This window comes from Rhinolophus hipposideros, assembly GCF_964194185.1.
Source record: "Rhinolophus hipposideros genome assembly, chromosome: 2".
Lineage (NCBI taxonomy): Eukaryota > Metazoa > Chordata > Mammalia > Chiroptera > Rhinolophidae > Rhinolophus > Rhinolophus hipposideros.
This window is the reverse complement of record NC_138048.1, coordinates 107,649,171-107,775,140: the sequence shown is the minus strand read 5'-3', so window position 1 is coordinate 107,775,140 and position 125,970 is coordinate 107,649,171. Positions and strand designations below refer to the sequence as shown.

At 50.1% G+C, this 125,970-nt stretch overlaps 2 protein-coding genes across 7 annotated transcripts; both read left to right on the top strand.

Moving 5' to 3' along the window:
* Positions 1-36,369: 36,369 nt before the first annotated feature.
* Positions 36,370-55,622, top strand: ZBTB21 (zinc finger and BTB domain containing 21). Of its 5 annotated transcripts, XM_081027420.1 has the most exons (3): positions 36,370-36,488; positions 48,354-49,942; positions 50,537-52,007. In XM_081027420.1, the coding sequence occupies exons 2-3, from the start codon at positions 48,367-48,369 to the stop codon at positions 51,526-51,528; spliced, it is 2,568 nt and encodes an 855-aa protein (XP_080883546.1). In that variant the 5' UTR covers positions 36,370-36,488; positions 48,354-48,366; the 3' UTR covers positions 51,529-52,007. The 5 variants fall into 5 exon arrangements, with proteins under 5 accessions (XP_080883546.1, XP_080883542.1, XP_080883543.1 ...); XM_081027416.1 differs by having other exon boundaries at positions 48,354-55,622; XM_081027417.1 differs by lacking the exon at positions 36,370-36,488 and adding an exon at positions 36,744-36,797 and having other exon boundaries at positions 48,354-55,622.
* On the top strand, positions 36,370-125,695 carry C2CD2 (C2 calcium dependent domain containing 2; the record flags this gene model as incomplete). Of its 2 annotated transcripts, none has more annotated exons than XM_081027470.1 (14): positions 36,370-36,488; positions 85,654-85,752; positions 96,199-96,318; positions 98,979-99,083; positions 102,577-102,699; positions 105,611-105,734; positions 107,282-107,390; positions 108,252-108,316; positions 110,418-110,542; positions 110,963-111,137; positions 111,930-112,043; positions 112,665-112,792; positions 114,601-114,910; positions 121,913-125,695. In XM_081027470.1, 11 exons carry the CDS (start codon positions 98,991-98,993, stop codon positions 122,122-122,124), a joined length of 1,578 nt encoding a protein of 525 aa, XP_080883596.1. In that variant the 3' UTR covers positions 122,125-125,695. The 2 variants fall into 2 exon arrangements, with proteins under 2 accessions (XP_080883596.1, XP_080883595.1); XM_081027469.1 differs by lacking the exon at positions 36,370-36,488 and adding an exon at positions 77,027-77,299.
* Between the last annotated feature and the right edge of the window lie 275 nt (positions 125,696-125,970).

The window sequence follows — 125,970 nt, the reverse complement described above, 5'->3', positions numbered from 1 at the left end:
AAACTGCAAAATCCCTCATTATTATGCTTGTCTCCTGATTGCCATCTCTATGTGCTGTAAAAAGCGAACTGTTAACTATCCTGCACCCACCTATATAAACGAAGTACCTGTCTCTCCAACTTACTTTTATCCAATCCCAGAGATTCCCCCTCCCTTTGCTTTCTCTCACCTCCTTAATCTATCACCCATGGATTTCATGTAACCTTCCTCCTTTGATGCTATGGATAAAATAAGCTGCAAACCACCATTTGGGGAGCATTTTCTCAATCTGTTGAGGTTTTCCTTCCAGGCAATTGCCGACAGTTTGGCTCAAATGAACTCTTATGAGTTTATTTTAGGCTGAATGATTTTTCGTCGACAGAGGAATCCTCACCAGAACCCGACCATGCCAACACTTTGATCTTAGACATCCTTGAACTGTGAGGAATGTGTTTCAACTGTTTAAGTCACAGTCTGTGGCATTTTGTTATGGTGGCTCCAGCTGACTGAGACAGTGTCATTCAAGGAGCTAACGAGGACGCTGGAGATAGTAGCTCCCAGCACCATCAGTCTTGCTGGCTTTCTGAGATGGTCAGAGGTGAGCTCAGGGCCCCTTGCGTAGAGGAGAAAGCGCCCAAGTTCAAAGCCAGAGCAGGCCTCGCAAGGTGCCTGTGTAGGATTTTGCCCTGCAGGCAAACGGAAATAAAATAGTGCCTGAGAAGAGGCTGGCTGGCCTCTGAGGAACCAGGCAGATCTGCTTTGCACCCACAGAGCTCTCCCTGAGAGCAGTTTTCACGGGCCCATCCAGGATGACACATGAGGCTGCTGGGGACGAGTGTGGGGTCAGGGCCCAGGAGAAAGCCCTGTCACTGCTTCTTATATGGGAAGAAGCATATCTTCTCTCGGGGGCATGTCCAGCCCCCATGGTTTCAACTTTTGAAACAGCTCAGATGAGAGGCAGGAAACAGGAAGTGAGAGTGGAGGAGGGTGGGGAAGCCGGGGAGAGGGTTATAAAGAGGACTCACAGTAGAGAAGAATCACAACAGACAAGAAGAAGAGGAAAGAGAGAGAAAGCGTCAGCACAAATCAGACATCTCTGGGACATTCGCTCTTTTCATTTACAATCTGTTTGCAGGGTTCGTTCTAGGCTGCTCAACTGCTCGTTCATTCATTCCACAGACACTCACGCATGCCTTCAGGGGCCTTTGCAGGTGTAACTTAGTCAAGATGAGGTTATCCTGGCCTAAATCTGATATAGGCCGGGCCCTTAGAAGAGGGAAGTTTGGACACAGACAGAGAGACAGAGACAGACACGGCCGCGTGACGGTGGGGTAAAGACTGGAGTAATAATGGCTGCCAGCCCAGGGGTGCCAAGGAGGCCTGGCCACCGGAAGGGAGAGCCACCCTCCGACACTGGGAACTGAGGCTCCCGGCCTGCAGAGCTGGGAGGGGACGGATTTCTGCTGCTTTCAGCCCCCCAGTGTGGGACTTTGTGATGGCGGCCCTAGGAAACCCACACAGTGTGCAGTGGACAAGACTGACAGTAAACCCCCTTCTCCAGCTGGCTTTGTCATGGCAGTAGGGTCCATGGATAAAAGCTGAGACCTGAAGGAAGAGGGCACAGCTTGCAAAGGATCTGGGCCAGGAGCTTGGTTTTCGGAGGACCTGGTGGAGGGGAGGGTCCTGCGGCTCAGACGAGGCCCCCTGTTCCAGCCACACCCCAGCCCAGCATGGCATTCGCAGGCCATGCCTCTCTTGAAGTGGTCATGGAGGCAGAGTGCCACAGAAAGTGGGCCCCGCTCACCTCTCATACTTGCGCACAAGGTGCTGACCCCCAGGGGTATGTGACAGGCCCTCACTCAGGACGAGGTCCACAGACGTCGACTTCAATGCAGCAAGAGGTATCTGGGTCAGATAATGAGGGCTGTTAAGGGCTGGAATGCCTTATCTCAGCGCTGTGACCTGGAGAAGCTGGCACTGGGGGAGCCTGCCAGAGGCAGGTGGGGCTCCCCCACCCTCAGCCCCTCCCCTGCCGCAGGGTCCCACCCACGGAGCCCCACCTCCACCCTCAGCCCTAGTGTCTGAGATTACAGCTTCAGAGCAAGGAGCCCCTCAGGAGAGGGTGGCTTCAGCTGAGGGCGAACGGGCACCGAGCTCCCGGGAGCGGGATGCAGGGCGGGAGGGACCCACTGGCCACGCGGGAGGAAAAGGAGGAAGAACCTTCCCCGGGCTCAGGCTCCTGCTCCAGCCCCACCTCACCGCTCTCCCTCCGAGCAGCCTTGGAAGGCACTTGCTCTGTGCTCACAGGTGGTCCTAAGGTCTGGCTCGCTCAAAGACCACAGCACATGATTGGTGCTTCATCAAGGTTTCTGCCCCTGCTTCCTCCTCATGAAAATCAAGTACAACAGTGACTGTGAGACGACCCTGTGTGCTGGAAACGGCTGTGCAATGCCAACAGTCACTGGCCCTGCGCGGGACCCACTGGCCAAACTGACTCCTCGCCCCAGGCACCCGGGGATAAGCAGGCGAGCAGTGAGGACCTGGCCTAGAAGTGAACCCACACGGGGCCCGAACTGAGAGCTGGCCAGGGCTGGGGGAGCTGTCCCCACTAGTGGTCCAGGTAAGGGACACTCGGCCTGGACCAGGTCAGGCCTTCCAAGGGGGTCAGGGGTAGCCAGTCAGGGTTGAAGCAGGCAGATGACAATGTGGCAGCCAGGACAGCACAGACATTGAGCACATGAGTGTCACAGGTGGAAACGAGGGCAGAGGTCAGGTGGCCGGCTTCAAGGAGGTCTGCCCGGGTGGCAGGGCTGGCCCTGGGCCCAGAAACTACAGACCCTAGAAAGGAAATGACAAACCATCGTAAGCAGAGTGGGCCCCTGAGCAGATCATGGCAGCTAGAACACAGAGGCAGAGGGGAGTGGAGGAGCTAGGCCCAGGGTCCAGGCCGGCCTGGGGTCGGAGGCCAAGACAGGTATCACAACTGGGCTTAAGAAGGACACTAGGGCCATCTTGTCAGCGCTGGACCAACGGAACCAAATCCTAGTCTGATGGGCACCAGCTCAAACTCTAATTTCTCCCTGTACCTTCCTGCCCTTGCCAGGCCCACCCCTCAGCCCTCTGACATCTTTGGCCCCTTTAGCCTTTACATCCATGAGCAAAGGGTTCCGCCCCCTGATAGACAGTGGGCAACATAATGGGAGGAATCATGGTGGAGACCACCTTCCCCAGGAACCCAGCCAGGCTCTGGCATACAGTAGGTGCTCAATCAGTGCTTGTTGACTGAATGGCCTGGCAACAGCCCGCATGCACATCAGGGGATCACCGAGATAGGCACATGGAGGCAGGGTCCCCGTAGCCAGCCTCCCCACCCTCTGCCCCAGGAAGGGCACCTTAGTTTTGGGTCAACAGCCCTACAGAACCACAGTCCTGCTTCCCAGAATAAACACAAATCATCCGGAAAATGCTTCATTCTGGTGCTACAGATTCAGGCTGGTTGCGTTGTCTCCTTTCCTATGGAGACTGCACCTGGGGAAAGTGACTTTTCTCGGCAGCCTTCTGCACCAACTTCCTGGCGAGAGAATCCAAGAGTGAGAGGAAGTCACCCCAGATGAGAAACTGAGCCCAGGGGTACACTTGGTCTTAGAAATATATTCACGTTTAATATTGTATATTTAAAATTCTCCAAGGGGCCGCAGTTCTCTCAAAATTGGACCACTTTCCTAATCACTGACCAAGAAAAGACTTAGCATTGCATCACCAGACAGTGGGGGATGGCTCAGAAGCAGCCTTTCCCCTCCATCACCCTGCCTGGTCTGATTTGCCAGGTGTGCCGATGGGCCTACATTGACAGAAACCTGGTTCAGGGCGGGCACTACACGGGGGTGGTTTCTGGGGTCAAGGGAACCCCTGGAGAATTGTGGCTCGACACTCAGAGCTGACAGAAGCACAGTACAATGCAGGGGTCTCTGCTGGCAACCTGCTGCCTTCCTGGGGCTGGAAAGCAAAGCCACCACATCGCCCCAAAGGGGGTGGTAACAGGTTCTTAAAACTGGGAGGATCTGCCCAGATGAGTAACTTCTCTCTTTTCCGAAGGTTAGGAGGTTTGTGCTGAGAAATGCATTGGAAGTGATGTTAAGAAAAACATACCCTTTCCAAAACGTTCAAGAGCATGAGGGAGGTCCACCAGTGTCCCAGCACTTTCGTGAGACTTCTGGGGAAGGGAGGGCCTGGGACTCCCAGCCCAGCATTGGCACACTAAATGAATGTGTGTTTACCCCGCGCAGTTCGGTGGTTCGGGACTTATGTAAATAAAAGATAGACAGATGAGAAAGCACACATGGAATGTCTCACTGGCCGGTGGAGCCGCTGAGAACATTCTTCCAACCCAGAAGGAAAAAGACAGTGCAGCGTTTCCAGCTCCACTTCGGGTATCTGCTATATGATTTAGGGAGAAATGACAGGCAATGTCTGGGCCACTGCCTCGTGTAAGTGTCTCAACAGTGTTTGAACCAGTCAGAGCCACCCTGAGAAGGAAGAGACACAAGCAAGGACCGTAGTTATAGTAGGTGGGCTAGTATCTCCCCCAAATTCATGTCCACCCAGAACCTCAGTGTGACTTTATTTGGAAATAGGGCCTTTGCAGAAGGCATTAAGGGAAGGTTGGAGATGAGATCACCCTGGGTCGGCATGGGCCCAGATACACAGAGGAGGCGGGTACTGCAGCGAGGTCGCAGCTACAAGCCAAGGATGCCGGCACCACCAGAAGCCCAGGAGGCAGGAAGGACTCCCCGCTGGAGCCCTCGGAGGGAGCTCGGCCCCGGGACACCGGGATCTCAGACTCTGGCCTCCAGAACTGCAAGAGGATACATGGCTCTTGTTTTAAGCCACAGATTTTGTGGTAATTTGTTGTGGCAACCGTGGGACACGATGACACATGGAATGGGCAGAAAGGGTCATGGGGACTCAGGCAGGGTCCGTGCCAAGTCTTTGCTTGTGCTTCGTCTGCAGACATCTGAACACGAATGCTGGCTTAATGCTCCCTCACAGGCGACCCACAGATGGGAATTATTCTCCCACTGAGATCCGTTTGCTCACTAAAGGTTTGCTCACTAAAGATGCGAGAACTGGTACCAATTTTTAAGTGATTTCCCAACTATTTGGAGAAAATGCGGTGAGGAAACTGTTGGGCAGAGCAGCGGTGGGCGCCGAGGTTGGGGAGGCATTCTGGAGTCGGGCCCTGACTCTTCTTCCACGCTGAGGCGTCTCCTCTTCCCTAGTCTGTGAGCCAAACTGGAGAACAGCACTTGTCAGCGAGTGGCCGGAGAGACACAGCGTGGCCAGGAGACAGGACCAGGCTGGGCCGCACTGGCTGTGCCACAGCCCGAAAGGGCTTAAACCAGCGACAACCACTCAGTGACCTCCATGTCCACCTGTCGACCGGCTACTCAGTCACACCCTCCAGGGCCTACCAGAGCCCAAAGCCAGAGATGCGTAACTATTTCAAATTCTCCTTTTCTTAATTTCTATAAAATGGCCTTTTGTCTTCCAAGTTGTCTTCCTGGAAATACTCTTTCTTAGAAGAATGGAAGGAAAGAGGGAGGAATGCCGAGGGATATATTGCCCCAAGGTCAGGGCCACCTCCTTACGCTGCCTGCTCTGTGCCTCACGCTGCCCTCCCCACCCCCACCCCCGCCATCAGTGAGCCCAGCTCTGGCCTTGGGCTGCAGAAGTCTCACAGCACAGGACACCTGTGACTTCGCCCTCAGGCCTTATCTCTGTCTGTAGGAGGAACCTGAACCCTCCCACCACCTCTGACCTGAGACGCCAGAGACAGAGAGACAGGAGGGCAAGACCCTCTCTGGGCTGCCGCTGCCCCCTTGCCCTGCGTTCCCCATATACGGGAACTCAGAAATGGTGGGCCTTCCTGCTCCGGTGGTTCTGGGCTGTTCCACCCTATGTCCGTGGGCAGTCCAGGATGGTTCCGGAACACCCCGGGCAGGGCTCTAAGGCAGGCACTGGAGTTTCATTCTACCTTTTCTTTGGGGTCCTACCCCCACCCCAATTCTGAGCCCTCTGGCAACCTCCGGCCAGTCCAGGCTCACAACCCACTTGCCCCTCACCATTCATTCTACCCCCTGGAAGCCAGATCTGCCCTCATGTGGACGTGATGTGGGATGAAGAGCCCAGCTCTGCCTGTCACACCCCCCCCACCCCACCCTGGACCCCACTCCACCCTGGACCTCATTCCGCCCTGGACCCCACTCCACCCTGGACCCCACTCATGCCCTGGACCCCACTCTGCCCTGGACCCCACTCCGCCCTGGACCCCACTCCGCCCTGGCTAACACCAGCTAGAACTCGCATGCTCCTGGATAGGAGCCTCCCCACTAGTTAATTGACATCTACACAGGAGGAGGGAATATTAATGGAACGTGGACACATTCGGGACGGGGCTGGGAGCAGGCAGAGCAAGTCTGGTGCCCCCATTTGGGACGAGCCCCCTTGAGAAAGCTGAAGGCAGGCATGATGGCCGACAGCAAGGGTTTGGAGGTCTGACACTGAGAAGAAGCACAAACTTATTTGTTAGAAAGGTGAAAATTAGATCAAGGGACAATGGCTGGACATTATACCCAGATAGGTTTCAGCTAACTACAGAAAGAGGTTCTTACAGCTGGGCTGCCTCGTGTGGTAATGAGCTCCCTGACACCGGGAGTATTCAAGCAGAACTAAGGTCCATGTAAGGTCCTGTGAGCTGGAGCACTGTGAAGTCCTGTGTGGTCGGGACAAGCTGAGGCCTCTCTCGGGCATGAGGGGTGGCCTGTCCCATGGGAAAGTCCCTGAAAAGTGAGTTAAGTGAGTGTCCACAGAGTGAAAGCTTTGGGGACAGAACAATAATCAGAGCTTGGACCACTTCAGAGCATTCAGAGGCCAAAGACATCCTCCCTCGGCCATTCTTGTTTTCAGAGAGAAAAGGGCCAGGGCCTGGGAAAGAGCTGGCCTGTTGGGCATCACGCACCTCTACTTCCGCTGGACCAGGGCGCCTGCTGGGCTGAGACGTCCCAGATGTCCCCGGAGCTCCATCAGATCCTGGCCTTGAGGGTCAGGGCCACCAAGAATGAGAGAGGGCCAGGGGGCCAGCGGGGCCCCAGTGAACACAGCATGAGCTCTCCACTTGAGCCCATGTCCCCCACACAGCAGCCATGCGGGCCTTCTGCCTGGACGTCCACTCACCACGGTCACGAGTGGTTCTGGGCACCTCTCCTCCACACTTCCGAAGGACACCACCGCTCTGCCGAGAGGTTTTTCTGAGGGCTGAGGGACAGAAAAAGGTGGAGTTCTCCATAAAAGCCCCCGGCTCGCGGTGCTTCAATGCCAGAGGAAGGATCAGAAGAACAAGCCAATGGAAGCCACGTGGTCCCACAGGAGAAGCCAGGCTCTGGATTACTTGGGCTCAAGCCTGCACTCGGCTGCTGAGCACCTCCGTTTCCTTCTATGTCAAGTGGAGAATTAACAGAATTCTGCCCAGCATGCTGGCCTGGTGGGTCTCCTCTGGAGAGACCCAGACACTCATTCACACCAAGAAGAGAACACCTGGTCCCTGGCCCTTTCCTGGAAACAGTGGGAGAGATGGCAACCATAACCTACAAGCAGAGAAGAAACAGCCAGGGCATCTCGGCCGCAGAAAGGATGAAGTTTAGAATCTACACAGTTATGCCGAACGGACTCCTGGATTTGCATACATTTTAACAGGCCTTCAGAGAAGGATGGAGACAAACAGAAGATGACGCTGGGGTTTTGAAAGTCTATTGAAATGGCTGACATTTCAAAAGACAACACAGAATGCTGACGAGGACATGGAGCTCACAAACATTGTTGGCGGGAGTGTGAAATGGTGCAGCCACTTAGGAACAGTGTCTGGAAGACACTTATAAAAGTGCGCACACACCTTCTGTAGACCCAACAATTCCAATCCTAGATGTTTACCCCGCATGGACGAAAATGTGTGTCCACAAAAAGATGTGTTCTTGAATGTGAGTAACAGGTGTAGTCATAAGAGCCCCAGACTGGAAACAATCCAAGAGTCCATGAACGGGGGGTGGATAAACAAATTGTACCGTGTTCTTACAATGGGACACCACCCAGTAATAAAAACACATGATTTGTCGCTGTCACAAACACGGATACATCGAAAAAACATTTTGCTGAATGGAAGAAGCCAGCACAACTGAGTACACACTCTATAATTCCATTCTTAGAACGTTCTAAAATGGGCCAAGCAAATCTATGATGGACAAAACTCAGAGCATGGTTGATTCTGAAGGGTGAGCATGGGTTCTGCTTGGGAAGGAACGTTAGGGAACTTTCTGGAGTTCTGGTGGCGTTTTGTTCCTCGATGGAGGTTTACACATTTCTCAGAACTCAGTGAATGTACACTTAACTTTGGTGCATTTCATTGTATCTAAATTTCACCTCAAACAACAAAAAAACCCACAAAGAACTGTAAAGAATGTTGAATTCTAAGTCGCGTTACGTGTGGTGAAGTACTTAGGGTAAAACCCACCATTGTCTGCAGTTGGCTTCGATATGTACCACAAACCGGAGAGCACGGGTTGAGAGCAAGGGAAACAGATGGGCGCACATGCGATTAAATGAGTCTAAAGAATGTTCATTGTGAACTCCAGGGTGCTCACCTTCACGGAATTTTCAACTTTTCTGTGTTAAAAATTTTTCATAAGAAATGTTTAAGATAAAGGAGTTGGGTCGTGAGAAGCCTTGCTCCCCAGATCCGTGACGTAGATGCTCTCAGCAGCTTACAAAAGGCCTCCCATTCCCTCTTACGTGTGACACTCTCGTGTTGACCGGGTGCCTGTTAAGAGCTGGGCAACGTGATTGCTGCTTTGATATCTATGACGTCATGTCTCCTTAAAATGACTGCAAGAGTCGAGAGGAAATGGTGTCAGGCACTCGTGTTCTGATAGGAAAGAAGGATGCAGAGCAGCTCATCTGACTCTAACCACCTGTCTTGTCTCAACAGGGAAGCGGGTGTTTTTGCAGAAACACAGAATCACGGGAGTGGCTTTTCAGACCCTGTTAGCTATTCATCAATAAAGGGACCGGGGCAGGACAGTGCCTGGAAGATTGGGGCCGTGCACAGAAGGTCGTGTGGCCGCCACCAGCTGCCCAAGAGCTCCCGCTGTAACTGATTTCTGCCACATGGTACCCTGGCATCCATCCCTGACCAGGTCCCACTGCAGGCATCTGTGCGCTGGTGACCTTTGAAGTGGTGATCTCTGAAATATTGGCCTCCAAAGTGGTGAGCTCTGAGGTGGCCTCTGAAACAGCCTGGCTGCACAGCTTCCCTGCTGAGTCACCCTGGACGTCCTGCCCACACACTCGGAACTTCACCTTTGTCGCCTGCAAAGGACGACAGGTGTTCTAGAAATGCTCGTTTTTATTATCACTATTGAAGCTCATTTAGGAAGGTGAAACCACATCCAACACCTATGTCAGAAAATCAAATGTGTGACCCAAGCCAGGTTTAATTAACGTGTAATGTCTTTTAGTCACCTGTAAAACACTTTGGACATTTTGCTGTCGGGCAAAAAGTGTTACAAACATTAAAAAGGGTTTTTCAGGGGTTTTTTGTTTTTTTGGGGTTTTTTTTGGTAAAAGGCGGGCCAAAAACGTACCTCCGTTTTGCTTGTGGTCCTTAGCCAGTCTCACCTGCTGGAGCCTGGACCACAGGGGTCTCGGCCTGAGACTCTGGTCGGTCAGGAGACTCTGGTCTAAATCCCGTCCTGGCGGGGGACCCAGACAGTGTGGCCAAGAGCATGTCATTGTCACCTCTCCTGACCCTTTTCTGCACCACACAGGTCCTCAGAGATAACGCCACCCACAAAGGACTTTGGGGGGGGGGCGACGTGGCTCTGGACAAAGAATTATTATTCAGTTATGGAGAGACAGGCTGATCCAGTTGAAACCTGATGACTCACAGCTTTAATTCAGCCGGGAAGCTTTCATTCCTTCATAGCTAGGGCAAAATTTGTCATTAAATTCATGAGCCAAGGGCATGGCCAGAAATCTGACTTTTAACACAAGAACAGCATCTACCACCAGGTTCGAGAGCAGAGCCAAGTGCTGCTATGTAAATAACAGACTCGGGAGAGGCCGGGTCGGGATGACGGCACTTGAGAAGCTGAAAACCTGAAGACAGACCCTCGTACGCCCTGCTGCCTGCCCCATGTCAGCCATGTGATGTGTGACCGCGTCGATTTTTCTTTTTTTAATTGTGTCTGCTGATTGATGGAAAGGGTTTGTGGATTCCAAGTCTTTAAGGGAAAGCAACATTTTTATGCCATTGGCTCTGGTTTACACTTTTCTTCCCTGAAGAGAGTGAAAATAACACTTTCCCTCATATCATTATATTCCTGACAAAGAAATGCAATGCGTGACCTTGGAGAGGATTCTGGGCTGGAAAAAAAGTACCCACGAAGGGCATTAGATATGTTATAAGCTACAAAAATATTTAGCTTGTTTGTATGACGTCTTTACTTTCACGCTGGACAAAGAATGACATCTTCCCCCTTCTCCATCCAAAAAAGTGTCCCTCTGAGTCCCCAAAAAAGTAATCTCTAGACAAGTCATTATGGGAAAGTTTTCAAACCTTGCAGATGGTTTCAATGGAACAGAAGCCAGCAAAGAGAGCGTGCCTCATTCGTCCTGGGGAAGGAACTTGTGAGGACGACGACAAGGGGCTGACCAGCAGGGCTGACTCACCAGGAAGAGGTCACAATGACCCTGCCATGTCATCTTGCTCATGAGCGTTATCCACCATCATTTTATTTGCTCAGACGTGCTGTTGGGAAGTAGTGACTGAACGTGTCAGATGTTCATGCTGAATGTTAACCAGATCTACCTGTTTTGAACTTTTTAAAGGGGCGTTGTACTTGAACGTGGACAATGGATTGGAGACCAGGAATTAGTAGTAATGTTGTCTCCTGATTTTGATAAATGTACTCTGGTGATGCAAGAGAATGTATTACATGTGTATATGAAAATCTGGATACATAGACAGAGATATTATATATATGAAAAGATGTACACATAGAGATTGTGCGTGTGTGTGTGTGTGTGTGTGTGTGTGTGTGTGAAGATATATATAGACGGAGTGTCAGCACATTCAGGCTGCTATAACACAATACCATAGAGTGACTTACAAATAAGAGATATTGGTTTCTCACTGTTCTGATAGCTGAGAAGTCCAGATCAAGATTCTGGCAGATTCCATGCCTGCTGAGGGCCCAATGTCTGGCTCACAAACGGCCGACTTGTCACCGTGTCCTCACATGGAGGAAAGGGTGAGGGGGCCGCGTGAGGTTTCTGTCCCCCTGGACCTTACCTCCTCACAGCCCAGCCCCTTGTACGCTAAAAGTACAGGTGTAGGACTAAAACGTGCAGTAACGCAGCCGGGGTGGTGGGTCTGTCCCTGAGTGGTCCTCTGCTTGGCTGTAAATCTGCCCTTGCCAGGAGCCAGCCAGTGAGCTCACACCTGACTTCTGTCTGGGCTTGTGGTAATGGCCTTGGCTGGAGGGAGGCGTCTCCATGTCCAAGACAGGGCACGTTGGTCAGAAAAGAAAGTATGGGGGTGCTGACTTCAGAATCCGAAAGTAAATTCCATTCAGCCACAATAAAGTTGCTAAGGTCTAATATTATGTCTTGATATTGTTTAAGTTATCTCCTAATTCTAAGGTACCTTAGCAATGGATATCTTTCCGATGGATAAGAAATGGCGAGGTTTTCACCCAAGTGTCCGACCCATCCTGTTGCATGGTCACACCAGACTGGGCACAGTGAGGTCATCCAGTTTCCCCAACAGACGTAGAAACCAGTGTCTCCCAACTGTTTGGACTAGAGATGCTTAAACCCAATTTTCCTTTCCCAGAATTCTTCCTCCCTCTCTTTCAGCACAGCCTCTGGTAAACCAAATATTTCTTTTTCACTGAGACAGGTTTTGAATAAATACTGCCATTAAAGATTCCATCGTGCTTCGAATAAACATCAAGAATCACTTGCTGATTTCTAAATCCTGCCTTATTGTTTCAAAAACAAATTTTAAAGCCTATGATTCCCCCACTCAGCCTCACCCCAGGATCTGCTGAAGGTCCCATCTTTTTCCTGTGCACTTTGGGACACACAGAGAGGACGAGTCTTCGATGATGATCTTTGTCCCCAAATACTGCTGAGTCAAGGAAGAGATGTTTCTTCCGGAGCCACCCATCCTGTCTCCGGCGGGGAGATGGGCTGACGCTGAGCAGAGGTCAGCCTCAGTCCTAAGGGGATGAACAGGAAACTCATAGGATGAGTTCCCAGACCTGCTGGGCAGCCGGCCTCACTCATGTGGCTTAAGCAAAGGTGGACCTGCAGACTGCAGGTGTGTGGGTCCCCACACCTACCGAAAGTCACCTGGCAAGTCCAGGGACCTTGATAGCGGAGCCACCTCTGAACCCTTGGGGAAGCTGGGGCACGTTCTACACAGGAGGCAAACACCTCCAATTCCACATGACATCTTTTGGCTCATTTTTCCGTTATCGTCCTACTTCCCAGTGGGAAGGGCCGCTGCTGAGACTTACAGAAACCAGGGTGCTGTCCATTCATCCCTAACTCTGTTGAGGAAACTCCCCGCCACACACAGCTGCTTCCAAACCAGCTCAGGCCGCTCTGAGTCTCCACATTCCATGTTGGGCAGACACCCTCCCTGCCTCCTGCCCCGTGCACGCCACCCTCTTGGGGGTGTTCCTGGAGGACAAATAAGGTCAGATATACTGTGGTTAGTGGGGTGGGGGTGGGGGCTTGCATTCATACTGGGGCTTGGGCAGACACCAGTTCCAATGGTGGAGAAGAGGTGGCTGCATTTGAACTCCATTTTCAGCGCTAACCAAGCTGATTTTGGATTCTCATCCTTCTACCTGTTTGGGCCTGTGCTCCTAGGAGGCACCTTAGGGTCATCCTGTGCCCTGGCAGACACCAGCGTGGGGCACCAAGTCCAGAGACCATGGGATTTAGCTCTCCTGACACAGACGACAGGAAAGGGGAATTTCCCAAGGTGAGCACAGAGGGTGGGGGTGGGGAGGACGGTAAACCCAAGGACGTTTGGGATCCATAGGTTGTGAAAGTCTGAAGGAGGGAAAATTCATAGATACTTGTAGGCACCTGCACCCTGCTATCTGCAGCTCTCCCTTCGGGAGGGACCAGCTGGATGTGATGGAGGCAAGAGTCCTATTCATGGCAGACCAGAGTTGGGGCAGGCACAGCCCACCCAGCAGGGTCTACACGCTGAGATTCAGAATGCATTTGTTGGTGGGGCTGTGTTCCTCCCAGAAGCTCTAGGAGATAATTCAGTTCCTGGCCTTTTCCAGCTTCTAGAGCCTGCCGGCATTCCTTGGCTCGTGGCCCCTCCTCCACCTTCAAGACCAGCAGCTTAGCATCTTCCCTCCTCTCTGACCTCTGCTTCTGTTACCACATTTCCTTCTCTGACCCCCATCCCCACTCCCTCTTTTCCTTGTAAGTACACTTGTGATCTCATTTAGGGCCCACCTGGATAATCCAGGATAACCTTCCCCTCTGAAGATCCTGAACCTCATATCTGCAAAGTCTCTTTTGCCATGTGTGGGGACAAAACCCCAAAAAACAGTTTCCAGGCTCTCGGCCTCACAATAGAAAGGTGCTGGCTCGGGTAGTAAATGGCCATCAACTGTGATCAGATGGCCAGCAGCTGTGGCTAGTTGGCCGTCAGCTGTAACCCGTAGGCCATTGGCCACTAATATAACGGCTGTGGCTACGCTAGCAGAAAGGAATGGGGGCTAGCAAGAAGATGGTGGCTGGCAAGCGCGGACTGCTGTTAGGCAGATTATGTAGATCCTGCTTCCTGTGTCTCCAGCCCAGCCACCAGCAAGAATATATTGGTTTGACTCCCCTGTCTATGGCTCCGTGGGTGTTCCTTTTTGGCCTTACCGTGTCCTGCATTCTTGGGCGGGGAGTGGGAGCTGAGACCCTGCACGACAAATGGCGCAGCGAGCAGGGTACCTTGCACGACACATGGCGTAGTCAGCAGGATACGGTGCTGGCCAAAGCTTTCCGAAGGGCAGTGGAGCAGTTTGTGTGTATGAAAGCTCAGTCTGAGGAAGACCAGGAGGAGCAGCTGCCGGAGAGCTCCATTCCCGTGGAGGGGTGGAAAGATGTGGACGGTTCCCCAACCAGCAGAGGCTGGAGAAAGCGGAGAAAGCGAAGATTGTTGCGGCCCTGTGGGCTGGGAACTGCTTGCTGAGGCAGCCCGGATGCAGGACTTTTAGTCCCAGGAGGAAACGCTTGCTGAGTCCTCCGTGGGAGATGAGGGTGAGGTCAAGGTCATCCCTCACCCCCAGGACAGCCCTGGCGAATGACTATGGACTATGAGGAATTGCCTTCTATCCCTGATTTAATGGACGCTTGACTGTTTGGGAACATACCACCATGTAGTGGGACTGGTTTGATGTTTGCTTTTGTGTCTTGACTGGCCGCCATTGATAATATGTAAGCACCTTGATGTGAGCTGCTGTTGTTCCAGCACAGTACCCCGAGAGGCCCAGAGAGAGTGGCAGTGCCCTGAGGCCCTGGCTGTGTCCAGAGAGAGTGGCAGTGCCCTGAGGCCCTGGCTGTGTCCAGGAAGTCTGGCTGTGTCCAGAGAGTGGCAGTGTCCTGAGAGGCCCTGGCTGTGTCCAGAAAGTCTGGCTGTGTCCAGAGAGAGTAGCAGTGCCCTGAGGCCCTGGCTGTGTCCAGGAAGTCTGGCTGTGCCCAGAGAGAGTGGCAGTGCCCTGAGGCCCTGGCTGTGTCCAGGAAGTCTGGCTGTGTCCAGAGAGAGTGGCAGTGCCCTGAGAGCCCTGGCTGTGTCCAGGAAGTCTGGCTGTGTCCAGAGAGAGTGGCAGTGCCCTGAGAAACTCTGGCTGTGCCCGGGGAGACAGGTGGTACCCTAAGAAGCCCAGGAAGTCTGGCTGTGCCCAGAAGTACTGTGGTGGTGCCCTGAGAAAACCTGGCTGTGCCCGGGGAGACTGGTGGTACCCTAAGAAGCCCAGGATGTCTGGCTGTGCCCAGAAGTACTGGTAGTGCCCTGAGAAACCCTGGCTGTGCCCAGAGAGCCTGGCTGTGTTCAGGATAGTGAATTCACCTCCAGGATCCTTGCACAGGGCCCCTCGCAGAAGACGCTTGTCGCGTAGATTGTGAGGCGAGACCCTGTAGGGGTGGAGTGTGGGGACAAAACCCCAAAAAACAGTTTCCAGGCTCTCAGCCTCACAATAGAAAGGTGCTGGCTCGGGTAGTAAATGGCCATCAACTGTGATCAGATGGCCAGCAGCTGTGGCTAGTTGGCCGTCAGCTGTAACCCGTAGGCCATTGGCCACTAATATAACGGCTGTGGCTACGCTAGCAGAAAGGAATGGGGGCTAGCAAGAAGATGGTGGCTGGCAAGCGCGGACTGCTGTTAGGCAGATTATGTAGATCCTGCTTCCTGTGTCTCCAGCCCAGCCACCAGCAAGAATATATTGGTTTGACTCCCCTGTCTATGGCTCCGTGGGTGTTCCTTTTTGGCCTTACCGTGTCCTGCATTCTTGGGCGGGGAGTGGGAGCTGAGACCCTGCACGACAAATGGCGCAGCGAGCAGGGTCCCCTGCGTGACACCATGTAAGGGGACATATTCACAGGTTCTGGGGATCAGGACATGGGCCTCTTTTGGGGGGGCCATTATTCTATCTACCACAGTCCTTAAGAATGAAAGGGGGCTTGTTCTCAAGAGAGCAGAATAAACAGTGGGTGCTGTTACCTGGGCCTCTGAGCGGGCCCTTCCCTCAGCAGGCTTCAGTTGGCTTGGGCAGCTTGCACCCATCTCTGAAGAGGTGTGGCAGGTGAACCCAAGGGGAAGCAAGTCACCACAGCCAGAGCAGAACCTCAAGGAGGGGACAGCCCAGACCACAGGTAAGGAAGGGGACAGCACAGGTAAGAAATAGCTCCATGGTTTAGCCAGCTGGTAGCCTGATGTATCAACTTGGTTACAGGCAGGAGACACGTCTCAACCTCCGGGGGCCATCAACTCTCCAAATGTCATCGTGAAAGGAGTAATGTCCCCTTTGAGGAGGACTTTAGACTCCTACCAGCGTTGAGAGCTATCATGCCTGTTTCCATCCTCTAAGATCCAGAACATGGGGCTCCAGATGGAAAGACTGAGTTCATACCAAAGGCCATGATCGACAAAGCGTTGTCAGTTCAAGATAACACTTGCTGGCACATTGATTGATGTTCCGAACTAGCCTTCATGCTGAAATGTTGCAGCTGTTTATATTCCTGTCACTCATTTATTCAGTTGGGCAATACCCAAGTGCCTGGTAGAACCTCTGCTCAAACACCTTTGATCTGCCCCTGGGGTCGGGGGCCTCTTTTCCAGCACTTCCACTAGGAAGAGCCATTACATCATGGCTGACTTTCTCAGGAAGCAATGACAGCACAAGAATTTCACTGGGAGGCCAACGTGCTCTACAACAGAACACAGGTGGGGCGGGCGGGCAGTGGTGACAGGTCTGGGGAGACAGACACAAAAGTCAACCTTGGTGACATGTGAACCATCCACCCAAACCCGCCCACTTTTGTTTCTTTTTTCTTTCTGTCGTAACAGCTTTATTGGGATGTAACTCACATGCCATACAATTCACGCATTTAACGTGTAGGACTCAGTCATTTTCAGTGTATTCTCAGAGTTGTACAATCATCACCACAATCATTTTCAGAACATTTTTATCATTCCAAAAGGAAACCCTTTAGCTATCACCTCCCTCATCCTCCAGCCTCCGCTTCAATCTCCCACCCACAGCCTTGGGCAACCACGAATCTATTTTCTGTCTCTGTGGATTTGCTCTTCTTGGTGTTTCACATAAATGGGATCATACAGTGTGTGGCCTTCTGTGTCTGGCTTATTTCACTTAACAGAATGTTTTCCAGGTTCATCCATGTGGCTGCAGGTATCGGCATTTCATTCCTTTTACGGCTGAATGATATTCTATTGTATGGATAGAGCACATTTCATTTTCCCATTTGTCTTTTGATGGGCATGTGGGTTGTTTCCACCTCTTGGCTCTTGTGAAGAGTGCTGCAGCCCCATTTCTTGAGTTTGACTGTCTCACTCAAGAATGATGTTTGGTTGCAGCAGACAAAGCGTGTCTGCCCTACCTGGAACAAGCTCTAGGGTGGCGCCATAGGACCCTTTCTATCTCCCCAGGCAGGAGCTGCAGGGAGCACCCCAGATGCCCGGGAAACACCCCAAGGAGTTCACCTGGAAATTACAGCCGGCATTGCCCTGCTGAGTGTGCCGTCTGAGGGCACGCTGGGCCCAGATCCTGCCACCGATGGCCTGTACGTTGATTCAACTCCTATGTAAGGCTTTGCAGCAGATCCACTCTTCCCTGGGATCTCGCCAGGACCTCCATCTCACTGGCCCTGAGGACCCCGGGGTGAGTCCATCCAGCCCACCTCACTGCCAGCCACCAGCCACCAGCCCAGGGGCCTAAAGGAGGTTCTGGGGGAGGATGGCAGCTGCTGTGGGCCTCCACCATGCCATGGCTGTGTAACAAACCATGATGGTAGGCTGTCGTGACATCGTGCCATGGAACTTGGCCATTCTCGAGTGTGAGCGTCTATAAACCCAAGAATCAATTTTCGTAACCCCTGATCAAAACACTCCGATGTCCATTGTGGGTGTAATGCTCACACCCAAACACTGTCTTTGTAGAATCCTTGGAGTAAAATCTTTCCCCACAGATTGAAGCAGAATTCTCACTTAGGCTATCTTTACTTGGACCAAGTCCCACTGAAATCAGTATATTACTTCTGTTCTCTTGCTGGGAATTGGTGGGAAACTTACCTAAAGCTGTGCCCTATCCAACCCACTGGGAATGAAACTCTGGCAGAAGAAACTGGAGAAGCAACTCACTGTGTGTAAATTACAGATTATGACACACACACATGCATACATGTGCACTCACACATGCAGGCACACACATGGCATTGACTTGTCTGTCTAGGCCCCTGACGGTCCCCTGGGGCTACAAGGAAAGGAAGAGACAATGGGCAGTGGGTCCTGAGGACTATTCAGTGACATGACGGAACCAGGTTGTGACTACATGGAAAATATGCGAGACCCACAGAGGGGGCCATCTGGGGAGAAAAGCAAAGTCACCTTAGCCAGAGATTTGGAACTGGGGGATGAAAGGTCCTTTCTGGTGACTAGAGAACACCCTGCAAGGAAACAGTGAAAAAACAGAGGGTAATTAACATGAACAGGCAATTTCACCTGGACAAGAGCACCGATGGGAAAGCCCTAAAAGAAGCAGAGAATCCAAGTTCAGGGAATGTGAAATGCCAGAGTGGGAAACGGCAGAGAAAGGAGAAAGCTGAAGATGACTGCTATAGTGTCTCCAGTGGGTGAGCTGGACTGGCGGTTAAACTAACAGGACCGGAGACCCCCTTAATAAGCAGGGACCTGGTGTGTGTGTATGGGGAGGTGGGGGGGTGGAAGAAGATTGAGAATCCTTTGGCAATTAAAAACATGCTGCAAGGAGCTGGAAGAGCCTCTGAAACGATGAGAAGATAAAAGGGGCGGGGCCTTGGAAGCTTCACTGCAGGCTGGCACCTGCTTAGCCCCGGAAGCAGGGTCAGCTGCGGTGGCGTCAGCTCTGTCATCCAGCTGCTGTCACATTTGGTCTTCCCAGGAAGTCTGCGAGGGGCCCCCGTCTGCCCGGGGTGCAGGTGAAGACCCCTTTTGAGGAAAAGGACTTACTCATGTGGGAAGACCTCAGACTCACCCAGGTCTCGGGGCTGCAGACCTGACCTCAGGCTAGGCCCCTCGAAAGGGAGTGCTCTCTGAGCCGGCAGGGTAGCCGGGCACCTACCCTTGGCTGGGCCCTGTACTGCCATCCAGCAGGGTCGCTCAGCACACAGGAGGGAGGAAGAGGATAGGTGGGCGGTTCACCCCAGCCGCTGTCTTGGAGACGGAAGGCAGGTTAAGGTGAGCCACTCCCAGGAAGTCATAGCACCTCCCAGTCCCGGGAATGTTTCTCACCTGGGTCAGCCCTGGGCCAGCTGTGCCATCTAATTTGTTATGGGCTGCATGGGATGGCTGGAGGTGGAGCTAGCCCCTCCCCACCAGTGCTGGGCCTCAACCAGGGCAGGGATGCCCCAAAAGAAAGGCTGAGGCCCTGGACCACCTCCCAGGACCTTACCTGCTAAATCCTCGCTCCTGGAAGCCTCTGGATTAACTCAGCCTTCAGGTCCTTGCAGCGTCTATCAGAATTTTAAGCCCTAGGAGAGGGGGAAGGAGAGCGTCTCTGCCTGTGCAAAGCCCAGCTGCGACGACTTTTCAATAGGTCATCCAGTTCACCCACAAACACCTGCAGTCAATCAGCAACACTTACTGCATGCCCACTGCTGACCCTCTGGGATGGCTCTGGGATGGATTCTCTTCGACACCCCCACCCCACCACCCCGGCTTGCCTCTGCCTGGGGACAGGCAGTCAGCCTGAGGGCCTGGATCTGGACCACTCCCAGACTAGTGTGACCCACTTTTCCGCCTTCCTCCACCCCACTTCTTTTTCCAAGCTCTTACTTCCAAAGTCACTCATTTTACCGCGGAAACACATGCAAACATGGATTGAGATCCAGCAAAAGCCGAGAAGGGAAGGGAAGGGAAGGGGAGGGGAGGGAAGGGAAGGGAAGGGAAGGGAAGGGAAGGGAAGGGAAGGGAAGGGAAGGGAAGGGAAGGGAAGGGAAGGGAAGGGAAGAGAAAGCTCCTGTTCCTGTGTTCCCCACAGCAGCTCCCCTTACTGCAGTCAGTGGTCTCTGGCTGCTGGGGCAGGCAAGGAGGCTTCCTTCGCATGGTGCCTGGAAAGTGGGAGGCCAGGGGCGGGCAGGGTGGGGCGCGACGTGGATGGGGCTTCAGCGATGCTGATAGAGGAGCTTAGTTAGGGCTTTCATCTCTATCACCAATTGAGAGCAAGTAATGTTGCAAATGTGGGAACGAGTAGGACACTCCGTTTACTTGAGTTCACCAGACCCGTTTAACTCAGCAATTCTCAGACCCCACATTTCTAGTCACCAGATGTGTCCTCGTGTACTTTTTTAAACCTCTTTGTACTAAGGTGTCTCCACTTGATCCACGGAAAACGTTAGGATTAGGTGCAGCTGAAAATAGCACAGATCTGACTACCGTGGCTTAAACACGGAAAGGTTTGATTCTTATACACAGAAGCCTGAAAGCAAACATCCCAGGGTGGAGATGGCAGCTTCAGGAAGTCATCAGACCCCCTTGCTTCTTCTATTTTTCTGTTCTTCTACATGTGGCTTCTCATCTCAGAGTCAACTCATGGAACAAGATGGCTGCTGGACCTCCAGCCGTTGCAGCCACATTCCAGGCAATGGGAAGCAGGGTGGGGGGGTGAGGGGGGTGGAGCAGGGGTGTGTGTGTGGAGAAGTTCCTCCGTCCTGAAGAGACTTCCCAGAATTCCCACAACACATTTCCATGGACATCTCTGGCAGAACATCACATGAGGACCAAGAGGGCCAAGAGGCAGAAAACAGTCCTTTCGGGGCGTCCATTGCCAGCCCAAATAAAATTGGAGTTCTATTAGAAGAAAAGGGAGATGGATGTTGGGTTGGTGACAGCAATCTCTCCCAGCACTTACTATCCTGAAAAGAACACCGATAGGCGATCATCATAGCAGTTCTCCTCTGTTACATTCATAGTTACCAGAGGTGTAGGTGGTGATGGAAGCAGTTTCCTAGGTGTGAGGGGTTGACAGCAGCGAGAGGACATGGGCGGGGCACTGAAAGGTGTAACTGTTTTTTGTTTGTTTATTTGTTTGCTTGCTTTCAGCAGTCATGCAGTTTCTGCAGCCATGGCCACCCCTGTTGACCCACCTTTAGTGACCAGGTGCTGGTCAGCGTGTACTCTGCGCCTGTCACCCTGGGCTTGGAGGGGGCAGTGTTCGGAGGACTTGATGCAGCTTCTGACTGCTTTTTGCCCAGGTGAGAAAACATTACAGTCTGAATGGTTTGAGCAACAGGCATTCTCATCTTCTCACAGTGCTGGAGGCTGGAAGTCCAGACCAAGGTGAGGGCAGGCTGGTTTCTCCGAGGCCTCTCTCCTGGGCTTATAGACCCTGTATCCTCACATGGTGGGCCCTCTCTATGTGTGTCTGTGTCCCCATCTCCTCTTCTCAGAAGGACACCAGTCAGATTGGAGCAGGGCCCACCCCAGGGACCTCACTTTACCTTAATCACCTCTTTAAAGACCCCGTCTCCAAATCAGGTCACACTCTGAGGGTCTGGGGGTCAGGACTTCAACATATGAATTTGTGGGGACATAATTGAGTTCGTAACACCCCGCAAAGCCTGACTACTCTCACCATTCTCTATTTAAGACAGTGCTAATAATTTAGTGGAACTATGCTTCAATATTTTTGGAAGCTTTTCCTCTATTCATGTCTATTTCACCAGTGTATAGGCACATTACTATCTGTTTCAAATGGTGTGTTCCAGGAGGCGTAATAGACAGAGCTTCAATGCCTCAGAGGTGACTGTGTTCCACTATCAGGCTTTTGGTGTTTCTGGCAAAACAACTAATTTTAGGGAATCTGTCGTTTTCCTAAATGAGTGCAGGAACCCCCATTTTGGACCATGTGTCCTGACATAAGTTTACTACTGATCTTGAGTTTCGGCTTCCTCCTAAGACTTTCAGACCAGCCCCAGCCCTGGGTCTGTGCAATTTGACTGCATTCTATTTTCCTTATGCCAGGCAGCCCAGGCAGGTGGACCTCAGGTGTGCAGGAATAGGCACACGGCTCACCTGTGCAGGCCCTGGAGACCTGAAATTGAAGGCTGGCAACAGGATCATGCTACCATTCTATGAGTTGCAAATAGTGGGAAGGAAGTGGAGGGAAGCCAAATTGTAGGTCAGGAAGAATGCTCTACAATTTGGGGGCCAAGTGGCACTGGGACTCGTGTCTGCAAAAGACATCCAGAGCTGGGGAAGGGAAAGTCAAGTGCAGGACAAGGTCGGCCCACCCCTGGAGACCGGGCGCCATGGCCCCCACTCCCAGTGTACCTTCCCATGGGAAAGATTTAACCTGTCCCTGACGTTTCATTGCAGGATGGGAAAGGACACCTCTCCAATGACTGGTACAGGCACTGGGCACTCCCCGGGCTTTCTGACCCCTAGAGCAAAGAGCCCTGAAGTCCAAGGTCTGAGTTCTGATTCTGACGCAGCCCCAAGCTGTGTGTGCTGGACATCCCATCTGTAAAGGGAGCCCATTGAACTAGGAGACCTTTCCATCTCCAGAGACACGTGACATTTTCTCAGAAATGAAGAACTGGTTTGCTAACCAGTCCGTGGGTTGCAACTGAGCCCTTTGAATCTGGGAGTCAGGCACCCAGCATGTTCCACCCAGGGCCCTGTCCCCGCCCTGCCCATAGGAAAGACCAGAACACCCAGCTCTCATCTCCATCTAGCCAGACACAGCTCCTCTTCCATTTTCCTAGCCATCCACAAACTATTATTTATGAAACATGAGCTATCATGGGAGTTTTAAAAGAGGACATCTTTCTTTCCTCTTCTTAAAAAATATATAACTTACATATGCTTTTTAAAATACCTTCCTTTATCTGTCTCAGTTTGGAATGGACTAGGAAAAACATGTGTCCTGCACTTTCTGGTTGATTAAAGAACAGTTTGACCTGATAAATGGAAATTTTAAGGCACTTACAGGGCCTGGAAAGAAATGCGGGAGCCAATTTGAGCTCAGACTGAAAATGCCATCTGGGTTTTGGTGACAATGAGTAACAACGCTGGCTCTTCTGAGCTCAGACAATTACTATATGAAAGAGGGTGTTTTTTTAAAGCCGGCACAGTTAAAATGGTAAAAGATGTTTAACGATGAATAAAAACACAAAAATAATCCCAGTAGTCATGCCTTACGTGCCCTCGGACACAGGGAGTCCATTGCGTCTAGAAACTGAGGCAAAGTATGGAGAACATGCCAAAGACACCTCAACCTGTAAAAGCATAAAATGATATCATCTGCGTGTTCAGAGATCACGGTCATCCCCATTACCCAGTAACCGAGAAGGTCGGGGTGGGGAGTGGAGATGGGAGGAAGCCAGGGCTATGGGTTCTCTCTCACAATGGTTGAACTCTTAGCTCAAACGAGCAGCATCAATGGGGGGGGGGGCACCTGTGTCTTGTACCCCACAGCTTAGTCTTCCTGGGAGACCCTGTCCCGTCCTTCCTCCAGCCAGAGACTGTCCACCTCCACCAGTTCTGAGATCTCTGCCTCTCCTTGGCCGTACCTAGGCCAGCTCTGGAAGCCCAGACTTTTCTCTTCCAAGTGAAAAGCCACATCCCATGGCCGTGAGTCAGAGGAAAGACCTGCCTGCCACCCACTGTGCCACCCGGGCTTAATGAGACAAACAGGAGAGTTGAGGAAGAAATATGCAGGGCTGCTTGTTCTCTGCGGCATGTAAGCAAGAAGGAAGTAGGAACGTTTCTGCCAGTGTGGTGGTAATGACAGCAGCTCACATTAGCGCGGCCTTTCCATGTGCCAAGCACAGTCCTGAGTGCTTTTTCATGTGTTGTTTCATTTAAAAATAACCACCGCACAGTTAGATTCTTTCCCATATGGAAAACCACAGAACGCTTGACCTTCATATACTGTCTGGGCATTGGCCTACTTTCTCTTTCCTAGCCCCGCCCAACACACACACACACACACACACACACACACACACACACATTCACTCTTGCTGTCTTCCTTCCTTCCGCCCATTCTTATACCAACTTTAATCAAGCTGTCACCTCCACCACTCTCCCAAAACAAATCTCAAGGTCACCAACGACCACCCTGTTGCTCAACACAATGCTGAATTCTCAGTCGGCTTCTTTCTGGACTCTACAGCATTGGACACTGTGGGTCAGTCCCACCTTCCAGACCCTTTGTTTATGGACCACTCCTGGCCTCCGTGAAGCCTCTGTGTGGAGCAGAAAAAGCCGCAACTCTGGGCAGATGCAGCTTTGTGAGCATGCAGCCCACGCGCACAGCGAAGGTCGCCCCTTCACCTGGAGGCTTTACACAGTGCACAGACTGCACAACAGGACAGGGCAGTGTGCAGTCATAGGTTGCGGGGGCCATCGGATAGTGAGAAGTCAGAGAGCGCAGAACAGGGAACTAGAGCAGACCCCGGAAATGGTAGGTAGCGGTGGGACAAGGTTTCTGGAGGGAAGGATCAGCATAGAGAAGGACAGGTGCATGACCACCAGCGGGTAGGAACCTTCCACGGATCTCCACTAGGAATGTGACCCAGTGCTTATGTGGCAGCGTATTCTTATTTGTGGGAAACACACTCGAGTATTCTGGAGTGAGGCTCGTGATGTGTACAGTTTACTCTCAAACGATCCGATCCACATGTACGAGTATGTCTGTACACAGAGAGAGAGCAAACACTCAAGCAGACGGGGCCACCTTGACCACAGGTGGGCAGGGTCAGAGGTTCCTGGACACTCTTATGCATTTTCTGTGCTTGCAACTTTCCTGTCAGTTTCAAGGGATTTCCATCTAAAATTTTTTTTAAAATGCTCTTTTTTTAAAAAAAGCTAAAGGCAAATCATGGAGACAGTGAAACCATAAGTGGCTGCTGGAGGTTTGAGAGGAGGAACGGATGAACAGGTAGAGCCTGGAGGATTTGTAGGGCCGTGAAACTGCTCTGTAAGAGACCATAATGATGAATACTGTCCCCATCCAAAGCCATAGCATGTACAACATGAAGAATGACCCATGCTGTAAACTATGGACTTGGGTGATGAGGGCGTGTCAATGCCGACTCACAATTGTAATGAAGGTGACATTCTGGGGGGGAGTTGCCAAGGGACTGTGCTTGGTCCATACAAAGTCTCACTTAATGGGGCTGCATGTGTGGAGGCAGGAGATTTACGGGAAATCTCTATACTCTCCCCTCAATTTTGCTGTGAACATAAAATTGTTCTAAAAACATAAAGTCTTTAAAAATATTTTTAAAACAACACCATCTGAGACTATATGACACCAAGTTTACAACCTCAAGAGCCCCCCACTCCTGAAACCCCAAATGGACAGCAGTCCTGGACCGTGTTCTCTCCACGAGCAGCACCAGACCAGACCTTGTTCTCTCCACGATCAGCTTCTCAGAGGCCTGGGGATCCCTGACAGACCCTTCATCTCAGGCCTCCCCTCGACATGGGGCCCACAGGGCAGGGCCACGTGGTCAGGAGGGCCTGTGAACAGGAACCCAGGAATGCCCACATAGATGGGAGCTGTGGGCAAGGAACAAGAGCGAAGTGCCACTGTATTAGCATCTGGGAAAGGTGCTCTTGGCACCTTACCCCACATGCAGGGTGCTCTGGAGAAAGCCGGTTTGGAAACCATAGCTGACCTCTGGAGGCCTGACTGGGGCCTCCCACCTCCTCCCCAGGCCAAACCTCTGAGTCAGCTTGCTTAAGCACATCTGCAAGAAGGAGCGGATCAGGCCCCAGGACAGCATCTCCTGCCTGACCCAGGAGAATAGCCTGGCTCCACCTGCCAAGGAATGATCCAGAAGGTGGCAGGATCCTTGTCTGAGCCGGTACAAGGGGGCACCCCATGCAACATGAGCACCACCCAGAGCAGGCTCAAGGCTCCAGGCTGACCTTCAGGGCCTAGCATCCTGCCCTCTGGCAGGGCTGGTGACTCACAGCATGGGCATTCTCCCACAGGGGCCTGGGACTGCAGCAGCTGGAAAGAGTGTGGGTAAAGGAGAAGCCCAGGGGAGAAGCAGGAGGCAAAGCACCACCCTGCCCCACCTGCCCCATAGGATCACAACCACCTCATTTTTCCCCTACTCTGAGGGCTCAGTATTGAACCTGAGCTCCCAACTTACGTAGTTTTCCAACTAACATTTTATTTCAAGGTGTATGAATGTCATAGCGTTGGTCGAAGTTTTGACTCTTCACTTCAAAAATATTCACCAATACTAAAGCCTTTTTGCTTACGGAAATAGACCAAAGAAAACAAGTTTCCATAAGCAACGTTTGCCAAGAATACTGTTTCCTAATAGCCTTGTTTATAGAAAAATAAAGTGTGTACTGCAGCTCAGCAGAGTTAGAGGAATGATCCTTGCGTGTATGAAGCCAGCAGAGTGACAGCCAGCTTCATGACCTCTTACTTTTAAAGAGATCATGTGGGTTATGCCTCAAACACAAAACCCAGAAACAAAAAGATTCAGGAGAGATTGCTCTGCAATTCTGTCCTCCTTTGGGCCTCTCAGGGGAGCACAGCAGGATTTCCGAAGACATTAGGACCAAGCGAACTTGAGCTCTCTACCCTTTGGAAGAAGAGCTGGTTTTGCATTCTTTGTGATTTCCTCTTGAAGATGGATGAATTGAGGTGAAAATCATTCTTATTTCACAATTTATACACATATCAAAGCGTTTTCTGTGCACGTAAAACAAATATGGTGTTCTGTCAATTACATCTCAATAAAAATAATGTACCCTTTTTAGGTGTGCAGCTCCCTAAGTGTTGACAAGGCAGCCAGTATCTCAAGAGCACCACGATCAAGGTCTAGAGCATCCCACCACCCCACACAGTTTCCTTGTGTCCCTTTGAGGTCAATCACCTCACCCCACCCTCAGCACCCCTGGTTTACGTCCCTGTCGTATTGCCTTTACATGAATGTCACATAAATAGAGTCACACAGTATACTGCTCTTAGTGTCCGGCTTCTGTCATTCAGGATAACGCTTTTGAGGTCACCTCCATTCTAGTGTCAGCAACCGTTTATTGCTGAGTAGTGTTCCCTTGTATGCACATGGCACCATTTCTTTATCCAAGCACCAGCTGATGGCCATTTGGGTTGTTTCTGGTTTGGGTGATAAAGCTGCTGAACGTTTCTGTTCTCTTGGGGAATGTCACTCTTGAATGACATTATTGGGTCATGGAGGACAACATATGATTAACTGTATAAGAAACCGCCAAACTGTCTTCCAAAGTGGCTTTACCATTTCACATTCCCCCCAGCTAGGTCTGAGAGTTCCAGGGGCTAAACACACACACACACACACACACACACATCCTTTTAGTTCTGTTTCTCTGGAGAACCCTAATACACTATATTTATAATTTTTCTTTTAAAACGGCAGACACTTCATTATTCACAGGACACTGGCTATATTTCCCTTCACAAAACTTTTAAATTTTGTTGATGCCTGGGTCACCCATGGGCATGGGTAGCCTGTGTAAACGCCATCAGTGAGTCTGTCCGGAGGACAATGTCGAGAACGCTGTCCTGCCCACCCAGAGTGGGGACGGATACGCATGGACACTCCATCTGCTCCAGTCACAGCAGGACTCAAACTCAAATCATGCATGTTTCCCTCCTGGGGACAGGGACAGGATGTAGCAAGGCCCCAAGTGAGAGTGGAAAACGGGAGGTTTGGAGAAGAAAGAAGGCTCAGGATGAGTTCTAGCTCGAGCTGAAGCTGGACTAGAGTTAGATGAAAAGTTGGGGAGGCGCAGGGAAAAATACATCCCATTGTTTGACGTTGACCAACAATTTCAAGAAGATCACGGTAGGGCAAGGACAGGTCCTTACAGCCACTTTATCATTCACAGACGCTAGAGTGCAATAAATATTTCTTGAATGAACAAGTAAATGAGTGAATTCCATAAAGTCAAAATACGGGAAGTTTCTGTGCACATACAGATGGCTTTAATTCCTCCACTCTCCCAAACTATTAATGGAACCTTACACAGTCGTGGCTGACACTTGGTGCCTTTTTTAACACATGCTTCAATCATTATCCAATGCTTACTTGTGAAATGTTTTTTTTTAACCTGTTACTTCAAGTGCTTGAAATGAAAATACCTCCCCACAATTTGTAGACGTTTTCATAAGAGACACTGCTTTGGGTCGAATGTATTCCCCAAAAAGATACACTGAAGTCCTAATCCCTAGTACCCATGAATGCGATCTTATGAGGACATAGGGTGTATGCAGATATCATTAAGATGAAGTCATCCTGGAGGAGAATGGCCTCTCATCTCACAAGGAAAGAGAGAGACAGAGACACAGAGGGGACACAGGGAGAAGGCCAGTGATGACAGAGGCAGAGACTGGAGCCACGCAGCCACAAGCCAGGCCTTGCTGGCACTCACAGAAGCTGGAAGAGGCAGGGAGGACCCTCCCCCGGAGCCTTCAGAGGGCCCTGCTGACCCCGTGGTCTTGGATTCTGGCCTCCAGAACTGGGAGAGGATAAAGTTCTGTTGTTGAAGCCCCCCAACCTGTGGTGCTATAGAAATAAGTAGAGGCAAACTGGCATAGAAACTGGTGCTAAACTGAACAGGAAACTTAAATTCTGGAACAAGACGCCTTTCACACATGACTAGTACTCTTAGAGTGCTTACATCATGCCAGGCACCCACCCATTGTCTAATATCTCAGATTCATTAACTCAGCCCTTCAACAACCCAGAGGCAGAACAAGGCACAGAAAGGTTAAGTAACTCACTTGAGGTCACACAGCTCATCCCTGGCAGGGTCAGGATGTGACTCACTTTGGACCCAGAGCCTCCCTCTTAAGCGCTGATAATATGCCTGCGTTAGTTTCCTGGGGCTGCTATAAGAAATGACCACAAAGCCCATGCCCTAAAACTTAGGTTAGTTTGTATCTGCTAAAACAATGATGGCTTTTATTATAGCATAATTTTCTGGGTGACCACTTAGATTTTTCTTTTCTTTCTTTTTTTTTTTTGGTACCTGAGCCCAAGATAGGCCACTCATTCTACCCGCCACTAAAAGATAACGAAAGCAGCAAGGGCTTCTGGCAGCACTGGGAGAGGGTTCTCGTTTTAACGAAGAATTCTAATGTGCTAACTCCAATCCCAGAGAAAAGAGCACAGTGCTTAAGTTTAGAATAATTATTGCACTGCTGATAATATAGTGGTCATATAATCTTAATGAGCCTGGCATTGTCCTGCATTCAACCATGACAGTGCATTGATTGCAAGGGGAAACTAAATCCGAAATGGAAATCAGACCTCAGAGGGATGCCCAAACATTTTTTTCCACTCTTACCTCCTTATCACACTCTCCAAACAAGCATCTTATTTTTCAAATTTAGTAGATTTTTATAAGTCAAAACGTCTTGGAAATAGTTCCAGTCACTATTTGAAATTTCTAGGCTTACTGTAGCAAGTGCTATGTCGGCTGAATTAAATATGCAGATGTGGTCAAACCTCAGAAGACATCTCTGTGGTTCTTGGTCCCTGGGCAGTACCACCTGGCAATTGCCAAATTGTGGGAACATTGACAAGAATTTCTTACCTTAGGAAAAAAAGAAAGCATGAAAGGAACAGGGCATCTATTTTTAGAAGGAGTAATTTCACAGCTATCAGGGAGGCAGACAGCGCACCAAATCAACTGAGTCACATGAGGGCTGGGGGCCGCTCTCTAATGCAGAAAACAGATTAAGTCATTTGACCCAGTTTTTAGGAGAGTGCTTTGTAAGCAAACTTCAAGTTCTAGAATGTTTTACCAAGTCATGTTCTAAAATTGCTATTGTAGTATACATTTGGGGGAAAATATTAAGATTTTGAAATGTGTCAAATGTATAGACAGCATGAAACGTGCCAAATATCCAAATGAATCTTGGAGATGATTAAGTAACAGGAAGTACTTTTTAAATAAAATTTAAATGCACATTTATTTCTTTTTTTTCAATTGGGTGACTCATGTTCTGGACCAGGATAACAAGGCTGCCTCTTACTAAAAGAGACGGTAAAGCTCTAACGTCTACAAGATTTAAAAAAAAGAAAAAGAAAAACAAACAAAACACATCTCTGCTCTTGTAAAAATAGTTGCAGGATCAGATAAATTTAGTCAGCATTTTTAACCATCTATTCATTATGTGCCCAGAACCACACGAAGCTTAAGGTCCAAACAGGATAAGCGTGCTCAGCTCTTCTGAAATGTTGTGGTAAAAAGCACCACCGTTTCAATTGTAGACACACAGTATAATCTGCAGTTTGGAGCACGCTGCCTAGACTAATGCCCTTTTGTGAGTTCATCGTTTTCTCCTTCAACGTGGTATGTTGGTCTAGAAATCCAGAACAACAACGGTCAGCTCCTTCCTTCCTTTCCAGTAATCAGCACAGCCTGTCAGGGACAAAGCTGGGTCCCCCTTGAGGTTGGCCATTGCACTGATTCCAGAGCTCCCTTTATAGCGCTGAGAGGACAGAGGCTGATGTGGCCACTGGGTCGCAGAACTTCCTCTCTTCATGGCTCACAGTCCTGAGCACACACGAGTGTGTCTCGTAGCACTTACCACTTGGACTGATGGTTCACATCTATTTCCCTGGAAGGATGGCAGTGCCCTGAGGGCAGGGACCATGAAGTACTCATCTTTCAGTCCCAAAGCCTGGGCCATGCCAGGCACGCAAATTATAATGCTGACGGCGGGGAGGGAGGAAGGAGAAATGGCCAGGAGAAATGGACCATATGTATCCCCATGCATCTCATTCTCCATAGAGCAAGTAGCCCCTCGGCTTACTTACTCACCAAACGCAGGCTGTGGAGTATGAATCCTCTGCTTCTGATTCCTTCCTGTGTGTCCCCACCGCACGGCCTTCTCCCTTCCCTCGTGTCCCCATCACACACACCTTCTCCCTTCCCAAAGCGTCTAATCAGAGCTCTGTGCTCTGGGTCCCCCCTCCCCATTAGGAGAAAAAGAAGACAAAGGGCTGACCTGTGAACAAATTCCACCCAACACATCTGACACTCCTTCAGAGTAGCTTGTTTGGAAGGTCATGGACTTTGCTGTCAGACCTGGTTCCAACTCCCATTCCTCCACCTGCTAGCCCTAATGGGCCTCACTTTGCTGGGTGTAAAATGGGATTCGTTACTCTTGAGTAGCAGGGTGGCTGTGTGGATTAGATCACAAGTGAGGACAGACACTTGTTCAATAGTAACTGTCATTCTTCACGTCAGTCTGCAGCCTTGGGGAAGTGGGGTCCGCCTTTCTTCACACAAAGAAATCCCATTGTACAGCTTTTAAAGGAACTATATTCCCCACCTCCTGTCATGATAGCAACTTATGGATCAGCACATAAGAAATCCCATCTAAACCCATTTTCTTATTCTACACAGTTCATAATCAAATACCCAGAATTACTAATGCTATCACACACACACACACTCAACTCCCGATCCTGCCTAAGGCAAAAGGGTTGCTAGAAACTGGTGTGAAGGAGATGATGCAATCCTTCTGCCAATGACAGCTGTCTGCTGAGGTGTCTTTGGTCTTAAAGGACCAGGGTGGTGAGGAGAGAGCGGAAGAGGCAAGCAGGCCCTTCCAAGAAAGGGCAGCACACATCTGTCTTGTGCTTCTGGTTGGGGAGGCGCTTCATCTTAGCACCTCCCTCTTTTTTTATGATAATGTTTAAAGACAAAGCTTGTCAATTGTGAGAACCCTGTGGGATTGACACTGAACTCGACCCAATTCCAACCGTGCTGAAGAGGGAGCCCAGGGCCCCTCTAGTCCTGAGCCTAACTGATCCTTTGACCTGGTCACAATGAAGGTGGCTGTCATAAAGCATTCACACAGCAACCTAGCATTTCACCACTTCCCAATCCCTTCCCTGTTTCTCTTCTCTTTATCACATGCATTTCAAAGACCTTCCCCACTGCTAACATGCAAGGAGGAAAACTTTCTCACCTATAGCAGGTTGAATACTCGCCTCCAAAGCTGTCAGGTCCTAAAGCCTGGAACCTGGAACGTGATCTTACGTGGCCAAAGGGTCTGTGCAGATGTTGAAGTTTTTTGATGGGGAGATTTTCCTTACTTTTCCTTCGTAAGGAACAGGCAGAGGGAGATTTGACACACAGAGAGAAGGCAGTGTGACCACAGAGGCAGAGGTGGCTACAAGCTGAGAAATGCCAGACGCCTCCAGAAGCTGGAAGAGGCCAGGGATGGATTTCCCCCTAGAGGGTCCAGAGGGAGCACAGTCCTGCCAGCTCCTTGATTTCAGCCCAGGGATTCTGCTGCTGGACTTCTGGTCTCCAGAACCATGAAAGAATATATTTTTGCTGTTTTAAGCCACCAAGATTGTAGTAATTTGTTACAGCAGCAACAGGAAACTAATATATCACCTTCTGCCCCAACTTAATTTTTTAAAGGGACAACCTCCCAACTGACAGGTTGGGCAAATGTGGACATTTAGACGCATGTTCAAAATGAAACCGACAGTTAAGAGAATCACAGCTGACTAAAACTTCCTACTTCCAAAAATGCAGAGGCTTATGCTTTTGAACCCATATAGATGTCCCTCCCCCAAATTGTGAAAGGGCAGTTGGTTTGGCACAAGCAATGCAAACAAACCAGGTGACAGTGTACCAACAGCACAGAATCAGCACAGGTTCTGAGGGAAAACTAGCCGCGGGCGGCAGCCCTAGCAGCGGGCCCAAAGCTTGGGAATATACAGGTTAACAGACAAGGCGGGCGTCTGCTCGGGAGCCCACACGCCCCGTGCGGAGGCTGGGCTGCCAGCCACCAGGAATCAACGAACAGATGTTCCAGCGCAGCGACTGAGGCCCGGGCCAGGAGGCGTTGGCTGACGCTCGGAAGACCACTGAGACCTGCAGGCAGATTGAGACGAGAGGGCATCCCTGCCAGTGCCTGGCCCAGTGTGGTGGCTGAAGCTGGTGAAGGGGAGAGCAGAGAACTTGCCTCAACAACCCTTCTGAGGCCACGCCAGCTCTGAGGCTGCAGACATCAGGTCTGCTTTTAGGGAGATAATGTGACTGAAAAGGGGACGACTGGGAAGGGAAGGAGCAAAACCGAAGCAGGAACTTGGTTGAGTGGCTGCAGCGATTGGCCCTGGAGCGAGGCCAGAGCAGCGGGAAGGTTGGTGACGATAGATTTAAAAGGCAGACTGATAGGCCTTAGTGACAGCTGGAGGCAGAAATTGAGAGACAGGAGTCTAGAATAACCATCACGTTTCTGGCTTGGGGAACAGGGCCCAGGGCAACCGCATTAAGTCAAACGGATTGGGATGGAACAAGTGATGGGAAGATAGAAAGGAGACAGGAAGTTCAGCTGTGAGCTTGCTGAGTGCCAACTGTGGGTTATCCAGATGGGGATGTCGAACAAGAAGCTGGCTATATAATGTTGTGAACTGTGTACAAGTAAATATACCTGCAGATGATGTTAGCGACCCTCTTGGGACGCATCCAAGTACGGACAATACTCAGTAAAACAATCTCGCACTCCTCCCAGAGGCCAGGCACTGTGCTAGACCTTGGGCAGGCACAGGAGACAAGACACTCACAGGAAGGTGACAGGAAGGGTACCGGCAGGCTGGGATGACTAAACAGCCATTTTGAGTTGCTGCCTCAGCATTTTACCGTATGACAACACTGTCCAGTCTGGACATTTAGATAAGAAGTTGAGCCTTAGGATTCCTGTCCCAAGTTCCCACTTTGTTTTTCCCAGGGTGGCTTTTATAATAATCGCTTAGAGTTGAGCCCGTGAAAATAAGTAGTGGCCTCTGCCCCTACGACCTTATAAGAGGGCAGGCAATTAAGTTTGTGAACTTGTTGCGCCGATGTTGCTAACCTTTTTTGATATCAGAGGGATTAGTCATTATGAATTTGTACCAACTGGACACACAGTTAACCAAGTTTGCTATTTGGAAGTGCTGAAAAGGCTGCGTGAAAAAGACGACCTGAACTTTTCACCAACAATCATGGCTCTTGCAATGCACCAGCTCACACGGCACTGTCTGTGAGGGAGATTTTAGACAGTAAACAAGTAACTGTATTGGGACACCCTCCCTTCTCACCTGATCTGGCCCCCAGTGGCTTCTTTCTTTACCAGAAGATAAAGGAAACATTGAAAATAAGGCATTTTGATGACATTCAGGACATCAATGGTAATACGACGAAAGCTCTAATGACCATTCCAGAAACGAGTTCCAAAATTGCTTTGAAGGGTGGATTAGATACTGACAACAGTGCATAACTTCCCAAGGGGAGCACTTCGAAGGTGACCGTAGTGATATTCAGCAGGAGGCATGGAGCACGTGCTCTAGGATGAGTTTGCGAACTTAACTGTCAGACCTTGTAGGTGCTTCTACCCTTCACCAAAACCTTCAGTTAGGGAGTGGCGTGGTAACTTTCACTTTTTAAAAAGATGACTGACCGAAATATGAGGATGGATTAAAAGGGGGAATCCAGAAGATGGAAGAGCCATTGGGAAGCTACTGGGGTGGAAAGTGGTTCCACTATCAGAAACATTCGGGAGGTCCGTGAACCACCCTTGGTCATAGGCTGAACACCGGAGATAAAAAGAGGGGCAGCGGTGGCAGTGCCCAAGTCCCTGGCTTAGGCAGCTAATGTCCCAGGGATGGCTGAGACTGCCCCGGGTGAGTGTAACAAGAGTGCCAGGTCAGGATCTCAGAAAACCCAGTGTGAGGCCGGGCACAGGCGGAGGAGCCAACACAGGCGGCCGAGAACCAGGTTCAGACAAGAGGCAGAAAGTCCAGGGGAATGAGGAGGCGTCCCTGAAGTCTGTGGCTTTGAAACGGGCATTGGAAAGAGTCACAAATCAAAGAGGCCAACTGAAGAGTGAAAGCTTTGTGCTGGATGCAGCAGTCAGGTCCCTTTCAGTGAAACGGAGAGTGCCAAAGCCCGATCCAAGGCTTCAAGTGGAGACCCAACGCGTAGCTTGCCGAGGCCACGAGAGGCCCACGGCATATGCAGCGCACTGAGAACTGCACACCCGGCTGGAGGCTCTGGGTTTTGCTCCACAGTTCGGAATTCATCTTCTCACCCGGAACACGAGGACAACCATGTGAAGTCACCCAGCTAATCCAGGGGACCCTAAAACCCAAGACCCTGGGAAAGACAATCACTGTCGCGTTCTGCTTTAGGTACAAAGTCCCTTTTTGCTGTAGCACCATTCAGTTCAAAACAGACATTGTTTTCAAGTGTGTTTCCAGGCCCCACCGGCTCCAAGTCAAGTAGCTGTTTCAGTCTAGTCGTCGAGGGCGCAGCTCGGTGGCCCAGGTGGGGATGGAGCCGGACACCTTGTTAAGGACACGTGTGACCAGCCACCCCCATAGACACTTTTTAAAGTCTTAAAAGCTGGTTGGAGAAAATGTTTAGGTGCACGCTTCTTCCTTTCAGACGACGGGGACTCCTGAGAACAATGCGACGATCACGATAACAGAGCTGTTAATTGGGGGACAAGTACTTCATTTTTATCGACCTAATGCAAGATTATTGCTCACACGTTCCACAAATTATTTTACCTGAATTCCACTTTCGTAAATTTTTTTGGAAATTGACAGACGTTTGAACAACACTGGCGCGCTGCTCCCTTTACTTGTCTGACAGAACCTTCTGGAAGCGCGCACGGCGCGGCGGCCGTCACACTGCCTTTCCCGCGTGCACCGCAGGCGGAGCTTCTCACTAACGGGCCTGCACCGCTCGGGGAAGAGCGCGAGGCGGCCGCTGAGGACCGGCCGCCCGGAGGGCACGGCCCCGCGGCCGCCGTCCAGGCCGACGACGGAGCGGCCGCTGCAGCGTTTCCAGCAGCACCGCCCCGGAAGCCGTCCACGCCGATTCCCACCAGCGCCCGTCCGCGCCCAGGCCGCCGCGGAGGGAGGAAACGCGAGCGCCCGGGGTCAGCTCTCGGCCACCGCGCACCCCAGCGCTTCCGCGCGGGCCGTGAGGCGTCCGTGCTGGGGGCGACCCGACGGACAGCCGCCGCGAGCCGAGCCGAGCGTCACGGGCGACGAGCACGCGACCGCGGGGGCCCCGCCCCGGCCCCCAGCCCCGCTCGTGCGCCCGCGCTGCCGTCGGGGGAACCGACCTCCTCGGAGGCGCCGCCGCACGCGCCGGGGCGGGGGCGGGGCGAACAACCGCTGCGAGCCTCGCGCGGGCTCCCCGCGCCGGGGCCCAGCGGGCCGCGCTGCGCCCCGCGTCCCGGCTCCCGTCGCAGCCGCCCGGGACGTCCCTCGGGCCGGGGGAGGGCGCGCAGCGGGCGGGAGGCGGGCCCGGCAGAAGCGCGGCGCTGGGCAGTAGTAGGGCAGGCGCGGGAGGACGCGGGCGGCGCGGCGGCGGCGCTCTCGTCAGGCCCGCCCTCGCCGCGCCCCGTCCCCGGCGCTGCGCTCCGCCCTCACCCCGCCCCTTGGAGCCCGGCGACCAATCATAGCGCCACGCACGTGACGAGCGCTGCCTGCGATGACCTCATCCCTGGTGTGGGATGACGTCAAATTCAAGATGGATGGAATCACAGCGGCAGCGGCGGCTGCGGCGCGCGCGAGCCGAGTGTGAGCGGAAAGGGGCCCGGCGTCTGCCTCCGGGCTGAAGGCCGGTGAGTAACTGTCACGCCCCTCTCCCTAGGAGAACTGCGGGGCCCCGTGGGAGGCCACAGCCTCCCCACAAAACGCGGCCTTTCCTGACGTAACTCTGAGGTGATTTCTCTCTTTTTTCTCTCCACCAGTGGGTTGCGGGCTGCGAGCGCCTCTGCGCGTGCGCCGGCAGCCGGTTCTCACCGAGCATGCCCCAGACTCCCACGTCGCCGCTCGTGCCTTCACACTGCGCATGCGTCGTGCCCGCACTTGGCCTCGCCCTCGCCACTGCGCACGCTCGGTCCCTCACTGGGCTTCCCTCGCCCGGCCAGGTGCCCCTAGAGGCGGACGCGCCCGCCCTCGGCACGAGCCCCTGCGCGGAGCGGTTGGGACGCCTTCCGGTCAGGGGCGCGTGCCCCCGTCCCGTGCGGGCGTGGAGGCGGCCGCGGCCGTGGGGGGGCGCGGGGCGCGCGGGAGCGGGAGCGGGAGCGGGAGGCTGGCCGGGACGCCGCACCTGCCGCGGCCCTTCCCGCCCGCCCGCCCGCGGGCCCCGCCTGGCGGCCGCCGCCTCCACGCCCGGTGGCCCGAGCCGCCTGCCCGGCGCGCCCCGCCTCCCGGCCGGCCCCGCGCGCCTGCAGCGCCGAGCGCTCTCCTCCCGCCGCGGGCCGGGCCGCCTGCTTCCCCGAGCGCGGCCCCGCGTTGCTGCCGGGCCGTGGACGGTCCCCCGTGGGAAAGCCCTGCTGGGGAGCCTGCGGCCGGGGGCGGCGCGGGGCGCGGAGACCGCGCTGTCTGAGTGTCCGTGTCCCCGGGCCACTGGTGGGGGGCGGGCTGGGTACCCCGCTCCCGAAGGCCCTTCCCCTGGCGGCCGCAGAACCGCCCCCCGCCCCGCGCCCGGGGCTGCGCTGCCCGGGATGCCGCCGCGCCCGGCTCCACGCGCGGGGTGCGTGGCCTTAGGGACGGTCCCGCGGCGGGGCAGCCGGGCTCGCGTGGCAGCTGGGCTCGCGTGGCAGCTGGGCTCGCGTGCCGAGCCTGCCGCGCCGCTGCTCCGGCCCCGAGGCGCCGCTGTGTCACCTCCTCCGGCCCGAGGCGCCGCTGTGCCACCTCCTCCGGCCCCGAGGCGCCGCTGTGTCACCTCCTCCGGCCCGAGGCGCCGCTGTGTCACCTCCTCCGGCCCGAGGCGCCGCTGTGTCACCTCCTCCCGCCCCGAGGCGCCGCTGTGTCACCTCCTCCGGCCCGAGGCGCCGCTGTGTCACCTCCTCCGGCCCCGAGGCGCCGCTGTGTCACCTCCTCCGGCCCGAGGCGCCGCTGTGTCACCTCCTCCTCCGGCCCGAGGCGCCGCTGTGTCACCGCGCAGTCCGGCGGGGCTGGACCGGCGACCGGCTCAGCGCTGAGCGGCCGTCGCGGCGCCTCGGCCCCGGGAGGAGCCCCGCCCGCAGCTCTCAGAAACCTTTCCCTCCGGGGTCCGAGTCCGTCCCTCCTTCCCGCCTTCACCTCTGACGGGAAAAGGAAACAGGGATTGGAGGCGTTGCTTTACTTACTTAAAAGTAACTTCGTCTAATTAATTCTTCCTTTCCACACTATTGAGTGGATAGTGTGCTTCCTTCTGTGACAATAAAAATGGACGGAGACATCACCCTGGCCCTCGGGGAGTGACAGTGTCTGTGGAGGGGGCTCAGTGTGCGGCGAGCGGGGCTGTGTGTCCAGGTGAGGAGGCCGTGCCTGGAGGGACATTGTGCTTGGCCCCAAAGCCAGTGACGCTGGGAGAGCAGGTTCCAGGCCGCTCACGAGGGACGTCCGGCAGGTCATTGTGACTTCCTCAAAAGACAGAGAGGACGTTTCTGGCTCGGGCGACCTGATGGTTGGCAGAACCTAGCTAAGCGGGGAACGTGTGAGGACAAGCAGAGGCCGGGGAGAGGGGTGATCATGCCCGCCGTCCTGGGCACGTGGGGTGTGCTGTGATGGAAGGCGTTACTGGGCCCCTGGGAGGCTGGAATCCCAAGGAGAAGGCCAAGCAGAGGCACAGGTTTGGGCGTCATCATCCCGTGGTAATTAAGGCCACAAGAGCTCCGACCAAAAGCACAGGAAGCGCCCCGTGCCGAGCTCTGTGACAGATGCTGCAGCAATAAGGTGAGCAGGTCCAGGTCTCCATACAGCCTGGAGTGCGGTGGTTCCTCCGCCCAATAGACAGCTGCCTGGCCTTGTTCTAAGCATTAGGGACACACGGCTGAGAACAAGGGTTCTTCCTTTTAGGGACTCACATGAAGGACATAGCTGTGAAAGCATGTCACCAAAACGTGTTATTACAGAGAGCTGAAGTATGGCAGTTTAGATGAGCTGGCTAGGGACACGTTGCTAAAGCTTGATGGAGACAGGGACATTTGAACTAGATTTTTCGGTAGAAGTCGGCCATGTAAAGGGAGGGTATGAAAGATATTTTAGAGGGTGGAAGTCAGATCTGCAAGTCTGTAGGAAAGATGGTAAGCAGTGCCCAGCAGGAGTGGAGAGGTGGCCTGTGACCAGAACATGCAGAGTCTTGCATGCCACTCCAGTGCTTGGAGTTTATCGAGGAAGTAGCAGGAAAATCAGTATAATATTCTAAAGGAGACCGGGGATGGGGCCAGCTTTATGTTCTGAGGGAAAAAAGGCTTGATTTCTACTCTGCATCTGTTTGGAGTGTCAGAGTACGGAAAATCAGTAAATATTTATTGTGCAAGATACTATGTTGGGCATTGTGAAGGGTCACAGATATTAAACAGAGTCTCAGTCCTGTTAGTCCTTAAAGAGCTAACACAATGACTAACGATATGAGACAGTGAATAAACAACAGTAAATGGTGCCACTCTGCATGCTACAGGAGGTGAAAGGTGTTTGCTCCGTATAGACTGAAGTAGTGAAGGAAGGTATATTAGTTTTTTAGGGCCACCATAACAAAGTGCCACAGACTGGGTGTCTGAACAGAAACTTATTTTCTGGCGGCTCTGGCGCCTAGAAGTCGCAAACTAAGGTGTCAGTAGGGCTGGCTCCTCCTGAGGCCTCCCTTCTTGGCACGTAGATGGCCGGCTCTGTTCTCACATGGTCACCCCTCTGTGTTTGTCCTAGTCTCCTCCTCCTCTAAGGACACTGTTCAGATTGGAGTAGGGCCCAAAGACCTCATGTTAACGTGATCACCTCTTTAAAGACCTTATCTCCAAATACACTCACATTCTGAGGCACTGGGGTTAGGACTTCGCATATGACTTTGGTGGGGGACACGACCCAGCCCATGACAGAATGCTTAATGGAGGAATGGGAGTACGAGCTGAGCTTTGAAAGAGGATTCCTGTGGAGCTGAGTGCTGGGGAGGGGTTAGGTGAAGTCTGCAACCCTACAGATTGGGTGATGGAAGAAGCCGTGTGTGCACGTTGTATCTGAAGCAGGAAGTCATCCCAGGGGGTAACTAAGGAAAAGGCAATCTAAAAAGTAGTTTGAAACTAGATTTACAGAGCCTCGTAGCCCATGTTTTGAAAATTTTGCATTTTAGCCTAATGGAGAACCAGTTTTCATTATTTTGTTTTTAAACAGAGTCGAAGCTGGCTCTTCTCACTCAGGTCTTAGATCTCATGTAACGTGTCACATGAAGGCTTCTCTAACCATCCTCTACAAACCCCTAGTGAGCTCACTCAGGGCATCCTGTTTACTTCCATTGTAGCACTTAGCACAAGCTGCACTCAGCTTTATATTTGTTTCCTTGTTCACATCTGCTTTACCTCACTAGAGTGTGGGGGCCTTGTCTGTCTTGTGCACCCCTGTATTTCAGATATATCCTACCATGCCTTGCACGTCCGATAGGAGCCCAATAAATAAGCTGAACTAATACTAGCAATACTTAATGTGCACATCCGGTGAACGATCAAAGCTTTGCTTTAGGAAGCTCGGTCGAGCAGCAGTATTATCAAGGATGGACTCGGAAGGCATGGTAGGAATAGTGAATACTACTTGGAAATATGTGGTTAGGGTCATTTAATAACAAGAACAGAAATTGGTTTGCTTGAATAGAAAAGGAATTTATGGTAAAGATACAGGATTGTTCTTGAGGTTTAAGGAAAAAACTAAAGAATTGGTCCAGGAAGGACAGAAACCCTGGGAGCTGCAGGCATCTGTGTAGTGGGCCCTGGGAGGCGGCTGCCGAGATAAATCAGCCCACTCAGGTACTGCCTGTGTTCTTGTTCTTGGCCCGTGTTCCAGCGAGTTTCCAGTGGGCCTGGCTTGGGCTGTACCCCTACCCCTGAGCAAGGGAGAGCAGTGCATCAGACTGTACTGGGGCGGCCGAGGGTGGTTCTTCCTCAGGGCCCTCCTCCAGCAGGGGGAGGGGTGGCCAGGGCCAGACAGGCCGAGCTGTGTCACAGTGGAGTCATTCAGCTGGGTGTGCAGAGAACACACCTTTAACCAAAATGAGACCTTCTCTAGAGGCTGAAAATGTGGTGAGATGGGATCCAAGGGAGTGACATTACTATCTTGAAGGATCAGATAAGCCAGGCTAGCTTTGAAATCTGAGGAACTTAAGATAATTTCTGGATATCTGCGTTGTCCCAAAGTCAGAGCCGGCTTCCTGTCACCATCTAATAGTAAAATCAAATGGAGAGAGTCGGGCTAAATCCAGAGGTAGGTTTTGGGGCTGAATGGTGTGTGTGTTTATATTCCAACGTCAAATGTAGATGCTTTTTCTAACTAGGTTACACGCATCCCTATTTTTGCCAGTGTCATGGTTAGGACTGGAGAAGCATTCCAAAGAATTCTGTAGAACTGGTAGTAAGGCTTTTGTGTCCTAGTCTTGGAGCCAGTTTGATTCATAATGTACCTTAGCTCTATATCAGCCTGCGTTTTAGTCTCCAAAACTTGAAAGTCAGTGAGGTAATTTTGGTCCCATCCTATTTTCCTTTCTCAGCCCCTCACTCATCTTCAGGTGTCTGTTTATCTGATTGTGGACTGTGCTTTGCTTTTCTGTTTCTATCCCCAGAATACTCCGTATTCCAAAATTGCCTGCCTCCCATCCATCTCCTTAAAAATCTTAACTCCTTACAACTGATCTAACATTGGTATAAAGAGGAAATTATTTGCATTGAATTAAGTTATGAATTTGCCGTTCCTTAGCATTTAGTACCTGAGGAATTTGAGGTGGTGATAGGAATTAATTTTCTGGAATCCAGTTGTGAAGCGCTTTGTAGCCATGCTAGGGTATTGAGGCCTCAGGCCAGGCCAGGCCAGGCCAGCCTTCCGGGGTTTTGAAGCCCTGGCAAGGTCAGATGAGTGTCTCTGAAAAGTGTCTGTAGCAGAAATGTGAAGAATGGAACCCAGGGTGTTACTATAATAGTCAAGGGAGCCATGAGTCCCAAAGCTTCCTGACGTCCTCACTGTTCACTCAACCATCCTCCCACCCCTGGCCAAATGAACTGCTTCCTGAAATCAGGATTATCATACGCTTTTTCATCCTTCATCATGCGTCTGCCCTACCACGGGAACGCGCGCTACTGGACAGCAGGCAGCGGGCCAGCTCACTCATCTGCTGTCACCAGCACGTCCTGTGATACGTGGTGGCATACAGTGGCCCACATACACATTTGGGAAAGGAAGGAAATTAAATGTGTGCTTGCCATATAGAAAACACTGTGTATACTAGGAGCTTTCAAACATGCGAGTGTTGTTTTGTTCGTCATGAAAATCCTATGTGGTGGGTAGTGTTAGCCCTGCTTAACAGGTTAAGGAGACGAGTTAGTACTTAGAAAGGTTGAATGCTCTTTATACGGTTACATACTTACTAGGAGGCAAAGCCAGGATTTGAGGCAAGTACACTGATTTGAAAGTCTTCCCCATGGAGCTGTGATTTCCATGAATTGTTAAACATAAAGATTCTCTCATTTTGAAATTTCAGGAAACAACATGAAATAGAAACCATTCAGGCAGAGTTTGGGAAGATATTTGTGTGTGAGGAGCCAAGTGGTAAGCAAGCCAGCCCTGTCGCAGAATGTGGTTTTCCTGGGGGATTTCCTCCCAGCTTCTGCAGTTCCTAAACAGGCCTTTTCTTCCACATTTCCCCCACTTTTCGGAGCACCAGGGTTTTCCCACCATGACTAAAGTGGTAGCAGGAACACCTGCACTGGTGAGTCAGGTAGAAAGAAGTGAGCAAAGGACAAGGAACAAGACATGCACGCAGTGGCAGTATGTATACGTACGAGCTTTTACGTTGATGACACACGGTCATGGCTAAGTCAGAGGCTGAGGATTCACATAAAACTTGTGTGAGAAACTGGAGTTTGATGAGCCGGCAGATTTACGGAGAAGCAAGCGCATCCAGCAGCAAGGCTGGCTCACCTGAGGGCGGACGAGCAGAAAGGGCAGGTTTGGAGAAGGCAGCCTGCGCATCCGCCAGCCGCACAGGGCTTTGCCGGCTTATCATGATATTGAGCAGGTTTGATCTTTTCCCCTTTTTGCCTGCATTCTTGCTGTAGCATTTTGTGTTTTTAGTTGTTAAACTCAATAAATAGACCTACTGTCGTTACAACACGGAATTCCAAAGTGTTAATTGTTTGCAGCTCCACCAGGAAAGGGGCCATTGTTTTTAAGTTTTAATAATTGAATGAAAAGGTAAGAAAGCAGGGTGTCACCCTGAAGGTGAGAAGGCTGCACTGCCCTGTGTGCTCGCTCTATCCTGTTGTGCCAGACGTCGAGCGCCTCTGTCCTGGGCTACGGGACAGGGTGGCAAGGTCACTGTCCTCTTACAAGGTCTCAAGTGTAGTCCCCAGGGCCCTCGTGCCTCCACCCCCTCCAGCCTCGTCGCCTACCATCCCGGCCTGTATCCTTTGCTCCAGCCTGGCACTCTGGCTTGTCTCTGTGCTGTTGGACATGCTGCTCCTGTCCTTGAAATGTCCTTTGCCCTTCTTGACTCTTCCCACACTCTCACTGCTTCCTGATCGGGAGGCCTCTCGTCTCTCGCCTGGTCAGTGCCATCACCTGGAATCCCTGTGTGCCTTTGCACATACTCATCTGGTGCTTAGCATTCTGAAGTGGGATGACAGCTGCACTTCCCCTTCCCACGCAAGACTTCAAGCACCGTAAGGCAGGATCGTGCTTGTCAGATCGTCTAGCCAGTTGGAGCACATGCTAGACAGGCGCCTGATGTGAGAAGCGTGTAACCTGATGACTAAGTCCAGGCTCTGGGGCCAGCCCCAGCCCCACTGCTAACTGATGGGTGACCTCGGGCACATTGCTTGACCTTTCAATGCCTCCATTTCCTAATTTGTAAAACGGAGGATGACAGAACCTAGCTCAGGTGTTTAAGTGAGAATTAAAAAGGGGAAAGTAGAGGTGGTGAGGCGTGGGGGTTAAGAGCATGGCCTCTGAGCCAGTCCCCCGGTGAGTCCTGCTCTGCTGCTAATCTCTGTGTGACCTGGAGCACGTTACTTATCCCTCTGTGCCTCAGCCTCCTCATTTGTAAAATGGGGTACTGATTATACCGACAGCCTGGGGTTGCTCTAAATACTGAGTTAATGCAGGAAAAATGCTTACGGTATTATATGGCGGGAAATGTACAATTAGCGTTTGAGCAAGTAGAAAGGAAAATAAATACTGTAAAGTAGTAATCAGGCACATCAGGAATTTGGACACACTTAGCCACTTTACAGGCAAGCAGTCTCATTGGTAACTAAATGGAAGTTATAGTCAAATAAATAGTTTTAATCCCAAATAATTCTCAGGTACAGTGACTGTTTCTCTTAAAACTCAACTCTGAGTGACTTACTGTCCCCTAATTCCCAGATGTTTTTGTTCAGAATATAGAAGCCTGTGGCTCACGGGAATGAAAGGAAGTAGAGCAAAAACAAGGATGATCATTTGAAGAAAGCAAAAGAAGGAAACTCTTTTGAACAATGAAAAGTGAGAAAATGGTGACAGCATCTAGGAACGGTACAGGTGGCATGTGGAATAGCATTTGCTTCACGTCCGGGGACATAGAAAATCTCACTGGATTTAGTCCTCACACAGTTCCTCAGCCTACACCTATAGTTTCATGTTCCCTTGATGTCTTAGTTGGGGTTCTCCCGAAAGCAGACCCTGAGACAAGCATTCACGTGCAGATGTTTACTTGGGAAGTGATCCCAGGAGGCACAAGAAAACTTGGGAAAGTGAGGCAGGAAGGGGACCCATAAAGGGGTGCCTGCTAACCCCTTAGGTTTAAGCTAACCTCAAGCTTTCTGCTAACGGTTAGCATATCAAAACTGAATTCCTGAAATAAATCTGAACGGATTTTTCTGTCAGACTTCATCTCCACTAAGAGCCCCTTAGAGACATTTTTAACCCTTACATTCTTCCCCTCTACAGTCAGTCCATTAGTAATCTTAATGACTGCCTTCACTGCTGCCCCCTGATCCGGGTACCATCCTGTCTCACCTGCGTCACTGGAGGAGGCGCCTAGGCCTAGGCCGTCGTCATCATCTCACCTGTATCACTGCAGTAGGCTCCTAGCTGGCCTTCCGGCTTCCACCCTTTCCCCACTTTCCATGGTCCATTCTCAACAACGTAGCCAGCAATCTTTCTGAAACATAATTCAGGTCATTGTCATTCCTCTGCTCAGAGTCTTCCAATGGCTGTCCACTGTTCTTCCACCCTTCCCCCAGCCTGCACAGCATCTCCTCCTGCTTCTCCGATGTCATCTTTCATGGCTCCCGCTGCAGCCCTGCTGTTATCTGGCTTTCCCTCTGCTTGTAACACTCTGCCCTCGGTGATCCTCGTGGCTCATCCTTGTCTCCTTCGAGCCTTCTCAAATCCCTTTTTGTTGGATGAGTGAGTGAATGAGTGACGTGAAGTTCCTGGTACAATTTGTAATGTGTTACAGGTACTGTTTTCTCATTTAATTCTCATAATAGCATTGTTTGGTAATTGCTATTATCCTTATGTCACATTGGGGAAAACTGAGGCTCAGAGAGGTTGATTAGCCCAGAGCACTGACTTCAGACGGTCTTGACTCTGACATACAGGGAGAGACATACGGTACATCCCAACCAACCCAGTACTTTCTTACATATGTGGGGATGTGTGCACGGAAGTGAAATGGAACTTTCTCCCCCCCACAACAGTTTTTAAGCCATTGTCTCTCAGTCTAGTTGTGTAGGACACAGCTCCCTGGCCCACGCTGGTATTAGGAGCCTTGCGCTTCACCTGGCTGACGCAGTCGGTCACCGGTCTCGTTGGTCTGCCGCTCACAGCAGCTCATGGCAGCTTTCGTAGGCTGCCGGCCACTCAAGGTTGCACACGTCAGCACACAGTAGCTCATGCCAACCTCTGGGTGCTCACGGCAGCCCAGCTCCAGGGAAAGCTGTTGTTCACAGTCTCAGCTGTAGAGGGCGCAGCTCACTGGCCCATGTGGGAATTGAACCAGCGACTTCGGTGTTAGGAGCACTGAGTTCCAACTGCCTGAGCCAGCGCGCCACCCATGGGAGTTTCACAAGATCTTAATAAGCCTTACTACATTGAGACGTTCTGACATTTTCCACTCTGCCCTAGTCATTGTTTTTTTTTTTTTTGTGATAGTTTCACACCGCTAAATTGATTTTAAGAAACTCTTTGAAAAGTTCTTGTCCAAGCTTTTGATCCTGCATCTGTTGCTTTTACCTGTGGCAACATCTGAACTAGCGTTCTCAAGTTATTAGCACTAAAAACAATGTTCAATTCACGGCTGAGTTGGTAAGTGTGGCATCATAAGCATATTTCTTTCTCTGCTAACCTCTGTAAAAGATGACAAGAGTTACTATGCATAGAAGTAGATGTGTAATTATAAAGAGAGTACAGTAGGATTAAGGGAGAAATTAAAATGGCTAACAGAAAGGGAAAATACCTTTGTCAAGCAATCACAAGTGGAGGACTTACGGTTGACCACTGATATGAAATGATGGTAAACAGAAATGAACAGAACTCAGTACAGTCTGCCCAAGGTGCTTGTTTGGGACAGGCTACAGGCATTGTCCCTGGAAGTAGTGTCATGCCTCTGAGTCCGTTAAATTGATCAGCACCATAACGGAGTCAGAATAATATTAAGGAAGGTGTGTACAGTGCTTGGTCACTCCAGGTAGGTGGCCTACCGAACTGTTCCTTGTAGGCTTCTAAAGAGCCCTGGTGCTAGACCAGCAAAGGCTGATCTGCGAGGCCAGAGGAGAGCCTGCATGTGTGCTGGGTGTGAATTTGGTGCCTGCAACTTGCCTTCTAGAGAGTGATAAAACTGTCACAAGTAGTCTTAGTTACTTTGAATCAAAATCAAACCAGAGATGTGGCCTTAGGTAACAAGCGTAAGTGAAGGCTTAGAGTTGGAGAGTCAAGTGTCACCTGTGTGAAATGGCTTTCTCTTCATTGACAGCATGATGGGCTTAATCTGGGCCGTTTTTCATTGATACTGAATGAAATGCCTATCAATCCTGCAATTTCTGAATATTGCATAGCATTTGTCAAGTCCTTACTGCGCGTATGTATGAGATGTAGCTCATCTAATCTTGGCACCAACCCTAAAGGAGGGCACAGTTGTTGCTTCCATTTCTTCTCTGATAATCAGAGAGGCTAATCGACAACAGGAAGGAGCCAGCATTTTAACCCCAGCATCTCGACCAGAGCCTGCACCCACCACTAGGTCTTCGTGTCTCACCTTTAGCTTTGAATAGAATTTCAGTGAAATCTCAATTCAAACCCCTTAGTTTAGAATTAGTAATAATTCATTTTAAACCCAGGCCAAAGTTTCTTTTGTGCCGTGTTGTACGTGATTTGGTAAGAAAATAATATTCAGGAGACCGCAAGGTGTTTAGCATAAGAAAGAAGACAAACTCATTTATTATTTAACATGTCTAACCCTTGTTAAACACTGGGATGCAGTGGTGATTAGCAAATGACTTTTCACTTCCCAAATTTACACCCGTTTTTAAAGGCCTGTCAAGACCTCTCCTTTCAACCCACCGTTAACAATTCCCATTGTGGGGAGAAAGAAACTTATCTCTGCCTTCCTCGGTTCTTCCAGCTGGTCTAAGGATTATGTCACATGAGACAGATTAACGAGAAAATAACCAAATGTAGTTATGTAGCACGTACGGGAACCCCACATGCTTGAGATGGTCAGAGACGGGAAATGAGGGGTACATGACATCCTGAGCTCAGGGTGAGGTAAGGCGCCTGAGGCCTCAGAGGGTCATTGCAGGACGATAAGAAGAGCAGATGTCCAGTGGTTAGTAGTTTGCCCTGCCCTGTAAAAAGGTCAAAAAAGTTTATCTCTGTTAACCTATTATTATGGGCAAGGCCCCTAATTCATTTCTTCTAGGTTGTTGTGGGCGGGGGTGGAAGTTTCTCGTGAGCCCGCAGGGTCTCACTTGCCCTTAGCTCAAAATAATTCGCATACCACAGAGGCACATCTTGGGGTGCTTGTTCTGAACCCCTACACAGTAATACAACAGATTGCCTTTTAGAATTAGAGACTTCAGGCATTTCCATACTTCATACTTATTCTCCGAACTAATAGAACCAAGCATCAAATAGATAAGGATCCTACATAGTAAACCATTATTTTTAAATATTGCTTCCTTACATACCTGCCACGTGCTGACAGCCTTTTTTGATGGTGTGAAAATGCCTATGTTACAGTCTCTCGTTCCTAAAATTCCTCATTTAATGATTGATGATCTACTTAAGCCATGAGACTGTTTTCTCATATTTTCCATGTTATTAGATAAGATTGTTCATCCAAAAAGCACTTGTGTGCCTACAATCCGTTAAATATTGGCACCTATGAAAAGACAGCTGTGGTCCCTGCCGCTGAAGAGCGTTTCGTCTGGTGGAGACCTTTTCCCCGCATTACCCACAGTAACTTACACTTTGTCTTTCAGATAAGCCCAAGCAATGGAGGGGTTACTGCATTACATCAACCCGGCACATGCCATTTCTCTCCTGAGTGCGCTCAACGAGGAGCGTCTCAAAGGCCAGCTGTGTGACGTGCTTCTGATCGTTGGAGACCAAAAATTCCGAGCTCATAAAAATGTCCTGGCTGCCAGCAGTGAATACTTCCAGAGCTTATTCACAAATAAGGAAAATGAGTCCCAGTCTGTATTTCAGCTTGACTTTTGTGAACCAGATGCTTTTGATAATGTTTTGAACTACATTTATTCTTCATCTTTGTTTGTCGAGAAAGGCAGCCTTGCGGCTGTGCAAGAACTAGGCTACAGCCTGGGGATTTCCTTTTTGACGAACATTGTTTCTAAAACCCCTCAAGCCCCCATTCCAGTGTGTCCCAACAGAAAAAAAATATTCATAGAACATGATGAGAACAGTTCTCAAAAGAGAAGTGTCATCGTCTGTCAAAGTAGAAACGAAGCACAAGGAAAAACCGTCAGTCAGAACCCCCCCGACAGCAGCCACGCTCCGCGGGCCTCCCCTAGCATTGCGGTCAAGACCAGCACCAGTAAGCCACATGTTCCAAAGGCAGTGGAACCACTTCACAATCTGTCACTGACCGAAAAGAGTTGGCCCAAAGATGGTCCTGTGGGCTACGTGAAGGCTCTTGAGCACTCTGCAGCTTTGGACGACGCCAGCAGGAGCAGTCTGGGGAAAAGGAACGCCGCGCTGCCTTCCGCACCGCTGCAGGACACAGAGGCAGCGGAGGACAGACCAGGCGCCAGCGCTCAGCTTCCCAAAGGAAAAGCCATAGAGCTGGCTTTGAAACGGCCGCGGCCACCTGTCTTGTCTCTTCGCAGCTCCTCCGAGACGCCCTATCTGCTGAAAGAAACCAGCCGAGGCGGTGGGCCAGGCGAGGATAGGAACTTGCTGTACTACTCGAAGTTGGGCTTGGTGATCCCGTCCAGCGGGTCTGCTGCTGCGAACCAGAGCATCGACAGAAGCGGCCCGCTCGTGAAGAGCCTCCTCCGCCGCTCACTGTCGATGGACAGCCAGGTCCCTGTCTACTCGTCCTCGCTAGATTTGAAATCTTCCCAGGGGCCCTCCTCAGGGCCGGGGGATGCGCCCGGGGCCGCGTTTGGCGCTTTGTCTCAAAAGCCATCTTTCAAAGACAGCAGTGAGAAGCCCGTCCTGGACGGGCGGCCTCCAGCCGCCCAGCCGCACCGTCTCAGGTCCTTGAGTGCCTGTCAGCCCGCGGAGAGGGAGGGCGCCGAGGTGCGAATCAAGACGGAGCCCCGCAGCCCGCTGGCGGACCCCTCCGACATCATCCGCGTCACGGTGGGAGACGCCACGGCCGCGTCCTCCGGCACAAGAGACCTCTCTCTGAAAGCAGAAGACGATCAGAAAGACATGAGCAGGCTCCCGGCCAAAAGGCGGTTCCAGGCGGACAGAAGGCTGCCGTTTAAGAAGCTAAAGGTGGACGAGCACGGCTCCCCGGTGTCAGAAGATAACTTTGAGGGCGGCTCGAGCCCTCCGCTCCTCCATGCAGACCTTCCAGACTCTGACTTGAATAAGGAGGAATTTGGTGAGTTGGAGGGCACAAGAGCAAACAAAAAATTTAAATGCAAACATTGCCTTAAGATCTTTAGATCAACAGCGGGTCTTCACCGGCACATTAACATGTACCATAATCCAGAAAAGCCCTATGCCTGTGACATCTGTCACAAACGGTTTCACACAAACTTCAAAGTGTGGACCCACTGTCAGACCCAGCACGGCATCGTGAAGAATCCGTCACCGGCCTCTAGTTCACATGCCGTTTTGGATGAAAAATTCCAGAGAAAGCTGATTGACATAGTGAGAGAGAGAGAGATTAAGAAGGCCCTGATCATTAAATTGAGGCGCAGCAAGCCCGGTTTTCAGGGCCAGAGTAGCTCCCAAGCCCAAGCCATCAAGAGGAACTTGCGATCGCGAGCCAAAGGAGCGTACATTTGTTCGTACTGTGGCAAAGCCTATCGCTTTCTCTCGCAGTTCAAACAGCACATAAAAATGCACCCGGGAGAGAAGCCCCTTGGAGGACACAAGGCCGCGAAGCCGAGAGAGCACGCTGCCCTGGGCCCAGTAGAGAAGGAGGTTTTCCAGTGCCGCCTCTGTAACGCTAAGCTCTCTTCTCTCCTAGAGCAAGGAAGCCACGAGCGACTGTGCCGCAGCGCAACCGTGTGCCCTTACTGCAGCCTCAGGTTTTTCTCGCCCGAGCTCAAGCACGAGCACGAGAGCAGGTGTGAGTACAAGAAGCTGACGTGCCTGGAGTGCATGCGCACGTTCAAGTCGTCCTTCAGCATCTGGCGACACCAGGTCGAGGTCCACAACCAGAACTCCATGGCGCCGGCCGAAAACCTCTCCCTGCCCGGCCTGGACCACAACGGGGAGCTCACGGGCTCCTCCAGGCCCCAGGCCGAGCCCCCGAAGGCGAACCACGTGGGCGCGGCCAAAGACGACACCGCCTGCAGCAGCGACTGCTCGGAGCAGGTGAACTTCGACTCGGAGGACTCGTCCTGCCTCCCCGAGGACCTCAGCCTCTCGAAGCCCCTCAAAATCCAAGTGAAAGAGGAGCCTGTGGAGGAGCCCGAGGCCGAGGCGCCCGAGGCCAGCGCCGCCCCCAAAGGAGCCGCGCCCAGCAAGGACCCCGGCTTGTGGCCCTGCGAGAAGTGCGGCAAGACGTTCACGGTGCCCAAGCAGCTGGAGCGGCACCAGGAGCTGCTGTGCTCCGTGAAGCCCTTCATCTGCCACGTTTGCAACAAAGCTTTTCGCACCAACTTTCGGCTCTGGAGTCACTTCCAGTCCCACATGTCTCAGGCTACCGAGGACTCGGCGCACAAGGAGTCGGACGTGCGCCCTGTCCCCACAAACTCGCCGTCCCCGCCGCCTCTGCCCCCGCCACCCCCGCTGCCCAAGATCCAGCCGCTGGAGCCCGACAGCCCCACGGGCCTCTCTGAGAACACGGCCCCCACCACGGAGAGGTTGTTTGTGCCCCAGGAGTCGGACACGCTCTTTTACCACGCCCCGCCCCTCTCGGCCATCACATTTAAGAGACAGTTCATGTGTAAACTTTGCCACAGGACATTCAAGACCGCCTTTAGTCTTTGGAGTCACGAACAGACCCACAATTAGAAGGCCACCCCGTCCCCCCTGTAACCACAGGGGGCAGCCTCCAGATTTCGGCCTGCATTGTGAAATGTGTCATAAGAAAGAACCCATTTTTACAAAAGAATAATAAAGGTTGGAAATTGTTATGCTTGAATATAAGTTTGAGGTAAACTGATGTTAATTAGTAATGTCCTTACTTAACTGAGGAAAACTAAAAACTGTGCTTCTGGACCTGCAGTCACACGTGATGCGACTTCGTGGGTGTGGAAAGCCGCTCTCTCTGGTGGTCTGCATGACTCCTCATTCCACAGCGTCAGCAGGCTCTTCTACTCGGGCTGCTTTTGTTTCCTTACTGATTTGCAGTTAGTGAAATACTATTATAGGATTTCTTCTTTTGATTATATCAGACACGTAAGTTCTAGTTAAATCTCAGCCATGTTTTTAAGTCCAGAATGTACCAGGAAGAAGTGGGGTAGTTTGCAGTATCGATTGAGGTCTTTAGCAATAAAAAAAAAAAAAAAAGATAAACCTCAACTTTAATAAATTATCCTGACACTTGATAAAAATATTTGGCATTTTTGGTCATGTAGAACTTTTTTTTGTATGAAAATTGTGAAAAATTTAAATCAGCAATAGTAATACTTAGATTTTTGTAAAACAAAAACTTGCTCTTGGGTCATTTAATATAATTATTGATGGAAGACTTGGGCAACGAAAATATGAAGACTTCTGACAGGCCTCTAAGTCAGTTTACAAGAGCGTCAGTGGCGATAGGCATTGTCACCAAAACGGTGCGTGCTGTGCACATCACAGTTCTAAGTTCAGACCAGCATTTGAGGACTGGAAATATTTGGTTTTCTCGGATTTATGCTGCCACATATTGAAAATCTGAGTGTATTTGGGACAAAGATAACATGGCACTAATTTTGAATTTAACAACATTAGGATAACAAATAAGAAGGTCGGGACATATATTTACACGGGTCCGTAGCCCCCTGAGTCAGGACAGCTGCTCTGAATCCTGAATTAACCATTTCCCTCCAGGGTCTTGAAGCAGAGGACAAACACCACACTGCATGCAGTCTCTACGTGCTTTTCAAGGACAATATTTGCAGCATCCAGTTTCCTGCTTTTGTCTTGTGTTGAGTTCCGTTAGAATTTGTTGGAGTTTATCGTGGTGAAACATCCATAGTGAAACCATTCTGCTTTGAGTTGCTGCTTAGTATTTCATAAATCCATATTAAAGTGTACTGTCAAGGGTTCAAAAGTAGTTTTTCTACTTATTTTGGCCCATAGGGTTTAGGCTTCTTTTACTTTTTCTTATTTCACATAAGTTGTAATTAAAAGCCTTTTAGTAGGTGTTAAATCCAAAGTTCAAGGGGCTGTTTCAGATGGGAAAATGTTTATTTCACTTGTGTGTGGGGTGGGGGGGGCAGGGGCGAGATTAGATATATAAAAGAAAAATTGTGGAAACTATGAAACCCTTTTAAAGGTAGTAATATGGATCAAGACTCCAAGTTTATTAACTGTTGGCAAGCTATTCTTTCAAATTTAAAAAATCAACTACTGTGACTAAAATAATTTGCTGAGTAGTTAAAATTTTGTGCCAGCAGGAAAGACGTGCCCTCGGTCGGTCTCTACCCACATTCCATTATTAGTGGTAGGAAAGATAGTCTTTTTATTGAAACAAGCATTTTTATAAAATACGAATTGACTTTGAACATTATAGAAATTATATATGAACTTTTTTGCCTTTTATTCTTTCATTTGAAAGTTACCAAAAGTCCCAAAAATATTTCAGTGGTTACTGCCTATTTCTAGTCTTACTTGAATTTGATGGAGAAAGGGGAATAAAATTAGAGTTAATGATTATTACCATCTTTCTTGAAGAAATCTATGCATTTTAAAGACAAAACTAAAGCATAGGATTTTACTTGAAACATTAGGGTGGATTATCATTCATTGAGGCCATTCCCCATATAAGCGGTATTTCTTGCTCTGCGCACCTCGGTAGCTGTCACTTCAGAAGAAGAGTTTCCCTCAAAGTAATCATTACTTACAGCTGTTAGAGTATCTATAAGAGTTCCACGATACACAGTATCTTGGCATTGTAAATCAGTATCCCAAGACTTGAACCTTTATGCTACATTTTTGAGGATTTTTTAATGTTAATCAGTAAAAAATATTTTTGATCTAAATATAGGCTCTGCATATCTGTTGGATTTTAAAAGGTCGCCAGTGTTTTGTCTTGTTCACATTTTTGTCTAGGCAAGGAACATAAGATTTCAAGTACAATTTTGAACCAAAAACATTTATAATGCAGTTCTGGTTTTTCTATTACTTTTTATACTGTATCTTAAAAGCACTAGGCTGAAAGAGTTTATTTTGGTGGTCAAAAAATAAAATATGCTTCCACTCATGTAATAACTATTTTAAATGTTAAGTAAACTAGTGAAAGACATGTTAATTACTTTATTCAATAAACAGGTTTTTTAAGAATGTTTATCTCAGCCAGTGGGCAAATACTTGGTATGAGACAACTTGGTCTTTCATTGTTACAACTAACTCTTTAGCAAAGATATTCTTGAAAAAGTTTTTTCTGATTGTAATAAATTTTTGAAAATGTAGAAAGCTCATTATTCCTTGTAAGTATTCAGGATGCCTGCTTTTTTATGCCGTTGTGGAAAGAATGTAAGATGTTTTAATATATTCTTTGTTAATCTAAGAATCTGTTATTTTCTTCAGGTTGGGGAGGGAGGGAAGAACACCGTAAAACATGTTTTTATCAAGGTAAGCAATGGAGGTAACAAATAGTGTACATTTTTTATAGTAATATTTCAAGATTCATAGAATATTTACCTTTCAAACTGGTTACAGTTAGTATGCATTTATAATTTTATCAAAATATACGACTAACAATTCAACAGTAACGTCATGTGCATTTGTGTGGAGGTGTAAGTGGTCCTTGGTTTTCTGATTTGGAACGGTCATTCTAGCCTTCTCTTTAAAAATGTGCCCCAGCACTTCATTGGCGAATATGTAATCCACACACAGCACCCTTGGTGCTGAGAATAGAAACTGAGACAAGAATAAAACATGCCCTTTGGTGGAGGCATGGGGTGCTTTCCTCTGCGGGCAACTGCACAGTCAGGGTGAGGGAGACATAAGAATTAACTGATCTAAAGTCAGCCTTTGTTCCCTCAAATTTCTGTGTGTGTGTGAGCACGCGCACCTACAACCCAGGTGCTCTAGGAAGTCTAGGAAGTAAAATTATTTGAATTTTCTTACTACAGAAATAATTAGGTGTCATTCATGACAGGTTTCTTTATAATTGCACTAATTAATATTGGAATATTACAAGTCAGTTTTATCAATTTCTGATGTCTCCCTGATGTGTTTTGCAATAATTGTGAAAAACATTGGTTGAAATAATGCCAACACATACTCTTTAATAAGTTCTGTAACACTGGCTTTTTTAAGTTTTCAAAATAGGTTTTTCTCTTATGGCTTTAGCACTTTAAGAAGTTTGACGTTTGCATAATTTCCAGTTTGCTCGTTCAGTGCTTTTCTGTTTTCTAGCTATGGCATTGCCACGTGACAGAAGAATCCCGAATAGTCAGTGTTTAGATTCTGGAGGGGAAAAATGAGTTAATGTCAGGTTTTTTAAAAATTCCTTTTAGAGACAGCCATTTGAGAACCAAAGTATTTTACTGTAAATTTTTAAAAGAATTGAATTCCATGCTCTTTGGTCATTTTTGAGTGCTGTCCAGGTTTTCCACAAAGTTGTCCTTGGTTAATACTGATTTTCAAAAGTTGATCATTTCTTATTGACATTCATCCAAGACTTTCAAAATTTTCATTAAGTAAGTGCTTATTGTTAAAAGAAAAACAAATGTGGTTTTATAATTGTGTATATTTTGTTGTCATATGCCTTAGCAGAATAAAACATGGTTCAGTTTTCTTTAGGAATAAGTTGTTTTGGACTGAAAATTCATAGTAAAATAGGATTTCTATCTAATGTTAATCCATTGCTTATTTGTATCCAATTCTTTTGTCTGTTTACTTTGCTTAAATCTTGACTAAGAATGATTGGAGTCAATAAATTTGTACTGTATTTTGTTTTGAGTCCTGGTCTCATTGCTATGTTTTGCACTTTGATAATAATGATTAGGAGCGTTCACATTTATGAAAGTGAAGAGAAAGTCTCCTATTTTGCTAATGTGACTCGCACTGAAGAGTTGGGAGAGAGATTTACTTTTTCCCAACAGTAAAGGTTGCTTGTAGAATTTTAAGTATGCACTAAAGCTTCACTTATTCGGGCACCAAAAATACAACTAAAACCACGTAAGCAGCAGTCTGCCTCTCCACCTTCTTCTTTACTCCTCAAATTAGTACTTTTTAAATGATCATGGAGTGAATGCATAGAAAAGAAGTTTTTAAGCACCCTGAATTGACATTTCAGCACAGCAATTGATCAGCTTGTTCTATTTCATAATTTAAAAGCGCTTGTCCACATGGCAGCATCGTTTTGCATTCTAAGGAGGCACTTCCGTAACACCGGGCTGTGTTAACTGGATCACGGTATATTAGCTTCCCCTGTAAAGAGCGGAGCGGAGCTCGAGGCTTTTCACGGGTCACCACCAAGCTGGCTGTGGAAAGGGAGGCAGAGGAGAGACGGAGCAGGTTGATTAGTACGGACACTCCACCTTGGACTTGTACTGGGCTCTCCCAGTGCTTTGCTTTTCCTTGTCCGATACCGTAAATTCGCCTTTCTGGGGAACCTCTGGCCAACAGTTTTTTGAACACACTACACCAGGAATAAACAGCATAATCGTTAATCTCCTTTAGCCCTCCAATTTGCCACCACACGTTTTGTTTTAAAAACTTAGCTCTGCCCCTTCTCCTCAGTAATGACAGGCTTCGACGTTTGGGGTTGCTGCCGTCCTGTCGTGTCCTCCCCTGTCTTGGGCACACTCTCAGGACAGTGATGGCAAGACCGTGTGCCCAGCGTGTACTGTTTTCCCCAGCCGGAGGCTAAATCTTGGCTCTGGTAATCAGCGTGTGAGAACTGTGGAGCTGAGTGGCAGGTACTGTTTGTACAAGGCGTCTGTCTGGAGAAAGGTAGCCCGTGTTGTCATGGAAGCACTGAGAAGAAAGGGCTGTGCGTGGATTCAGCATTGTAACTGCCCGTGGGCCCAGCCTCTGCAGTAGGATGTCTTGGTCCCTCCGTTGACCTCCTGGTAACACCAACCTGTGTTTTGCCCAGCAGCCTTCCCCCGCTCCTCACCCCAGCCCAGAGTAGCGCTGCCTAAGTGTTCCCACAAACCCTGACATAGCTGTCACTCCACCTGCTTCCTTCTATTTCAGGATGTAAGGTCTATCCCACAAGGCCATCGGGGGAGGGCCAGGGGCTGTCACTCAGCTTTGTGTTTCCAGCGCCTGGCAAAGGGAAGGGGGCCTGTGTCAAAGAAACCTTGTCAGAGGCAAGAGACAAGCAGCCCATTTATTTTCAACTACTATTGGGAACTTCCTGCATATCCCGGCAGGATTCCCCAGATTTTGATCCAGCTACCCAGTAGGAGACTCAGAGTGTGTATCCACTTTAATGTGGTTCTCCGTGACTACGAGGGGGCATGGAAACGTTCAGATGGCTGCTCCTAGATTGCTGAGTCCTTTGGAGGACTGGAACCGCCATATGCTCGTGCTCCATCATCCCACTGGGTGTGTGCGTGCTGTGTGGCTGAAATACCCATGGGGTCACCCCAGGGTGGCAGGTTGTCGACATACACTCACCAGTAAACCTAAGAAGTACGAGGATTAACAGCTAAAAAGGAGTGCTTACTGCATCGCGAAGCACTGCACGTGTGTGGGGTAAGATTTGCAAACCAGTCGCAGGCGTGTTTTCCTCCCGTGTTATTTTCTACTGCTTTCCCCCACCCCACACACACTTCCCCATTCTCAGATAGCCCAGTCATCTGTCACCCCCCTCAATCTGGAATATTCATCAGTCTTTCTTTGACTTTTTTGGCCTCGATATTTTTGAAGATGGTGGACCCGTTACAGAGTGCCCCTTACTTGGAGTTGGAATAATGTGGCCTCGTGATTACACTCAAGTTGTGCATTTTTGTGCCAGAATATCACAGAGGCTGTGTTCGTTTCAGCCTATGGGTGGCATTCGACTCCTGTGTGTCCTGTTACTGATGGTACATTTTAATCATTTCTGCCAGACTTCTCCACTGTGCTTTTCCCTCTTTGTAGTTAATATTTTGTGGGGAGATATTTTGAGATTATGTAAAATCTATCCCTCATCTCCATTTTACCCCCTAATTTTAGCATCTGTTGATGTTTTTTGCCTGATGTTATTTTTATAGTTACTGCCAAATGGAGATTTTTCTCATACCTCCATTCTTTCTTCATTTATATGCAGACTTTCTGGACAAGAAAAAAATGTTGTTATTCTCATTAATTTAGTCATTTATTTGTGTGTTGTGGATTCCTACCCCATCCAATGAGTTATAATGAGTTGCCATCATTTGTTTAAGTTTTGATGTTCAAAGTAGCCTAGATTTAGCCAGTGGGAGCGTCCAACTGGCTTCTCTGACCTTTGACATGTCCCCTTTATTCTCTGAGTATTTTTTACTTTCTTGCACAACAAGATGTTCCAGATTCATCTTGTTCTTTCCCTCCCAGAGCCCTGAAAGCAGCCATTTCCCCAAGGAACCAGATTCCTTTTAGAGGAGAATATTGTTTGGAAACCAACCTCTGGGCAGTAAGTGTGCTCTCAGGCCCTTCAGGGGGGCTGAAAGGGAAAGAACACACACATTTCTGAATTGTCTAGATCTTTCTATATCTCTGGAAATCCATGAGTTCACACCAGTAGCTCCAATTCTAATCCACTGGTATTGGTTCATTCCATGGCTCCCCCCTTCATTTTTGTACCTCCCTGTCTGATGGTGAGAAACTAGGCCCCCATTGCCTCAGTTTTCCTGCATGTAGCCAGTCTCCATCCCCCTTGGGCCTGCATTCCGTACTCAGCCTGATGGGCCTGACAGGGTGTACCCAATGGCTTTTTGATGAAGAAAGGAGAGAAAGAAGGGAAAGAGAGAGGGAAGGGGGGAGGGAGGGAGGGCTATGATTGTCTATTTGTCTTTTTAATTTCTATCAATTTTTGCTTCACGAAGTTTAACACTCTGATATTAGGTGCATAAATGTGCAGGATTGATTAATTGACTTCTTTATAATTTATAAAATGAACTTCTTTATCTACTGTGAGATATACTTTGTATTAATATAACTATTCCAGCTTTCTTCTGACAAGTTTTAGCATGGCATGTTTTTGCTATCCTTTCACTTATAACTTATTTGTGTTATTATATTTAAAGTGTGCCTCTTGTATATTTGGGTATTCATTTTTAAAATCCAATCTGACACCCTCTGCCTTTTAATCAGGGTATTTAAGTCATTTCCATTTTATGTGATTATTGATATGGTTAGATTTACATCTACCACTTTGTTATCCTATCTCTACTTATCCCACCCATGATGTGTTCCCTATTTTCTCTTTTTCTTCCGTCTTTTGGATTAACTTTTTCTATCATTTTATTTATCGCCTTTGTTGGCTCATTGGCCATAACTTTGTTTTCTTATTTTAGTGGTTGCTTTAGGGTTCATTGTATACACCTTTACCTTATCGTAATCTACCCTCAAGTAATATCATACCACAGACGTATAATATAGACATATACACGTATGTCAGTATATATATATATAATATATACAGTATATATAATACAGACGTATAATATAGACACTGACAGCACCTGGTTCCTTTTCTCCCTTCCCAGTCTCCATGCTGCGGTTCTCATACATTTCACTTCTCTGTATGGCATAAGGCCCACAATATGTTATTTTCACTTTAAATAGTCAATTACATTTTAAAATAAATTTAATTAATACAAAACAAGTCTTTATATTTACCTTCCACTTCGGGTGCCTTTCATGTCACCTGCGGATCCAAGTGTCCATATGGTGTCACTGTCACGCCTGAAGGACGTTAATATTTCCTGCAGTGTAGGTCTGCTGGTGCTGGATTCTTTCAGCATTGTTATGTCCAGAAAAGTCTTTATTTTGCCAATTTTGAAATATTTTTGCTGGGTATACGGTTTTATGCGGATAGGGATTTTTCTTTCAGTGCTTTAAAGATGTTGCTTCACTATTTCTAGCTTGAATTATTTCCAATGAGAAACGTGCTGTCATTATCTTTGGACATAATATAGCTATACACATATGATCATTATACATGTCCTTATCTGTACATAATATGTCATTTTTACTCTGGCTGCTTCTGAAAGTTTCTCTTTATTACCAGTTTCATGAAATCTGATTATTATGTATCATGGTGTAGTGTTTATTTATTGTGTGTGTGTGTGTGTGTGTGTGTGTGTGTCTGTGTGTGAACACACATGCACATTCACACTTGGGTTCATTTAATTTCTTGAATGTTTGAGTTTATAGGTTTTATTAGAGTTGGAAATTTTTCATCCATTATTTCTTTAAATATTTCTTTCCTGTCCTCTATTTCCTATCCTTCAAGGACTCCAGTCAACATTTATGAGGCCGTTTGAAGTTGTCCCTGAGATTACAGTCCCAGAGATCAATTTTTTTTCTCTGTGTTTCATTTGGATACTTTCTATTGCTGTTTCTAGCTCACTAACCTTTTTTTTCTGTATTGTCTAATAATCATATTTAAATTTAAATGATTTCAGTACCCTGGTTAAAAGGCAGAGGATGTCAGATTAGATTTTAAAAATCGGTACCCAGATATACAAGAGACACACTTTAAATATAATGACACAAATAAGTTCCAAGTGAAAGGATAGCAAAAATATGCCATGCTAAAACTTGTCAAAAGACAGCTGGAGTAGTTATATTAATACAAAGTGATTGTTAGTCAGGTCTCAAAATGCCTACATTCACCCCAATACCCACCATCGTGGAAGAAATTACGGTGGAGGGGACGTCGGAATGGAAAGAGCCAGACCTGCCTCTTGTGTTCAGTGTATGCTTGGTCACGTTTTTCTACAATTTGCCATAGGAAGATATTTGCGACTCAGAAATGGCCTGTACATGTGAGGGGCCTGGAATCTCAGCTTCGTTGGTTTCACAGTGAATCTACCTCGTCTGTTTCACTCATTTATAGTGAACCACCTATTATGTGAATCTGTCGTCACAATGAGTCACGCCCTGCCAGTAGACATCCTTTACTTTGCCCAGGTCTTTGATGACCTGGGCAGCACAAGAATGCTCTCTAGAGGAGAGGCTGGGAGGGGCCTCTGACTCGCTGGCTGAACGAGGAGCCATCCTTTCTGACTCTCAACGTTTTGGGTGGAAAAGATGATATGTAATTAAAATGGCAGACACACTAGACCTGTTTTTCTCTCTAATGTGATAAAAACATTGGGAAATCAGGACGAAACCTTAATTTGTACCCCTAGAAACAGAAACTTGGTGTGTGGTCTCAGTGATGAAAAGGTTTTCATGCGACTTAAAGTTGGGTCTCAAACTTGAGTTAATAGAGATTATCGAGAACCAGTTTCTGTTCACAAAATCAAAGCCCAAAGACAGATTACTGACTAGTGTGTAATGTTTGATGTCATTTTTGTCTGACTTCTCAGTAAAGAAAAAGAGGATAAAGTGCAAAATACCCTACTAGCCCTTTCATTTAAAATAAAATGATTTGCACCGAGTGTTGTGTCTCTAAGAGGGGTGGGCGCTACTGCCAGCCCCTGCAAACGCATGGAGATGTAGAGACATCGGGGGAATGTTCGCTGACTTTTTTGCTCAGAACAGTTGAAAATGACTGTAGCTACTACTAAGGAAAGGCTTTTCACAACTCAGGAGCTAAAGCTGTTTTCTGGGAAACTTGTGTTTGTTGGTCCAAAGTGTACCAGTTGAAAGAGTTCCAGAGCTCAGGAGCAGTTACAATTTATCCAACTTGGGCAACCTTGTTTTTTGAAATAACCGTGTTTCAGAGGCTTTTCGGAGGCCGGTGCTAGGACACAGCACTAGGGACGTGTTGTGTCCCCGGGAAGTGGTGTTTTTGCTTTTTAACACACAGAAGGCAAGGCCATATCACCATTTTTTTGGGCCCTAGACACTATATATATATATATATATTGATTCTATTTTACAACCGCATTGACATAAAGAAAAATATAACCCAGGCTGGATTATAAAAATTAGAATACTTTCACTGACCCTAAAAGCTCATTTTCTTCCTCCTGATTTTTCAAGAAAATAAAATATTCCTGTGGTCCCTAAAAAAACATTTTTGTGGTTCCCTAAAACTACCATAGGCACTAAACACCGTGTTTAATGGATAGATTGGCCCTGATTAAAGGGGGAAATGAGGTAGACAACTGTCATGCCCGCCAAGAAAAACAGATCCCCAGAGGGAGAGATGCAAACCGGGGCTTCCCGATCTCTGTTAGAAAAGTTACTCAGTGAGTGACAACCTCCCAACATTTATGTTCGTTCTGTAGCCTGATAACTAAGTTGAGGAATTCTATTGTGTTTTTTTTCAATTCTTTAAAAAATAAGTAGAAAGTGCTTTCCTGTGTGATACATGATGAGTCAGGTGCTGGGGAGATTTCCTACTTGGATTCTTAACAAGACATGCTTTCTGATGAATTACCAGACCCATAAGAAGGAGGGGGATTTTCCGAGCTCCCTCCCCAACCCACCCCTAAGAAGCTACAGAACTGGTGAGCTGGGGAGATGTGGGCCGCCTGAAGGCGGACGCTGCTGGCATCACTGTGTAGGAATGCTGGGCCTTGGCTCCGTGCCAAGGTGGGGAACCTGAACGTCGCTTTGACATTGAGCGGGGACTCTGGGGTGGGAGCTGACGTAGTGTGCAGACAGGTGTTACCATCACCAGACTGTGCTCCTAGAGAGTTTGCCAAGTTGGTCCTTGGCTGGTGTCTGGGAACCTGGACTTGGGGAGCGTTCTCGCCTTCCCTGATGAGGGTGGCTCACTGTGCCTGAGCTGTTTGCACCAACAGCATAGTTGAACACTTGCCCTCCTGAGTCTGGAATTTGGAAGCATGCCAGGCAGAAGGTGTCTATGGGCTGTGTCATTGCAAAGGTGCCCACTTGTTCCCAACAGGTGTGGCAGCATCGGGGAGGCCAGATCGATATTAAAATCCCCGTAGGAACTGTTGAGAATCCCAGGCGTCACCTTCGCGACAGTCCCAAGCTGGAAGCAACCCGCTGCCCATGGCTAGCAGGGCAGAGTGTGTGTCCACACCAGGGACCCCTACACAGCGGTGAAGATGTGTCAGCTACAGCTCCACACAACGCTGTGGGACCACACCTGGCCGGACACACAGACACACAGGAGAGAGCAGACCGTATGATCCAGCTGACAGAAAAACAATAGCAGGGCCGGCCCGGTGACTCAGGTGGGTGGAGCGCCGTGCTCCTAACGCCGAGGACCGACTGCCTCAGCCGGGTGAAGCGTAAGGCTCCTAATACCAGCACGGGCCAGGGAGCTGTGTCCTGCACAACTAGACGGAGAAACAACGGCTTCAACCAGGGTGGGGGGCGGGGGGGCGGAAGGAGGGGGAAAGAAAAAAACCAAGACCTGGGCTGTGAGAAATCATGATCTGGTTACCTTTGGAGGGGTGAGGAGTAGTGGCTGGAAGGAAGGGAGTCTGCAGGGTCCTGGGTGCTGGTCATGTTTTGATTCCTAATCTGGGTTACAGGGGTGAGGCCCATCGATGAAAGCTCAGGAAGCTGAACGCATGATGCATGCACTTTCATTTGTGTATATTCTACTTCAGTAACCAACCAGAAAGTACAAATAAAGTACACCATGCGGGGGCCCCATACAGACCAATCAGAAGTCCTGGGAGCCCCAGGCAGGAGAGAGTTCTGCTATCTCTTCGGATGGCTCTACTGGACCCTACCGCGTGCGCAGCCAAGGTTGAGAATGGCTGCCCAAGAGCAGCGCCTCACAGACTCCTGAGAATGCAGCTCACCTGAGTATCCCGTGAAAACACAGGCTCTGCCTTCCCAGGTCTGTGCGGGGCCCAGGATTCTGCCTTCTGGGTCTCCCAAGAACGACTTCCTTGTGAAGCCCACACCTTGTACACAGGACGGTACTCGGAGCAGCAGCTTTAAACCATTTCCTTTATGTCCCTAAGAGAGCCTGGGGACTTGCATTTTTAACAAGCACCGGGGGATTCTTAGGCAGGTTCCGTAGAATTCCTTGGAATTCACTGTTTTTCTTCAAATGAGAAAGCTGGCTTAAGGAATTTCAGAAGCTGATTTTTTTAAACATTAATTTTAAAAATGATGGGAGGAGAAATCAGCCAGGGCGGGGGTGGGGGTGGGGGCACGTTCCATGCTGGGCGGCGGCCCCTCTGTGGGCACCGCTCCGATTTGCCTGGGAGACAGTGGGGGTGGGTGAGTGGAAACCAGGACCCAGAGACACCCCCTCGGCTCAAGGAAGATTCCACAGAGCTCCCGAGATCACAGGACCAGCTGGAGCCAGAACCGGGACCTCCTCGCATGTGTCTAGGCCGGGTCTGGAGCTCAGAGACCAGGGAGCGCTCACCACTCTGCTCCAGGGCCACGTCTCTACTCTGATTTTCCTTCCGATTTCCTCACCAAAGACAGCTGGACACAAACTAAAACACGCAGTGGACGGGATGTGGCGAGTAGTTGGAGAACAAGAGCCCTGGGCACTGCACTCGGGTCTTCAGGCCCAGGTGGGTCCACACGAAGATGCTGGAGCGCTTGCAGGTGTGCCAGAATCGCTCACACCTTGCAGGTGTGCCCCGAGCCCGTGAGCAGAGACGGGTGTGGTGGGAAAGCTCTCCCCAGCCCTTGTCTCCCTCCATTAATGAAGCTCCCGGCCTCCTGGGCCCTTTCCTTACCTTTCCCACGCTGCCCCTGGGAAGGGGACATGGCTCTCTGAGCAGCCGATTTTGAGGAACGGTGTGCGTGATTGGAAGGAGCTGCCTGCAGGAAGTGGGGCTGCCTGCCAGGCCTGCCTGGATTTGGGTGCCTGGATCTACCCGATTTGGGGGGCTCAGCATTAACAAACCAACTGGGCTAAGAGACCTCGGGCCAAGTCCTCAGTTTAGCTCACCAGCACTAAAGGTGACAGTCTGCACCCTTATTTGCTCATTACTTCACTCCCAACTTAGCACCCCGGTTAGAAAGAAGGGTGCTATTTGGGGGCAGCACTCAGAGATCCCAATATAAGGTGCAAACAAAAGGGGACAGTGTCAGTGTCCCACTTTTTTACAAGGTAGTTTCCAGGAATTTCAGCCTGGTCAGGTAGCCGTTACTCCCTGACCACCATTTAGACCAGATCACAAAGCAGATGGTTTGCAGATTTAGAAAACAGCACAGACTCTCTCTCAGCTGGCAGTTGACTCTGATCAGCTGCCAGCCCACACCTGTGGTTTCTGCATTCCAGACCGCAGCTAGGCCCTGCAGATGTCTCTTCCCCCCGCAGAATTCCATCCACCCCCCCTCCAAGCTGCTCCCACCCTACATTTCCATGAAGTATGTCACCTCACCCATGGGTGAGCCCTGCCAGGTGTCCCAGTTCCTTCCTGTCTCACTCTGCCAGATTCCTTAGTAGGTGCCAGTGAGCCCTCCACCTCCTCATGTCTCATGGCGATGCCCCACCTCCACCCCCAGTCCCATCCCCACGCCCATCCCCATGCCAGCCAGAAGCCTCCACTGCAAAGTGTCCTGGGACAGGGCTTTTCACATTTTAACGTGCCCTGAAATTCCCCAGGCTCTTATTAAAACGCAGGTTTTGATTCCACAGGCCTGGGGCATTTCCAACAAGCTCCCAGGTGGTGCTGAAGCCGCTGGTACCAAACCACTCTAAGTAGTGAAGCCCCAGTGATAAATGTGATGAAGCCACTTCTGTGCCCCGTCCTTGGATAGTCCCCTTTCGGGTAAAGCCAGACCCTTGACAAGTCACTTTGACGAGGCTCTGCCTTCATGTGCGAACTCGTCGCAATCAGGCCCCACCAGACACTCGAATATCTCGCCAGATGTACGCAGAACCTCCGAGCACAGGCTGCTCTCATTTCCTGGCCTTTGAACACGCCATCTAGACTGGCTGTCCCTCCCACCCCCACTTCCTCTTCAACCTTGTTTGTTGCTACTTACACTCAAGACCCAGGTCAACCTTTCCCTGGCCCACAACTGCCCCCTAACAGAGTCGGGCCGTCTTTCTCTGTGCCCCCACGCTTTGTGAAGTGCTCCCGTTAACCCTCACCACATTGCTTGGTAACTGATGGCTTGGGGTACCTTTGTCCATCCTACTAGATTGTGAGCCCCTTGTGTAGGCTTTCGCTGGGTCTCCACAAGGAACAAGAATTTGCTCCCTGCTGATTTATTTGGGGAAGTGATCCAGGGAGCAGGTGGGAGCTGGGAAGAGCGAGGCAGGGAAGAAGGGGCCACCCAGGAGGGAGGTATTGTGTACTGAGGGCCTCCTCCTGCCGGGGACCCTCTGCGGACAGTCAGGTGGGGCGGGGTGTGCCTCTGAGCAGGGAGACACCAAAGGGAGTGCTTGCCTTCCATCTCCTGTCACCACTGGCCAAAGCTTGTCTCAGGGCATGTTGATGGTCTGTCATTTCAAGATTTCCATATGTTCCAGAATGGTTGTGGCAGTGCCAGGCAGAGGCAACAGAGAAACCCAGGGCAGAGATGCCTGGTGCCGCTGAGACAAAGTGCTACCAGGCTCCATCTGGGCACAGCTGGTGAGAGAGCGGGGCTGAGGTGAGAAGCAGGTCAGGAGGACAGGAGGTGGGGCCCGAGTCACCTGACACGAGGTGGGGATGTGACTCTTCAGGCTGGTCCAGGGTGGGGACAGCAGCACGTGGCACAGAGCGGCGGCCCGGCTGTGCCCCAGGGATGCCGAAGGAAGGAAGGAAGGAAGGAAGGAAGGAAGGAAGGAAGGAAGGGAGGGAGGGAGGGAGGGAGGGAGGGAGGGAGGGAGGGAGGGAGGGAGGAAGGAAGGAAGGAACGAGTGAATGTAAACAGCCTCATTTTCATTGTGGGTCTGGTTGTCAGAACGATAACCCAAGAAATAATGAAGGTAATCTCCATAACCGCTTGGAGAACCAGCCTCCAGAAGGAGGCGGAGGGCGGAGGACCCAAGCCGCGGCTGGCGAGTCCCCACTGTTGCCATGCCGCCGCCAGTGCTGACACCCACTTCTGGAACGAAGACTTGGAAGTCACGCTGATGTCGATCAGATGTGCAGACAAAATCAAAGCTGGGGGAATAGCGAATAGATCGTGGGCAAAGCCAAAATTAAACAGAAAAAAACACTTAGTGGGGCGCAGGAAAAAGCAAGAGCTCTGCAAGAACTACTTATGCACTGGGTCGGAAGTTAGGGTCGGTGAACGGAGACTCTAGAATCCCACTGACCCCTCTCTGGAAACACTTCCAAAAATGTGTGGGGAACACGGTGCTGGTGGAAGTTGGGAGGCCGGCTGGGTGGCAGCTCGGAGGGACGAGAAGAGGATGTGAATGCAGTAGGTGTGGGGGGATCAGATGCTGACCAAAAGGAGAAAGGAGAGCAAACATGGACTTTTCTTTTTTCCTTTAAAAACCTGGAAATATGAATATGTGAAACAAAAAACAAATCACAATTACAAATGACTTCCACGCAGTTTTACTTTGAAGACCGTTGTCAGAGCATTGTCCTCTGTCCCCCACCAGCATTCCATGGTTTCCCTCCTCTCCTGGGGTGACAAGAGAATATTTAGCAGCACCGAGGCTCTAGGACAACGTGTGCAAAACTAGAAGGTCCCAGGCAACCCCCTGATCAGCAAACGTCTGCTCCTACCTGAATTTTATTTTTCATAATAACCCAGATGCTTTGGTTTCCAAGTTTGCTTCTTTTTCTGAACCTCTAGTTGTGGTTCCCTTCTCATCAAGGACATGAGCAAAGTATACTAAATATAGACCCGAACAGTTAAAAACCTAAGAACTGAACTGAAACCACTGGGGAGCAGGCCCTTGAGGTGGACAGTTGTTGGACTTCCCTCTGAGTCAAGAGGCAGCTGGGGAAATGGCCGCGGTGGCCTAACTCAGTCACGTCTTAGCTTAAACTGGGAGACGGACCTGAGCGGACAGCCAAGAGGGAAGCCACTGCAGACTTAACTGAAGGGTCCTCGGTGAAAAACAAAGTCTTCTGGGTTTTTTAAGGACCCAAAATGTTTTTCAAATGAATCATCTTTATATGGGACCTTATTAAAAGCTGAAGGTACATGATTAAAATTAACTGAGAGAAATTTCTCCCAACATTTGTTAAATCATCAGCCAATCTCTTTTTTTAAGTTGTGATAGAATACACATACCATAAAGTTGACCATTGGAACCATTTTAAAGTGTGCAATTCACTGACCTTTAGTGCCCTCAAAATGTGCGGCCATCACCACCATCCAGTTCCAGAATATTTTCCTCACCCCGCAAAGCAATCCTGTCCCCATCAGCAGTGACCCCCCACCCCTGGCAAACGCTCACCTGCTTCCTGTGGATTTGCCTGTCCTGGCCATTTGATAGAAATGGAACCTACAGTCTCTTGGCTGGTCCCAGGGCTACAGCACGAAGGAGAGGGTGCAGGTCCCACCACGTCGCCTGCCTGGCTCCCTCAGCCTCCTCAGGACAGAGCTCATTAAATATGACGGGTGCACCAATAAGAGTAGCAGGTCTGCCGCTGGGCCACCTGCACCAGGACAGCGCCTCTAATGGCCTCCTTGGATGGCCACCGGTCTGTGACACCCATTTATCACTCTCGGCACTGCTTAGCCCAGCTTGCCCCACCCTAAAAGGATGTTCCCGTTGTCACTTCCTCTCTCTAGAATCTTCAAATCTTATAAACCCAGCACAGGAAGCCTCTCCCACGTGTATTCTCTACATGGTCTGGGAGAGAGGAACTTCGGTTGCTCACGTCATTTATCTGGACCTCACACAGGGAACCCTTGTGGAGATGAGAGAGAGAGAGAGAGAGCGAGAGAGAGAGAGAGAGAGAGAGAGAGGAAGCCCTTTCTTTGTCCACAGTGGCCCCAGTCCTCGAAGCCTCAGTGTCCGGGAGACCCCACCCTGCAGCTGCGGACAGGTGGACGCGGGTGAAACGCGGGCGGGAGGCCTCAGGGACACGGCACACAGAGCAGGACAACCCACTACCGCCTGTCCCTCAGAAGGGCAGATTTCCACACTAAACACACCTGTGGCAACAACGGAACGGCACGTAGACAGACAACATCTTTCTCCTGTTCCTTCAATTTTGCACCACTTCGTAGATCAACTTTTTTTTAAACAGACAAGTAATTTTAAAAAGACCATTTCCTCCCCAAATGAGTTGGATCACTGCACTTGAATAAAGGGCTGTGAACAACCGATTCTGCCCTCAGGAACTGCCTGGTGGGGGTCCACGGTGGGGCCCGGGCACTTTTTATTTCTCACCGCAGAGCAGCTTTGATGCTTTTTAAAAAATGAATATGTATGGTTTTATTATTGGAGCCAATAATGCCACGCAGCCCTTTCCAACAGCTGGGGCCTAACCAGCGAGTGATTCCCAGCAAGTGATTCCCAAGGTGTACGTATGTCATGAACTGACATCTGAGGAAAACGCGCTCAGACCAAGGCTTGGCCACTCTCTGGTCACCTGAGTCGACAAGTCTGTTCTCAGCTAGGAAGGGGGTTATTGTGAGGAGCGAGCACTTGTGGCCCCTTAGCTGCGTTGGGAACAATCGTTGGGCCTCCATACGTTCCGGGATTCTCTGGACTTCTGCTTCCTACTGTAAAACAGGGACAATAATCACCTGTTTTACCCACTTTCCCGCATTATCCTGAGGGCTAAGATCAAAAGGTGGCCGTATTCAATCCCCTTTAAAGTTTTTACCTACTCGTTAGTTCAAGGTCGATTGAATTGAGTAAAAAGCTCTGTGGTCTCAGCTGGTGACTTTCCCAGGGATTCTGTACCTTGGATTCTGTTCCATGAAGCAGTTCAGCTGAGAGGTCTTCGGGGTCACAAACAACGTTGCCAGGCGGAGGGGTTTCTGTGGGGGCCCTGAGTGTCCCCAGCCCGACACCCCCTTTTCTGAATGTTTGCATGCATTTCTGAGATCCTGCAGTTGGTATAAATGCAGACCAGTTTCCCTGATGTCACCCCTTATTCCTCGCACATTTATTTCCTGGTTCCCCTTCGAAGGGTCTGTTCAATGTAACAGTCTCATTTCCACCCTCTCCCCACTCATCTGATCTCCATGGCCTGAAACGTGGCTTCTGCTCCTTGGTGGCCAAGGACACCGAGCCTATCCCTTCCTGCCCCAGAGCAAGGGGGGCAGGTACCCCGGAAATCACCTGGTCTTCTTTTTTCCTTTTCCTGTGGGGACACCCACCCTGAGACCCCGTGTCAGTGAAGCTTGGCTGTGCATTGGAAAGGCTGCTGGTGTGTTCTCTGCAGCATTCCTAGAAGTGTAGGGACAGGGCAGTTCCCAGGGTACTTTGTCCCCCTCTTGCTGGACACAGAAGTATGACATTAAAACAATACATGCATTTCAAACACACATGAGGCAGGACCGTGATGAGCTCACACAAACAGCAAGGGAGGAGCTAAGAGGGATCCTTTTCTCCCCTGGGACCCCTCAGTCACCTTCTTGCTGTCATCTGGCGAAAAGCCTGGAGGGTGAGGGTCTGGGCTGCTTCCCTCCTCAGAGTTCCTGGCTTCATCTACGTGACCCCTTAACTCCAGGAGAACCAGTGGACCGGACGGGGAAGGAAACCTGGGGTCCCCGGTGCTGTCCCCCTGCTCTGCTGTCCCCCACTGTGGGCTTAGAGGGGCCCCTGAGAGGGAGCTGGCTGGGCTTCTGCAAGGGACTCTGCCAGGAAATGATGCATCTCGCGTGTGCCTGCGATGACCTCAGATGGTCACAGGTACAGTCACCTCTCACCCTGAGCAGAGGGAGAGATGATGACTCCATCAGAACCAGTGAAAAATGAGCCTGGTTTGTAGAATTGCACTTTTATTCACAGGGACATCGTACAGACTTGCTGGGAACACCTGGGCCACATCTGGCTCTGCCACCCTCGAGCCACATTGCCCCTGGTGAGTTACTTATTACAGGAGTTCTTGCTACGTGCTAGGCAAACAGAAGGCATGCATGTTTCCTCTTTTAATCACAAGATCAGTTGTTTCCAGGCTTTGATATTTTCTGGACCGGCAGAACTTATTGGGTGATTTGGTGAGTCCCTGGAATGGATAACAGTCATTTGTAAAGAGTCCCTTAGTGATTTGCAGGAAGACAGGTGCTGCTGGATTGTTTTTAAAGCCCATTAACAGTAGTTTCCTTTAACTCTGACAGAGGCTAAATATCCCTCCAGATATTTAGTTGATTCTATCCTTGTGCCCAGCAAGGACTTAAAAAAAAAAAAAAAAAAAAAAACACACACCATAACACAAAGGACAATTTTAAGCTAAAATGCAGGCGAAATGTTACTTACACGGAATGTGCCCTGCCGGGGTCCCATGATTCTCCCTCCAGCTCTCAGGGCTTGGCCTACCAGCAGGAGCACGCCCTCCTCTAGCTGAACCATATATGGACCCCACGTTATTCCAAAGTCAGCACCAGGAATGGCTGAGTCAGTGGGACTGCACAGGCGTATCCAGCAGCTTCTGAGAACCTTGGAGCAGCACAGCGTCACTTTGTGCAGCTCAGGGGTCCGTCCCCAGCTAGAAGCCCCCACGGCCACCCCCCCCACCCCCCCACCGCCCCAGCTGCAGCCTCAAAGTCCCAGCAAAAGTGAGGATGGGGCACCTGTCTTCAGTGCCTTCATCGTTCTCTTCCTCAGGGTGCTCTCCACCAGGCTCCCACTGCCACCTGAAGAGTCCCCCAGACCACGACTTCTATAGGGTGGTCACATTGGACCCTCCAGCAGAACGAGCTCAGATATCACCGGACAAGTGCAAGCTCAGCATTCTTCTGAGTCAGGGAAAACAGACAATTAGGGTAACCGCTTCCTTGAAAGTACTTTTTCAGCATATAGAAAACACAAGGTTAAATGTTTTCATTCATAAGGTTGGTCCCAGCCTGGGACGCAGACAAAGTTGCCAAACCCACTTGCTCTTGGGCAATTCTAAGGAGGCCTAACTGAGCCACCTGGTGGGGATGAAGTCTGCCATCTGGGTCACATTCCTCTGTCGGCCTGGCATGGGCGCAGAGATGCAAGGACCGCATCATTGGGTGGCCCAGGGCAGGCTCTTGGCAAGCTGGCCGGCCCGCAGCAGCTGGCATCTCTGCCTGTGACCCTGCCCAGCCACCTCCCTGCAGTGTGGTATGACTCAGGCTCCTGGGGGTGGGGGGAGGTGAGGGCACATCCTGTTGGCTGTTCACTCTTAGGTGGGAGGAGGCAGCCTGGAAGGCCCTCCTCGGGGGCACCTGCAGGATGACCATCTGCTTGGCCGGCCATCTCCACAGCAGGCACTGGGGAGGACTCGTCTGTATCTTCCCAGAAAAGGCTTGGGACACAGCAGAAGCTCCATACAAGTCCCTCGAATGAACTCTAAATGAACTTCCTCTCCTCTGGGTTTGAAAGACTACATGTCTCCCGGACTTCAGAACACAAAAGGGAATTCATCTTCTTTAGACAGATCTTTGGTCAAGGACATGAGAAGAGGGACCCCTTCCTTCCTTCCTTTTAACATTCCTTTCTTTTTAGTAGAATTTGTTTGCTTTATAAAACTTGATGGAATGAACGTGGGCTTTGGTGAATGGCCCCTGGGGGTCAAACTTCTCGCTGTGTGGCCTTGGACAAGTGTCTCAGCCTCTCTGAACTCAGTTTCCTCACTTTTAAAATGATGATGCCACTCTGAGCGTTGCCATGAAAATTAAGTGAGCCCATCAAGTGGAGAGCCTCCTGTGTGTCTGCTGGTACACACAGCGACGATCGCAGTGCCCACCTGCCAGCTGCCCACCACGGGGGGTGCACCTGTGGGAACACCCAGCCCAGGGACCTGCAGTGACGCGGATGGAAGAAGGGGCTTGCTGGATCATGACTTCTATCTCTAGCATAGTCGCTCCTGCCAGGGTCAGCTGGCGTGTGTCCTGGTCTGCAGACTCAGGAACTTCCTCCCAGCCCTTCGGATGCTTTCGGAGTTTCTGCAGCTAGGCAGTATGGTTGCTTTGCTGCCAGGAAGGCTCCATGAACAGTGTCTCAATAAGTCATGCATGTGACCAGAGGAGCATCCGAGGTCGCTTATGGAGCAGGAGGCCCCTTCTGGCGCAGGGCGGGGCTCTGGCTGCCCGTGACCTTTGATTGGGTTTGCAGGCTTCCCGAATCGCCCAACAGGCATGACAGGAAATGGACCCAAAGCACCCCAGAGCCTCGGATGGTGGAAATGACTAAGTCTGCGCGACTGTAGCCAAGGAGATTGGGTCACACGTCCCCACAGACCCCACTGCTGAAGGCATGGAGCCAAATCTTAAAAGTATTTTTGTGAAGAGGGAATTCTTGGAATGTCTTTTCTCAAGGGTCACTGAAAGAAGCTGACCACTTCTATTCACAGGTCGTCCATCCCAGGTCTCCCATCACAGACCCGCTGGGGCCTGGGGCTCAGGTCCATCTGGGCATCGGAGGCATAACTTGATAATTCAAGCCATCCTCACCACCACTGCCAGCACCGCCAGCACCGCCAGCACCACCACCACCACCACCATCATGCAAACTGCTACGGGGTAAAGAAGAAGGTTCGCCAACTCAGAGACAAACTGCAAATTCCCTGGACCTTTCCTTTCCGCTCCTAGAAACCCACGATAATTAACAAAATTTTGTACAGGTATTTATGTATATATCCCAATGTTTAAAGTATTTTTATAAACCCATAAGAATATCTAGCTCAATGGTAATGACTAATTTCTAGTATTAATAAGTATAACTTGGCTAGATATGAAGCATAGATGACACTAGACATAGTTATTAATTTTTAAAATGAGACCTCATCATGGAATCTCCTGGGCTGGATTAGAGAAGGCATTGACATACGCCACCCTGCATGCTCCGATGAGGCACCCAGGACTGGGTGGCTGGGCGGGCATCACATCACTCAGCAAGCAATGCCTGTCCACATGAGGAACGTTTTAGAACATTTTTAAAACAAAAAATAGAACAATGGAGACTTTCCTCCTGCATCCTGTGCTCCGGTCTCACAAGCAGTTACTGCAGAATACTCTGAGGAGGAATTTGGAATACATAGTTTCTGCCGTTTCCTCCCTGCCCCCATGGGACCCAGTGGGTCCAAGGCTCAGAGCAATGCCTTCTGGAATATTCCAGGAAGCTGGCTGCTTCTGGTGGTCCCCCTAGGTTGATCTGAAGATGGATTCCCTTGGGCCCCTGCTAGCTGGTTTTATCATCATCACCACCACGGTGTGAGAGCCCCTCTTGGGAACTATGGCCAGCATCCAGACCCCCAGGCCTCCACCCCATCTGCTCACAAAAGCTCATGTAAGCTAGTTGGAAGATTCAAAGCACAGGGGTTTCCTTCTAGGAGCATTAGAACCAGCAAACGACCTCTGCAGAGAGGAGAGTGATGGAACCCCACCCAGTGGGAAGTCTGGTGGGTGACAAACAGCGTCCTCCCTGGGCAGAGCTGCAATCTGGATGAAGGGTTGGAGGAATATGGGGTGCAGGAGAGGATAGCGTGCCAGGGGCAAAGAACGTCACCACATGTGGAGAAAATGCTGCCCTTACTGGAGAGCTGAGCTGTCCGGTGTTCTCCGCGCAGAGGAGCAGAAGTGAAGGCAGTCTGGTCTTTTTCGTAGATTCACAAGATGTCTCTGTTGCTATTGCACGTTTTGGCCCACTGCATTTTCCTGTAAGCTTAGGTAGTTCCTTGCTCTCCCAATGTTTGTTTCTACATGGAAGTAATTCAATACCTGTATCTGTACATTCCTTTGTAAAAATTCCAAACCAGGGATGGTATTCAATGCACAGTTTGTTACAAGCCTCTAAATGGGGGGAGGGGGGATGCCTCGGAGACATGACCCTGAGAAATGAGACTGGTTCCACCAGTCACACGGGATGGGCCATGTTGTAACTGCCAACATGGTTACAGCAATGCACACGTGTGCACATGGACTCGTGCTGGAACAGGGAGACGTGAGCCCAAGGTATCTAGGTATCCCTGTTATTCTGGCAAGGGGGCCAGCAGGACTTGAATTATTCAACCGCACAGATCTGGCTACAGATGAAAAGTAACTAACGTTTGCTCCAAGTAAGGGGAGATTTCCGAGAAAAGGAGAGCCATTTCCCCAACACTTAAGGGCCTGTGGGCTGAAAGGCAAGCTCGTGTTTAAAGACCAGGTAACTCGCAGAAAGCTGATAGGACCATTCTAGTTCCACTTTCTAATATCAGACCCACCTAGTAAGGGCTAGTTCACCCCCCTCCTTCTCTGCCCAGCTCACCTGGGCAATTGGATGATTTCGGCTCCCTGCCAGCTTCCTGTTTTGTTCCCTACAAGGGCTCTCAGTCCAGCTGCCTCCCCATTCCTTCCTCCTTCTCAAAAAAAATCCAGGCCCTCAGGTGTAAATTTTTTCCACCTCCTGCTGCTCCAGCCCCACAGTTTCCAACTCGCCAACCCTCATTTCCAGGCCTCCAGCCTCTCAGCAAGAAAGAACCTCTCCTGTGAGGCTCCATCCCTCTCTTCCTACCAGTGCTCTCGGCCAAATTTATACCCTTCTCAGGGACCCTGAGGGTCACCATCTAGCTGAGCTCTCTGCCCTTTCACTTCCTTCCAACCCAGTCTCCACCTGCTGCTGGGAGTGAAATTATAAAATGTCATTTTTTCACTCTGCTTAAGACAGCTTGCTTCTCCTTTTCCATGGCTCTGTCTACTACCCATAACTCATGTGCTGCCCCTGCCCCACCCCTGACTCCCTCCAACTGTCACACCATCCCATTGCACTATCTGCCTCCAGGGGTACTGAGCTACATGCAGGCCTCAGGGCCTTTGTACACACACACACACTTCTGAACATGCCTTACACCCATCTCCCCCTTTCCAGCTGGCACTCATCTTTAATACTTGGTATCCAGGTAGATCCATCACAGCCTCTGTGGTTCTCTTTGCTCTGCTCTTCCCAGGGATTTTGCATAATAGGTGTCAATAAGCCTGTGAAGCAGGTCTAGGTCCTAATCTCAGATCTGCCAAACTAGCCCATCTTCTTAGAAAACCCCCCCTGAGCCAGGTTCTAAGACTTCTCTTTACCCAGCGCAGTGGCAGAGAGGGACTGAGAGGGAACCAGACAGAGAGAGGACTCGTCTGCTGCCTTGGCACCGTCAGAATCCCCACTCGTCTGACCAACCAGACAGGCCCATCAGCAGGCTTTGGCCAGATAACAAAATGGGAGCCCATCCAATCTGAGGTCAAATGCCCTTCATGCAGCTGCCGGAACACCAGCGAATCACTATTTTATGATTGAAGCCTTTCATTAGGTCTCGGAGACTCCCCAGCTAGTGTTACTGTGGCACTAGCTCAGGATAGGGGCTGACGGCAAGGCGAGGGGCACAGGGGGCGTGCCACACACACGCGTGCCCGCACACTGCTTCCCAAATAACATCCAGACGAGGATGGCGAGTCTCTAGGCCCGCCTGGCTTTGGGGTGCAAGGCGTCGATTTCTCGGGACTTTCTAAGTGTGTGAAACCCAGACACCGTCTTTCTGGAGGGTGGATGGTGATCCTAGAACTCACGCCGCCACACGCACAGGCACACAGCGGCGTGCACGCACACGCACACGCACGCACACTCGCACAGGGAAGCCGAGCCAGCCAGCCCCACGGTAGCCGTGGGGTCCGGCTGACTAACTGGAAAGTCCCGCGCACCGCGCGGTCGCGTCGCCACGCCGGGGGCAGACAGCGCCGGAGGAAGCCGCGCTGGGCGCCCAGTGGGGACACCGCGCCGCCGCGGGAAGGCATCGGGGGGCCCGGCGCGCGCACGTGGAGGGCGCGATGCCCGAGCCGCGACAGGGTGGGGCCCGGCGGGGGCCGGGCGCGCGGGGCCTTTAAGGGGGCGGAGACGGCCCGGGCGCCCGGGGCCCAGGCCCCGCCCCCAGGCCCGGCCCCGCCCCCGGCCCCGCCCCGCCCCCAGGCCCGGCCCCGCCCCGCCCCCGGCCCCGCCCCGCCCCGGCCCCAGCCTCTCCGGCCACTGCTGGGCGGCGGGCTGGACGCCCCGGGCGGCGCGCAGGAGGACACGCGCTGGCCGCGGCCGCGGGACCTGCCCAGACGCCGAGTCGGGCGCGCCGGCCGCCGCGTCCCCAGTGCGGTGTGCGGGGCTGGGGCGCCGTCCCGGGCGGGGCCGCCTGCGCCGCCGGCGTTTCCTCCCGCTCGCCGCCCCGGGCCTCCCGCCCGCGCCCCCGCCGCGCCCCCGCGCCCCCCGGACGGCCGCCCTGGAAGTCGGGGCGAGGCGCGCCGGCTATGCGCCATCGCCATGTCCCGCCTGGGCTCGGGGCTCGCTGAGGTCCAGTGGCTGCTCTTGGTGTCGCTGTTCGTCGTGGCCCTGGGCACGGTGGGCCTGTACCTGGCGCAGTGGGCGCTGGCCAGGGCGCGCCCCCGGCCCCGGCGGCGGGCGGCGGAGCCCGGCGAGGACCCGCGCCCCGAGTCGGACGCGCTGCTCGCCTGGGTCCTGACGCTCAACAGCTGGAGGAGCCAGTGGCAGGCCGCCTGGGTGGCCGCCCTGACCCGGGAGGCCGGCCGCAGAGGGGTAAGTGGCCGTGAGGCCGGTGGGGCGGCTGCCGGGGCGGGTGCCAGCGGCGGACCCGCAGCCCCGACTGCTCCCGAGTGAGCCTTCCCGCAGCGCGGCTTCCCTGAAAGTCGGGGAAAGGCCCTGGAGACGGGCGCTCCGTGGTGGGGAGTGGGGGCGAAACGACGGGACCTGTTCCCACTCGTCGGGGTGCGGGGAACGGGCTGCTGGAGACACTTGTCGGGGGCCCATTCCACCTCCAGCTCATACCTGCCCTTCCTGGAGGCCCAGGTGGGTCCGGCTCCCGGGGCACACTTTTCGCTTTTGCATCTGACAGATGAATAACTGTGACCCAAATGTGCTTCCAGCTGTGGAGCTGAGTTTCACCAAGAATGTTTTTCCAAAAGGTGTGCATTCCCTGGCATGTAAAATTACTGACCGTTTTTTGAGGGCGAATCACTCGCCAGACATTGTGTTGCTGGCTTATCTCTGAATCCTCACAACTCCTCACACTTTACACGTCAGGACCTGAGGCGCTGAGAGGTTAAGTACCCCGCCCAAGGACACACAGCCTAAGGGCTGCAGAGCTGGGGTTGGAACCCAGCTGCCTCCTACCCCAAAGCTCAGGGGCTTATGGCCGAACTCTGCGGCAGCACACTGTGGTTTTGTGTCTCATGGTCAATGACGTGGGGAATTATTTTTACTTTTAAGACCTCTTACTTTAATGACAAGCTCCTGGCATCTACTATTTCCAGGCTTTCCAAAGGAGCACTTAGGGCCTGGGGTGTTTGGGGAAGTGCCCCCCAGCCTTTGTCCATACTCCTCGCTTCCACGGTCCTGCACTTGCCTGTGCAGCTCAGCAGAGAAGCCTACAGCCACTGGCTTTGGAAATAGTGAATAGTGCGTGCCTGGACCCATCAACCTTCAAAATATTCCAGAGCAGGCCCTCTGCCTGGTCCTTGTGCCATGGCCTTGACTCACATGGCCATGGGTTTACAAAACAAGAAAGCTTTGCGTATAAAGGAGCATAAATCTAACAACTTGAAAAACCGTGTTCTGAACTATTGAAAAAATAACTGTACCTTTTGGCTGACAAAAGGCTTCAACGTCAGGTGACTGCCATCTGTCTTGGTGCCTAGAATCTGTGCCCCTGCTGTCCAGAGCTGGACGTCTTCTGTGCAGAGAAGCCCCCCCTCCTGCCCGCTCAATCTCTTTTGGGAGCCCTAAAGCCATGTGACCTCATGGGAACAAACACAGATTTGTTTCCCCACCAAGCTACTGTCATTGACCCCTGATTGACCTGGTATCACAGACCAGGTTCTGGAGCTGAGTCCACTTAGGGTGGAGGCATTAGTGGGCTTGAGCCTTGTCCCTGCTCTGTCTAAAACTCAAGGGAGTGTTGGGTGGAGGACCTGGAGAATCCTTTCGGTTTTTAACCCTGGGCCTCCTGGCCGTCTCAGGCGCAGAGGCATGACCCTACCTCCTGCAGTTGGGAGAACCCTGCTTACCCCATTCTGCCTGTTTCCTGACATTTCTTGATTGGCTTCGAAAACAGGATTCCCTTAGACACAGTGCTTCCAGATTGCGCCTGTGCCTGGAGTGTTGAGGGAGGAAGAAAGGAGGAAATTCCTCTCTGGAATGTGTGGTAGGTCAGGTGAAGCTGAGAACACTGAAGGAAACAACTAGTTTCGAAAGAAACCTTCTACCCAATCACTTGGCTCTGTTGGAGCAGGAGGTGGGGGGTGGGGAGAGCTCTGGCTTGTGTTTTCTCTGTTCTCTGTCTGCTATTGACCAGGCCCTGCAGACCTGGGGACCACAGTGTCTCCAGACTCCTGCCTGGAAGAGGCCATAATGGCGGGGCTCAAGCTCAAAGACTTCCCAGCCAGCTTTGCGTGGCTGTGGATTGGGTCTGACTGTGGAGTCAGGTGCTGCTCTCCCAGTGCCTGGAAGTGTTGCTTCATTTGAATTCAGATGCAAAGTTTTGCAGGCAGATAGGATCTGGAGATCTCGGCTACTTCTACTGACTTGTCACACCCCCTCCCCGGTCTGGGCCGTCATGTTGCAGCACTGAGGACAGCCTGGCTGAGCAGGCTGGTGTTTCGTCCGTCCGTGGGCGGGCGTCCTGACCCGGCTGCCAGCCCTGCAGTTTCTCTTTGCCCTCCCACTAATCCCGGATTAGGGTTGACACTCCATGCCTGCTCTCGGCCCAGAGAGGCACAGCTTAGTGGCCCCTCCTGCCTGGCCCTGGCCTGTTATCTCTGCCCTGCCCAGGAGACCACTTCTCACCCTGTCACTGAGGGGTTGCGGACTCACTGGAAGTAACTTAAACATATCTAGCATCTTCATGAAAGGTGGAATTCTCTCTCCAGTGGAGACGGTAACTCCTCCCATTCGAAGTCTTATCCTGACTTTGTATTTTAAGACGGAAAGGAACTCTAAACCCTTCTCACAGCCCTTCCTTCTCGAGAGGGAGACTGAGGCCCATGAGCTGGAGAGACTTGCCAGGGTTGCCCCGGACCGTGGGCCGAGTCTTCATGGTCCGTCCACGTCTGCGGTCACCTTCCCTGTGATGTCAAACTCCACTTTGAGACCCACATGTTCCCTTTAACTGAGGTTCAGCAAGAAAGGATAAAAGGGTCTGATTGTTTCACATGTCGTCCCTCACAATGGAACTCGTTTGTGAGCAATCTGAGGACTGAGCCGTAACTCCTGAGTCTCCTTTGACTCTGGATGACCCCTGACCATGGCACTGCAGGTTCCCTGTGTCAGAGGGGCTCTGTGATTCTGACCCTTCCGAAACTATTTTTAAATTAGGATGGTGAGCAGCAAAGAGAGGAAACCTTTGCTGCTCTGCCAGCCAGCCCGGTAGATGCCAGGTGTTTGGGAAGCACCGGCGAATTGCCTAGAGAGCTTCGAAAAAATACACGGGCCGGCCCCCCTCCAATTCAGACTTAGGCTGGCAGGGGGCAGGGAGCATACTGTATGTTTCACAAGTTCTCCAAGCCAGCTTCTGACTAGCGCGAAGCCACCAGATACACATCTGTCCCTACACCAGAGTCCCCTTCACCCAACAACACTTCTCCGCTCTGATTCCAGTTGATCTGATCGCAGTTCAGTCATGGAAAACGCACGTCCCAGAACTGCGTCCGTCGCTGCTAGCCTGGGAACTGTTGTCCTGTTATCCAAAGGCAGCAGCTGAGCTTTTCCCTGGAGTTCCCCTGCCTTACGTTGACAGTTACAGTCACTTAGCCCATTGATGGTTTCCCCCCCACACACACACCCACCCGGGAGGCTCCAGGCTGCCATTTCCACAGCAGCTCACTGGCTCTGGCAGCCTGGTGCAGGCCCCGCCGGGGGTGGGGGGTGGACAGCTCTTCCCTCCCCAGGGTGATGTGGCCAGCCCATGCATGGCGAGTACTGATCCCAGAGGGTGGGACCCATCTTGGGTTTATCACAGCGGGCCGCCCCAAAGCTGTTTCTTTCTTTAGTCCTTTGCCCGGAGATTCTTCACAAGGATGTTCTGAATGGAAATGAGCAGGACCTTGTAGGATGATTTGTGTTCTTCATAAAAAAAAAAAAAAAAAAAAAAAAACCCAAAAGATGCTGTGTGAACTTAGAACGTGTTTTTAATAGCTCTGATTTGTATATGAGCTTCTGCAATTTTAAAAGTAAACAAAGTGACAAGTTTTCCTGCTGTGTAACGAGCTTTGAGTGGTGCTCCCCAAGTCCAAACTCCTTGACCAGCAACAGTGGCCACAAATAAGCAGTCAGTTGGTAAGAATGGGAAGGCGACCTTGGAGAAGGGCCTGTATGGGCCCCTCCCTGCACCCTTCACTGTGACACCCCAACAGGTGTCCTTTCTGCTGCTCAAATACTCAGGGTTCCTTCCTGCGTGGGGCCTTCCCACAGATCATTCCTTTTGTCTTAAACATATTTAACCTTCCTCCTTATTTAACTTGTAAACCTTTCAGGTCTCACACAAAGGTCCCCGATCCTCCCGTTCTGCCAGGATGCTGCCCCGCCCCCACCCCACCCAACCCCACCCCCACCCCACCCCCACCCCGCCACCACCCCACAGCCTGTGCTTGGCCCTGAATCACATTGGCGTCTTCTGGTCACTGGTGCCCCATCACCTCTCGGGACTGTGAGCTGGGCCAGAGCCCCGTCTGTCCATGCACAGACCACCAGGGTTTAAGTTTTTCATTTGTTTTGTTTTTCATTTCTAAAGAATCAACATTACAGGAGTCTCATGAAGGATGACTTTGCAAATTGTCGATCCAAAACTCAGGAATAGGCGCTAGTTCAGGTTGTTCTTTGCACTCACCCATTCTCCCAAAGAGACAGGAATTCAGGGGAAGGAAGAGTGGGCGTAGTTCTAACTAAAATGCAGCCAAAGCTAACTTCCATTCCCATCAGCCCCTTGTGGGTTGCTGAGTTGGGAGGGGACTTCTTGAGCCTGGAAGAGCTGTGTGTTCACCACTTATGCTGAAAGTTCTGGGGCTGTGTGACCCTGAGCAACTCCTGGCCTTTCTGTGCTTCATCTGTACAAGAGGATAAGTTTGGGTTCAATCGGAAAACAGAATCCACTCCAGATGAGATCTATGTGAGGCATTTAGAAAATAAAGTCAGTAAAGGTGGGCTGTTTTCTTGTAAAATCTCTTTAAAAAAAAACACACACTTTATTTTTCACTGCTTTTAGATTTACAGAAAAGTTGCAAAAATAATTCAGGGTTTCTTAGTTTCCTCACCTGCCTCACTTAACCATAGCACAATGATCAGAACCGAGAAATTAACATTGACACAATGTTACTATAATGTAATTTACAGTCCAATGATGTTAACATTGTAACAGTCTAAGAAATGAACATTAGCATTGGTCTTTAACTAAGCTGAAGACCTTGTTTGCATTGCCCCTGTCATCCACCAGCATCCTTTCCTTGTTCCAGGGTCTCATTCAGCTCCAACATGGCATTGAGTTGTTACTTCTCCTTGGTCTCCCAAAGTCTGGAACAGTTTCCTACTCTTTCCTTGTTTTTCACGACCTTGATTGGACTGAGATTATACAAACCACAGCCGAGATGTGCCCCTTTCCATGTCCTAGATCCCAGGGTTCCTGAGGGCAGTGTAACTTAGTTCTGGGGACCGTGGCCTTGATCCCTTGGTTAAGGGGCTTCTGCTGGTTTCTGCTTTATGTTTCTGGTTTCTGTTTCTCTTATATCATTCCCTCCGAAGTTAACAAATAATTTGGGGAGATGCTTTGAGACTATACAAATCCTGTTACTCCTTCCACTTTGGCTCACTGATTTTGACATCCATCCGTGTGATGAATCTGCAAAAGTTATTTCTGGGGAGTTTGCTTGATGACGACTTTTTTGTGTTCCACTCTCCTTCTACATTTGTTCGTTGGCATTCTACTGCAAGAAAGAGCTGCCACTTCTCCATCTATATATTTTGTTGATTATTTTTATCAGTCTGGAATCGTGGGCATTTATTTTATTCTATGGGTTGAAATCCCAATATCATCGCTATTTATTTTGTTGCTTAAATTGTTCTCATTTTGGCCATTAGGAGCTCTTTTAGTAGTAGCCTTTTGCGGTCTTCCATCAAGATTTTAGATGGCTAGATAGATAGATAGACAGACAGACAGGTATCCCTTCTTCCTTGGTGGTTCCACAAGATGTTTGTTCTAGACTCATCTTGTATTTTCCGTTCTTCCAGCCCTGGATTCATCCATTTTTTCCAAACAGCCCTGATTCCTTCTAATGGAAAAGTGTTTAGAAATTAGGATCTGGGCATCAGTTGTGCTCTTTACTGCCAGGATCTCTTCACTTCTAGACCCTTTGAGTCGACAGAGCTAGGAAATATATATGTGAATACTAACACACTCATATGCACACATCTGTATGGCCTGTCTTTCTATCTGTCTGTATCTTCAAAGCCATGACTATAAAGTTTATACTGATACCTTGGACTCTAGGTCAATAGCGTAGAGTTCATTTTTTCTTTGTCTTTCCATATTTTTAACTTCCTTCCCCAGGAGGGAGGCCCCAGGTACTTACTGTCTGGAGTGTATTTACTTATTTGGTCACTTCTTGTAGACGCATAGAGTAGTTTCTGAATTGCTATCCTGTCGCCCTGTGACAAACACATTTACTGCCTAGATCACAGCATCTATGTGCAGTTAGGATACTGTTTCCCAAAGTGTCTTAGGATGGCTGTGTTTTTCATGGGTGATGCAGTTAAGTTTGTTTGTGTTCCCCCTGGGGTTGCTCTGACATCCTCATTGAAAAGAGAATCCATCTTTACCCCGGGGTCTGGGGAAACGCCTTTGTCCCAGGCTAAGTTTGCTAGTTTGCACGCGTAGTTTGGGTCTGTTCGGGACTTCCTGTTCCTGTCCACCGGCCCATGGCGTGTTCACGCGCCAGGTCCACGCAGTCTGAACTGGGGTCAATGGTGTGTTTTAGTGTCTGGCAGGGCTAGGGCCCCTGACGGTTTTCCTTTTTCGGCGGTTTCCTGGCAATTCCTGCATGTCACTTTCCCATGTGGCTGTCAAGTCGGGCTTTACTCTGAGCGGGTGGCGTCTGCTGTGGCGGCTGTCTGCACGGGGGCAGTGCGGGCTACACGCGAGTTTGTGGTTGGTGTTCTGCTGGTGCCAGGTGGCCTGGAGCTCCGCACCAGGCAATAGGAAAGGGGTCCTCATTCTCACTTACTGGTTTACTTCCTACATGAGACCACCCCTTGATGTTAACTTCCCGGAAGAACCTTTTCAGGCTTTTAATCCACAAGGTGCTGTAGGTAAGAGGCCACCGACCGCAGGTGTGCAGGGCGGGAGGCTGCATCTGGGCTGCTCACGGCGACCGTGTCTCTTTAGGCTGGAACAGAAGGTGCGTTGTCTGGCCCCCGCCGTCCGGCAGCTGTGAGCACCCCCGCTGGTGGGTCGCTTCCCTGCCTGGCACTGGGCTCCGTGCGCGGGGCGTCCTCTGCCAGCGCCCGGGCCGTGCCCCGTGGCACCCCAAGCTCATGGTGTGCCGCTGGTCAGCAGGTCACATGACAGCCACCGTCAGCCGTGGAGCAGTTCTGAAACGAGGATTTCATCACCCTTGAGGAGCAGATTTCATTCTCCCCTGATGCGTTTTTGGGAGTGAGATAGGCGTTGCTAAAACAGGAGGAGGTCACAAGCATGTAAACGAAAACGTTCTGTGCCTTTTAGCTGTATTTTGAGTCACTGGGAATTCTTAAGAAACAGCCCCCATAATGTTACTGCCTGCTCGTTTGCGCCGTGCTTGCCAGAAGAGCTCTCGTGCCTGGTGCAGCATTTTCACTTTTCCACCCGAACCTGTGTGCCATCGGAACCGGCTCACCCCCGGGCAGCGTCTGACAGACGAGGAGCGGTGGGAGCCGCGGGGTGCAAGTTTTCCTTGACCTGTCTGTTCAGAGCGTGCGGCCTGTGACACTTTCCACGGCCGTCAGGAAGCCTTTAAGAAGAGTTTCGTTCCAGGGTCGTATTGTTGGCTTGAGTGTTTGGCCTCTCAAGGAATTTGCTTTAAAAAGGACGAGGCCTGCTTTGCCGTCAGGCCCTGATTTGTTCCTGTATAAAACAGCAGTCTGGCTGCCTTGGGGCATACTGATTTGGTCGCACACCTGACTCACTTGGAGACCTGAATTGCAGGAACCTAAAAGGACACAGGCTGACACGCCGCGGGGCAGTTTACTGAAAGGGTGCGGGAGTGGGATGGACAAGCTGAAGGCAGGCTTGAGCGAGGAGGCTTCGGGGGCAGGGGCGGGCAGCGGCAGACGTCTGTGAAGCAGGGACTCGGGAACCTGCTCCCCGGACTCAGCCACCAGGCTGGCTCCTTTCCAGCCAAGGAATCTCAAATTCCGGGAGAGGCAGCCGGCTCCTGGGTTCCCTGCGCACCCATTGCTCAGTGGGTGGGAGAAGGGAGGTGGGCAGCCAGCAGCCAGGGAGCAGGGAGAGGTGATTGTCTAGAAACAGGGCTTTCACCAGAAGGGGAGGACGCAGCCCTTGACCTGCTGTGCTCGGCCAGACCCATAGGTCAGCACGAGCAGCTCCCCACAGAGCCCGGGCTTCTTTACATTCTGAGTACCTCTCACCGCCCTTAGGGACACAGCTTTGGTTTCCTTCCTGCGTTTCTCCATTTCCCACCCTTTTCTTCTCTCTTACTGAGTCCTGCCCCCCGAGCGCCATCCAGCCTGAGCTGGTTCCCAGGCGTGTGAATTTACTGATACTTGACCATCACTGCCATTTAGAAGCGCAGATTTAACTAAAAGAAGCCATATGACACTGTCTTAGATTTGCAGAGCTTTATAGCGGCCCCGCTGTGCGTGCTTCCCCTCACTGTGCTTTCCCATTCCAGGGCCCACTGCTCCTGTCCTTCCAGGAGGACCCTCTGCAGCCACCCTTGGAGCTGGCCGTGCAGCAGGTCTCAAGTGTGGCCAGGTCGGCCCAGGAGAAGGTGAGCTGTGGTGTGGTCACCTGTGATGGGCCTTTCCTTACCGAGGAAGCAAATTTAAAGCTGGGAGGGGGAGTTGATTCTGCCTTAGAATTATTGAAAATGTGGACACCTTGCATACAAAAGAAATCTGATCCATGAACTGGTGAACAGATAAATAGAAGGTGGTGTATCCACATAATGGAGTATTACTCAGCCTTAAAAAGGAAGAAAATTCTGACGCAGGCTACGATATGGATGAGCTTTGACGACGTTAGGCTCAGTGGAAGACGCCAGATACCAAGGACACATACGAACGATTCCATTTATATATGAAAAGTCCAGAGTAGATAAATCAATAGACACAGAAAGTAGATTCGCGGTTGCCAGGGCTGGGTGGGGGTGGCGTGTAGGGGGAGATGGACGCTGGCTGCTATGGGCACAGGGTTTCTTTAGGGGGTGATGGTAGGCAGAGTTTACACAACTCGTAAAGTGTATTTTAAAAACATTTAACATTTAATTCTACAGTTTAAATGGGTGAATTATATGGCATGTGAATTACATCTCAATAAAATATATACATTGATGTTATTGTGTGTGTGCAACTTGAGCCGCTTAGATATTCTGCAGAGTTCATTTCATAGTTGCTAACAGTTCACAGGCTGAAATTACTTATTAGGCTGGTCAAATACCATAAATAATTTGAATGACTTTTTAAAATAGAAAGTATCTGTAAAAATTCCTAAAACAACTTTCTCTTAAATACAAGTCTTACCCTCATATCTCTCTCTGTTTTATTACTAAGTTTAATGCACACCATTCAGCAGATGGCAAGGAAGGGAGCCCTTTGGGACCCCAGGTGGAGAAGCAGGGCGTTGCCAGCCCCGCCCTCCCTGCCTCAGCTAGAGTATTGTTTGCCTTTGAAATGCTTATCGTTCTGTATGTACTATTTTCCCACAAGCTTCCTCTTTAGAGGGCTTGACAATTTTGAGAGTCATCCTGGTTAATTTACACAGCTCTATTCATTTGCTTTAACTACCGTTCAGGGTTCTGGACGGAACAGAGCTTGTTTCTCCATTCTCTGTGGATGGAGCAGGAGGTTATTCTCTCGCTCTCTCGAGTACAGCAGAGCTGCAGTGGATTTGCGTGCGTACTGTGTCCTAACCCCTCCGGCACAAGCACGGGACTGTGTCAAGGGTAGGCATGGAATTGCAGACTGGCAGGTATGCATGCTTCAGCTTGACCAAGTATTCTAGAACCGGTCCTAAAATGCCGCTCCAGCTTACTCTGCCCTTTCCTCATCCCCTTGCCAACCCTGGAGTCGCAGTTCCCTATAATCTTGGAACAAGTGTGGGGAATTCTCTGGAAGATACTGAGGTTCCAGGAGGAAACCAGTGGCAGCAACGCAGGATGTGAGCCCAGCACTGCCCTTAGAACTGGAAGGTGCTCGGCGAGCAGGTGCTCCAGTGCCTGAGTGTCACGGACCAGGGGTGACGCACAGATCCCTGCAGGCCTGACCCAGAGTGGCCCCTGCGAGGGACGCGCCTCCCGCTGCAGCAAGCGCTGTCTCTATTATGGGCAGATACTAGGGACCGTCCCTTTGTGGTGGCGGTGTCCATTTGGTGTTTTCTGACCCTGTGGGAGAGGAGAAGGGGGGCGCCCCGGGGGTGTAGAGGAGGGAGCAGAGACTGGAAATAGCTGTAGACCATGTTTAAAAGTTTGACATGGAATGCCAGAGAAGCAGCCTTTGAAAGTGGATGATTTAGCTGTTTGTTTTAATACAACTGCAATAGGGCCAAACAACATGGAAGTGTATAAACTTTCTCGTCATAAAGACTGCCCTTGAGTCCCGGCACTGAGCCCTCCTCGCTCTGGTCCCCGGGTGGGACCGCTGCCCACTGTCCAGTGTTCCTTCGGAGGCTTTGTGCCAACCACACGCAGGTGGGAGAGTACACACGCCATCCTGTTTTGTTTTCTAAGTTTCTTCACAGCTCGTGACTTTTATGTTTTTTTGGCCAGATGAGGAAATAAGAACTTGTCACTGCCTCGTCATGCTGTGGCTAGTGCTGTCCTCGAACCACTGGCCAGTTGGGTGGACAGGCCCCCTGGCCCCCGCGTAGTGTGGGAAAGTGGGTCCAGTGGGGTTGAGTGTTGCCGTAACGCCTGTGAGCACGGGGCCCTGCTGGGAAGTCGGGAGTGGGACCCGCCCAGGTGCTTGGATCCTGTACACGGCCTTTTCCACTCTTGGCCGAGCACCTTGGCCGGCCGCAGCACATTTCAGGGTGCCCTTTTGCCAAGGGACTGAACCTGGCTAATCAGAGTTTCTCTCATAATGCGTCCCCAGCGGGAGGTCCCTTTACATCTGCACATTTAATGAAGGTGAGGACGCATGAGGCCCCTTTACTGTTGTTCCAGGAGCTGCTGTTCCCCGACTGCCATATTGGGCAGGACACTGACAAGACGGTCCTTTTAGGATATAAACCACAATGTATATGGAATCCATCGTCATGTGTTCTCTCTACTCTGCATAATTCTTGAGAAGGAATCCGAGGCCCATACACAAATGTTCTTAAATAAATACAGGCATGTGATTTCAAGGCCATCACCCTCCCCTTTCTAAGTTCCCTCAATAGCGTCAGGTTGTACCTTTCTCATCTCTCTAACTCAGCCCCGACAAGGGTCATGCGCGTGGCGTCTGAGCTAATGACGGGCAAGCCTGCCCGGACTCAGGGGTCTGGTGTGTGGTCACGTCTTTGATCACCTGGATGAGAATGGGGGCTCTTAGCTGCCCTTGTGGGCATCTTCCTGACTTGTGTTTGGTTTTGAGTCTCCTTGCAGGCCCCTAAGAAATAGAACCCGGCCTGCCCGGCTCTGCCGGTGCCCTGAAGACCCCTGTGGGCCAAAGTGGTCGCCTTCGCAAATACCTGGTCCATGAGCATCCTCCCCACCCCCTGCACAGAGAGTGGGCCGCACACACGAGCCTCCAGTAGTTGGAGTCCTAGTTCAGGACCCGTGATACGTGCGGAATTCATAGCTTGCAGCTTTGGAGGAACTGTGTTTACTCACGACACTGCTGACACCAAGTGTGGGTTTTTCTTCCACCCCACAACCAGCTCTCCAACTTTCTGGAGCCTAACTGGGTGTCTGAGAACTCAGTTCTATTCAGACACCGACTACCCTGGAGTAAGCCCAGACCCCGCAGGTTCAGGACTCAGGTCACAAGAACGCCCCCACTCCAGGCGCCAGTCCCAAGTCTGGGCCACCCATACTTCTGACCAAGCGGCTATAAAGTCGGGGTTCCCCATGCCTCCTCAGGCTCAATAATTGGCTAAACAGCCCACAGAACTCAGGAAACCCGTTCACTTACTGTTACCAGTTTATAATATACCTCAGGAACCGCCATGTGGAAATGATGCCCAGGCCAGGCACAGGGTGTCCGTCCCGCTCTGGGGGCAGCACCTTCCCACCACCGTTTCATGCTGACCAATTCAGAGCCCCATTGTCGAGGGCTTTTTATGGAGGTTCCATTACGTGAGCACGACTGGTTAAGTCCCTGGTCATTGGGGACTGAACTCACCTCGGGCTCCTGTCCCCTCCCAGGAGGTCGGGACTAGGGTCCAATGTGGCCACCCTCTAGTCCTGTCGTGATCTTGCTGGTGACCAGCCCCCCTCCTGAAGCCACCTAGGCGCCCCCAGCCCTCAGCACTCAAAACACGCTGTTACCCGTGGAGAGAGTCCCAGGGCACTAGGAGCTGTGTGCCAGGAACTGGGGCAAAGACCCCGGGTCTGTTTATCACCAGCTGCAGCCCTGCAGGGGTGGTGACATTTTCCTGAGGGACTTCTCCCCTGCACGGAACCTGGGCTTGCCTAGCAGGGCATCTTTCCAGAAGGTGCCCCTGTCCCCATGGCTTGTTGTGTGCAGGCACACACTGCCCCCAGGCCGGTGGCAGGGCCAGGAGGGCCCGGGTGTGCCGAGAGGCACAGGCGTTCCCGTGGGGCTCTCTGCGTGGGAGCTGTCACCTTTAAACTCCTCTGCGGGCTCCCCTGCCTCCCAGCCCAGTGTCGACATGCGCGAGCACTCTTTCTTGTCAGACTGTAATTAAGCTCTTGCACAGAGCAGTGGGTTTCTACCTACATTCTGTTTCCTCACATCCTGGGAGAGGCTCTCTCCAGAGTCTGTGACCCATACCACGAGTGGCCTGCCAGCCAGCTCTTCCTCCACATGAAGCAGCAACACCTTCCCAGCACCTCCCCGAAGTCCCACGTGCGGCTCCATGACAGCGCAGGCGTGAGGTCCGCGAGCTCAGTGCAGGGAAACTCCTTGGTCGTGAATCGGGGTTTGGGGGGTTGCGCTGTGAGAGGTGCTCTCTGAGACAGCCGTGCACCTCTTTTAGGAAGCAGGGTAAGTGTCTCTGAGCGTAACGTTTATTTGGACAGCCTACCCATTAAAATGCTGGGAGCGATGTCGGCTTTCTTGGAGTGAGGCCAGGTGTCCCGTGAAAACTTACTATCTGTTTTCACTGCCGTTTGTAAATCAATAGTCTTCTAATTAATGATCAACTGTCGGTTAAAGTTTCAGACAAACGTAATAACCCATGCAACATGGGGACCGGAAGTGGTGACTAGTTGGATCTGAGCTTGTTTGGGGCGTTTCCCTCTCTCCGGAGCTGCAGGTTCTGTCTGTAAAGTACTCATTCCTCCCTGGCGGGGCTGGGAGGGCGCCAGCCTGTGCAGCTCCTGCATAGCACCTGCCACGTCATCACTGCAAGGCTATCAGGTGTGACCCGCCCTGGGCCATGGCTCGAGTCATTCTCAGGGAGCTCAGACACTCCTCTGCCTGAATATGTATCGTGCCCACTGTATAGAGGAGGAAACTGAGGCAAAGAGAGGCTACGGCTCTTAGCCAAGGTGACCAAGAGCTGCTAAGTAGCAGAGGCTGGATTTGAACCCCAGTCGACCCCCAGAGATGAGCTCCAACCGCTGACCCAGTGCCGTTACTATTATTTTTGTATTGTTCGTATTTCACTTAAGCCCCTACTCCCACCCTCAGCATGAAAGAGACAATGAAGGTAGAAAAAGAGAACTGAAAAGCACTAAACAGCCTGTGCTTTCGTACAGCCAGAGCAGTATAAACTCAGGCAATTGCATGGAATTTCCCCCAGAATCATCGTGCATTGTGTGTCGGGGAACCTGCATCAGCACTGGGTGTGTCTTGGGCATGGTGTGCACACGGGTTTTTTTCCTCCCTAAGGCTGTCGGTCATACATTTGTATACTGAGATATTCTCTGTGAGCTGCCGGGGTCTCCTCTGCTCTTCCCAGACCCCAGTGTGCCCCTTGGTTTGCAAGGGTAGCTCCTTTCAAAGTGCTCCATGTTTGCGTCTCTGGTTGCAAATAGGATGCTTGGTTGTTGAGTTTTCTTTTTTCTTTCTTTGCATGACTTGAAATTCCAGTTACTCCATTAACCTAGTATTTATGCTAAAATGCTAGCAGGTTGTAAAATTGTTTTGAACTGGGCTTAGCAAGGACCAGGCAGAGGGATCCCTCCTGGGAGGCCCCACCCTCCGTGACCCAGGGTGGAGGCTGCCCTGAAGGGAGCAAGGCCTTCCGGGACAGCACCTGTTTGTTTGGGGTACAGAGTACAGAACTGTGTGGCCTGGCTTCACTTGGAGAAGACAGGGTGAAGGGTTCCACTGGCAAGCTGTGGTTTTATTTTTATGTTGAGTCCAGAGCCTGCGCGTTGGCATGGGTGTGACAGAGTGACCTGGCCCCACATGGGCCTGCCTGGAAAAGACCCAGTTCCCCCCTGCCCTTCACCTGAAAGGAAGTGTCTTGCATGTGTTCCCTTATTCAGAGAGTCGACTAAGAACTTCACGTTCACAGATTTTGAAGCTAAAGAATGTGTGTATTAAACCCTATTAGTAGTGACAGGACCCCCTGGAAGCCTCATTGTTCATTTTAAAGCCTCCGGACAGAAGGGATGGGTACTGTTGCTGGGGGTGGGGTGTTGGAGCCTGTGGGGCCCAAGGTACAGCCCTCCATCACGTTACGGAGAGTGTCTGCCCAGCATTCTTTGGGCTTGGCTGCCACCTTCCCTCTCAGTTCACTGGGACGGTTCCGTATAAAAATCCATCTTCAGCAATATGTTGTGAGTGAGTGGGCAAATAGGAGATGTTTTGATAATATTTCGCCCTAATGGATTTTTACTTTTTAAACTGAGTCTCTGTTCCAGAGTAGAAACGGTATTTTCTATCAGATTCGTGCTTTCTTAAGGAATCTTTACAGAGGCGAGCGAGACTAGCTTGCAGAGCTGGGAAAGAAATCTGATTGGGAACGCTAAATGATTCGTGAAGGGTCTTTACTTCTACTTAATGTTGGCGCTCTCTGCTCTGGATGTTACAGAGTGTGATTAAAGTGAAAAATATTCAATGACATAAACCCTTTTAGGTGCATTTTTCTCGGTTGTGTTTCGAGTTCTTTGGAGACAAAAGTAATTAAATTATTTCCAGTTGTCCAGAGTGTTCTAAGAGAAGGAGCTGAGACAGCTGTACAAGATGCTGAATTGGAAAGGAAAGTGGAAAGACTGCAGGGGATGTGAAAATATTAGCGGTCTTATTTTCTGGCTGGTGAACAACAGCAAACCTAGGGAGTGCCCGGTCTGGAATTCTTTGGTCCCACCTTCTAAGCGTTGGAACAGTTTCAAGATAAGATCTATTTGCATAAGATGCGAGTATTTAAAGTCCTGAGCTGGAGGGAGCACAGAAAGGTGAATGCAGGGGTCCCCACTCCGTACCTAGGTGCAGGTTGTGAGGCGACGGACACACAGACACAGTGTGTCAGCCTAGGGGCCTGTGGATGGAGAGGGGTTCTGCGGAAGGTGACCTGATCATAAATCCCCACCTGGGCGGGTCATGGAGGGTGGCATGCCTCAGGCATCGAACTTCTTCAATAAAAGGTTTATCTTTGCCTTTAGCCAGCCCTGTCCGTTGTTTCTGTGTGCCCAGGTTAACACACCTTTGAAGTTCCTGTTTTCAAAACAGATCTCAAGGGGGGGTGATTTTGTTAACTCTCCTGTAATCCTATCCCCACCTTGCTTTCTCCCACCTCCTCCTGATCTTCTGTTCCCTCCTTACTTCCAAATGCACAGAGTGAACGGCAGCCTGCTGTTCCGGGGAGCCTTCGTCTCACTCTGCTGAGATCTTGCTGCCAGATGGATCCTCTGTTTGGTGACAATCAATTTTTATAAAAGTTCTCTACAGGTTTGGGTGTTCTTTAGTCAACATGCTTTTTGAGCTCCAGACTGTGCCCTTTGGGGCCCCCACCCTCCATAAAACGCTCTCTTACGTAGAGGGGAAGGGGGTTTATCTGGAGTGCACAGTTCAGCCGTCTGGTGCTTGATTTTGAGGTGGTTTATATAACCAAGGAGTTGTTTGCTTGCTTTGGAAGTAGTACCTCAAGAATAAAGCCGGTGGGTTCGTGGCACCTGTTTTCAGGGGTGCTCAGCCATGTGCTGTCGGCTCCGTGAGTCCTGCTCTGGGGCCCACTGGCTCACTTCTGCTCTCGGAGAAGTCCTCAGTCGCATTGCAGACACTGGATAGCGTTTCTGTTTAACTGGAAGGATCGAGTATCACAATCGGACTGCTTCCGAGGGAAGCCCGAGTGTCGAGCATGCAATGGCTCCCTGTGACTGGGGTGTTCCGAGGTGTGAACCTGGAGAATTCGCAAGGAAACCTCGTAAACACGCTGTGTTTTGGGTCGGGACACGCTGGCAATGAGCTCAGGGTCTCTCCCTGTTCGCTAGTGTTTCGGTAGCTGTCAACGCCGGACATTCTGGCCCCTTAGGAAAGCTAGCTGGCTGGAAGGGCCCGTTCGGTCTTGCACCAGATGCTGCTGTGTGCTGCTGTTCCAAGAGCACCTCGGGACAGTGAGGCCTTGCCACTGTTCGCCTGGGGTGAGGGAATTTAATCTCCATTGTGGATAACACCTTCATGCACTAAAAGAAGATTACTTATTTTTAAAACCTCCTTTCCATTTTGTTCTCATCCAGACAAATGGGACATTATTGTTCTCAGGGTGGCAGGGGCACAGGCTCCCCTGGAAAAGGAGGTGGCCCTACTCATTGTCCCTCCAACTATACTCTCGGGAACGGTGGCAGCGTTTTGTTTGGCCATGTTGAGATGGTGAGGGTAGGATCAGATTAGCGTTTCCAACTGAACGGTCAAGAGAGGGAAAGAATTGGCTGGTCTGTGTGACTGGCTTTTTTTAGAGGGTTGGGAAGCCATTGGGCTGGGAAGACCCTCCAGCGGTCTAAATGAAAAGACATTCGGGCCTGAAGATGCCCCATTTTTAGTGATGGCACTTTCCTTCTTGACATGACTTAAATGGTAATTGTAACCTTTGGAGTCTCATATTCCAGAAATGTTAAAGTCTTTTAAAATTTGTTTGTTTGTTTGTTTGATTAGTTGGTTGGTTTTAATCAAGTGCCTGAGCTATTTATTTATCAAGGAATGGAGTGGTGGGGAAGCTTCTTGAAGAATGGATCCAAGGGAAACCAACTCTTTCTTGCTCGAGTCAGCGTACTAGTAAAACTGTCAGTTTTCTTGGTAAAATTCTAAGGAACTCAGTATAGAAAATTACAAAGAAAGAAGTAAACCAGTCATTGTCTGTTTCCCTATGTTATGCAGAAAAAAGTCCCAGGCTGTTGAGACAAGGGACAGTGAACTTTCTCTGTGTCATGTGATTTGTGTGTGTAACTCCTCTGGCATCAAAATATGTCCCTCGAAGAAGGATTGTTTATAGAGCATTTATTTTTAAAATGAATAGACATTTCTTATACAAACATTTTTTTTTTATTCCAACCTTCTGTGAACTCTGGAGATGCAATAACATGGTGAAGATATTGTGATTAATCCACATAAATCCATCTTCTGAGAGCAGCCTACAAGAATGGATGAAAATAAGGGTTGTGCAATTTTCTGCCAGTATTGAGAACAGGCAAGATTTCCTTTTTCTAGGTCTGTGCCGTTGACATATTTTAGTGGCCACTGGAAATTGACCCCCCGCTATGGGGCCCGATGTACAGGGCAGGTTTTGTTGGAGGGGGCAGGTGGGCCCTGCGTGGAGAGATGCTGGCTGTGGGAAGGAAGGAGCTAGCCAGGGATAAGAAAGAAAAGGCAGACGTTCTAGCCTGAACTTTGTGAAAGAGCAGGCCCGACAAAGGTACTGTTTTGATCATCTGTCCACTTGGTACTTTAGATTCTGATAAACCCAGCAGAGAACAAAAGACTTTTCCTTCCCAAGTGACACCCTCCAATGTGGGGTGATCAGTTCCCTCAGGAATCTGGGGGTCCTTCCTGTCCTGTCTTACTCTCAGCCTCCTGACGGCTGGACTCTACCAGATACATGGGCTGCCCACTAGCTCCCCCCCCTGCCCCTACCACCCATCCTCCCAGCCCGTGCACACCTGGCACCTGGCCTGGAAGTCATCCTACCCTGGGCTTGCTTGGCATTCTGCCAGGAGGGTGGCCTACCTCGTTCTAGGAGGTCTGCGCCTACAGAGGGATTCTGTGGCAGAAACTGGATATTTCTCTGTGTGGTTACAATAGTCAGTCATCCCTCTGATGCTTTGTGATTTATGTGGGGAATGTGGCCTGGTTTATGCCTGGGGTAATTATTTGTCTTCGTCTTAGAGGTCCTTAAACGAGCTCATTTTATACTTCTGTTTTGGTTATGGCTGTATAATTTCTTAACTGTTTAATGTTTCATATGTTCTTTGAATTATCCCCACATTGTTGAAGATCACGCTAGGTTAAACATTATTTAGGTAGACATAATTTCTTGTGTTCAGGGTACATTTTTTATCTTTTACTTGTAACATCTATAGCTTATTTTTAAGGCTCATTTTTAGTGATTGACGATGGCTAGGGCTTTCACTTGTATGAATGTGTAAGTGTCTGGGGGTGGAATTTAAAATCAGCTGGTGTGGAGAAATAGAACAAAGCAATACTACAAGAAAAAAATCTTTACTTGTGGAAAGAGCATAACATCTATTAGGTGAGTGCAAAACTAATTGTGGTTTTTGCAATTATTTTTAACCTTTTAAACCGCAATTACTTTTGTTCCCACCTAATAGATCTGGGCAAGAAAGAGATTAGCTCCTGAGACATCCATCGGGAAGAGAAGATTGGAAGTATTGTTTCTAGTTTTTAAACCACTACATAACGGAAAAGGTGTGAATCTGGATATTTTTCCAAGTTTGAAGTTGTAAATTCTTGTCCTTACTGATTTTATAAAGTCCAGATTATTTTGTTCAATGAAATAGAGACGTCTGTGATACAAACTCTCTCCCTGTCTTCCTCTCCCTCTTTCTCTCTCTCTCTCTCTCTCTCTCTCTCTCTCTCTCTCTCTCCCTCTTTCCATTTCTCTCTCGTATAAAGTTCCATTGAAGCTTGTTATCTCTTTCCTCCTGCAGGTAGTGTCTTGTCACGTGGTGGGCCAGACCATTCAGTTCCTCGTCAGCACCGGGCCGGCCTCTCCCGAGGACACTGGGCGCCAGCAGTATGGTGTGCGGTTGTCCCCATTTCACTTACAGGTAAAGTGGGGAAAACCATTTCCTAAGCATGGTGTAATCACAAGGCTGTGCATACCCATGTTTTCTTTTTTTTTAATTAAAGTTTATTGGGGTGTCAGTGGATACCCATGTTTTCATGAATGACCATTCATTTCATAATTTTCAAACCGTAACCTTCTGTATGGTATCTGCTGGAAATAAGAGCGTGTGTGATATGCATATTATATATACACACATACACATGTGTACACACACAATGTATATATAATGAATTTAGATGTTGCCCATCTATCAAGAATGGGAGATACGTTATTTTTCAAGGCAGGTAAACAAATCAGGTGTGGTCGCCTGGTAGAATCAGGTAAATGGCATGTGAGATGACGAAAGTGTCTGTTAGAATCAGATCTGGCCCCCGGAAGTCAACTGCAGCCTGGGACAGACAACAGCTTGGGGGCTGGGGGGTGCATTCCTCTGTTTAGTTTTTGAAAAACTCAAGTTGAAAGGACCCTTTATTATTGGTATATGTTAAAAAATGAGTCTGACCATTGGTTTTCAGATAGTCTATATTATAATCGTTCTAATAGCCATATATAACTACTTTATAATGTATGTATAGTTACATATTACTATTCATAATTATACATAACAATTACATAGAGAGACACATACCCTAATTATAATAGACTTATGAGGGAAACTTCTGGATGTCTAACCCTCACGTAATTGTGTGTCTCACATTAAGCAGATGTTCGCCGAAGGTCCCGTTTAGCTGGTGTGTAAACATTACAAATTTCTGGGTCTGTTTTAGGGTCACTGCTGGTTCAGCCCTGTGTTTCCTCTCCTGGGTCCTTGTGCTTCGCTCTAATTTGGGGGATGAGCCCAAGTCATACAGGATTCTTGCCCACAAGCGAAGATGATATTCTATATACTTTTTGTACAAAGACATGGTTTTAAATAAGCAAAGCAAACAAGATTTTCTGGCCACCTAAAATGGCTTTTTTCTGAAATCTAGACCCCCCCCCAACCCCACTCCAACAACACCCCCTTTTTGAGTTGAAGAAGCTAAGTGTTGATCTCCCGACTTGTCAGATGCTAATGCCTCCTGTTCACCCCATTTTTTGGACAATGTAACTAGAAAATAACTTCAAAGTCTGGGGCACGCTTCAGCACTGGCTGAGTCCAGCAAGGACCGCGAACGTTAACGGAGGCAATGTGGTTTCTGAGATGGCTTCATGTGTCATTTAGCCGTTCAGACACAGTTAACACGATAGTATCTTTGATCCCTTAGCACAGTTGGAAAGCAGCCTGTGGGTTGCCTCTCCAGGCAGAGGCAGCTGCTGGAGGTGGGTGAATTATTGATGCCCAAGGCAAGAGGCGTTCCACTTCTCTGTCCTTCTCTGTCAGATAAAAGCTGCACAAAGGGCTTGTTGCTCCACCCTTACCCAGGTGGGGACGACTCAGGGACCTGTGGCAATGAAATGCATGTGAACTTGCATTCAAGTTCACAGTGACAAGTGACAAGGGACATCATTTCTCTCGCCATCTTGCTAACATGAGGTCCGAGTCCTGAGTCTCTAAAAACACAGGCTGAAGCCATCCTTCCCTTCCCTTCTGTTGAGTGGTGGCGAGAAGGGTGCAGATGGGAAGAGCTAAGAGTTTTGTCTCTGGCTGAAAAACAAAGGCTGGTGTATTAGTTTGCTATGGCTGCTGAAACCAATGACCACAAACTGAGCTCAAAACAGCACACATGTACGAGTAGCAGATTCCCATTCTGGAGGTCTAGTGTGCAGCAGGGCTACAATCCATGTGCTGGGGCCTGCCTACCTTTCTGGAAGCTCTGGGGCGGGGAATCTGTTTCCTTGTTCCTTCAGTGGTGGGCAGAATTCGGCTCCTTGCATGGTAGGTGTGAGGGCTGATTCTTTGCTGGCTGTCAGCTGCAGGCGGATCCCAGCTTCTCGAGGCAGCCCCACCGCTGGGGCTGGCACCGTTCCTTCATCTTCAAGTGACATCTCTGGCATGGTCATCTGCCTGCCTCTTCCATTTAAGGGCCCCTATGATTCCACTGGGCTCACCAGCATAACCCCGGATCAGCTCCCCATCTCAAGGTCCTTACGCTAATCACACCTGCAAAGTCCCTTTTGCTGCATGAGGTCAGGTCCTAAGGATCGGGGCATGGACAGCTCTGGGGGGCCATTCTTCAGATCGGAGTCCAGTGAGATGTGTAGTGGCCCAGGCAAGAGAGGGTCAGAACCCATGTGCTCTGCGCACAGCTCTCGGGGGACGTGTGAGCGTGACTTGGGTCAGGCACCCTGGTTCCTTTCTGTTACTCCTCTTTTACACTTTGCTGACACTCCCAGAAAAGAAATGCCGGATATAGAGAACTGTTCATTTAAAGGAGACTGCAGAGTTTCAATGACATCTGGCTGTCAGCCACCAACCCTCAGGTTCCTCTCTGAGTTGTAGGGGGAGACAGGACAGCGCAGGTGGGGGTGGGGCATGGTGCATACAGTGAAGGGGGAGGTCGAGGGGAGCTTGGGACCATCCTTTCCATTTTGAAAGCGCACAGTATGGCACAGGCTAAGCAGCTGTCTAAGGAAATCAACACACACGCACACACAGACACGGTGAGGCCCTGGTGGAGAGAGCATCCCTCCAATAACCTATGTTTTTTCTTTTCCAAGCTGGAGCTCACCATGGAAGAGAAGAGAGAGGACATTCAGATCCGGTGGTCGTTCGTCAGCGTGCCAGAAATGGCCATTACGATCCAGCCCAAAGCACCCAGGGAGGTCAGTCCACAGGTTTCTATGATTCCTCCGTTGGCGAACATGCAAATGTGTCATGTTATGATGGATTAATTCCTGGCTGTACCTGGAAGCAGCTGTTAAGCCTCCGGAAGCCTGCTGGGGGTGCCCCCACCGGCTCTAATTGGGCTGGGCATGTTTTAAAGCACTCCTGTGCTGCTGAGGCTGAGAGCCACCGAAGTGAGGAAACCCAGGGTTTCCCCAGGGTTCTAGCACACCTGATCCTCACACCGGCTCCTTACCTGAGGTGCTCACCTACAGCCCGAGTCCAGCTGGCTCCCAGGCCGTGGCCTCCTCTCCACGGTGTGTGCAAAGGTGCACCCCAAATCTGAAGGCAGCCTGCTTCCTGTCTCCACCGTCTTAGCTGTTTGGAGAAGTGAATTTGGGAGCAGGGAGCGGGGGTGCTGGTCACGCTGGTGTCGCCACTTCCAGGTACTGGAAAGGTCATGCAAAGCCCTTTATACCAAAGGCTTAGATTATCTGGTCCTTCCTTTACGGTTTCTTTTACGGCATTTCCTTGCAATTTTACCCTCTTTCGGACTGTTCAACTGCTGCGATAATCCCCGCTGAAATATGTGAATTTAAAAGTTTCTTGGTCTATAAATATTTTAACCTTTCATGCCTTGATCTAGCATGCCTTGATGTAGCAGTTTTTTGTTTTGTTTTTTTAAGACAATGGGTTTGAATTATTTTTAACTTGCACACATCAGAAGTGCAATTTTTGCCGGACTGTTTAGTTATACAAGGGGTGCGTATTAAGTGTTGTGATGGATGCTGACAGCTGCGCACCCCGAACCCCATCTTTCACCCCTTGGTGTCCTGCTCTGTAAAGTGAGGAGAAACTGGGGGCGTTCAAAAAGATAAAAATAGACAAACAGAATGAGGTCCATCCGTACAATGGAGTATCATTCAGACATAAAACAGAGTGAAGTTCCGACACCTGCTAAAACACAGATGAACCCTGAAAACGTCATGCTCAGCAAAAGAAGCCAGACACACATGATTCTACTTTTATAAAATGTGCAGAACAGGCAAATCCATTGACACGGAAGGCAGGTGGGTGGTTTCCAGGGCTTGTGGGGAGAGGGCTGGGGAATGACTGCTACTGGGTAAGGGGTTTACTTTTGGGGGACGGTGAAAATATTTTGGAGTTAGATAGAGGTGATGGTTGTACAACACTGTGAATGTACTGAATGCCACTGAAACGCATTAATTTTATGTTACGTGAATTTCACCTCAATTAAAAAAATAAGTATATCAAGGATGTATGGAAGAGAAAGGTGATGGCAGAGGGGTTGTACGTGCATACCCTGGCCCCTTAAATGCCTGGGTTTGACTCCCTGCTCTTCCTCTTACGAGCTGTCCATATATTAATTCTGCAGCTTACGAGTCCTACGCATATCAATTCACTTCTTTGTGCCTCAGTTTCCTCCTCTGTAAACTGGGGACAATTATATTCAAGGTGGTTGTGAGGATTAAATTAGTTAATACATACAAGTGCATGGAATCGAGCCTGACACATCCTAAGAGTGATGTAAGTATTAGCTATTTTGATTATTACTAGTTTAGAATTCCTGGCAGAGAGTAGATTTTCAACAAATGGCAATTGTGGCCAAAGTTTGCTATAACAAGGCCTGGCCAGCCAGTTGTCCTCGGGGCACTGCAGACCAATTTCCGAAATCACTTCCAACCCACAAATCGGCAGGTTTTCAGTAGGTCTGCAGCCCTGGAGGATATCCAGTCCTGTAAGTGTCCTGCCTCCCTGAGGAGGGTGGGCATGGGCTGGAGCCCCACAGTGAAGGCATTTATCCGAGGTGACGAGGGACACCAGAGAGCCTTGGGAGCATCAGTGGCCGAGCCAGACCTGGGGCCAGGCCCACCAGGCACTGGCAACCACTCGCTCCACTGCAGGTGCCCTCCCGAAGCCGAGGAATGACGGATGGCGTGGATGCCGTGCGGCCAGCAGAGTGACACATTCTGTTAGCAGGTTTTAAGAGTTTAAAATGGAAGCTATAATATTTAAGCAAGGCTTTTAATTGAGATTTCAGAAAATAGATCCTGCCTGCTTAAAAAAAGTTATTGTTGAGATATGACAAACGGAAAAGTACACCTATTGTAAGTGTCCAGATTGTTGGAGCTTTCACATCAAACGTTCCTGAGAGCCCAGCACCCAGCTCAACCACAGAACAGGGCCAGCTCCCCAGAGCCCCCGCTGCCCCCTCCCACTCACTCCCGCACCCCAACCAGAGGTAGCCATGCTCCTGACCCCAGTGTGCATGAGCTACCTATGCTCGTGACTAATTACCCCAAACCTAGCACATAGAACAACTCATATTTACTGCCTTGTTTCCTTCACTGAGTCTCGGCGCGGCTTAGCTGGGTGCCCTGCTCAGGGTCTCAGGCTGTACTAGGTCTTGGCTGACTGCGTCTTCCTGGAGCGCAGGATCCTCTCCCAGGCTTCTGTGGTTGTTGGCAAAACTGAGCTGCTCTCAGCTCCCAGAAGCCTCTGCAGTCCCATGCTTGTGGCCCCTCACACGTGGAAGCTGATTTCTACAAGGCCAGCAAGAGACTCTTCTCCAGGTTGCTGAGAGGAAGTCTTGTATAACATAACCTTTGAGATTGTATCACCTTTGCCATATCCATTGGCTGGAAGCAAGTCTCAGGTCCTCCCTGCACTCAAGGTGAGGGCTTGACTCGTTGGGGGTCATCTGAGAATTCTGCCTTCCACAAACAGCATGGACTAGTTTGCCTGTTCTGGTACTCCATAGAAAGGACTCATACACTATGTGCTTTTCTGTGTTTGGTTCCTTTCATACAGCGCTATGTCCATGAGATCCATCCGTATCGTGTGACCGTGTGTGTGTGTGTGTGTGTGTGTGTGTGTGTGTGTGTGTGTCTGTGCTCGTTGCCCTTTCGTCCATTTGAATATCTGTGTAGCTATTGATGGGCACTTAGGTAATTTCCAGTTGGGCTATTATGAATAGTGGTATTGTGAACCCTCCAGAGTGCACAAGCATTCTGTTGGGTATTAATTATTGTAGCTTTACAGAGCTTGGCATCTGGCAACGTAAGTTGTCCAAGTTTGTTCTCCTGCAAGTTTGTCTTATCAGGCCTTTCCATTTATTTGAATACTTTTTAATTTCAAAAAAATGATTAAATGAGCAAGAAAGAAAAACCATGTGTCTGTATGTTTGGGAGGAAAGACTGAAAAAATATATTAACAGAAATATGTTAATATTTCTGTGTTGCACATGTCTTATTTTTACCATCTTTTAAAATAAGCCGAGTGACTTCTGAGATCAGTAGAAAGAACACTCTCTCCTGGACAGCTCATGAGTCCTAATCTGACCTCTCGGAGCCCAGGTGACCCCACGTGTGTTCGTCTCGGGGCCGTAGTGAGGCGAGCCAAACGCTTGCCTGTCCTTTTGCGTGTGTGCGTGGTATGAAATGATCTGGCGACTTCCTTGTCTCTCGGCAGGTCCAGGCGGTTGCTGTGAATACAGTCTCTGAAACGCTCCAGGATATTTTGAGGCACCTGGTTAGTTCCGCTGCCCCATCGGTGGTTCTGAGCGCCAGGCCTGCGAACATGAAGGAAATGCAGGTACACCGGTTTGGGGGTGTGAGCTCTTCGTGACCCGGTCAGGGAACATGGTCCGGCTTGTGGGAGAATGTGTGTGCATTGACGATACTCCCCCATCCTGCCATCATAGAGCATGACTGCATGAATGCTTGCTGGTCGAGAATGACCGTGGCCTGGAAGGAAGCCTGAGTTCAGTGCACAGGGCTCCAAAGCCCCGTGGGCTGGAAGGAAGAGGTGGTTGGGCCGCTCAGCATCGTCTGACCCCCGCTGTTCAGGAGTCAAAATTTCCCTTTTCACTGTCCGCTCAGAGGCTGTGCGTGGGACCGCGTTCTTCCATGACTGACGTACCTGGGACACCCACTTAGCAATGAGAATGTGCCCCCACAGCAGGCACTCTGGGTGGACACTTTTTAGCCTGGGCTGGGGACAGCCGGCTGACCTGCCCTGCTTCCTGGAGGCTTGCGTCCTGGAGGCCGTGTGGACGCACGAGGCGATCTCTGCATGGCCCCCTTTTCCATGCTGCCTGCCCCTCCCCATTTGGGGGCCCGTCTACGATGCTACTGCTTTGGCTGAGTTCGTGTCCAGGATACCGGCCATGGCCTCTCATACCTTCATTGGCAGCACATCTAAAACCCTTTGCTTCAGGTGACTTACTTCTCCCAATTATGAGCTCACCTTTTTATTACGATTATGTAAAACATGGCTTTATAGTCCCTCGAGTTATTTTTCATGCATACTTTCGGTATTTTTATGTGGTGTGGTAGAATATCCGTCTTTATTAGGTTTCGGTGAAGTCATTTAGAAAATACAACTTCTAAAACGATCTTTAGGTGCAGGCTCTCGGTCTCTGGTTCCTGTTAGGGCGGTAGTGCCACGTTAGTGTGTAACGTCTGCAGACAATCCATTGGTTCGTTGGACAAACGTCAGATTATCAGAATGTGTTGTGATAAGCTCTGGGCACTGGGGCTGACAAGAAGGGGCAGCTGGGGAAACTGACAAGAGAAGTGAGGTGCTGTGGGCGTTTGTGCAGGCTTCCTGGGGGTGGGAGGCTCAGCCCCCCCGCAGGGAGAGGGGGTCAGGCCAGGCTCCCCTCTCAGCTGCTCTCCCGTTCAGGAATTCTATCCATGGTGCTTTACATCAGGGGTACCTGACCGTTTTGCATATGACAATCAATTTTTAATGCCAAAATATGAGCAACTTTGCAAAATAGTATACTTTTAGAATACATGGATTCAGAAGATAAAAGGACCCAAACTACCCTAAATGGAATGATACTTTTAAATAAATGTGTGGAGTTTGCATATCAAAGTAGCATATAGACAGAGGGTGCCAAAAAAATGTGTGCACACTTTAAGATAGGAAAAACCTTGATTAAAATCGTAATATTCAATACGAGTATATACCGATAACAAAAGATTGAACACAAGTCATGTGTATACATATTTTTGGCACCCCCGACATCGTACTGGTCTGGAGAAACAGAACCAATAAGACGCATATACTTACGAGTATACTTGTATTCGGCTTCCATAATGGCGTGAGCCAATTCCTTGTAGTCAGTCTCTGTAGAAAGAATTGACGATGGAAGCTGACAGTTCCAGGTTCTGCGGGGTGAGTCAGCCAGCCGCCGTCCCAGGGGAGCCAACCTGGGAGCCAATGGCGTATTCCCAGTCCGCAGGCCCGCAGGCTTGAGTCCCAGCGAGAGCTGGTGTTCAGGTTAAGCCCAAAGGCAAGAGAAACCTGATAATCCAGCTCGCAGGCCTGCAGGCATGAGGAAGTCCCTCTTATTTGGGGAAATCAGCCTTTGGCTCTCTTTAGGCCTTCAACTGATTAGACAAGGCCCACCCACGTTAGGGAAAGGCAATCTGGTCTACTCAGTCTGTTGATGGAAGCATTAATCTCATCCACAGAACAGCCTCCTAGACACACCCAGAATAGTGTTTGACCAAATACCTGGGCACTCTGTGGACCAGTCAAGTTGACACAAAATTAACCATCACACATACACAACTGAAAAAAACGTTTGGTTTCCACTCCTGACCCGTGGATTGCTGTGTTCAGTGATCGCAGACCTGGATCTGAAGGGTTTTTGCAGTTATCTCTTGGGCTCCTGCCACCTGCAGCTCTCTGTTGGCATGGCCCTGGTTTAGCGTAGTGTTTTCTAAAGGATGACATAAAGACCACCAGTGTCGTATACGTTCTTAGTGTCCTCCCCCAAAGACGTTCTGAAGTCACATCAGCACCCAGAATCCCTCCCTGAAAAGTTCTCACTGTGCAGAGGCCGATGACATCTCTGAGAAGCCGTTCCAGTATTCCCACGTGTTTGTAATTGAGGAGCCCCTTTAAAAGAATGCCTGCCCGTGAGTGGCAGGTGCAAGCCGGTTTGGGAAAGGCCGGATTGAAGGGGGGGTCCTCCAGACTTGGGGAGGCTTTCTGTTGGAAATGCCTTGATGCCACTTTGAGGACATGATGGCAGAAGCTGGTCCCAGCTGTGCCTGCCTCTGTCCCCTTGCTAGTGCAACACCTGGGCCCTACCTAGATAGTTCCCACGTGGATGGCGGGTCTGCCTGAAGGTGGGACGTGGTCACAGGCTGATGAGCCTGGCCATTCGTGTGTGACAGATGTCCCACTGGGAGCTGGTGGGCTGCAGACACCTGCAGCTGGTCGCGCCCTGTGTCAAGCGCCTGGCCTGGGTCAGGCATGGACCCTTGTGGTCACCCCGTCGCCACGACAGTGCGATTCTGGCTGAGTGAATTGCTGCGTCACTTGCTTTCTTTGGGATGTAGAAGGCTCCCGAATGTAGAAGCAGGGAAATGGCTCTGGTTGATGGCACCCCTTCCCATAAGAAGGGAGAACGGTCACAGCACGCTTGAGCGGCTGCCGCCTCAGTCCTCTGCCTGCCCACAGGTCACTGTTCATCCTCTTCCTGCAGAGTTTCCAGCGCACGTCATCCGCTCCTCAGGAACCCTGCCCTCCCAAACCTCCAAGGGCTCATGAACTCAAGCTGCTGGTGAAGAATATTCGAGCCTCGCTGCTAAATGACGCTGGTGCTGCAGGTGGGTGACCGTGCCAGGGCTCCTGGGTAACTAGGCTGGCCACAGAAGTGACTGTCCTGCCACAGGAGCCGAGCGGAGGGTAACCTGCGGGTTCTCGGCGGCCTTGGGTTTCTCCTGGGGCTCCTTCCAGTTGGGTCTGCAGTGTGATCCCTGCCTTTGAGTGAAGAAGAGCCTCCTGAGAACCATAATAGTAATGCGAGACCCGGACAGTACAACCCAGGCTTTGCATTTGTGGAGGCCGAAGGAGGAAAGGAACACAGTTGCAGCTTTGCCTTTTTTCTTTAGTGTGGAAGGCACCTTCTTCCCTCCCTCCCGAATTCCCTCCCTCCCTTCTTTTTTCCTTTCCTTTCCTTTCTTTTCTTTTCCTTTCCTTTCCTATTGAACCTGTAGATACATGTTAAGCCTCCCCAACTGACCTGCTGTCCTAGAATGTGAGGTGCCAAATCGGTGGTTTGTGGGTTCAGGCCTGTTGGGGACCCTTCAGTGCAAGGAGATGCTGCTGAGTGATGACAGAAGGTATCCCCAGAATGGGTAACTTCTCAGGGGGCCCCGAGTCTGCCGAGACCTCAGATGCAGCAGCCTGGGACGTGGGACAGGACGCAGCTCTCTACTTGCACTCGACTTTGTCGAGAATGGGCATGAGTTCTTTCCTGTTGTCTGACAATGTTAGGGGTTTCTTACGTTTGTTTGCAAGGAGTTTCTTTCGGTTCTGAATGTGCAGACAGGCCGCATTTAACAACCAAGCCTCTGCAAAGCTAGTTTTAGGTAACGGTTCTGGTGACCCCCTGAAGGCCCATGCTTAGCGGCTGAGAGCCAACTCCCTGGACTGCTTCGCCCGGGTCAGGGTCCCCGTTCCTCGCCTTTTTGGCAGGTCCCCATCTGGTTTCGCGTCTCCCTGGAAGGTGATTGTGCAGATTAGTAAGAAGCTGTGTGTAGCACCTGATAACCACCTGGTACACGGTAAAGGGCCAATAGATTGCAAAGATTATTGAGCACACAGTGTAGTCACGCTTTATGCCAAGGGGCAAACATGGCCTGGAAGCAGGAACAACCACTTGATGGGATATGTCCCGTTATCTGGATCAAGCGCCCCAGAAAAGGTTATAACCGAGCTGAGTCAGGTATAAAAACACCCAGTTGTTGTACATAAGGAAGTGGGTTCTCTGCGAGGCACCCCCAGATATTGGAGTCATCCCAGATACCCTTTTTTGGCAAGTCTTTAGTCTTGTCCAGGAGTGGGGGGCCACGTCTCTGCTGTAGTAATACAAGCTTCCACCCAGAGGCTGTGCCTGCAGATAGAACCGAGGGGGCACAACGGGTACTTGGGGTCAGTCTGGGGCTCTGGCCATCATTGAGGGTAGACAATCTTTAACCCAAATGAGTGAGGTGCTTTGAATTTGTAAATGGCACATGAAAGAAAGAATCACCCCTCAGAAGGGTGAGCCGAGACCTTAGGCATTTTAGTCAGCCTTCCTTTTACATGCAAAAATGTCTTACAGCAATTAAGAAACAAAAATAGAAGCTTATCCTTGGCCCTCTGATTACAGGCAACGTGAACCTACTATGTGCAGTTCAGCTGAATGACCCTGTTCAGAAGCTGTCCAGCACCCTCCCGAAAAACACTAGTGACCTCAGCTGGGAAGAAGAATTCACCTTGTGCGTACAGCCCGTTACCATAGGCTTGGGTTTCCACAGCCATACTTATTCAAGACTGCCTTGAATCCTGAGATCATTTTGTCGCATTGTTCAGATCAAAAAAAAAAAGTTAAAAAAAAATTTTTTTAAAAGCATATTGACTATCTGCGGTCGCTTTACGTCAAACATGGATTTCTTTTTGAAGGCAGCTCTTGGTATCAATTTCCTCCTCATCTCTATCCCATGCCCTGTCGTGACAAGAGAGAACTGTTATTGGGTTGGTTAGTAAGGAATTGGCTAAATAAAATCTCATAAGGCCAGATAAGGGGGTACTAGACGCCTATGAAAAATGGTGTTGCTCTGTAGGTATTAACATGGAAAGATGTCCATGATATCTCAAGTGAAAAGAATAGGTTACAAAGATGGAAGGAGGTATATTATATTCTCTATTTTGTTTTTAGAAATTACATCACTAGCCTTCTTGATAAAGTAACTAAAGCCACATGTGGCTCTTTAAATTTCAAGTAAGTAAAATTAAACAAATTTAAATCCAGCTCCTCAGTTTGCACTGGCCACATTTCAAGTTCTCAAAAGCCATATGTGGTTAGTGGCCACCGTATTTGATAGTCTCAATATAGACTGTTTCCATCATCATCCAGAGAGTTCTATCCAATAATCCTGGGAGACTAATCACCAAGTAATAATCGACCAGTTCTAGATAGTGAGGTTACACACAGTTTTTATAGTTTTGGTTATATGTCTCTCTAGTTTTTAAGAATATTGATGATGACTTTTTGTTCCTTTCTATAATCAGAAAATAATGCTATTTCATAAATGAATAAAGCATTTTGAACGATTCACTGCTCTTTTTCCTTTCCACAGTGAGCTGAATGCCAAGTCGAAGGAATTGCACTTACAGATTTCAGAGGATGGGCGACCCTCAGAAGGTGGGTGGTGAGCAGGTAGACAGAGACCCTGTTCTCTGGGAGCGTCATTCATCTTCCTGAGCATGACCTTGGGAAGCTGGGGAGGGCAGGAGACCCAGAGGAGGCCGGCCCCTCCCCCCAAACCACTCCTGGTCTCCCCAAGGGAATGTTTGGTTGAAAGTCCATTTCAGTTGTTAACAAGGTCATACATTTTTGGGAAAGAGTATATTCAACTGGTTTTTTTTGGTTTGTTTGTTTTTTTAGCAAATATCCAAAATCTTTTATTAAACAATTCTTGGCTTAGAGAAGCAGTTCTCAAATCTCTTAGCCTCAATAGACCTTTTTAAAAAAAATTGTGATGAAATGTTTGTAACATGACGTGTGCCATCTTAACCAGTTTTGAGTGTAACTCAGCAGCATTAAGAACATTCACAGCCATCACCACCATCATCTCCAGAACCCTTTTCATCTTGCTAACCTGAGACTCTGTCCCCACCAAACACCTCCCATTTCCTCCTCCCCCAGCCCCTGGCACCACCATCCTACTTCCTGCCTCTGTGGATTTTAACTGGCTTGTTCTTGTAAAATAAGCCACAGTGGCTTAAGTTGGATACATGCTTTAGGTACAAGAAAGCAATCATGAGAGGGAAATTCACCGAGGTGAATGTGGACCATATGTGTGCCAGCGTATAGGTCAGTTGTTTCAATATTTATTGTTTTTTTTTTTTTTTAAAATCCCCATAAGCAAACCGAAATGGAGGGGGATCCCTTACCTGGCTTACTCAGCTGTGCAACCAAGTTATTTGGTTATCTCCTAACGTTAGAAAGACACAGCAAAAAGCCATTCGAGGTTCTGGTTATTAGCAAGAATGCTGAGGCAACTTCCTTGACCCGCGACCTTGAGATACCTACCTGGGCTGTTCCTGAGATAAGATCTGACATTCCCAGAGCCAGGAGGTGTGGGAACACAGGGCGGGACGTGGTTTGCTTGGGGAGAAGCTGCCTGGTCCATCGCTGGGGCCCGACTCCTGCTGGCTCCACTGGAATTTCATTCCTGTCTAGCCTGATCGGATCTGTGAAATATCAAACTTAAAAAAGCAAACCAAAGAACCACATAACCTTTAGTCAGACTCACTTATTTTTAACATGTGCCCCTTTCCTTTATTATTTGTGCTCACACTTGGTCACTCTTGCTTGTGCGTTTTCTCTCTCTACGCACACACACCCACACCCACACCCACACCCACACCCACACGTAGATGTGTGGACAATTGAGGGAAATTCCATGCATCATGGCTTCTTACCCCTACATTCTTTAGTGCCTATGAATTGGGATATTCTCGTGTGTCTACGGTACCATATCAACTTCCTGAATTTACACTGATACTGTCTTCCATCCACCGCCCATATTCCAATTTTCATCAGTTGACCCACTGATGTCCTTCATAGCAGCTGTTTTGGTCAATGTAAGAAACATCCAAACCCGTAGAGAATTCTTATAAGCGTTTATTTGAGCCACTGACGATGTGTGCTGGGAAGCAAGACGCTCGCAAAACGGGCAGTTCTGCAGCTTCTTTTATGCATTTGAGGTTAAGAAGGGAAGATTACATGGAGGTGGGAAAGCAAGGTGGGGATCGGATTCCAGGGTGGTTAAGATTATGTGCCCTCTTGAAGGGTCAGGTGTTAGAAGGAGGGTGTCTGAAAGAGGCACGTCACAGGCTTGTGAACCAGGATGAACAGAAACAATGGATGGGGCTGGCTTACGGCCGATAAGCCTTTTACTAAAAAAGTCATGCCAGGGCCCTGACTGCTAGGCCACCAGGACCTGCCCTGCTAGGAATTTGTGATCACACCACCCTGTGAGGTTACTTTCCGTAGAACCCCTGTTTTGTGTATATTTTCCACTCTAGTACAGGTTCAGACGTTGCTCGTAATCTTCACATCTCTTAGCCTTCTTTGTCTTTTATGACTGACATTTGTCAGATGTTCTCAAGTGAACAGGATGAAATCTGGAGTTTGTTGGGGTGGCAGCAGCTCACGCTGCCCTTTTTGCTCTCGTGGGACCCCGTGGAGCCCCATGGAAATGTCCGCGGTGCTCACTGCTTGTCTCCTGTCTTTTTAGCTCTGCTGGCGATGACAACTGTTCCTTTAGATTTGTTTAAGAAGCAGCCTTCCGGGCTACAAAGCTTTACGCTGACCGGCGGGCCCTCGGCGAGCAGCCCGGTGTTGGGGTCGGTCACTGCAGAGGTACGTGGCCAAGTCCCAGCTTGACCCACTTAAGATGAAGAGCATCTTTGTTTCTCCCTGTCAGAGTCTTGCTCTGGCTTCAATGTGAAGCATGAAGCTCATCGGAGAAGAGCTGCTATTTCATACCTGCATTTCCAGACTGGACCGGACACTTCCTGTCTGGGACCCTGTCGGGCTGTTTGTCTGCCATATGATGTGACCTTCCGTGAGGCTGGTTCACATGGGCCAAACCCAGAAAGGGCTATTTTATATCGTTTGCTCCTTCACGGTTTGCTCCCATCATTCCGTGTTGCTGGGTTGGAGCACGGGTCCATCGCCCTCTGTCAATTCTGAGGCGATCTGGGTTCATGATAATATGAAGGGGCCCTAACTGAGGAAATTAGTGCACCGACTAGGAAACGTAACCGGCCTTTTCTGCAGTTCTGTTACGTAGAACCCACTGAAGCGAAATCCTGGCAGACGCCTCCACCTGTTCCTGCTGCCAAGATAGAAAAAGACCGCACGGTGATGCCATGTGGGACAGTCGTCACGACTGTCACTGCAGTGAAAACCAAGCCTCGCTTCGACACAGGGAGGGCGTCCCCGCTGAGCTCTGGTGAGAGAACGGAAACCAGCTCCCCGCCGAAGCTCGAAAGCCCCTCTCTCCCTATAAGGTCTTGTCTCTGAACTGCAGGCCGTGGGCCATTGTTTTAAGAAAATCTCATGGCACAGGGAGAGTGGTCATTGGCAAGACTTTTGCGTAGCTTTTTTCTGTGTTTTTTTTTTTTTTTAAAGAAAATTACCTTTTGATTTTGTCAAATGACTACATGACAAGCCGAAGCAAGGTTCAATCCTGTAGTGTATTCTGAAGCTAAAATGTAGATATTAGATGACACAGTTAAATTAAGGACTCCGTTTCGCGTACGTGGGGATGGCATACTGTCTTGAAACACAGAGTTTCTCATATTAAACATATTTATTAGAAGGCTTGACGAGCAGTCATTTTAGATCCAGCTGAAACTGGTACCTGTGCCCACAGCTAGTACCACCTTGGACGCGACTTCTCTGTCAGTGTATGATTCATTATTGTATTTATACTGTCTCTGCTGGTACAGAAGTATTATCTTCCCAAAATAAATGGCTGAGCACAGTTCATGAACGCAAAACAGAAAGTGAAATTCTGGCTTAATTAAAACGTTTCTGAAATTTTATTTAAACCTAAGCTTCAACGCTCGTTTTTGCTTCTCCCTTCCCAAAAAAAGAAGAAGAGAGGTTATTCTTAAGGTTAGGCCTGTGCCTTTTCCAATGGTGTGAAGTAGAGTTGAAGTGAGGTGCCATTTCACTTCCCCATAACTGTAGATTCAGACCATGTGGGGAGGCCATTTGTAATCAGGGTTTTTCCTGGCAGAGTCTCCCCTGAGGACGCCTGTCAAGGTGAAGGTGATTGAGAAGGACATCTCCGTCCAAGCCGTCGCCTGCCACGGTGCTCCTGTCAGTAAAACACTGTCTTCTTCAGACACAGGTAACGGAAAGCATGCTGTCGGCGTCGCCCCCTCTTTTGGGCTCCTCTCACACACAGCGTCTCGTCTGCTGAGAAGTGTGCATTTCCCGTGGGATTTTGGGAAGCTCTTTTGAGTAATAACTGAAGAACTAGAAGCAGAAAATGGAAATCGAAGTTGATTGAAGACCAGGGGTGGCGTTAGGGGCCCTGCCTGAGTGACCGTGGGCACTTCAACAGAATAAAACCCAGCTTACGCCTCATTTTACAAAATTTCTGCCCATTTTGTTCAACGTGCCAGTTACATGAATACCTTAAGCAAGTAGGACTCATAAAGATGACCCTATTTTTGTCTCTACTGTCCCGTGAAACACCATCTAGGTGGTTAACCACTCTGGCCAGGGGAAAGGAGTGACTGTGTTGCCTTTCAAAGTTCAGAATCCCCCCCAAGATTAGAGATTTGTTTGTTTAGTTGCTTAGTCGTTTTTCATCACCTGGATCAGGGTATAACTTACACAGACACGCACGGATCTTAAATGTACATGTCAATATGTATCATGTGACCACACAGACGGCAGCTGTAGAGTGAGGTTGCACAGAGTTTTCACCTTTTGCTAACGTGTCCACACCGCCTTCCCCCGGCAGAACTGTTGGTGCTCAATGGCTCCGATCCAGTGGCGGAAGTTGCCATTCGACAGCTCAGTGAATCTTCCAAGCTGAAGCTGAAGTCGCCGCGGAAGAAAAGCACCATCATCATATCCGGGGTCTCCAAGGTGCGGCCGCAGGGGCGCCGGCAGCTGTCAGGGGCCTGCTGCCCCTCCCCGTGTAGCTCTTGATCTACATCCAGAAAGTTCCATTTACAAATGTCAGTTCCGCCCCCTCACCCAGCAGGGGCGGTCCCTGGAATTTATTCACACAGCTTATCCAGTTTATGAAGGAAACCTGAACATTTCTGACCAGGGGGTGCTTTGGTTGTTGGGAAGTTGGTGAATCATTCGAAGGAAAGTTACTGAAAGAGAAAGACCAACCTGATATAAGACTCCCTGTGGTGATAAAACCTCCACCTTATCACCACCCGATTATGGGGAACTTTCACTTTCCACATGACACATTTCCAAACCATTGAAATTTTTTGCAATGAATGTTGATGCGTTTTGCAATCAGAGAGAAGCCCAGCTAGCTTTGAACATATCCCGACCCTCATTCCTTCCTTCTCCTGCTCTGTGATGTTTGTCCAGAGCAGATGGTGGGTGCGAGGCCATCCCTGGGGGTACCAAGCAGGCCAGGGTGCTGGAGAGGCCAGCCCCCAGGCAAGGGGCCACATGACAGTCCCTTACTCCTTTTTAACATTTCAAAATGAACAAGGAGAGTGTGAGCAATGGAGGGACGGTTGGGAGATTTGATGGGGGAGGGGCCCAGAGGAAGAATTGTTGAACCCTGAGGGCGCATTGATACTTTGAGGGCACCCAGAGAATAAGACAGGAGGGCACAATGAAAACCAACCTCTCAGCTGCTGGGAGAAGGGCCAGAATGGGTTACAGGAGGTGCCAGAGGTGTGTCACCAATGTTATATTCAGAGTGTGGGTGGCCAGTGCTCAAGTCCCAACAAGCACCGTGGGCAGGCGGCCTTCAGCATCGTCAGGGAAGAGCCAGGCTGTGCCTCTCGGGGTTTCCTGTATGCACTTCCAGCCCCAGCCAGCAGGCGGCGGTGGCGTCTCTGGAAGTGCCCAGGCCCAAGGACTGAAGGGTGGTTTTGTTTTTTTAGTTGTAGATGAATGTGAATGAAATAAGGATTACACTTATGACCAGTCTCCCCTATGCTTTCTCTAAGGTTTTGTTTTAGAATCATTCGTAATGCGTAGATCTTAACATGTAATGTACCCAACCCACTGCAGTTATTATTTCTCCTGATGCTGAAATTGTCCCATCGGAGTCAGTGGGGACTTCTGCAAGCTGGCACTTAAGTCAGAAAAGTGCAGCTGTCAGTTGTCACTAAGCAGGCGCTCCCGTGCGACTGCGCCCAGATCCACAACAGCAGACTGGCTCCACGTCCCCTGCTGCCACTCTCCCACCCTCCAGGGAGCCCCTTTCCTGACTCCCAACCCTGTGGGTTACTTTAGCACCTACGTGTTTTGTATACAAGTGTAATCCTTGGGATACAAAGTGTGTACCGATTAGTTCCTACTTGCGTGGGCACAAAGCTTCACAAATGACCTGAACCTGGAGCTTCAAGCTCACGTCCTCGCTCACCCTGTGTGCTCACTCTTCCATCTCACCTCTGGGCCTTCCCACGACTCGTCCAGCCAGGCCATCTGTTAGGGGAGGGATGTCACACTGCGAACTCAGGGCCGCCCCCGCGCTGCCAGGTGGCCCCACCCTCTGGTCTGAGTGGAGACCTGGTGCTGTTTGCGGCCCCCGGCTGTGCAGCTGCCTGCTTCATGAGCCGCCTCCTTGGGGCCATGGCCTCTTCTACACTTGGAAATCACCCGTCAGGGGTTTGGACCAGGCTTTTCCACACCAATGTCCCTGCGTCCAGGTCATCTTCCGTCCTACTGACACGTCTCTCTCCGTCCCTGGACAGACCTCGTTATGTCAGGACAGTGACACTGCCCTGATGCTGGACTACGCGGCCTCCATGGACAGAACCTGCGAGGACGATGCCCTGTCCCAGCCGGCGGCAGCCGTGACCTCTGCCCGGCCCGAGGAGGAGGCCTCCGCACGGGCCCCGTTGGTCCTGGAGCCCCAGGATGGCGAGCTGGTCTCCTCGGACTTGGAGAAGGAGTCACGGGCTGAGGTGTGGGACGGCCAAGCCCCGCGGGTCCCCGATGGGGATGAGTTGTCAGAGAGCTCCCTGAGTGTCTCGGAGCCAGGCGCTGCCAGAAAGCATAAAGGTATGCGCCCCCTCCCCACCCGATGCCTTTGCTCTCCGGCTGCTTTGCTCACCTGCTGGTTTCCAAGCTTCGTTCCCCTTGTCTGCTTCCTGTTCCTTCTCTCCACCCTGTCCTGCCCTCAGCATCCCCAACACAAACACCTGTGCTGAAGGGCTGAGCCTGTTTAGAGCCTGGGCAGCGTGGGGTGGGCACACCAGAGTCCTGAGTGAGTGGCCGGGTCATCTCTCTGCATTTGGGGGCATGCCTAGGGCGCCCTCCTCTGTCTGAGCACTCCCCCACAAAGCTGGGCAGCGGCTGGGTTCCCTCAGCTCAGAGATTGGCACCTCTGCTCATTTGTGCCTCAGACTCTCCTGTACCAACTATCGTAAAAGCAAACCACACCTCACCTCTGGGACCTGATGGGATCCATGGGGAGGTAAGCTGCCCAGAAAGTTAACCAATTCACTTAGTGTGTGTGTAGTGATGAGGTGATCATTTTATTAGAATAATCCCTTGTTTTCATTGGTTCTAAATCAGTGCTTCAAATTTGTGAATTTTTTTCACTGTGTCAGCGCTTTGAATGCGAGTGACCTGACGACGCCTGGAGTCTAGGGACTGGGGGTCACCTCCAGATGTGAGACTTCAAGGCTCCCTGGGCCTCAGCTCCCTCCTCCATAAACGGGGCTGTGCCCACCTGCCAGGCAGGGAGGAGTCCCCAGTGCAGAAGTGAGGATGGGAGCCGCGGGCAGGCCCTGAGTCCCGCCACGAGTGGCAGGTGTGACTGGCGCTGAGTCCTGGCTCCCCGAGAATGCAGGCCATCCCCGTTGGTCGGGATCCTTGGTCAGCTGTTCTGCCGTGGCCTCTGTGCTCCTTTGTTCTTGGTGCCGAGACCAGTAGTTCTCAGACAGGGGACATTGGCAGTGTCTGGAGACTGCTTCCAGTGTCACAGCTGAGAGTGGGGGTGCTGCTGGACCAGGCAGGTAGAGCTGGGGTGCTGCTCAGTGCCCCACATAGTATCACATGGCCCCGTGTCTGTGGGGCCGAGGCTGGAGCCCCACTGTAGAGGGTCTGCGTCCGTCCTCACCCACCTCTGTCCTGTGTGCTTTGTGTTCTGCCCCCATGGCCCACCCCATGGCCAGAGTGAGCAGGGACAGATGGGGGAGGAGTGTAAGTTAGAAGAAGGAAAGAGAGAAAGGAGAAGAGTTCCTGGGTATGGTTTCCAGACCACGTGATGAAGATGAGACCATGGGCGGCCATCTGCCCACTTGCTGTGGGGTCTGGCGTGTGTTATCCTGTGGACAGTCTGGTGACTTGGGGCAGCGTGGGAAGCTGTAACCTGTGCAGTGACCTCTGTGGCACTCCCTCGCTTCTGTCCATAAGGCTCGGCCAAGGTTATGGAAGAGGCAGCCTGGCTGCCAGCCCACAGGGCAGCACACCCCCCTTTGGTCTTCATTTGGGGGCCAGGACAGCCCAAGGGAGCTCACCTGGACCTGAGGAAGGCAGGTGGGCACCAGGAAAGGTAGAAAACAAGGAGGTGCGGGTGGGGCACCCCTTGCCTCCCTTCTGCCACCAACGGTGCGTTTCCTCTTCTCCTCACGGAGCCCAGACCTCCCAACCCTCCCTCCTGGTTCATTCTGAAGGCCAAGCTCGCTGACCCAGGGTCCATTCAGGGACCACTGTTCATTCATCCCGTTGCTTCCTCCTTCCTCCCTCTGCTTTCCTTCTGGAGAGAGTTCTACCCTTGGATTTCCCTCCTTGCTGTGCCATGGCCATCTTGCTCCTTTCCTATCACCGACCAGGTGGGTGACATCCCTCAAAAAAGGCACTTTTTGGGGACCAACGTGCTGGGCAGGTGTGGTGGAGGCCACCTCCAGCTCACACTGAGGCTTGGCGTTTGGGGTCACCAAGAGGATGTCACGTCCGCTGTGCCTTCCACTCCTCACGCTCCACGGGCTCCTGGCTTTTGGAGGGGCAGATGTGACACTGTTTTAAAGTTGCTTCTTCATTCCAGCGTTTGCAGAGAGATCTGTTCTCAGCATCGTCAGAACCTTCCATGATTATGTGTTATGGGCGCCAAATATGAGTAGTTTTCGTTTTCCACCCCAATTTTTTTTTTTTTTAAACTGGTGATATAGGGAGTAGCTCAGTGGAGTCTTCTCTCGTTTTTAAACTGAAGCTTATTTTATTGGCTGAACAGCCCTCTGTTGTAGCAAAAATACTTCCTGTTATAGCAAGGAGTTTTGTACTAGGTTTCTGAGAGTGGCTGCATAGGCAGAATTGTGGAATTTTGCCATTTGTAAATGTATGTGTCCAAGACAGGATATCTGCTTCCCAACTTTAGGGTTATTTTTTAGCTTAATAAAGTGCTAATATGGTCGTCTCCACACTGAATGCACTTCACATGACTAAATGTACACTTAGGAATGGTTAAGATGGTCAATTTTATGTTACATGTATTTTACTGCAATTAAGGACAAAAATATTGATGGAAAAATATTGTTAAAAAAAAAAAAAAACCAACAACCTTGCCGAATGTCCTGCACAGGAATTTCATATGTTTGATTAATGTCAATGCTTCCAAACTCTTACTGTCTTTCATTCTTATTTTGCTCTCACATACTTCTTACCTCTTCCTTCTCTTCATCTCCTGCTCATTCCTTTTAACTTAAGAGGACCGCTGTGCCAACCACAATTAATTGCCTACACAGTAAGTTATTTTTGTCTTATATTTTTTTAGAAAATTAAGTGTAGCCTTGCTATGAGAAAAGCGTAGATTATTACAAAGCAGGAATTGCTCCCCTTCCCTTCCTCGTTTTCCTCTTCCTTTCTAGTTTTCCCTTCCCAGGGTGCTAGTTTCCCCATTTTCCTCCTGAAAACGCACTGGTCAGTTTAGAATAGCACCTTCATCTCGGCTGGTCAGCGGACGGCATGTCTCTGTTACGTGATGGGACAAAACAACGTCGCGGTGACATACATACAGACTGGTGCATTAATTGTCCTCCAGTCTAAAGAGGAGTCACTTTCATAAACGGACCGTCTATGGTTCGACTTGAAATCTACAGGTGGACTTTGGGCAGCAAAGTACAATTGATAAGGTTGCTTTTGGTCGCTGTTTTCCTACCTGTCAGATTTCAGATTCTTCAATGAGCTTTTAGGTCTGTGAGACTCTACGGAGACAAAGGAATAAAGTCATGAAGGCTGTAATTTAGAATAATTATTTTTAATTCCTTCACATATTGTGTATTCTTCAGCTTTCTTATGATTTTTTTCACTGTGCTAGAACCAAGGAAAGATTTTTTTTTTCTCGTGCCTGTCCCCCATTTAAGATTTTGGTTATTTGCCTCAAATTTCATACAACCTGTCTCCCAGTTTTACCTTAAGGAATCCTTCAGGTTGTGGGTGAGGTCTGAACCTTGCTTCTTGCCTGTTGTTGTGGATAAGATGGCCTGGGGTAAAGGAGTTAGGCTTATAAAGGCGGCCTCAGGTCCTCTTGCCCGTGACATGAATTTCCCTATCAGCACAGGTGACAGATGCTGTCGGCCCCAAGTTGGCTGTGGCACACCAGACTTAGATATTGTCTAGTCAGGGTTCTCCACAGAAGCAGAACCAATAGGCTCCATCTTGCAAGGGATTGGCTCACATGACTCTGGGCTGACAAGTCTGGAGCCTGCAGGGCAGCCCTCCAGGCCAGAGCTGACACTGCAGCCTCGAGGCAGAATGTCTTTTCCAGGAGACCTTGGCTTTTGTTCTTTAGGCATTTGGTTGACTGGATGAAGCCCATCTAATTACCCAGGGTCATCTCCTTTAGCTCAGGCCCAGGCGCTCCAGCCAAGTTCACACCAACAAGTGACCACACAGCTCCCGTTAGTATTATTTCCCTGCTGATGACAGAGAGACAGAGCATGCTTGCCTGTCTTCATTGGCCCTTCGCCCCTACACCCCCCATGGAGTGGCCACTTTACCCCCAGGTAACTGTGATGCAGCGGCCAAGTTTAAACACATTTTAATGTTTTTAAATTTGGAAATGACAAGGACATCTGTTTATGCTAGTTACTCTTCCTGTTTGATGAGCTGAACGGTGGGCGCTGAGGGCGGTTTGCATCACTAGAATGCCCTGTCTTACTTACCTGTCACCAGCACGCCTCTCGTGTCGTTCCAGAAAGCCTGTCAGAGTTCACGTGGGTGCGGGGCTCTGCTCTGCGACATCCTCTGACTGACAGGTGCCATTCACCCTGCTCTCCCAGAGGCCTTTCCACTGACTGCCCAAAGAAGTGCCCTTTAGACACCTGCTGGCCACTTCTCAGGAGCGGGTCCCTTCCCCTCTCAGCATGGATGCCATCCTTAACAGCACAGACGAGCGGGCATGGGAACACAGGCGTCCGCTCCGGCCACACTACTAGAACAGAGCATATCACCTCGAGTCTCAGTTTCCTCACTTGTTAGCCAGGGCTAAGGTCTCCCTCAGGTCAGTGGGAGGCGACATATCCAGGGCTCCAGCCTGTACAACTGCAAACCTCCCCTCATGTGACTGTCCTCTATCCAAGAAGCCGGTATTGTCCCCATGGCAGCCATGACAAGTCACGTCAAGTCAGGGGAACACAGGCCCGGTGAGTCGTCAGTTCCTCCTGACTGTGAGGGGGAAACTGTCACAGGTCTCTCTCAGCTCCTGGCGGTGGCTGGCCATCTTGGATGCTCCTTGGCTTGTAGAAGCCTTCCCCCCATCTCTGTCTTTACCTTCACATGGTGTCCCCCGTGTCTGTCTGGGTCCAAATGTCCTGTCTATAAGGACACCAGTCAGATTGGATTAGGGCCCACCCCAGTCACCTCACTGCAACTTAGTCACCTCTGTACTGATTCTGTCTCTAAACAAGGTCAGAGGTTCCTGAGGGGCCAGAGGTTAGGACCCCAACACAGGAATTTTGCAGGGACGTAATCCAACCTGTAACCGTGTCCTGCTCACACCTTGGGCCCTGGCTCCACACCCCAGAGTGGTTTCAGTGCAGGGACATACATGAAATGGGCTTCGGAAATGGAGACTCCATTCCCCGTGGGGAGATGGGGGTGGGGCCTGGGGTTAGAGGGTCCAGGTTTGCTGAGTGGGCCCTCAGCCCCTCCCCCTCTCCTCTATTCCAGTGAGAGCCTCACGTTGTGTTCTTCGGGGACCGCAAGCTTAAGCAAAAGCTGGTGCCTACAGATCAGAAGTACCTCCTAGGCCCCCCAACCTGAGGTTACCTGGTCAGGCTGGGAGCCCCCCCACTGTGCTGAAGCGTTTGATAACGCCAGGTCATTCGACAGAGAGCACCGCCGCCTGCACCCCCTGGCCAAAGTCAAAGCACGTGGCGGTAGTGATCGGTGTCCTAACGCACCCTCCCCGGTGGTCTTCGGTGACACGCTGCCTCTTACAGGGGTGGGAAGAGCTGCAGGAATGGACATGTATGGCCCACAGATGTCACGCGTCAGGCCCACAGACAAGAGCAAGGCCACTTACTTACACATCTATGCTCACCCTCCTACCCTATGCCCTTCCCAGCCATCCTTCAACTCTGCACACGGCTCCCGACTTTAGATCAGTGTAAAAAATGTCCTAGGAATTCTTCAGAATAGGTTATTTGATTGGATCCAAAGAGGAAAAACATGTTACAGTCTTTTCAGCAGCTTTGAGCAGATTAAATCGGTCCATTCCTTGGGGCTCTCGAGCTGGCCCGTTCTGCTGATTAGCCTGGGCACAGCATACAGGACGCAGGGCTCACCCTTAACTCCAGGGCCAATAAGTGCAACCCACGGGCGTGTGGCTTTGCCCAGTGAGTGTTGATTATCCAGAGGTCTGCAGACAAGGCAGGGACAGAAGGGCAAACTGCTGCTTTCCATTCATCCCCTCTCTCACCTTTTCTTCTCCCCCCCCCTTCCCCGTGGGGGGCTGTGTGTGTCATGGCTATTGAACTATTTGTGGGATCTGTCTATCAGGAAAGCATGAATTGCCTGATTAGCTCTCAAGCTCCCTTGTGATTCTCAGGTCCATCTTCTTTCAAAGTCATTAACACCTACATGCAAGTGGTAGAGTGTCACAGGCTAGCTGGAAAGGCTCCCCGACCTTGCTGCCTTGGTGAATGTTAAGCGTGAGCAGGTTAGTGGGTTCCTCCCTCCCCGCCCCCTTCCTGTGGTGGCTTCCATTTGATCTTTAGGGAATCCTTGCTGTTGAAGTTATTGTTGCTGCTGCTGCTGATAGTTTTTCTATCCCGTGTTCCACTACTTGACATCACATACAAGGTGCTCCAACCATATGAAATCGAGGCTTGGTAGAACGTGGGCACAAGTGGACACTGGCCAGCGCTGCTCGAGCAGAGTTCACCGTAATCAGACGTGTCGGGACACTGGTGGTGACCACTTTGAGCACCTCTCGTAATTGCAGAGTCAAACCTGACTTGTATTCCTCTTTTGTTATCGGTATATATTATTATAATTTTAATAGTTTTTTCCTTTCTTAAAATGTGTATACATTTTTCTGGCACCCTCTATTTACAACAGGATCTGGAGTTTTTTTTTAAAAAGTCTTACTCCCACAAAGAATAAATGTTATTTAACTTTCCTAAGTGAATACCACTCTTCCCAGGGCCCTTAGTTTGGTTTTCCTAGCTTAGCCAGCCTTTTGGGAGGCATACAGTACTGCTTTGCTGTTTTCGCCTCCCTAATGAAAGGGAGCGGGGTCGGGTGGGGATCTGGGGGACCTGAGGGCCAAGGCAAGGACAGCCTGCCAGCATCTGGTGTGATGAGAAGGTCAGTGGCCTAAATACCTGCCCTGGGAATAGGAATGATAGTCCGGCTCCCCGCTTCTGCTTTCCTGGTCTTCATTTCATCTTGGGAACTTGGGTGTTGTGCACAGGCCAGGTTCCAGCGGCTGTCGCATGGGGATAGCGATGGCTTCTTATTAGTCATTCCCACTTGCTTTTCTTTTTCCACGTGGCTTAGTCGTCCCGGTGTCGCCCGCAGCCCCTCTGACCAGCCCCCTGTGCTGTGCTCTTCCAGGAGGCATCTTAAGGAGAGGCGCCAAGCTGTTCTTCCGCCGGACACATCACCAGAAGGACCCCGGCCTGAGCCAGTCGCACAACGACCTCGTGTTCCTGCAGCAGCCGGAGGGGGCCCGGAGGAAGGGGGCGACACTCTCAAGGATCCTCACCCGGAAGCTTCTATCCAGGCACAGAAGCAAGAGCGCCATGAACGGGGACCCCTGTGCGTAGGCCGCGGTTGGCAGCCTCCTTCACAGCCGCGCCGGAGATGTGGGCCGTGTCACCACCCATCAGGACCCGCATGCGTGCCAGCGAGCCGTCAGACGCCCGCCTTGTCTAGCTACGGTTTTCCCAGCGGTGTCATCTTCTAAAGGGGAAGGAAAACTGGGTGTCCTGCTGGGAGGTTCCCCCAGAGAGAACTGACAATGCCCAGCTGGCTCAGGAGACCCCACAGCTCCTGCACGTGGGCTGTGCTCAGATCGCAGAGCTGACCTTTCCTATCAGGAGATTGGCATTAGGAATTAAAGGACATACTACAGGGGCTGTGGATGGGCAGGTTTGGGGACAGTCTCGCCCATTCTATGCTCCACGGGGTATGATTTTGAGTCGACACCTGGGCTGTGTCACAGGGAGCTGGCGAACCTCTGTGCTGCCACCGTGAACGTAATGCATAGGTCACCTCTCCGAAGTGGCTGCTCCAGAAAAAACGGTGCAGCTGACCCTGAGCACTGAGAGGTGGGATATCGGTGGTTTCGGTAAATAGAGAAATCACATAGGAATGGAAACACTGTGACAAACATAGAAGACACTTACCTTTGTTCTTAGTCATAGGACATGAAAAATTATGCAAATACTGAATATACCCCATGCATATTATGCTGAACACTTTTTTAAATTTACTTTGAGCCTATTTGCAAGTGGGAGATACGTAAATTCTTATGTGGTTTTTAACGTTTTTCTCTATGTTGTCAAAAACTCTAATAATACCAGTGGAGCAGTCCACACACGGATTTGTCCCCCCGTGTGGCACACTTGCGAAACGAGAGTGCAGCAAGCCTGTCCGGTGAACTTGGGAGCAATAAGTGACAGCTAAAAGAACGTGGTACCCACACATGCCTGGATTTTCTTTGGTCCAAGGTTGGTTTGCCAAATATTGCCAATAGCGGAAACAAAGTACTTTTAGGGCAAAAGAGGAAATTCTTTTTATGTCTCAGGTGTGAGCCTTAGGAACGGAAGATGAAGGACAAAGCCCCGTCCTTACAGGAGCTCTTCAGATTCTACTGTGAATGCTTCACACACTTTGGCATGGCCATGTTTTGGTTTCCAGTGGAAAAAGTGATAAACTTGATACATGATTTTAATATCCCTTCATGTCTTTCAAACCGCTTCCCGCAGTAGCACGTGGCCACTTAGGTTCATTCATAACTGTCACGTTGGTCCACTCCTGTGTGTGCCACTTTTAGGATATGTACTTGTTAAAAAGCAGTTGTCATTCGGGCGAAAGGTTCTGATGGTTTTATGAGGTTCATTTTCCTCCAACGAGATTTAAAAGGCTATTACAAAAACTTGATCCTTGTCACAGATGTGAAATTGGGTGCACACCTTCCTACAGGCGCTTTTGTTAATCCTTAAATGTGTATTTCAGGGGTAATAGAGCCACTGATGTGAACAAAAAAGTTTTGTAAAAACCAAAATTATAGAATTTTTTTTCCTTTATGTGGAGAGAGAATTTAGAAAATGACATTAGGAATTCTTCGTAAAACGTGCATTAAAACAGTCTTAGGTGTCCCAGGAATTATCAAGTGACTGTAAAATGACTTATTCACCATCCTTTGTTTTTAAAGATTATATTCTCATTTTCATCATTGTAAAATAGCATCTTGCATTATAATATCCATTCATACGAAGTCAGGCCCCGCAGGTTGGTAATCCACTGCTAATCTTTTGGGGCTGGGTGGTCACTTTAACGTTGCGTTTTACTTGAAGGATTTCTGTTCTTTCTCATGCAGTAGGCAGAACTACTGTGTGACATGGAAGAATTAATTCCAAGAAGACATTGTGTGTCAGAATATCAAGCACTGACCAGAAGTTTTTTGTATGTTTAATTTTGAAATTCAGATGCACTCAATTTATTCCAGTGTGAAGGTTATCAGTTTTGGATTGAGTTTTCTCTTTCAAAAAAAAAAAAATCCTGTTTTTAGCCATTCTCCAGGAACATCGCTGTTTAATACCTTCGTCAAGGGCTCTGCTTTCTCAACTTCCTCGTGACTTGAAACCTTCAGGGTCCTGGGAAAGCGCCAGGTGGGCTGTCTCTCCTGCGCGTGCGCAGCCAGCGAGTTAAGGGAGGCCGAGTGTTGTCACGGAGCTCCCTGTTCTTTGTGTCTGTTGGGTACACATGAGCCCCTGTATACTGGAGTAAGACCCAGGAGCCCTTCCTCCAGATACACGCACCCTGTCTCCATAATGGCTTTTTCTAAAGTTACGGAGGACCTGGTCGCACCGTGAGACTGGGCTGTATGGATACTGTGAATGTGTCTTTTCCAAGTTGTTTATCCAGGTTTGTTTTTTAATGGCGGAAGGTGTTTATGGTAAAGTCAATCTCGTTAGAGTTGTTAAATATCAATTAAGGTTATGCACCAAATGCAAAACCCACTCATTTGTAAATCACCTCCTCCCTTATCTTTCCCAGACACTTTAGTGGCTTGAGGGATTCTGGTTTTGTTTTCTGGTCTTGATGAAATTTTTGCAGTGGTATTTGAAAAGTGATTCCTCCTGAGCACTAACGTTAACACGTGTCTGTCTGTCTGGAACCAGGAGCGCACATTGGTTTTAATGAGCTGGCAATGCTCTGTCATCCGGTTTGTGTGAGGATGAGCTTATGGGTGTGGAGGAGTGAAAAGAGCTTTAAGTGTGAGTGCATTTAATGCAGCGTTAACAAAAGAATCCATCTCATTGTCCGTCTGCACTGAAAACCTGCTGTGAGGAGAAAGGCATAGAGCACTTTATATAACCCCGTCTCAAGATTAAGTTCAAAACCAGCCCTTGGTCTTGGTGATGGCTATCGGGCCAGTGGCTGCCAACCAGTCACAAATTAGGTGCCTGTCTGGATTTTTTATTGGTTCTACTAGCCACATAGATAGACGAAAGTTGCAAAGTTTCTTTTTGAGCACAAAGGGAAAGAAGAATTTATACTGCTGCCACTCAACGCAGGTGTTGCTGGGTCATGATCCCACGGCTCTTGGAACCTCAGTACAAGTTAGTGGACCTTGGAGGTCAGAACACTTGTCTCCACCGGATAGAAAACAGTCCCGGCGTTGGCGGAGACCCTGATGCCGGGCCCTCTGTCCCCTACCCCAAACCTGCCACGTTGTGATTACCAAAGCAAGCGACACAGGGACAATGCACTGCGACATCCTGCAAAGCAAACTCAGGTTACCTCTGATTCCCTGTCTTCAGCGTTCCTACTGTATGTGTGACGAGGCATTAACCCGCCCAGTTCACCCAGCTTCCCACGGGTCAGGAATGTACCGTTTATAATTTAGGCTTGTAGTTTTTATTGCCCAATGTCACATCAAAGCTACATTTTTAAAAAAGAAAATAAAAGGTTTCCTAGGGATGTGGAAAAGTTTGGCTTGTGATCCAATGTGGTGATGAATTGACATGACAATGATTGTATTCCTCAGTAGCACTTTAAACACCGATTCCAGTCCCCCGTCAGCCCTGTGTATTGGGGTTCATTTAGACATGATGTGGCTGGAACGCGAATGATCTTTAAAGAAATAAATGTGCACATGGAACACTAAACACCGAGTTGTTTTTGCTGAATCCCGTGCTGGCCCTAAGGTCCCGAATTTCTCTGAGGGCCTCAGAACCATGGTCTTTCTTCTTTCACCTGCCTCACCCGTCACTGCACGTGACTAGCTTGGTGAGCTGGCCTAATGGGATAGGCGTCCAACTTACTCGGTTCTTGGCCGAGGACCTTCCTCCTAATGTTCTCCTTACATCTTTTTAAGCCACTTAGCACTGTTTTATGCCTGGGGCGGCTGAACCGTTTACTAGGAAGTCAGCGTTTGCAGT

Bases quoted from the DNA above. Each gene is read 5' to 3' on its own strand.
- ZBTB21 (XM_081027416.1), top strand. From the start codon at position 48,367: ATGGAGGGGTTACTGCATTACATCAACCCGGCACATGCCATTTCTCTC.